A 125,934-nucleotide genomic window follows, 5' to 3' on the forward strand; every position below is an offset into this window, starting at 1 on the left:
CAGCTTCTTTGTCCTTCTCTGGACACACTGCAGCACCTCTGATGCTACCCCAGGAAATCGGGGGGAGCATCACTCTGGAGCTACCAGCGGGGGCCTCCCGCGGGCCCTTTGCCTTTATTCCTGCGGGGTGCGGAGGGCTCGGTGCCCCGGCCGCGCTCGCCTCGCCCCGCCCGCGGGTCCCCCCGTCCCTCCCTCCCTCCCTCCGCGTCCCGGCGCCGCAGCGGAGGCGGCGCCGCGCTGATGTCAGGGCGCGGCGGGAGCGGCCGGCGGGCAGCGGCGGTGCCGGCAGGGAGGGATGGCGGTGCCGCTGCGGCTCCTGCCCGCGCTCTGCGCCGCCGCCGCCGCCGCCCTGCTGGCGCTGCCGCCGCCCGCCGCCCCGCGCCGGCCGCCGCGCTGCGGGCCGCCCTGCAGCTGCTGGAGGGAGTCGGCGCTGTGCGTGGGCGCGGCGGGGGCGCCGCGCAGCCTGCCCGCCGGCCTGGGCTCCCTGTGAGTGCGGGGCCCGAACGGGCGGCACGGGCGGCCAGGGCTGCGGGGCCGTCCCGCCTGATGGGGGCATCTCTTTTTCCAGGAGCCTGGTCAACGGGACCTTCTCCGAAGTCAAGGACAGGATGTTTTCCCACCTGCCCTCCCTGCAGCTGCTGTAAGTATGGCACTGGGAAGGAGCACGGCCAAGTAGCACTTCACCCCTTCCTCCTGAATAGAGTCCCTTTAAGCATAGAGCCTCTCCGTTTCTCCTGATAGAGTTACCTCTCTCTTGTAGAAAGGGAGAAAACGGGAGAAGACAGCTTGCACAGTCCCCCAGTGTAGCTGCTGTTTCATAACATTTTGCTCAGGGATGCATTTTCTGCTCAGAAACCACTTCAGAAAATGTGTATTTAGTTACTAAAGGAGGGTAAAATGTTTTATGATGCCCTAAGTTCCTCTTTTTTTTTTAACTTCAGCTTTAGTAAGTTTAAGGCTGAGTTTTGTCCCCCAGAGTTATGTGGTGGTGGCTCTCACTCCTGCTCACTTTGTGCCCAGGAGTCTTGCACTGGCTTTGTGACACAGTGGGCACAAAGGGGTGAGCAGAGGCTGCCAGGACACACCTCAGAGGGAATCCTCTCTGTGTCAAGTGCTGGTGCTGTCTGCAGCACGACTCAGCGTGCCACTTGGAGGGTGGCCCCTCAGATGCCTTCTGACCCAGTGCTCCTCTGCCCAGGAGACAGTGCTCTGGCTCCCAGCACTTAGCAGCCATCCATCCCTCCCTCCTTCCTGACATCTGCTTGGTCGTGCCCATGTTGCAGTTAGGCGTGTGCCTCCTGCTCCAGGAGCTTGAGCAAACTTGCTTAATTTAGCTGTCCTGGGAGGCAGCAGGGAAGATACAGAGACTGCAGTACAGCCCCCTGGGGAGCCTGGGTACTCCGTTCTCTGGCAGTCTGCAGCAAGGCTGAGCAGCAGCCTGCGTCCTGTCCAGCCCAGTGCAGCCTGTCCGGAATGCTGACACCAGGCAGGCCCTCCACACCTCCACCCCATCAGGACTGACTGACCCCCCAGGCAAAGATACACTGCAAAGGAAACTTCAGCAAAAAGATCCAAAGCCTGCCAGAAACCCAGGCTGAGTGCTCACCACATAACTAGATGTTAAAACTGGTGTTAGCAAGAGATAGTCTCTAAAGGTGTCTGGTAGCTGATGGTGAGGCTCCCCCATCTCCTTTGGCTCAAAGGCCTGTGTTCCTACTGGGAGGAGCAGCACTCCATGCAAAATGCTGGGGGGAAGTGGGCAAAGCAAGGGGTGGAAGCCTTCACCTCCTTCAGTGTGAAACTGTTCCCAAAACCAAGTTTCTGTGAGAGCTGGGGGTCAGCACTGAGCCCCCAGCAGAGGGCACGAGGACCTCCCCACCAAAAAATGGTGGCAAACAGTGACCTGTGCCAGCTGGGAAGGAAAGGGAGAAATCCATGGGTGAGAAGCTGTGGGTGGAAAATTAGAGATGGGAGGAATCTGGCTTTGTTCGGATGGTGGTACTAGGAAGAGGGAGGAAGAGCAGATGAAGATTGTCCCTTTTCCTTAGCTGCAGCAGATTTTCTGGAGATGTTGGGGTGTGTAGGGTGGTGGGGCAGAGGTGGGTTGTTGAGGAAGGCAGAAGTTGCTCATGTCACTTTATGTGGTAATCAGATGTAGGAGAAAGAGGTGGTAACCACCACCTTAGGCACTCAAAAATTTGTTGTTTAGTGTAATTTGTAACTTTTTCCTTAAAACATGAGAAAAAATAACAAATAACAAAGAGCTGCATGCATAATCGAGCACATGGGGACCTCAGGACAATGTTTTCTGTGCAGTAATCATGGTAAAATAGTAATTCAAGGATTTATTTTTGATGGTGGTCTTCATCTTTGTCAGATTTCTTTGGGATAATTTAGGGAGCATTTGTCTAGTATTAGCATAATATCCAGGGATCACAGGGGAAGTTTGCATTTCATGTTCATTAGTCTTCTAAATTAATTTTAGTAAAATGCCTAAAACCATACAAAAGGAAGATTAATCAGTTGCTCTAATAAAGCAATTAGTGCAGACATATTCATTCATAGGGAAAACTCTGAGATTTTCCAAAAATTATTTCTTCTGAGTAGTGTTAATATTTTAGACCAAACTAGAAGTTTTACTGCTTTCTTGAAAGGCAATTGCCCTCTCTGCCTTTGAACATCAACGTTTGGAGTGTCCATCGTTGTGCTTTAATACAATGAGGAATGAAGTTTGCTGGCAAAGCCATCACCTCCTTCTCCCTGACTCTCTTGTGCTGGCTCAGGTGACAGCCTCTCTGGTGCAGCTCTGACATCTTTGTCCCTAAAGTTCACACAGGAGTAGGGCAAGGCAGTGCCTGGAGGAGGCAGCGCTGCAGCTGGACTCTCTGTCTCGATGGTTTGGACATGTCTGTGGTTCCAGCTGGCAGACTGGCTGCTGTCCTCCCAGGCTGCAGGCTGCACCCTGTCTGCAGGTCAGGCTCAGAGCATCCCCCTGGGAGCATGGAGTGAGTGAGGGCTGGCCCAGTGAGGCTGCATAAAGCTGGTGCTTGGGAGCTGAGGATGCTGCTCAGGGGGACTCTTAGAGGTTGTCAGTGGGGCTGGAGGGGTGATGAGCCACACTCAGCAGACCTGCCATCTAATGATGGCTTGTTCTGCTCAGTGGACCATTGAGTTGAGGACCAGGTTACATTTAGCCAAGGTCAATGGCACATTTTTCCTGGGGAGTAGTGGACATTAACTACCATCATGTAATGCCTTTAATTTTTTTTCAATAGACCATTCCACAGTATTTTATGTGTACTGCATTGGGGGGGTGATATGAGCTCAGGTCAGTAAGATTAGTTTGGTCATGGGCAATAAACACAACAGGCATAATCCAATGTGTCAAGTTTTAATGTGCTTTCCTAATGCCTGCTCTCCATTTTCAGCTTGCTGAACTCCAACTCCTTCACTGTTATACGAGATGATGCCTTTGCTGGTCTCTTCCATCTAGAATACCTGTAAGTTTGGTATTTTATGCCCTTTATAAATAAAGATGTTTTGATAAGTTGCCAAGACTCCTGCTGCAGAGTCTTGGTCTTTACTGTTATTCCCAAGAGCAGGGGAGCTGAAGGATTTATGTTCCACTCCTGTGCACATATTCTTTATGGTGGCTGACGATTTTTCAGATCTTACAGTGCATTTTTAAAAGATGCCTTGAATACCAGGTATCTCTGTGCAATTACAGCACACCAAACAGGCATTGCTTAGCAAGAGCTTGCCTGGGCTTTCCAGAACAGTGCCACTCCTGTTAAGGGGATTTGAATCTCAGGCAAGAGGTGGAGCAGCCTGTTCTCACCTCTGGGCAGCCTGAGCAGGAATTGCACAATATTGGTGTATTGCCCTGAACAACCGTGATTCTGCTTCTCTTCTCCCAGCTTTTGTCTCCTACTTTGCCTTTTTTCTGATACCCTATTTAATGCCCATAGAATTTATCTTTATGTAATTAATTATAAATACATAAATATATAAACATACATTTCATATAATATAAATTATTGTAATTATTTATATTATTATTTTAAATTATTTAACTCTCCTTTTTCTTATATCATTCACTTAGTTGATTTTTACATTCCTTTCTTTTTCTGGTTCTTATTTTTTTTTTTTTTATTTTCAGTTCACCCTTTTCTCTTTTTAAAAAAGGTATTAGCCCTGGTACAAGACTGTCCTCCCTTCACACTCCAAAGGACAGCATTTCTCTGTGTTACTCAGTATGAGCTGGTGTGTTTGAAATTATGAGTACGACCTGAAAAAAATGTTCATTCCACCCACCTTTCCAAGCTGAAATGTAGCTGTGGAAAACATTTGTCCTTTTTACAGAAAGACCAATGCTCATAAAACTGACTCTTGCTAAAATCTTGAAGGCAAATAGATATTATGATGGGGTGTATTCAGGGTTAATAGTCTGGTGCATGTGGAGTAGCCAACAATGGAATTTGCAGATAATGGTAAATGGTATATGCTAAAATCCATTATTCAGCTACATCTGGATTTTTCAGAGATAGCAAGTTATCTAGGCATTCCCTTTTCCTTGTGTCTACAGTGAAAAAATTATTTGCAGTAGTTTGTAAAAAGGAGGAAAACCATTTTCTGTTGTACCATTAGCAGCCTGCTTTCCAGTGCTGATGGGTTTGTCCCAGCAGCATAGCACACATCGTGGTGGTTGTACTGGTCACTGCAACCAGATCCCTTCTGAATGAAACACCCTGCCCTCCTCAGAGGGCCAAAGGACAAAACTCTGTCCCTGACCACCAGCTGCAAGCCAGGGAGCAGGATGAAGACTGGTAAAGCCTTAGAGTTTCAAATTCTTTTAGCAGCTGAACAAGTGGTCTCAGTTAATGGTTGTGGTTGCCTTTTCTGCCAATTCCATAGAGCTTTTCCTCTTCCCAGCAAATCACCCCTCAACCTTTTGGGATCTGGCTGTGAGTGGCCTTTCTCTGTGATTTGTTTCTTTGGCCATGCAGCCAGTAAAACCAGTACAGCTTCCATAACTCATGTCTCTTAGTTACCAGGGACCAGACTTTGTAGAGAAGAAGGAAACCTCACTGACAAATAGGAATGGCAAGTGTCTGTGTGTACAAAGCCAAAGTCTCTGGCTGAAGTGCAGCTGGGGAGCACCCACAGCTGGTACCTATATATAGATAATAGATTCCCAGCTGTGTCCTGCTGCTCTTGCAGCTCTCATAATGGCATTCAGTGCACCCTAAAACTGACTCTGTGTACAGTCTGGGTAAGGCAGGTCTGATAAAGATGGGAGGTTTGCTGGTGAACCAACTGGAGTTCCCAGAGCAGCATCTCTTGGAGACCAGGCTTGGTGATTCAAGAATCTGGCAAATTCCTGACTCCCAGCTTGCAGCAGTGTAGCCTCATTTATTTGCATGGATCACTGAGCTGGTGCTGTGCAGAGGTGCCAGCTGCCAGTGAGGGTGTCAGGAGGCAGTGTGGGTCTCTGCTCTTGTGGATTGAATCTGTGGCTCCACACAGCCCTGAAGGGCTGACCTGCCTTTGACATCTCCCATGCAGACACAACACTTTCTCATCTGCACCCTTTGCCTGCAGTCAGGGTCCCAGTCACTTCATGAAGGATATTTCCTGCACCTAAACTGCAGAACCAGGAGCACTTGTCATCTCCTGCATTCCCATTATCACTTTCTTGAGAAGAGACCTTGTATCATAGCATTTTCCCTCTAACTTCTCTGCAGGGCAAACAGAGCTTAGGAATAAGGGAGGCACTTTCATCTCATAAGCCTTTCATAAAGTCAGCATACAGTTCTCTTCATCCAGGTATAGCTGTACCATGCAATATCTTGATGGCCACCTGGCTGCAATCACTTTGCAGGGATCATGGTGTATTTGGGGATGTGTCCTCAAGTGCTCAGGGGTCAAGATGCTCAAATGTCAGCTCTTCTTGAAATGCTGACGTGCAGTCAGGAGGAGCAGGGTGCTGCTGGAATCGATATGTGCCTGGCATTATTCCCCCAGTGCACAGGGCCATGACTTGTGTGCAGCTGGCAGCCTGCAGGGGAGATGGCCCAGCTGGACAGAGCTGAACTGTGGCAGCCAGAACAGAGCCAAGGCAGTGGTCTTGCTTGTTTGTGTGGGTGTCAAAGGTGTGCAGTTCAAGCCAGGACTGTGTGGGCATGGAGGTGGCCCTGTGTGTGCATATACAGCCATGGGAGCAGGACCCATCAGAGCAGCTCTGCAGCCTGGGCAGCCCTGGCACCTCTGTGCTGCCTGCTGCTTTGAAAATGCTGCTGATTTGGGAGAGGGGAAGGTAGGACTTCAGCTTCTAAAGTCTGCCTCAGGAGGCTCTCCTACATAAGACTCTTGCCTCACACAACACATCCTGAGAGGATTACCAAGAGAGGAATTTTTTTTTTTGCCTTGTTCACTTTATTCCATTTCTGCTGGGCATTTGGGTCATGTGCCATCCCTTGTGATGCCAGGTACTTGCATTTTTCCTTGCAGCCTGCCCAAGGAAAGGGGAAAAGGGAACATGAGCAGCTGAGACCACTGAGACTTCCCACCTTTCAGTCTGAAGGAGCTGCCCAGAAATATGCTGCATCTGGCAACCATAGCTTAAAGCACAGTGATGCTAATAATAATGTTACTTAAAGTATTTTAAAATACTTTTTTTTGGGCCTAGATTTATTGAAGGAAACAAAATTGAAACCATTTCAAGAAATGCATTTCGTGGCCTTCGTGACCTGACTCATCTGTAAGTTATTAAACATTTGATAAAGTAATTTCTAATTGAACAAAACTCTCCTGGGAGACCACTGGTTTTCCTGCTACACAGAAAACTTCTCTTCCCTCTGTGTCAGCTTTCTTCTGCTGTCAAAAACATGCTTTCCATAAATTAAGAACCAGCCTTAGAGCAATTCTTGCCTGGGCAGCACTGCCACATATTGGGCTGCCTGTGAGCAGGCACAGCTGGGTCTGGGATGCCCCTGGTACCCCCAGTGCTGGGCTGGTACCACCACACTGCCTTCTCATGATTAACATTCCTGCTTCCTTCCAGTGTGCTCAGTGATTGCTCTGTGGGTTACATTTGCACCTGGGAAAAAAAAATAGCTTGAAATATTTTACTTTCATGTGAACTTCAAGCAATCTCCATTCTTGAATGAGAATAATTAATGCCTGTTCCTGGTAACTTCTAACAGTGCCAGTGGCTGGACAGTACTGGATAATTAACAACCTGTAAGTGAGCTCAAACTTGGTAAGAATTGCAAGGTAAGAGATAGCAATGGTACAAACTCTCATTTTCTTTTCTAGTTCATTGGCAAATAACCATCTCAAAGCTTTGCCAAGGGATGTCTTCAGCGATTTAGATTCTTTAATTGAACTGTAAGTAATGAGAATCTTTCTACTGCTTCTCTCGCTCTTGCTCTCAGTTTTAGGTTCTGGGTGTGTGGTGCTGTATCTGGTATCTACACAGAAAAAGAAGTGTATTTTTTTGTTCTAGCTGTTTTTCATTGTATAATTGTTTGCTTGATAGACTCTCCTAAAGTAACTGCTATTTCTTAAATCACTGTTGCTTCTCGTGATGCTGTACATAGTTTGTGTTATTGTACTTCTTTCTGATGTCTTGTAAATTGTGTTTTAGAGACAGAGAGACAAGGAATTTTAAAATGACAGTTTCTCTGAACATATTTTCCTATTATTGTTATATATTCCCTGAGATTATTTTAGTACAAGGGATTAATTAAAAATAAAAAAGCTTCTTTTCCTTGTTCTGTGCAGTTGTAGCACCTTGCTGACATTCTATCAGCATTTCCCTGTGTAACTAGGATTCCCCTATTTTTGGCCTGGCTCTTTCAAACAGCAAAGTAAAATCTTAAGCCACAGAAATTGCCAAAGGATCAAGGAACAAGTACAGTGCTGAAATTGCACATACATGAACAGGAAGAAGCTAAATTGACTCTACCTCAGCAGTGACTCAAAAAATGCAAGTCTTCCATCTGTATTTTATGTCTGCAAGGCTGCTCTGTCAACCAGCAGCACTGGACAGTTCAGTGAAGGAAGGGGAATTCTGTGTGTCAGTGGTGAATGGTGCAAAGGAGGCCTGCAGCAGACAACCTGAACGTCAGGATGTATTACATTACAGTCCTCATCCTATGAAAGCTTACCAAAAAACTAACTTTACACATGAATCACACAGTGCTCCATTACTATGATTATAGATGACCATAAAATGCAATGGTTTTTCAAAAACCCCAGTGAAAAAGAGCTCATGATAAAGGAGTCCAGATAAAACGTAAAATTCCCTGTTTTCAGTTCAGAACAATTCGAGGATATTCAGATATTTTGAAATTCAGCATGTCAAGGTGATGACAGTTCTGTAGTACTCATATTGCTATCAACCTTTTCAAATATGTTTATTTCTGTGTGTTTTTTTAGAGATTTAAGGGGAAATAAATTTGAGTGTGACTGCAAAGCCAAGTGGTTGTTTTTGTGGTTAAAGATGACAAATTCCACTGTTTCTGATGTCCTGTGTATTGGTCCAGCAGAATATCAGGATAAGAAGTTAAATGATGTGACAAGTTTTGATTATGAATGCACCACTACAGGTATTCAGAATGTATATTTCTAAGCACACTACAAATGGTTAAATATCAGAAGTTTAGATGATACCCTTTCACTTCTATGAGCATGACCTGGGGGGAGGAAAGGGTTACATGCAAAGCACTTCCAAGTACTAGAACAAGTTACAAAATGGGAAAATTACATTTAGATGCCAAAGTACGTACTGAGTTTTTATTTGGATTAAGTGATAATGGGAGAAGAGCTCTGCCTATTCATATTCCAAAAGACTTGATTATGACTCAATTTGTGGCTTAATTTTCATCACAGAATGCTTTCTATTATCTGGAATAAAGCCATATAGTTATGGCAGATGAGCTTCCCAAAATCTCTGTATTTCACAGAAAGCAATGAAAATAAGTTTAAAAATGTGGCTATAGCTGTTATCTTTATTTGACAAATCATTATTTATTAGCATCAAAGATGGTGGCAATAGTGCCAGAAGTTCATCACAGAACTCCATTAAGTTGAAGAGAAAAGTCCAATAATATTCTGACTACTGTCTTGCCTAGGATCTTGATTTTTTATTTTTTAAGGTAATGTAAAGCATGCTGAAGGGAGCAAAGAGAAATTTGCATGTGGTTATGCTTATATTTTATGCCAAAACTGCTGCAGTTACCTATCTTTAAATGTAGTCACATCATATAACTGGAAATATCAGCCGCGGGTATTGTTTTTCATCTTCTTTGAATAGGATGTCAGCGCTCTGCCTTTTTTCTCAACAGTCATATCAAAGGTGTGCAAGTTCTCATCTATCATCAAGTCAGTCATTATTATTAAAAGACAAGAGAAAAGGTGATTACTAGTAATGTAAAATGAAATTTCAGGAAAGGTATGAAAGGTGCTTTGATGGCAATATGTGAAGGAAAAGAGAATGAACTCAGAATTCAAAATTATGTCAGAAGAGCAGTAGAGGTAAAGTGCAATAACCTGCTGCATAAAAGGATGTCAAACACAGGAGAGCAATGAAGTTAAAACAGCACCAAAGTTACATTCCTCCATCTGCTGAATCACTGAGACACAACAATGCAAAGTAAAAGGAGCTTTGTTTCATTTCAGTCTGGTTTAAGCCATTGGGTAGCACTAACAGTGCACAAGAGAGAGCCTTACCCCGTCCTCAAACCTATCCTGACCTACCAGCCCTCTGTCACTTTTTTGTACCTAGACACTGCAAAGTTGCTCCAGGAAAAAAATGATGCTCCATTGTCCCTTTTTCTGCTGTAAGTGAAATTACACCAAGCATAAATCTAACTCCACATGCTGCAGAGTTTTTGGGAACTGAAGGCATTCCATGGGGCAAGGATTGCCCAGCTGAATATTTGCTCAAATGCCCACAGCACGGCATGTAGCTGTCACACTCTGTTCTATATGACCTTGGTGGTGTGTGATGTCAGGCCACTGCTGTTTTCTCCCTCTCTGCTATTGCCTCCCCCAGATCCAAAGGGAGTGTAAATATGCCTATATTCTTTCCTTGAGGATAGATTAGTCACAGGCTTAGAATACACACTGTAGGTGTATTCTCCTTTCCCAGTCAGTGGTGAGCAGGACTCTGCAAAACTCTTTCATTCATGTTAGTCTTTAGTATAGTATTTCCCTCCTTTGCCAGCTGGGATCAGACTTTCCATCTTTTCTGGTCTCCAGTACTCTGTGTCAAGCATGGCTCGGTGCAGGATGTAGTAATAAAGCAGTTTGCTTTAGTACCATTGCAGTTTGCAATGGTAACAGGAGAGATGGAAAGAGGTGCTGCCAAAGTTAAAATAAAAAGGCAAAGAACAAAATGGTCCTGTTGCTTCTTCACAGAGAAAGTGATTGACAGTATTGGTGACCTGAATTTTAACTCTTTTTGTGATAGCATCTGTCTTTTCCATTTCTCAGTGCTTGCATCATGGAAGCAGGTTAAGCCATTTCACTTCACTTCTTGTCTTTCTTCCTCAACAGTGTGTGAGGGGGCTGTCCTATGGCTGTGAGCACCACAGGGGAACATGTAGCTCACTTCCAGGAGACTGGAAAACAGGCCTTGGGCTCCCACAGCCACAGTGGAAACACTGGAAACTGGCCATGTGCATGCCTGGGACCCGCTTTGCCCTAACCTGCAGGCAGGGATCATCTCACTGAGCTTTGGAAGCTTGTTTCCCCCTTTCTTTACCAAGCTGGGATTGTCTTCTGGAGGTGGTCTTCTCTTTCCCTGCTGTCTGGAAGGGAAGTAGTTTGCATATTAATAGGTACTGGTCCATTCTTGCTCCTGTGCTGGAGATCTCCTGTGGTGGGAGAAGGGAAGGGATGGGTAACACTCCCTGCTGGCACACCCAGGTCCTGGGTAGCCTCACCTGGAGCAGAAGTGCAGGGAAGAAGGGATGTGAGGAGAGTGGGACTGAATGGCAGGATATAGTTTTGGAGCAGCTGCCCAAACAGACCATCACTTTCATTTTTCCTTGGTGTCCTGTAATGTTCCCTGCACTCTCCTCCTCTCCTGTGCTGGCATCAGTGCTCCTGTGTGCTGGCATCAGCCCAAGCAAGGGCTGCCAGAAGGAAAATCATCCCAATAAAAGTGTTGGGCCCCTCACCTGTGACACCATGATGCCAGTTCAACCACAGAGGGAGCAGAGGTGCAATAAGTGACCAGAGGACAGGGAGACACCCCCACTCTCAGCCAGCAGAAAACAACATGAAAACCACGTGTGTTGAGACAGGGAGAGCAGAATTGTGCATTGGGTGGGAGGCAGAGAGGGACAGCTCATGCAGCCAGCAGCACAGGGGGAACACAGGGGCTGTGTCCTCTGCCCTCTCCCATCCAGGGGATCTGGCTTAAAAAAGAAAGATATTGGAAAAGGGCTCCTCTCCCAGTCCTGTATTTACTGTATTAGAATTTTTTTCAACCCTGATGTGGCGGCAACTTTCACTGTGTAACCCTCTTCTACATTACAGCCTGGTATTCCCAGCTGGTGCTAAAACCAGCAGTTATTGCTTTTTACTGATTACAAATGATTTCCCTACCCATTTTCACATACAGACTGGTTTGTTTCAATTCACAGATTCCCCCAAAGCGTTTCACAACTGTTCAGATTTCAAGAGCTGTCTTTTCAGGATTAGTTTTCTGGTTTTTTTCATTCTTCAAGATTTAAAAAAAATATTTTTATTTTGTGTGACTGTATCTGCTCCTGCTCCATCCTTTTATAGCTGGTCAGTTACTTTTACTTTTTGCATACTTCAGTGTCAGTTTTCCCCAGCCCTTTTAGTTTCCCAGTGAGAATGAAGATAACTTTCTTGTTTGCCTACCAGCATTTATGAACCAAGCCCAAGCTCTATTTATAATAGTCCCTCGAAGAATGAAGACTGTCATTTCTTTCACAGCTGTGGAATCTGCTCTGTTTGTTTAATGGTAGTCATCTATCTTTATTCTCCACAAGTGTAACTCCTCAAGGGCAAGGCTTTCAAGCATGCAGAAACAGAGGGTTCTTCATTCAGAAGCAATTATTTCATAATGCACCAAAATAAGGGACTCGAGTGAGGACTTAATTACCATTTCACCAAAATCCCTGGATGCTCAGGCCCTTCCAACATTGGAGTGCATGATGAAGGCGTGTAGCAAATGGAGCTAAAAACAGAGCAGTGTGTGGTTCTGCACAGAAATGCCATCATAGGGAAGATGCCTTTCCTTTTCTACATATCTATATCCACACATTACTTCAGTGCAAGCCTCTGATCACATTTTAGACCTGAGTGCTTTGTCAGCTCTGCTACACCATTTTTTTTTCCCTGATAATAGAGATCTTGCACAGATGACTGGTCAAATGTCAAATTCTGACCCAAGTCTCCTCACTTTGCCCCACACTGGTTCTGTGGTGACTCCTGACACACCCCAGGGTGAATTTTCAGGTTGAGTCTACAAAGGCGCTAAATTTTTGAGAACAAAAGTCTTTAATTCTGGAGTTACACTCCTAATCTTTACAGGTTGCTCCAATTTCTCAGTCTTATTGTCTAGTATAAGTTTTCCACTGGATAGTAATTTTCAGGTTGGTTGTATTTTATGCCTAAACTACATTATAATGCCCCATAAAACATTATGTTAACTGAGTTTTTGATTACACCATTTTGTCTATGGTCTAGGCAAAATGGGGTTATCCCCAGGCAAACTTCAGATATCATTTCACTTTCTGCCTGGTTTAGCATAACACAAATTGCTGGTGATTAAATTTGCATGACTTAAGAAGTTATTGGACTTCAGCTGGTAGTTGCTGTCTCTCAGCTTGAATGTGATTCTAGCAAGGCCATTTCACTTGATGGGAGAGCAACTTCCAGCTGTGGGGAAAGAGACTTCTCTATTTCACTGATAGTAGCCTGCCTGGCTGGAAAATCTGAATTATTTCACTATTTACATATTTGATTTCCTTGACAAATACATTTTCAGAGGACAGTTCATGATACCTAAAGCAGGAGACGCTTACCCTGTTGGTGTGTGCCTAGCATGAGTACTGCTACTTCCATGATAGTGTTATACAAAATCCAGAGTATTTCACTCATTTTTCAGTGTACATCATTCTAATCAGTGACCACTTTGTGTTTCCAGCAAGGATGCATCCTAACTGTTGTAAATGTATGTTTCTAGATTTTGTTGTCCACCAGATTTTGCCCTACCAGTCTGTTTCAGTGGATACATTCAACTCAAAGAATGATGTGTTTGTAGCTATTGCACAGCCCAGCATGGAGAACTGCATGGTGCTGGAGTGGGATCACATTGAAATGAATTTCAGGAGTTACGACAATATCACAGGTATATGAACACTGGGATTCCACTCACTGATGAACCAGATAAGATTTGTAGATGGGATCAGGTTATTGGGTTTTGTCCTGAATCTCTATTGAATTTGGCTGATTGAAGTGAGTGATGTTTGGACATGAGTGACTCCATGGAGTAATGCATCTTGTTAATATGTGCATATTTAACCTTACTGTGGTACACAACTAGGCTTTTTTTCTGAAGGCACAAACACTTGCCATGAATCTCACACCATGGTCCAGCTCAGCATTCACTGCCTCAGTCACACAGCAAGTTAAAGCAGAAGCTGAAGGAGCACTTGCTCTTGCCAAAGTGCCTGCAAAACAAAATATAAAAAGAATCTATTTCATGCAGGAGGAAACAGGTCTGAAGGATGCTAGTAGAGTGAGCTAACCAGGAAGACAGCTGAAAATGACAGAAGGATTTAAACTGTGATTGTTACCTAAAGAGATGTGCTGTAAAGCTTCAGCATTTACTCTCGATTTACAAATATGCTCAATTAACATCTTGGCCAGATTACTGATCAAACAAAAAGCCTATGTGGATGCCAGGTGATGTTCTAATGCTGATTTTATAACAACTGTTCTGTCCCTAACCAACACTTGTGGTGCTCAGTCACACCATGACAGCAGAGACTGTCTTCAAAGCTGTTAGCTGCTGCCTGATTTCTCAGATACTCCAAGCCAGAGGTTTTGAATACTCAGGAGCTAAATTATCAAAGGAACACCTTTCCCTCCTGTCCTTGTTGTATGTGATTGATTACTTTTTACCTTATATTTTGGGAGACATAGAGTATGCTGTGTCCTCCTCTGGTGTGGAATTCTACAAAGGCAGCAAGCACTTACCTCCTCAGATCAGCTCTATGTGTCACTAACAAAATCTTACAAGAAGCTACCCCTCTGTCAGGAAATTTTGGAAGTGAAAAATGTTGCTTTTTAAGGTTTCATTGTGTTTTGGTAGATTTGGGTAAAATACCAGGGATGTAAACTGAGAAGTCAACAGTCCAGAGAGAGCTAGCTGAGCCCTAGGAAAACTCTGGAAATGAAATTGAGAGTTTGACTCATTTGCAAAGATAGCAAACCCTAGATATACACTTCCAGGTGTGTTTCACCTTCCTCTGAATGATTTGGTTAGGAGACATTTCTGCAAGGGACTTGTGTCCTAGCTCCACACCCAGAGTTTGCTCCTGGAAGGTCTGAGCTTGAGCTCTGGACTCTGAAATGTACATGAGCCTGATTTTTGCCAGGGGACACAGGCACATAAAGAGCCTCCTGCAGAGCCTGAAGAGTGTTTTGTAGAGCTCTGGAGCCAGCTCCACAGAGAATTTCACTACTTGCCATATGCTTGGCATTTGGATATCTAAATTTAGCTCTTTACAACATGGGCTTATGGAGCTGAGCTAGTTGTCAAGGTTGCCTTTACAGTGAACATGAAGAGAAAAGCATTGCTGTCCTCTGCAGAAGGAGACAGGTGAAAGCTCTTCTAGAGTTTTTGTTTTGAGCGAGTTAGATCAGAAGGAGCCTGGATGATCAGCTCGACCATTCATGCCTGTGCTGCAGATCCCTTGCTGTACTGAGCTGAAGGTACTCCCAGCTCTCCTACACTGCAAGGATGGCAGATCATCCCAGGCCAGCTCTGAAAGCCACAGGCAGGGGACCAGCACAGGAGCCTGGGTAAATCTCCTGTAGTGACCAAAGATGCACTGGGGAGCTTGTGCAGCTATAGTTCTACTTAAACTGTGTGCTTCACAGAGGAATCCCTCCAGGAATTCCTCTCTGCTTCCAACTACAACTATGGTAATTGTCTCGCTGGTACTTTTTGATGTGGTACTTATTTAGTGTAACTTGACATTCTCGAGACAGTCCATAACCTGATCTGATCTATCTGGCAACTGCAATATTGCTAAATATTTCTGGTTTAACAAAATTTCAAGAATACCTAACACAAACAACAGAGTTAGATTTATCTTTTTCATCCTGCTGTCAGGTGATATATCCACAAGATGCATCAGTATTTCTATGTACAGTAGCAAAAAGCTGACTCTAACCCTTCTGGAGCAAGAAAAATAGACTATAGTTCATTCTTCTAGTTAAGATGGAAACACAGACATTACAAGAATAAAGAGAATTTCAGATATCTGATGAACAGCAAGATAAAAACTCTTGTCATTTTTGAATAATTAAATTTAGCTTAAATAATTGTTTTGGATACTAGGGACCATGTGTTTGAACAAACAGAGAAATAAAAAATATTTTGCATAAAAAGGAATCAGCATTTTATGGTGCATCATACTTGCATACACTACAGGGTGGGACAAGTAATCTCTCTAGTTACTGGGAAGCAAAAAGCTTGGAAAGATGCTCTGATGGAATGTAGCAGAAGACAAAATTATGAGATGGTGCAGGTTTAAAAAAAGGGGAGGGGTGCTTTGGTAGTAATGTCTGTGGTGTAAAATGTGGTTTGTGCTGTGCTGATACATGTGTTGTTCTGTTTTCTTTCTTTGGGCAATAGGTCAGTCTATAGTGGGATGTAAAGCCGTTCTTGTTGGTGACCAAGTCTTTGTGGTGGTGGCACAGCTCTTTGGTGGCTCACACATTTACAAGTTTGATGAAAGCTGGACGAAGTTTGTCAAATTCCAGGATATTGAAGTGTCTCGCATTTCCAAGCCAAATGATATAGAGCTTTTTGAGATAGACAGTGAAATGTTTTTTGTCATAGCAGATAGCTCTAAAGCAGGTTTGTCAACAGTGTATAAGTGGAATAACAAAGGATTTTATTCGTATCAGTCTCTTCATGAGTGGTTCAGGGACACTGATGCTGAGTTTCTCGATATAGATGGGAAATCATATCTAATCCTCTCCAGCCGTTCCCAGGTGCCCATTATACTCCAGTGGAACAAAGCCTCCAAAAAGTTTGTCCCACACAGTGAAATCCCCAACATGGAAGATGTCTTGGCTGTGAAGAGTTTCAGGATACAAGATGACCTTTACATCACACTCACGAGATTCATTGGTGACTCCAGAGTTATGAAATGGAATAGCAAACAGTTTGTGGAGATACAGGCTCTTCCATCCCGAGGAGCCATGACCCTGCAGCCTTTCTCCTTCAAGAACAATTATTACCTAGCCTTGGGAAGTGACTATACCTTCTCCCAGATTTACCAGTGGGATGGTGAAAAGAAGATATTTAGATTATTTAAAGAAATCTACGTGCAAGCACCACGGTCTTTCACAGCTGTGTCAACAGATCGAAGAGATTTTTTCTTTGCCTCTAGTTTTAAAGGAAACACTCAAATATTTGAACATATCATCATTGACTTGAGTTTATGAAAAGCTGCTAGAGTGAAATTTATGTAGAATGACATTTATACACAAACAAAACAAAAAGAGACCTTTCCAAAAACCGGGTGCACCTATGGAGTATGATGACATTTTCTGAACTTTTTAAACTTGCATATTAATCAGGGACTGCATTTACTTGGTTACTGCATGACATGTCCATTTTATCCTTTTTCAAAGACACTTTACAATCTGCAGTCATTCAAAGAGTGCAGTGCATTAGAATTAATGTTGACATCTAAGAAAATGATCTAAATTTAATCCAGAAAACTCCCTTGAGTTGAACATCTCATAAAGAAAATGAAGAGTGAGCCATACAAAGCATAAATGATCTTGACTCCTAAAGTAACATTTTAGTACTGTAAGTTTTAATTTTAGAGCCTGTTCTTCATGGTTGCTGATGAATTGTAAAAGTAAAGAGGAACATTCCAGAATACACTGAGTTCTCTCTTCAAAATCTTTCTTTCTGGTTCACAGTAAATCCAAGACATCATTAGAATACATTGCAGACTGAAGGGAGAGTCAAAATCTATTGCCATTTTTCTACCATTATTCACTTTTTTCAGCAATCAATTGTGCCTAACAAGTAGCCCAGCCCACAGTAAATGGGTAGCTAGGAAGAGTGTGTCTCTCCAGGACTGTGAGATCTTAACAAGTTAATACAGACAGAAAATACCAGAGGCCTGCATAATGCCATGAAGAAATCAAGTACAAGTAGCACCCACCCCCTGTTTTATAATAGGTATTCCAGGTATCCATTCCATCTTGCCCTAATTCATACTTTTCCTGATGATTCCCAGTAGATTCTGGGTGTTTATCATGTTATGCTGTTGTGAACTCTCATTCCAGAAGGCAAGGCTCAAGCTTTGCCTGAAACACATACTGATGTTGATGCACTCCATATTGTAGCTCCTCTGTACTCAGTGAGGTGATTTATTGTCAAGTGTTTTCCCCCCACAGCACAGCTCATTAGCAATAAATTCAGGTTTGGGGCATCTAAGTTGTCGTTGGGAAATCCTCCTTCTGGCTAAAGTCTAACTGTGACTTCAGTATCACCAAGTCATCTGAAACCAAGCTGTTGCAGCTGTTTCACACTAGAGCTGCTCCTGCCTCCAAGAAGGACTTCCACTGGGTGAGTCCAGGCTGTTGCCAGGTTGCCAATCCATTGAAGGTTAAAGAGGAGCATGTGGACAGACTGTGCTTCATTGCTGTTTTGGGTGGTTACAGACCAAGCCATTCAATTATCCTAAATAGGGCAATCCTGGCACACAGAGCCTCTCTCAAGATAACAGCAAGGGACTGTTTTCCAGGAAAGGGTCTTTGCCCCCCTTACCCAACAGAATTGGGTATCAGAGCTCTTGCTTGTTAAATTACACAAGAGATTTCTTTAAGTTTCCATACCACTTAGTCTACTAGGTTGTTTATCATGTTTTTCTGTTGTGCTGCTGCCTGGATAATAGAGAGGTTTTGCATAAAGCAGGAGGAGCAAAGCAAACTGTCCTTTATTCCATCATACTTAGGCCTATCTCTCCATCCTTCTGCTGAGTGAGTTTGACATTTTTCCCCTGGCCATGTGAGACATGGCCTATGATCACAAACAGAGATGTTCTCATAGGCTTTCCAATATCCAGGGTGTGAAGTGAGTGTGCTGCAGAAGAGGATTATGTATAAGAACTCCCATGAGGAGCCATAACCTACCGGTGACCTGGCATGTCACAGTCTTCCCCAACTTTTGCCTCTCTGCTATGAAATGAAGTTATTACTGGCCTGTCAGAGACATACCTCATCCTGATTTTCAATTATGTGTTAAGGGTTTTTTTCCTACAGAGTTGCTCAGCCTGGTTTTGTTTTTAGCTACACTGGCCACCTGGCCCATCCCACCCTCTGAGATACTGAGTGCTGCCTGCCAAATCCCAATGTGGTGTCAGTCCCAGTGGTTCAGTAGATGCAAACCAATGCTCTGCAGTAGGGTTTGGCAATACCTCTCCTAGGATTAAGCTAACAAATCTGACAAAACAAAGACACTCATGTCTGTCAGTGAATGCAACTTCTTACTATGTTACCAGTTTACTTTTTGAAGTGGATATGGCTGGCAAGCAACGTTTATTTAGCCTGTGTTGTGGGAAAGCATTTTGTATTGCTTTTCTGTCAAGCATGCAAGTTTCACTAGAGTTAGATATTCTGATGAGGGTGGTATTTCTCAGTGCACCAGCACTTTCTTTTAGGGCTCAGCTGTGAGTTCTAGTCACTCAAGAAGGGGCATCAGGCAGAGTGAAAAGCTAGTTTAGAGAAATTGGATCCTTGAAGGGAAGCAAGAGGATGCTGGAAAAAGGCTTGTGTATTAAACACCAGGAGACTGTACTGTTTCAAGAGCCAAGGGGATTTTGAGACTTGGCTATCAAGTTGGATTAAATTAAAATGGTATCTGCAGAGACAGGCTCAATAAAGAGGATAAAGTGATCCACAGGAGTCTAGCTCATTCACATGGGACCAGAAGAAGAGAGTGAGGGAAATTAATTCTGCGGGCAAGCAGCTGCTTCTGTTGAGTGCTGTGTTGGTGGGTCAGAAAGCCCAGCTCAGCATCCCTCCCAGCCTCAGGAAGAGCCTGGAGCCAGACACTGGCCTGCCTGCTCTGCTGAGCTCCTGCACAGGACACCAAAGCAGCTAAGAGGGAGGACAAAACCCACCAGTTGAATTAAGAAAAGGTTACGGTACTTTTCACAGGAATAAACAAAGGCAAGACCTCAAGAAGAGCCTTGTTCTGCTCTTCCTGCTCCCAAGGAAAAGCTGCAGGATGCAGGCATAAAAACAGAAATTGTTAATCATTGAAAATCCTTTCTGCCTTTCCAAATGCAACCACAGGCTTGTCTCCATTGCCTATATTCTGTAATAGAAACTGTTTTGAATAGTAAATAAAATATGCATTTCCAAAATTCATTGAAATGTTAGACCATCGGGACAGTGAAAAAGGATAACAGAACATGCCACTGATAATTTTTAATGTATTCTAAAATACATAAATCTATGTAAAGTTCATTAGTTTATATAAGCATTGATTTAATATGCACTAGCTAGAGCAGCATTTTAAGGTTGTATATACATTGAGCTTTTTTTAGTAAAGAGGAGCTGATGCAATCTGTGCTACTGATATGTGTATGTACTCTTTCAATATATGAATAAAATGTAGTTAATGTGACTAATAGTGGTGTGTCACACATGTTAAAATATCCAAGTTGTGAGGTTCCACACTGCCAGAGGAATGGACAGGGTGGGCAAACGGGTCCCCGTCTATTTATGATCGGGTTTGGCTTTTGACTAGGTGGAGAAAGCCATGTTCAGGTTAGTTAAATCTTCTGTGCCTGAGATAGTTTGGACTTCGAAGGTTTTGCTGTTCCCTGATTTTCCCCTTCACTCTTTCCTTACACCCCATCTAGTGTTAGCAAGTAAGTAATGCAGCTAGCGCTGCGAGTTTCGTTCATGAGCTGTTCTTTCCTACCACAAAGTAAAGAGATCTTAATTTTCAAGATAATTAGAAAAAAAATTAAGATACTTAAGTGGATTTCTTACATGCTGAGTAAATAGGAACCAAGCCCTAAAATTACTTCCAAGACTTTCAGATATTTGCTCTGGGCAAAACAAAATCTTAAGATTTGTTAAATTTTACTGAATCATTGACATTTACTCTGAAATGGAAAAAAAAGTAAATCTATCAGCAGTGAATACACTTTATTTAAAGCAATCCTTGAGTGTTGTCCATTGATCCTGCTAGTCACTAAGAGGGTAATTCTTTTGTTTCCTCTTTGTTCTTCAGAAACAGCACAACTCTCTGTAACTAATTATAGCCTTGTGCAATCAAAGACATGTCTGACATACCATAATGGGATGCAATTGCTGGGATCATTGCTTTCCTTTTGGGCATTCCACCTTTTTATGAGTCAGCAGCCCTTGTGGTGTGGTTCACTGAAACTCCATCATAGCACAAACATCAACTGCAAATCAGCACTGTTTCCCTGTCTACCTTCCCCTGCCTTCTTTGCCCTTGCTAGGTGAACATTTTTTCCACCCATTACCACATTCTTCAAATCTTCCTTGGAAAGTATCTATTACTCCTTGAAAGTCATAGCAAGATACCAAGAGAAAAGCATTCCTAAAGAGCAATGCAGGATGGTCACTCCTCTGCAAATTTCTAGGGGAAGACAGGGCAGGGTGTTTCTGAAAGGTCAAGCTAAAGGCAGATGTGCAAGAACAGCTGTAAGAGTCCCACTCATCCCTTCAGTCCCACTCTCTCTTGGCCCACAGAGATGAGCTGCTACTACTGCTCCCTCTTGGCAGCACTGCTCACAGCCAGGAATTACTGAGATTTCTTGTTCACTCCCTATTTCAGTAGCAATGGAGCTGAACTGTCAACACTGGTTGGGTTTCTTTTTTTACTTCCTAGCAAGCCAGGCACTTGATAACTCTTGCATTCCCCATAAAGTCAGCCTCCTTTAAGAGAAACTGCAGGCTGGATGATCTAATGGGCTTCAAACCTGACCTTTGGAATCAACAAAACCAGCTGGCCGCATGATGTTAGATCCCCAACAAAAAAAGAGACTGATCCTGTGAAAGAAGTTCAGACAGCAGCCACAAAACCCTAATCTATCCCACAGTACCTATTCCCCCATAAGCCATTGCTATTCTTGCCCCAGAATTGTGTGATGAGGAGTCCAACACACCCATCATTAGCAGGGACATCTTCAACTACATCAAGTTGCTCAGAGCCCTGTCCAGCCTGACCTTGACTGTTTCCAAGGATGGGGCATCCATCACATCTCTGGGCAGCCTGTTCCAGTGTTACACCACCGTTATCTTAAAAAAATTTCTTCCATCTACTCTGAATTTATGCTCTTTTAGTTTAAGACCATTACCCCGTGTCCTGTTGCTACAGGCCCTACCAAAACCTGTCCCCATCTTTCTTATAGGCCTCCTTTAAGTCCTGAAAGGACACAATGAGGTCTCCCCAGAGCCTTCTCTTCTCCAGGCTGAGCAACACCAACTCTCTCATTGTCTTCATAGGAGACATGCTCCAGCCCTCTGACCACTTTGTAGCCCTCCTTTGGATTTGCTCCAATAGGTCCATGTCCCTCCCATACTGGGAAGCACATAGCTGGTAGGGTCTCACTGGAGCAGAGTGGAGATGGAGAATGCCCTCGCTCAGCCTGCTGGCCACATTACTTTGGCAGCCCAGGATGTAGTTTGCTTTCTAGGCTTCAAGCACACATTCTTGGTTCTTGTCCAGCTTTTCAACCTCCAGTGACCCCACGTCCTTCTCTGTAGGGCTGGTCTCAATCCCTTCATCCCCCAGCCTGTATTGATTCTGGGGATTGCCATGACCCAGGTACAGCACCTTGCACTTGGTCTTGAACCTCATGGGGTTTCCTTTAGCCTGCATCTTGAGCTTGTCCAGGTCCTTCTGCATAACATTCTGTCCTTCAGTTGTGTCAACAGCACCACTCAGCTTGGTGTCCTTGGCAAATCTGCAGAGGGTGCACTTGATTGCTTTGCCTATGTCATTAATGAAGATATTAAACTGTACTTGTCCCAGTATAGACTCTGAGGGACACCACTTCTCACTGATCTCCATCCAGACATTGACCCCATTGTCCACAACACTCTGGAAGTGATCATACAACCAATTTCTCATCCACCAAACAGTCTTCTCATCAAATCCATCTCCCTCCAATTCAGAGAGAAGGTTGTAGTGGGGAACCATGTCAAAGCTTTACAGAAATCCAGAGAGATGGCATCTATAGTTCTTCCTTTGTCCATTGACACAGTCACTCCATCGGAGAAGGCCACTAGGTTGGTCTTGGAAAGATTGGATGAGAAATTTCTATAGGCATCTCCTTATTCCACTTTTGCCATGTCAGTGAAGTAGACTAGGTAGAATTTGGTGGAAAGCAAGGAAAGCAGGTGCCAGAAGTTTAATATAAGTAATATTGAAGTAGAGATTAGAAAACTAGAGATGGTGAGGCTGTAGACAAATGTTTAGTTACCTTGAGGGAAACAAATCACATTTTCTAAGCACAGAGATAAATCAATGTGAGATCAGGGAATCTGAGAGAATAAAAAATATCTTTCTAAATAAAGGATAGGAGTGATAGCATATGAAGTGTGAGTTTACTTAATTGCAGTGTAGAGAAAGTTATAAATGCCTTTCCAAGGTCACTCAGAGAATGCAATCCACATCATTTTCCTTTCAAGAGTCACCCTAGTTTATGCTTAATTAAACTATGCAAGCTCTGCACACTCTAGAAAATGCCCTTTTTATTACATTGTAGGCAATTTGCATTTCTGAAGGGCATTTGGGAACCATGACATCACCAGAATGAAGGGCTTCTGGTAGCATTCCTCCCATTTTTATTCATTGGTAATTGTTGACTTCTATTCTAAAGTTCATTTCTATTTCCTGCTTGGACATTAGCACTGGATTGTACAAGAATGCTCATTTTCCAACTTCAGTGGCAGTTTCAGTTCTTCTGACTCAGCAGCCCCTTGGGGCTGACTCATCCTCCAGTTGCAGGTGTGCCCTGACAGTTAATTCTTTATTTTAGTTCCATGAATGAAAGGCCAAGGGGTCAAGAAAGTACTCACCACCCCTAAAGCTGGCAGGGTCAACATGGATGGAGCCTGGGCTGGCCCATGGACAGAGAGAGCTGCATGTGGATTAATCACTCTCTTCTGTTTCTTTCTTTTTGGTCTTGCCAGTATGGAAAAAAGTTTTTCCAGAGTTTTACAGAAAACAATGAGAACAGGATGGTGTAGGTTTACTTGGGATGCTTCTGAGAGCAAGCTAGAAATAGGCAGAGGAAACAGAAGTTAAATCAGCAACCCTGGTTAATAGCATCTGCCTACTATTTGTTTGCAAACTCTGAAGCCCAGGGGTCTCCTTGGATCCCCATATTCTCCTGTTCCTGCTGACAGCATTTTCTGACTCTGCTTTGTGCCATTAGCATCTGGAGAGAAAACTGCAGGCCTTTCATTTCAGAGGAAGGCTTATTACAATTATCTGTGCCTCTGTCACCTCAGGATCTGATTATGGTGCTTGGGTTGCACCTTGCAATCGTTACAATTAAGACTTAATGAAGTGAGTAACTACAGAGTTCTGCAGTTACTCCCCACAAACAGCAGCCACCTCTATCAAAAGGAATATCTACCACCCAATTTTTATGATTTGTAATATTTGGAGCTTGTCCTATAAACCCCCACACAGCTGGAACTGTGAAAGCCTGGCCAGCTCTCCTTCTCCGTCACAAAAACAGACTGGATGAGCTTGGAGGATATTGCTGGCTGAATATGGGTGCAGGTAGAATTAAAAAAACCCCAACAAACAATAACATTCACTGCTTTTTGAGCTGGAAAATGATAAAGAAATCCTGGCTGACAACTATGTGAAGAGGGCTGTGCTCACACCCGTGCTGAATTCCAGTCCACATGATGGAGCAGTTACAGAGGTGCAGGCAGCTGTTGTGTCTGAGCCAGCATTGCAGGGGACACATGGCTCTCACATGGCTTGTTTCAATGTGCATTAAGGATGTACCTGACCTAAGCCAAGAGAATGAAGTGAAATACAGAACAAACTGACACTTTAATACCTTTCTGGCACCCTTGGCTTAAAACAGAATGCACATATGTGCAGGCACACTTGCCAATCCTGTGCTGCCTTGCTAGTAACAAACAGTGATTGGTCCCTTTGCTTTTCTCAGACATGGTTGAAGACAGATTTGGGGGTAAAATGAAAGGTAAATAGACAGTTTATCTTCTTTCAATTTTCTTTCTTTGCCCCTATCTTCATAATTGCTGGGAGATCATTATGTCTGAATCATCAGACTTGAAGAACCATATGCCATTTCCCTTTAAACGACAGCTGAGATATTTATCTTTATTGTTTTTGGGTGTCTGGTAGCAACATCTGCAGGTCAGCTGAGGATAATTTGTCTTTTGATATTTTTGATAGACTATCAATGAGGGCCAGCTGGAGCCAATCATGACCCTTTGGTGTGGTGGGCAGAGGAGAACAAAGAGTTTCTTGTGCCTTGGCACCAGTTACTTGCTGATGTGCTAACAGCTGTAGGGGTAGCGGGGTGAGAATTACCTTTTGAATTTGGGAGTTTATGAAGATGCTGAAGCCTCAAGGCTGCCAAATGGAGCTGTACATGTCTGTCATCTGGCCATAGGCACTGGGCCTTTTCAGGGAGATCCAGTTCAGTGAGCACTGAGAGGGAAGGATCCATTTGCAATATGTGAACTGTAGAGAGAGCTGTGCTAATCAAGAAGAGCTCTCTGCAGTGAGAAATGCTGCACATTTACTGCAGTCATCAGTAGAGGCACACTAGATTCCTTAGGAAAAAATGCAGGAATGTTCACATTTTCAACTGCTATTCAAATCCTTATGGGTGTTGTCTTTAGTGTTTGCTTTACTGAAATGCTTCTCTGTTAGTTTTTAGTTAGTGAGCTGAATATTAATTTTGTCTTCTACCTTTGTTGTCCATGTTGGTCAGACCTGTGATTGGAAGGATCATCAGAGACAAGACATTGTATAGATTAAATCAATTCCATGTCATTTGCAGCACCAAAGTGTTCCTAAGTATAGACCTAGCTTAGTGACCTTAGTGAATGTCAGCAGTCAGTGAAGTCACACTCAGCACTGACACTGGAGCTATTTAGGAAGTAATGAGTTGGCACAGCACACTAACTTCTGGAATAACGAGGAGCTTGCTGAAGTCTGATGCATGCCCCACATAGTGGTATAATTTAGAGAAGAGGGTGAGTCACTTCTGCTCCCAAGTGCAGCCCAAGGCATGAAGTTTGTCTTCACTAAAAACATCTCAGGCTCATCTATGGGTACCCTGCTGTATTTCACCTTCACCTGTCCACACTGACAGCAAGTTCAGGATTTACCCTTTAAGCTGAAGAACACCAGCTCTCTGTAGTTATCCATGAACACTGACACTGACGTAAACACTGTAGAAATTATCTAGAGTCATAACAACTGTAAAAAAAGATCTTTCACAAGCCCTTTTATCCAAGGTAACTCATGAGTTGTTGACAGTTGTTGACATCCCCATGCATGGGCTAAGGAGAATGCTTATCAGGCCCTCTATTATTTGTAACAGCTTGGGTGATAGGAAAGCTCAACCCTCCACACCCCCAAGGGGAGGCAGGGTCTGGATCCCAGTCCTGGTGCTCTCCAGAGCCCACACTTGGAATAGAGAATAGATAATTTGACACAGGCAGCATCTGAGGGTGCCCATGTCTTTAGGGAAAAGACAGAATGTTATAAGCAGTAGATTAAAATTCTTCCAAGCAACAGAAAATTGAAAAGGGAGCTCCTTGGGAGCAGCTCCTCCCACCTGGAGGGGGCACCAGCAGGTGGCAACTGTTCCTCTAGCTTATTATGTACAAAGCAAATTTCTGTCAGAAACACCTGATTTACTTGAACAATTCAGCAAGATTAACTGGGAGGAAGATTGTTCCAGTTGATGCAAACCCTGAGGGATGGGATTTGGGCCTTCTCTTCCTTTACTTGGTAAAACCTGGCTATTGTCACTGAGAAACCAAGGCACAGCACAGTCACAAACCGTTTTGTGTGGGAAAGCAGATGCCCAGATGACCACAGTGCTTTTCCACACTCCCTGCTTTTTGCAGCATGATCTTGAGTAGGTACTGAAATGTGCCACCTCAGTGTGACAGGCAACCCTCCAGTTACAGGCTTGACCTCCATGAGCAATCAATCCTGCATAATTCTGTATTTCTGTTCGTGCTCTCAAATCAAAATACAGCTTCAGTCTGAGGTAGCTTCTGAGCAAGACAGACTACTTCTTTCAGTGAGTTTGTTCTCTGGTGTCAACAAATCAAATCTGAACTTGCTCAGTTTAAATATATTTTCAGAAAAATTCACTGTTGGATACATCCTATTACACAAGTGTCTGAAAATCAAAGGAAAAACTATTAGGAAAGGATTCTATCTTCTGGTTTTTTACTGTTCCTTCTCTCTCAGAAATCTTTCACATGCAGATGTTGATGGTTTGTCAAGCGCACAAAAAACAGCTCAGTTTCTGCAGATGCAAGGAAATAGAATATCTGAAGAAATTGCAAAGAGTAGAAGCAAATGAAAGATCTTTTTCAATAATGTGCAAGGTTACAGAAAACAAAGATATTCACGAGCCCTCTAAAAGTGAATGCAAAGCAGTGAGATTGTATTTACTCTAACAAGAGAGCTTTCTTTTGTCTCTTTGTATTTAACCCCAAATTATTAACATTGTCTCTCATGGTAGCAAATTCAATCATTTGGAAACATATTTGCCTTTTGCAAGTAATATCCATTACAATAAAACATATGACATTTGTTGTCAAGACCAGTATGGGTGTTAGAGATGGAAACTGAAGGTAAAAAAGAGCTGGTTTATTACACCATGAGTTCAGCACACCAAACTACTTAACCTCTTGTCTCTAGTCTTTCACTCTTCAGTTCAACACACATTTGAAATGTGGCCAAGATTACATATTCCTTTTGCATGGACTAGAGACTGCCCAGAAGTGACCTCTGTGCCCAGGTAAAGTCTGGACTCCATGTTGCTAGGGATTTCTGCCTCATCCTGCTTGGCTGCCTACTGAGAAACACCATGCAGGTATTGATTACTAACAGGTTGTTAAATACCTTTCAAGAAACAATATGAAAGAACAACTTCAGCTGGTGCACACTGTGGTGGGTTTTCTTCCAGGCCAATGGTGAGGTAGGTGAGACAAACACCAAGAGCAACATGCCTGATCTGTGTGATCGCAGCACTGCTGGGGACCAAGAGGAATGGGAGACCAGGGAAATTTGCCCACTGGACAGGGGTTCATGGCTGAGGCAAAGTGTTGAACCAACACAGCACTTCTGGACTGTTAGATCCTCAGGTCTCCATGCTGCACATGGTTTTTTGGGGCTGGGCATCTTCATTGCACTGCACACCGATGCAGGTGTGCCACTGTGCTTCAGTGACTGTAAATTTGGTGTCTTTGGCAGAAAATTCAGAAGCAAAGAGGTCCTCCTCTTTGCTTTCTGGCTCTTTGAAATTATATTATTTCAAAGATCTTTCCTTCCCTATTTCTCAATTCCTCTGTTGACACCTGAGATTTATGACAAGCAAGATAGGGTCATGAGCAGCTCAGGTAGTGGAGGGAGCCTTGTTCTGGAGACAGAGGTGGTTTCTGACCAGGCAGATCACACATTGTTCTAAGCCATCTTGATGCAGCCCAGGCCTAGAGATAGGGTGGAGTAACCATGCAGATGTGTACCACTGCTGAGATGGTGCTGGCTGGGGAGTACAGCAGAGCTGGACTTCAGGGAGGTCTCAGCTGTTTAACTTCCAAATAAATTGCATAATTATGGTAGGCCAAGAAGTGACTTGGGGCTCTTCAGGTGGGAAACAGACCTGCAAATACCAAAGGACTGCTGCAAATTGACTATTGCTCCTCCTGTGAGGAGGGAAGAGTGGGTGGGAAGGAAGAGTGGCCAAAGAGCTGTTGTCTACATGGAGGGGAAGGAATCTAAACCACCTATCAAAGCGGGGGAATGGATGTTTTGCTCTTTATTTGTTCATGCTTTCCTGCTGTGTTCTGAGCTTCTGACTGCATTCCCTTCTGCCAGGCAAGATATTCCTCTTTGTAAACAGCTTCAGGGAATACAGTCAGATGTTTTGGACAAATGGGTGCATTCAGTATTCTGGGATTTCAGGATGCAGGTTTAGCCCATTCTATTACTCATTTGGTTGCTCTATGTACCCTGAACCATAACAATCTGACAGCATGGCAATGTAGTCAAATATTCCACAGCAGTGGAATTCACAGCATATGGAAACCTTTGCAGAGTTCAGGCACTGCATATTTCCACCTAAGACTTGCATCTTACCACATGCATGATTGAGGATAATGAAAATTTAAGACAATGTTTTCTAGCAGTTTCTCTTCTAGTACTGCTGTGCAGTTGTGAAAGGGCTTTTCACTCTGAACCCTACATAATATATGCCCCCAGAACTGCAAGAAAAATATGCTGTAGAAAACAAAAAACACCTTGGACATTCCCCCCTGTGATTTTCCTCACTATTGGCCTAGTTTATGCTTCCAAAGACCACCCATTTATTTCCTCCTGACTGTTAAAGCTTCTTTTCTCTGTTCCCTCTTCCTACAGCTCTTTCCTCCTCTTTTTTCAACTGGACAGCTAAGATGAAAGAAAGAAAAAATGAATGGAAAAAGATGAAAGACCTCTACCAAGAACCCCTTGCAAAGGAAATTTGAGATATCTCTGTGGTATGAGGGTAAGAAGATGTTTTGAGAAGTCTTCCTGTCTTTGTCTTTATTGTCTGCCAGACAGAAAATAGTGAACTTCAAAACTAAAGTGTTAGTCTGAAATTGTTTCTGGGACTACATTCCTCAAGCCTTTATGGGCTGGTAGCGTTCAAATAGGGCTGACTTTTCCCAGTCTCTGCCAACCCCATTTGAATGGGAACCTCTCATCCCATTCCCAACAGCAGGCTGAGCCATGTGAGCATTTTTTCAGCAAAGTAACCCCCACAGGCACTTCTTGCCCCCTCTGTGTTTTGATTAATATGCTGGACTGAGCAACATCATCTTCTCAGAGCAACCTGATGTCCCTGGGAGGGTGCAATGGCTGCTTTCCAAGCCCTGCAGCAGGGAGCACTAGGGCATAAGAGCTGACTCACAGAATTGTCCTCATACACAGTGACAAAGGAAGCAGGGACATCAGTCACAAAGAGACCAGGGCTTTGACAGTGGCAGTTGATGATCTACAGCAGCTGCATTTAGTTTGCAGTCAGTTCATGCTGGCTGGGGAGCAGGACTTCAGATGTTTATGTGCCTTTTTGGGATTTTTTCTCTTTTATCATATCCACAGAATTATGCACATTGTTCCAGTTGCTGTGTATATTCCAGCCTGAAAAATTGTTCTCTTTCAAATCCCTGGTGGCCTGCTAAAGCCCCAAAACAAGCTGCAAGGATTAATTCCTCCCCAGATAAGATTTTCCTAAACCCTAACAGATAATTTGTTTGAAGTTTAATTTTAGTCTGTTATTACACACACAGGCCTTATCTTCATTCAGAGTCGTTAGCAAAATTAAACAAGCCTCTGCAAACAGGAAAGGGAAGCATGAAAGAGCCCTAGCACATAAATGACACTCAGAGTTAAAGGCACTAATGGTATGCTTATGCAGTGCTGGCAAGCCTGAGTCCTCAAGGGACTGCTGATTTGTCATGGTCTTCATGACCCATGAAGCAGGGGTACATCCTCCCCTCTGGGACCTCATGATGCTCAAGCTGCCTCTGCCATGGTCCATGACCATGCCAAGGTCCATGACCTGAGCCCTGCCCCTCCTTCTAGCTAACAGGGTGCCTCACTCCATGGTTTCCCAACTCCTGCCCTCCTCCCTGCATTGCAGCAGCTCTGGGTTTGCTCCCATAGATGCTGAAGAAATTACAGCACATGTGCTCAATGGAACAAAGAGAAGAAAAGCAAGGCCACAACACATCTTGTGTAATGCTCACTGAAGTGGTCACTGGATCAGAGGTACCACTGATTGAAGTCTATCCTCGCTGCTTTGCAGGGGGGTCCATATCCCCACCAGTGGGCTGAACTCTTCCCTTCTATTCCTCATGACACAGGAGCCAGGGGAGAAGATTGTCTCCCTATTGCATCACTCTATTAATAGGATTTGGGCCCTCAGTTTCAGGAGGGTGTCTGAACACGTCAGCACTGCAGTGTACTCCCAATCAGGGTGATGTTTAAGTGAATATCTACACAGCTGCCACATTTGTGCTATTTCACCTCAGTTAACAATGTCTGAATTAGAGCTCAGTTGAGAATGTTGCACTTCATATGTAGTCTTGTCATTATGGAAAGCAAGACTCTGAAAGCAAGTGCTCTGAAAGTCTCCCTTCTCCAACTGTAGTTGTATAAAAATTCCAGATCTAGAAAAAAGGGACTACTATTACTAGTGACTTCAACCAACCTGGAAAAGGAGCAATGCTTCTGGTCTCTGCCTTTAAATATTTTTTTTTCTTTAGCACTGCTATGACTCCCTCAGTCTCTCTAGAGAGTGAATGAGTATTTCTGATGCACTGGAGCTGAAAGGGATGCTTGGAGCTCTTCAACTTTGGCATATGATTAGGCCTCAGGACAGGATGCTGAATGCCTGAGTTGCATTTTCTACTCTTCCCCAAGTCCATAGGTCCATGATCAAGTCACTTAGGGCTAGACTGAGAGGAACATCAGCAGGATGCCAATATGTCCCTTGAGCATCCAGCCAAGCAGTCTGTGGGCTGCCCTGACCTCTTCCACTGCTCTTAAGTAGAAGCAGGCACCTCAGAAGAGATAAGAAATTGGGGCACCTTGTGTCATATTTCCTAATCATCCAGTATTATCAGTGTAGTCATCTAATTTATTATTTTCCTATGGGTATGAAAAATAATTATGATTAATGAAATTGTTAATTTTTAAAGAAAATATTATAATTCAGACTCTCTTTGTAACTCAGTAGTACAAAAATTAAGCAAGCCAGTCTAGACTAAGGTTGTACAGTAATCTCCTGTCCACACACTCTACCTATATGTAATAATATAAATGCATTTATAATAGTTAACCAGCTATTTCAGTGGTTACACGTTTGCCACATATGTTTTAAGGAAAAAGTAAAAGAGAGTGAATATCACTAGTTCCTCATATTTCTCATAAATGTGAAAAATCCAGTGTGTTTCTACCACAGAGATGAAGACTTGTTAATCCTCATAAAGGCAGCCTTGTGGCATGGGAAATCCTGTATCTGAGCACCAGTGTGATGCATCAATAACAACCACTGAATTCAGCCATTATTTTTGTTGATGGAGAATTGACAGTGTAATTTAATTTAAGGCAGCCTGCAAAAAGAAGCTCTAATGGCCAGAAAATATCTTCATTCTCCCTGCCTTGTAATATGGGTAGGTCTGTGTAGAGTTAGATGGAACAGAGTACAATTTTTCTTCTGGTTAAGTATTACACAACAAAAGAACAAGTGGCAATGGGCACAAATTGCTGTAATGGACATTCTGGTTAGATAGAATCACAGAACAGGTAAGGCTGGGAGGGACCCCATTGGGTCATCACTTTCTTCTATCATCAGAGAGAAGGAAATAAATTCATTCACCGTGGTGAAACACTGTGTTGCCCAAGGAGGTTGTAGGATCTCTGTCATCCTTAGGGACACTCAGAACTAGACTTCACAAAGTCTTGTTAACCTGACCTAACTTTGACATTCCCCATGCTTTGAGTAAGGTGTTGGACCAAATGAGCTCCTGAGTTTGTTTTTATCGTTCTATGATTTTATGATAGACACAAAAGTGCTTTTGATGCATGAGTTGACAAGGTTTTTTGTATTACCAAGAGGGAGCAACATGTTTTAGTTCATGTACATGAATGCACACACTATACTGGAGGACTAAAGGCAGGACAAAAAATACCATATAGGCTTCAAATACCTGGAAGCAATTTCACAACTTCAGAGAGCAGCCTCCTGCTCTGGGTCATAAGTGTGGCTGCTCCCTAGAGGTTAGACCACGTCTTTTGTAGGGAATCTGATAGACCGCGTTCTACAGGTAAAAGTGAAATTGGAAGCAATTTAATCAGAATTATATTTTCTCCTTGCACTAATTTTTAGTGCTTTTTCCTTTCTTTTTTTTTTCCTGGAAAGTATATACTACTCCAAACAGACTAGGTAGTATTATGTTCCTCTGAGAGCTCACTAAAATTGGGCCAGTTCTTAAGAAATTATTGGCAGCAGGTAACATTTCCAAATTATTTATTTCCATAGCATTTTCCACAAATAATTTTGAGATTTTTTTCTTTTCCTTAACAAAATGAGCTATTTTGATAGCAAAACTATTAAAAATTAGTACATATTCAAGTCTCTGTGAAAGCATTACAGCAAATATACCACTGCATGTGTGTTCCTCCTCAGCTTGCAGAGTCATGCCAGCCTATTTGCTGTAAACAGTAACAGCATGTTGTAACTTCATACTGGGAAAAACAGAAAAAGCACTTTCAACAGCAGTCTGAGTAAGATTGTAAACAACATAACAAGCTGTGGAAAGACTAAAGTGATGCTCTCTTGCTGAAAAAAGACCTCTAAACACAGATAAGCAAGGTAAGGTACCTGGGTACCAATATGGCTAGAGCAGATAGGGGCTGAATCTGCATTTCCCTGCTATGGAACTACACATACCTGTGAGATGCAAAGCATGCTTTTCATGGATATTCTGATTCAAACTAAACATTGTAACCCATTCTTATTAGAAGCAAGTAAGGTAGTTTAGACTAGTCTCGGGTAATTAAGGTCTCTTGTTCAAGTGTTTCACTTGAACGCTTGAAATCCAAGGTTCAAGTGACCAAGGAAAAGTCTTTCTCTGTTTCAACATCTTGCTTTCATATGCCTCGAAACACTTGGAAAATGTGAGCTAGTAGAAACTCAGGATTCAGAGACAAAGAGGCAGAAAACCCCTCAATGTTGTGACTCTCGTGAGCAGATGACAGGGCAGCAGGGAAATATGAGATATTTGGATTGCCAATGGTGTTGATATCAAGACTGATTTCTCTTTACTGCAATCACTTCTTATAGAATTTTTAAAAAATTTCTGTACTAGTTATTTAGAGTCATAGCTAAGCTGTTAGTTTTTGTGGGGAATCTGGTGCTCCTGGTGATAGCACTGGACAGTCAACTGTGTTTTCCTGAAAGCACACTTTGATAAAGCTTTATGCCAACAGAGCTCTGGGATCAATCAAACCTTCACATGCTGTCCAAATAAACCATATTTTCAGACCTTCTGGGCTTGATCCGAAAGATAAACAGTGCTTCAAACACCTCAGATGTTTTGGGAGGTAAATTCAAAACTCTCACTGTAACGTGGGGTCACCTTTAACAACTTTATTTATGGAAGAAAAATTCTCTCTGATCAAGAGAATAGTCCTGAAATCTATAATGGGATCTGATTTGTGTGGTTTGTTTTCTTCTGGGATTTTAAGACTGTTGGTTCGTATTTTTTCATGTGCTATTGATTTGTGTTCCCTGACAGAATAAGCACAAGATTCGTTTACATGAATAACCCCTGAGGCTTGAAATGCCCCAATACTCTAACAGAACACCTCATTTTTATTTATTTATTGTGGCAGTGTATTTTTCCCCACTGGTTACTAACTGCTCTCACCCTAACATTATGTCAGTATAAAACCTGGGAACTGATTTAAATCACTACCTTAAAAAGAAAAGACAAATGGTAGCTGTACTGGCAGGCATGAACCCAACAGGAGATGCAATAGGGGAGTTCACTCCCAAATGGCCTCTTGCTGGTGTGGTACTCATGGTCCAGGCCACACACACCAACACAGCCCTGCTGCACACAAGATGTCTGTGGGAGAACATCTCAGGTGCAGCCTGCATGGGACAGGGCAGCTCTTTACCTTTATGTAGATAAGCCATAGGGTAAATGCTGTCCTGTGGACTGCTCAACTTCATGAAGTTTTTCCATCTTTTTATCATAATTTGCTTTCTCCTGTATCTTTTTCTACCATGCTTAGTTTTTGTAAAATCCAGAAAAAGTATGATAAATGTGGAATGGATGCTTGAGCAGGGAATGTTTAACAGAACTGGTAATATTACTGCTGCTCACTTGGAGCCCAAAAATTATGAATCAGACCCTTGAAAATTCACAAAACCCTACCCTTGATTCTGTGTGTAGTTTGCACAGTGTGCAGCTTGCTCTTCCATGCCACTCCACATGGGCTGGGAGCTGAGTACCTTTGTGCCCAGCATTCCCCTGAGAATCTGCCTCTCCTCAGCTTTCCTGTACTGCTTTCTCCTGGGAGGTGCTCAGTGCCTGCACTCAGATTTGCTTGCTGGCAGCTAATGCCCTAGTGCTTTGACTCTGCCACAGGAGTGTGCTTTCAGGTCAGCTTGGTGTTGTCCAGGTTGTTTCTGCATCCTTTGCAAGTTAAGAGGCTGATTCTTTTACCTGTCAGCCTCTGCTTGGCTGTGTTTTAGTCTCTAAAGGCTTAAAACCACCATTATTCTCCCTGTTCCTCTGCATCATGCCTGTCCTTCATGCCTTGTGCTGCTTGCAGAGCAGGCATTCCCCACTGAGCCATTCTGCAGCTGCACATCAGCACCTCTGCCTGACCTGCTCCATGTGCTTGGACTGGCCACACTTTGCATCACATGCCTGAACACACCTCTTGCTGCTGTGAAAAGAGGGCAGTCCAGCTCCCACAGCCAGAGCATAGCACACCACCAATACGTTCATCCTGGTGTATGAAGAAGAACCACCCCCTGGCTTTCCCCCAAGTAATAGCTTCCTTTTCTTTTTAGCCTTTTAATTTTCCTTTATTTCCTTGCTGGTGTTTTGGTTATTTTTTTTTCTGTTTAGGTGGAGCCAGTATTTGTCTTTAAATACTGGTTCCCATTGTATTCTCAGATGGATGTTCAATGCACTTGGCTTAACTCAAGTCTATACCTTTTACATCCCTGGCTTTCTATGGTGGATATTCATCCTCTTTGGTCAATTCTTGTGCTGGCATTTGTTGACATTTTTTGAAGTCCTGCCTCATACGCCCAACCCACACTCACAGGGAGCAGAGTGAATTCTCTTTGAGAGCCATGGATTGAACTGCTAGACCCAGCTGTTGTGCATCTCTCCTGGGAAGGTGATGGTCCAACAGCACCCTGACAGACCCATGTTTGTCACACACACCCTGGTGAGCGTGGAGCTCAGTCTGCTGCCAGTAGTTACTCCTGTGGTCTGACTTCATCCTTGGCTTGTGTTACTGGAGGCTCATGTAGGATGTGCTGTAGTGCCTCACAAGTGCTCTGCAATGGCCTCTGATCCAGCTGCACATGTAGCTCATGCCCAAAAATAAGTGTCAGACTTAAACAAGAGACAGTGGTGCTCACTGTCCTTGTTTGAGAGTGAGATTGGAAGCATGGGTTGGCCAGTGGTGAATCTGGGGATTCAGGGAAAGCCTGTTCAGTCTGGAGTTTTATAGTTATGAACTAGTTCCTCAGTCAGGCCCTGCTCAAAGGCAGGCAGACACATAAAGTCAGATACAAAAAGGGCCCATCTAGAGTCAAAGAGCAGAAAGAAAAATTAATACAAAGATGGGGAGAAAATACAATGCAACAAAAACCAGGGAGATTTAGAGTAGATTCATTGTAAAGAGGGAGAGGATGGGAAAGGGAAGCTGAAATCTAGAAAATTACTCAGTAGGCTAATAAAAAGCATGTTCTCTGATTTTAATTATTCTTCAGTTAAACTCTTATGCTTTTACTTATAGTTAAGATAAGGAAGGTGGACTTGCCAGCACATAACAAGTTATATTTTTTGTCTTTTCTCTTAGATCTTGCAGATCTAGGGATAATATTTTCTGTATTACTTCTGGACTATCTCTATAGCACTCAATTCTATGTAACCATGCCACAGAATGCAAAAACTTTAAAAACTCCTGTCTCAAAAAGAAGAATTGAAACCTTGACTTTTCTAAGGTCAACAAAAAGCTCTATTTCACTTCAGTGAGAATTCAGGATTTCATCTCAGTCATGAAGGTTGTTCAATATTGAGAGTTCTGTGAACTTCAGGTCATCACCAAAGCCAAACCTGGGGATTCAGGTGGTTTTTTCCCTCGAATCTAATGTAAATTGGCAGGAGTTTCTCCCACTGCTCATAAAGCAGAGAGGCTGTTCCAGGGTTAGTAAAAAATAAGCTGCAATTCTTCTTACTTTGAAGAAGAATTTCTCAGTATAGTGTAGCAGGGTTAGGTTTCAAAAAGGTGATTAGAAAACAAGCATTTGTACACAGGACTTTCAATGAGGACGTTATCTCCTCTAATCCGAGAATTCTCTTTTTTCCTGGCTTGGGGGAGCAGCGCTTCACAGACAAACACAAAGGCAAAACAGCCATGTGCTCTGAATAACTTACATTCAAAATTAGATTGACAACATAATGAGAGCTGAATAATGTTATATTTGGAAGTCATTGATAGAAATCATCCTCAGCTCATATCTGGAGAGGATAGTAGGATGAGTGGTTATCTATGCCTCTGCTACTCTGCTTCTTCTTTCACAGTCATTTTCTTTTCTCATCTTGCCTGGCACTCTTCAAAAATAGCCTCTTTAAGATATGCAATTTATCTTTATTCTTAAAAAAAACCCCAAACTTCCTAACTTTCTGGATGGACCCTTATAATGCCCTGATAATGTTTTAGAGTTGGTGTACTCAAATCCTCACTGATTTCCAGGATGGGTCTTAAATCACACATTATATACTCTTATCCACCAATACTCTGCTGAATTTACAGTTCCAGTTAAAGTTAGATCTGTGAAGGAAGATGACATCTCCTGCTCCCTATCTTTTTAAAATACCAAATCGATTTAAGGGTTTAACTTATTGTTATAGTTTATCCTGAACCTTCTGAATCAGTTCATTGAATTTTAGCTGTAGCTATATAAAATTCTATACACTGAAATTGTTTGGCCATACTGAGAATGTCTATGCCATGATCCATCACTGCCACTAACTGCCAGCAATAAAGAAATCCTCTTTTATTCTCCATTCATTTAAGTGAATCTCTAAAACTACTATTGAACACCAGGAGTACATCTTACTAGGTTTTAATTCTTTTCTTCTTCTTTTAAGGAGCACTTAATATTTACCTGAAAGGCATTTCATAGTTTAGTGTCTTCAGTAGCTGTCAAAAAGAGACACTGGGAAGACCCAATGAAATACAGACTTGTAAGACTGACTGTAGTAGTGAGCAAGATAATGGAAACATTTATAAGGCAGATTACAATTCATTTAGGAATGTGATTTAGTAAAGGGAAAGCTGCCTGGTTCTGCTAAAAGAGGATCATGTATGACAAATGTATTAGGGTCATTTCAAAGGACTGCTGAATTGATAAAGATGAAATCGTTGGCATAATTCATCCAGATTTCAGGAAAGTATTTGTTACAGACTGTACAGGAGATCAATTTACAAGGTCAGAAAGCAGAGCATAGGGGACAACTTTTGAAATGGAATACAAATTGGTTGAGGCTCAAGAAACAGATGGTGTCAGTAAAATGAAACAATTCAGGGTGCGATGAGGTCTGGATTTGCCTGAACACGAATGCCGAGTACCACACAATTCATGTCCCAAATCATTTGTTGTGCTACGAATGTGGGCATGGGCAGCTCTTCACTGCCTTGGAATGAAGAGACTTGCAAACCACTCTGGGGTGATTGATTGAAAACAGCCATGAAAATGCAAATCATGGTGGAGAAACCCATGCAGTAAACACACTTCTCAAGTCCTCTATGGACAGCAGAAAAATGCCTAAAATTCACAGGTGATTAACCACTTCTACCTGCTTTTTAACACCATCTGTGCACCTTGTTAAATACCAAATTGAAACAGATACATTTTCCTGGTGTGTCAGAATCCACCCAACCACTAAAGCTGAAAAAAATTACATTGTGCTGTTAGTGAAACCCATGCACAATGCAGAATTGAAAGTACAGAGCTCACTCTCCATAAGCAAAATATCCAAGCAGGTACCTTAACAACAGTCTTTGATTTCTTCTTACTGAGTGGATTTTTTTCTCCTTGTTTTAGGAATAGACTGAGGAACAGCCTAGAATTGAGTTCAAATATGACTGAGAACAGCAAGCTCAAAGGTGGATCCTAAAATAGCAATATTCCAATAAAGACTCATTCTCTGTGTACACAGACTGGCTCAAACATGAAATGAGGGACCATATAACTCAATACACTCTGTTAGATGCTATGTTATTGCTTCTTTTAAAGGAGAAAGGCTACACATCTTAAAGTTTTGATGGGAATTAGGCACCTCATAGCATTTAAAGTTCCACCATGGAACTTAGCTTCTAGCTTTGAAGTTGCTTGAACAGTTTGATGCTTTTGGACCACACCTCCAACAATCAAAGTGTTAATTAATTTTATTTATTCCACCCTTTAAATGTATTTCTAAAAACAAAGATACTTCTACTTAATGTGAATATTGATTTAAACCTTGAGGTCTGTGCCAAAACTTCACGCAGGAAACTCTTCATGCAGGAAATATTTTTGGCAAAAGCATGTAGAGTTTGACCTATTCAGCTGAGATCTCAGTGTCTTTTGTCTCATTTTTGGATACCACACCAAATTACTAGTACACACCCACAAAACTACTTCTTGTGCTCTGCTGGCAGGTTTCAGGAATCTCACTTTTAAAAGATAGTAGATGTAAACCAGTTGGCTAAAGAAAGTACCAGAGATATGCATGACACGTACAAATTGATTGAAATCCATTTTTTTCATTTACTTCAGTATGTTTGGCTTAAATTGTGATTCAGAAGATGTTTCATAATTTTTATTTGTCTCTACAAGTTGCCTCTGGAGAACAAGGCAAGGGCCAGGAGGAGACATTTCAGACTGTGATTTCTGCCCACTGCTGAATACAAGTCAGAACCACTACCTTATCCAGTTTTATGGAGTTCCTCTTGGTACCAACTGTTTGATGCCTCCATGATTTGTCAGAGTGAATAAGTAAACAGCATCCACATATGACCTCTCACTAGGAGCAGGAGATTATATTCTAAATTGATTCAGTTACCAACAAGCATGAGGAAAAAAACCATTCTCAGTGAAAGTTAAAAGAAACAGTAACAAACCAAGAACAAAAAGGAAAAAAAAGGTGTGGAGGAATAGAACGTAAGAAAATAAAGATAGTGCAGAAGGTAATCTTACACCTGAGGAGTTGCAGCTGTACCAATCACCAAAGATTAGGAACAGGCCTGCCCTTAATAGGCCACAGCTGTGTCCAATAAGAAGAAGAGTGCTACAAAAGAGTGGGTTAGGTGGGTGAAGAGAGAGTTGGAGTTTGTTGGCTGTATTGTGAAGAAGGAGTCAGTGCTGTGAGGAGCTGCCCATGAGAAAGCGTTAAGAAGGTATGGAACTTTGACAATAAGATGTCAGCAAAAAGCTGTGAAATTCCAAGGTAGATCAAGCAGTAATAAACAAATTAAATTTATAGATCTGTTTTCACTGGAATGATAACTTAGTAAGCTCATAATCTAATCAGTTAAATGGATAAGTCAAGTGAAATTCTGGAGTAATGTTACAACTTCTATATATCTACATCTTGTCCAGAGCAGTTAAAGGGGAAGCATATACTTGCAAAATGCTCCTAAGCCACCTGGTAGTACTAGGTAGAAGAGCACTTATCTGACATTGAATAACTAGAATTCATAAAGGAAAAGATGCAGAAAAGAGACTCTTTTCTCCCCATACAGGAGAGCAGCAGGGGCAAAGAAAAGAAGCAGTCTCTCTAGAACAGTATCTACTCCAATGGTTCTTGTGGTAATTAGAAGGTACTCTTTCTTTCTATTTGATTCAAAACTGGAGTATATAAACAGACCCCTTAATTACTTGTTAAATCTGTTGTACTTTTAGAACCAAGTATTTATGTGAAGAGAGAGAAGTTATATCCTTTCTACTACAGTGTTTTCTGGGATGAGAAATAAGGCTTCAGCTTCTTGATTCAACTGCTTTTACTAACTGGATGAGTTTCTAGGGAGGTAAGAGAATGCTCACCAAACTTCACTTAAGGAAGGTTGAGGCTGAAGTCCCAAAAGTCTGTGTAATTTGAACATAAACCAGATGAACTTAGCTCAGTGCTCTTGTCACTTGAAAGCATCAAGTCAGGGTTTGATGGGAAATTTCCTCAGGAACCCAGAAAAATTTCTTACCAAAGCTGAGAAATTTTGGTTTTTTTCAGACAGACATTTTCAAATGAAAAATTATTTTGCTATGATATTCTTAGTAAGTTCTGTTTCAATTCCATTTTTTGCTCTTTGCCAGTGGGCCTTCTTTCTTTATTTTCTCTAAATTGACTAGAAAGAACAGGATCAAGCTGGATGTACTTTATGTATCCCATCTTGTTCTTTGCTTACAGTCTGCTGAGTATTTACCACGTATGTAAAGTGATGGTCTTTGTGCTGAAGAGTGTGGTATGGTCACAGCAATAAACATCACTACAATGGTCTGACAGCTTTCAGGGATTTGTCACACCCCACCAGTTGAAAATTTAACCTACAGGTCTGAAAAATCACTCATATGTCAGATTTGATGGCAGTACTGGGTCACTCTCTAATTTCGTAGTAGCAGAAAGTAGCGTGAATTTACCACCTGGTTTTATAGTAAAGTGAACTATTTTTTATATTTTTGTAGTGCATTGAGAGGAAAATAAAATGCAGCACATGTTTGCTTAGTATCCATCAGTTGTGCCTGTCTGAGTCATTTGACAAAATATCTTCTCTGATCTTATACCCAATTTTTAGTTACATCAATAGCAAGAAAATTTTAAGGAAAATAATAATAATGCAGGCGGGCAGTGAGAGACTTTCAAGTCTCTCTTGAGAGACTGTCTTGACAGGAGGAATTTGATGCCTCTGGGAAAACAGAATTCATTTACACTAACCCTATTCAACTGTAATGACAAGCCTTAAAACAGGCTCTGAGATGTTGTATTTGTTTTCTTTACCACTATCTTTCAGTTCCTACTGACTTTTCCTTTTTCTTATGGTGTGGCAAGAGCTACAAATTCTGCTGGTGAACATAACATGTTATTAAACCCTGTATTGGTTATTTGCTCTTATTAGGACAGACAACAGTGCCAAACTTTTCCAATACAGCCTGGATCAAACCTATTAATTGTATAGATGCTTTTAGAGAACTTAGAGCCTTCTTGTCCAAGTTGGGTTTGATGCAGAGCCTCATCCACAGCCTGGTGCTCCTGGGGGACTCCTCTGAAGACTTGGTGTCAGGCTAAGTATGTCCACAAAAAGAGAGTGTTTGAACTGAACAGTTCCATGTAATGAGTGTTTGCTAGCAATTTTTAGGGGCTGGTTACCTGCTTTAACACCTGTGCCCACCATCCAACCCATTTTTTGAGCATTTCCACCCTAGGTAAGCTAGGAAGAACCTAATCAGATGTTTTCCAATGAAGACTTTGGTATTTGGAGGCCAGAGGTTTTAGACAGAAGTGTGCCTAGGAGTTAGACACTGCAATGTCACCGGGCTTTGGAGAAATCAGGCTTTAAAACAAAATTATTCAAAGCACTTGCATATGAACTTACATATAAAATATTACTACTAGAAAAATCTCTACAACAGAACACTCTTGACTTTAGATTTTCAATCATTCAGGAAATCTAAAAGTAAGGACAGTTCTTTTGTGTTTGTTCATTTCCAAAGTTTTGTTTCCAGATTTGCAGTCTCTCCTCTGCCCCACCCTTACAACTTCCCCTCAATTCTTTCCATGAGCATTCTGCCCACTACTGCACTCCCTGCTCTTACCTACTGCTTTGCCTTGGTTTTCCTCACTTCTTTGGCCAGACCTCAACACCAAGTTTCATCCTAGAGTTGGTTTGTGCAGATCATTGTCTGTTCCTGTCTCTTCCCCAAAATTCTCTTTTCTCCACTCTCTCTAGAAGAGAGAGATAGTCTACTCTGAATTCCTGTATTCAGTTACACCAACAGTCATAAGATAGCTTAAAATAAGCAAAAAATAATAAAGACTGCCTCCAATTTTAATGCATTTAATTCACAAAAGAAAGCAATATATGGAAGGTCTGAAACCATTGAAAAGGAAAAGAGAAACACCATCATTTTAGTGATCTTTGTTTGCCGAAGCTGTGTCCTTCACTGACTTGACTGGTCACAAAAGGATTCAAATTCAACACAAATTAATAACTGCTAAACTGCTTCTGATCTGCAGATCATATTGTCCTGCTGACAGATCATGCATGGTGAAGTAGAAGAGCTGATGTAGGATAGTGAAACCAGCAATGAACCCAAGAAAATTGAGAGAGTGTAGCTGGAATATAAATGGACAAAAAGCAGCCTATAAAAAAAGGAAAGGCAAAAGTAAAGGAAAGAAAACAAATATGGGAACAGACAAAAGCTAAACTATAGTTTATATAACTATAATGGTAACCCAAACAAACACATTATATTTCCTCCAAAATGTGTGCATGAAGTTTTGAGCATGTGGTTATCAGATTAGCAAGAACATAAAAAAAATGCCAATATAAATAAGCAAGAGTACTAAAATGAATGTTTTATCTTTGATAGGTTATATGCTCATTTAGAGGTATTTAAACCCTGATTAAATGCAACCCTGAAACATCCATGGACAGTCAGATTGAATCATCCTTCAGGAGACAAGCACTACATGTTTTCATTGCGTTTCAATTATGTAGCCTGTCCAGATCAAAAGGATTTACACTGTTTTTTTACTCATATTTCCTTACAGTTGGACGTAGATATAATGATGGTGTTAGTGCAGCAGACAAACATTGACAAAAAGAGGCTGCAAAATTTGAAGCAATCCCTTCATTTGCTTACCCATGGATACAAACCCAGGCTATTATCTTTCTTAATTTATAACAAAGATGCTGATTTCTGAAAGCTGTGTTTTAGAAATGTTGATTAAATCTCCTACAAATGAAAACTGTTGTTTAAATCTCCTACATATGTTTACCTGAGTATTTGCATCAATGAGATGTAGTAGCTTAGATCTGATTTTTGAATGTGTAATTTGTCCAGGCCAAAAAAAGTTTTTCAGAAAGTTTGGCGCTTTCTTAATGAAATGTGGAAGAAAATGCTTAGAGAAGTGGAGGGTAATCTGGTGAAAAGACAGATGAAATCAAGATACTAAGGGAAAGATTGATCACAAAGCAGAATTGCAGAGAAGGAAGATGAAACACTAGAAGCAGATAAACTTATCTAGTGAGTGTATAGAGGAAGAAAGCAGAGAAGATAACAGATCTAGAGACAAAGACAACGGGATGGTAGCTGAAGAGGAAGGTTGAGAGATGATTTTTTTGTCTCGGGCGTTAACTGTGTTCTTCTAATACCAGCAAGGCAATGGTGCAAAAGCAGTTACTGCAGCAGGCAGGAAAAAAGCCAAGAGACCCTGTTAGTTTTGCAATTAAAGCAGCAGACTGGTACTCATGAAACCTGCAATTTTGCTTACTGGTTTTGTTTGAAGCTTCAGTTTTCTTGGGCAAGGCAATACCTACTCTCTTCAGTTTCCTATTTATAAACTAGGGTGATAGTATTTCTTTTCTGTCATCTTCTTAACTTGTTTGCCTGAATTACAACAGGACCCATATCTCAATCTGTTCCTGCCTAGAGGCTGCAGAAATAGCCAGCTTCCAACTGGGACCTACACTGGGGTTTTGCAGTAACCACGGCTAAGTAAGGCAGAGAGGAAAGAAACTGACAAAAGTTTTGATATCAGGAGCTGAAAGGGGCTACTAAAAAAATACATATTTGGGTTCTTTTATTTTCTTTCTGATCCTATCAAATGTACTCAAGGCACATTTCAGCTTATTTTTAATTTATTCCCTTGAATCTTGCTTTTACTTCAAAAGAAAGTGGTTATTCTCATACAAGAGCTTGGGCTCTTGTATGAGAATAACCACTCAAAACACCAGCTCTCATCAGCCTTTTGATAAAATCATGAGAGCTGAAAACATTGAGTTCCTTTTGTTTTAATAACCTTTCTTGAATATATACTTCTCATTTGAATACTTATCAATAAAAATTAAAACCTTATGTTTGCGAGGAGTGCGAGCATATTTGGGATTAAAATGAGTGACATACCTCAAAAATGAGGGCTTTTGAAGGGTTATCTTTCTTAAAGCAGAGCTCTTTCTGCAAGAGTATTGAGTCCAGCATGCTACACAACCAAGAAAACAAAGGAGAGAAATTCTGTAAATGAGAAGCAGAACTGGGGAAAAGATTCTGTTTGGTTCATCTGCACTAGCAGTTGTATGACTTTAACTATTAACAGCACTAAGAAAATGTTTGAGTTTCTAATATAATTAACAATTCTTTTAAGCAGTGGTTTAAATTATAGTTCTTGTTAATTTAATTTTCATTATTTGCCTGTGCAAATAAGGTGCTGTTTTCAGAAACAGTTTGCTGAGAAGCCTGCAAGGAGATCCAGGATTGGAATATATCACACATATGACAACGTAAACCGAAGAAAAATATGGACAAATAGCAAAGACAAATGTACCCTCTACAGCATTAAAGTTACCGGATGAGGAACCGCTAATAGAGGAGAAAATGGTTCATAATTTGAAGAAAATGACTAAGTTAACAATTTGCAGGTGAAATGTATGAACTTTAGTTGGATAGTTGCAAAGTTCCATACTAAAGCTAGCTGCTCTCCTGGATTTTTTTTCCTTTTTAAAATGGAGATAACCACAGGCATTTATTAAAATTGATAATCTTCCATTCAAAGTGATTTCCTATTGAGTTTCAATATGGCCTATATTTCTTGCTATATAAGCACCTGGAACAGAAATGTTCTCAGAGGCATCAAAAGGAGGGGAAGGGATGTGAAGTTGTCAAAGGGGTGTCTCCAAACCCTTTTAGAGAACAGAAGGACATTGTGCTTAGACACCAAACCCCAAACAAATCTTAACGATGGGTAAATTTTGGTAAGGAACAAGGCATCCATATTTTATTATGTTGTCTTGTGCTGCTTGTGGTGTTATTTAAAACAGAGTATTTGTGGGTTAAACTGCTCGAATGCTCCATGCAATTAGGCTTGGATTCTGCCTGGAAAATGTAAGTCCTGGGAGTACTCGCCGTGTTAGGAGCACAATGAACATCGCACAGGGTGTGCCTCACGGTAGCCCCGCTCTGTGGGGATGTTGTACCCGTGGGAGCTGCGGAGGGAGGGCACGGCTGGAGCAGAGGCACCGGGAAGGGTGAGCAGCGCTTTGTGTGTTGGGCTCCAGCGCTGATGGAGGAGCGGCTGTGCTAACCGGGAAATAAAGAAGCCGGATCAGCCTGGGTCATGAGGTTATTTACACCTCCGTGAACTGAGCAACAACGGAGATCTGTGCCCAAAGTGGGCAGTGTTCCACTATCATGCTTTGAGAAAGTGGTTGTCTTGTCCTCCTGCTGTGGTTTACAATACACACCCAACACAGGTGCGTACATAATTCTGTTACACACATATATAATACTAAAGCCTCCCTGATGCTGCTTCCCTCATGGACCAGTTCTCACGGAAGTCTGGCGGTCCAGGGCCTGGAGTGGCAGCAGCGCCGAGCTGTCATGCAGGAGGCGCACGTAAGGAGAGGAGGACCCTTCTCTGGGACACGCACCCCAGACGCTCCCGCAGAGCCCTCGGCAGGTGCCGCTCGGGCCCCGCCGCTCTGCCCCGCGGCCCGGCCCCGCCAGCAGCTCGGCCGTGCGGTCCCGGCGGCGCTGGGGGGGCAGGGCGGGCCGGCAGAGGTGGCCGCAGTCCCCGCCTCTCCCGCGGGTTGCTCGGCGAAGGCCGGGCCGGGAGGAGCCGCTCACCGGCGGCGCGGCCCGCCGGAGCCATGGGCTCCCACCGCAGCGAGAGCGACTGGCAGGGGCTGCTGAGCGAGGTGAGGCGGCGGGGGGCCGCGGGCCGGGGCGCCGGGCAGCGAGGCGGAGCGGCGGGCGGGCCCGGCTGCTCCCCGCGCCTCGAGGAAATGCCGGGGACAGGGGCACGGCCGCCGGCAGGGGACCCGGCTGAGCGGGCGGGGGGCGCCGAGCTGTGCCGGGCACGGCTGCGCCCTGTGGCCACGTCTGGCGCCGGCCCTGCCCTGCTCGGGCTGCCGCCGCGGCCCGGCGCTGCTGCGGAGCGCCGCAGGAAGGGCCTGTGAGGCTCTCCGTGTGTTAACCGCGCTGGGGCCGCGGAGAGCGGCTTCAGGGCACCGCTGCTGCTGTGGCTGCTTGGGAACCGCTGAGGATTCCCTGAACTGCGGGCATAGCCGAGGCCTCGGGCCCGGAGGAGCAGCCCAGCCCAGCTGCAGCACCGGCCTGGGTGACCGGGCTGTCCCTGTGCCTTGTGTGCTTACTTCAATCACATATGAAAGGGTTTTGAGACCCATGGTGACATTTATACTATGGGAGAAAAGAATGTAATAGCACCGTGACCATGAGCCTCAACAGGTGGAGGATTTTCCAGTTACATGATAGAAACTTGATTGTCCACTGCATCCCCATTAAAACATCCACAGCTTTTACAGGTACATATTTTCACCTAGGGTAAGTTAGCAAAGTCAAAGCAACTTGAGGTCAGTATAATTTAAAGGAGTATTATTGAAGACAAATCTGTTTATTAGCCAAACTCATGAAGCAGGCTGACATGTTGATTTCTACATTGCATTACTGTAAAACCAGTAATTTTATGCTTACAGCTAGTAGATAAAACTTCTGTGCAAATGGCATTGGCCTGGATAAACCTGACTGAGTCTACTGTCCTACAGTATGATCCACACAGGTGAATTCCCTTGTTTTCAGGAGGGCTTTGCCTCCATTATGTTAACTGAATGTAAGGCCTAAAGCCCTGACCTGTCAAAAAGATAAATATTTGAGTTTAGGGTGTTGAACCTGTCACTGCTCTTAGTGCTTTCAGTGGGAGTTTGTATGGGCCCAGATCTGTGTAAGCACAGTACATCCAGAATTGGAGACTGTGAATGCAGGACTTCCAAGAACACAAAATGATCCAGGAGAAAGTGAAAAGTGCACTTTTTGGTAGTATTCTGGTTGTGCAGTGTTGAATCTGACATCTCATTTATCAAATGGAGTTTTATTTGGGATGGGGGTCATTTCAGATGGGAGGCAGATCACAAGGTGTGTTCAGAGGAAATGTTGCTGTTCCCTGCTTTAAAATGTCATTTAGAATTACTTTGGAACTTTTTTTACTTTTTATATAGTTAAACCTAAAAACTCTATCCTAAAATTGAACACCTACTTCAGTTTAGGGGCTTTTTGATTGTAATAAATTTTAATGACTGTGCTAAGCTACATTCTTGTAGATACTTGAACATACATAAAATTTCTTTTTTTTTTTTTTCAGGAAAAATTAGAGGCATAGTGACTTATATTTCACCTTTCCTTACTTTCTGTTGCCACAGCAGGCTTACAGCCTGTTCTTCTGGGGTGCTGTCAAGATACAGGTTTTCTTCATTTGCCTTCTTCTTCCTTTGGCTGTTGTAATTTACTCCATGTGTTTTACCCATTAACTCCAAATCCTAATGGGTCTGTGAGAAAGTGGCTCAGACTTCTGAAGTAACTTGTAATAAGTTTTTGAATTCACCATATCCCTCAGTGGTACAGATTTTCTCAAGGCCTCCTAGCTTCAGTGTCTGCTGGGTAATTTTTTTCCCCTGGGCATTTCATAAAAATCTTGAAATGCTTTCAAAATACAAGGTAACACAGGCAAGAGAAGACATGGTAGCTCTAAACAAGCACTCTCCCATTGCAGGTGGTAGACAATTAAAACATAAGATGGGGTTAAAAATCTTGGTGTAAAAGACCAGAAGCTGATGGGTTCAGACCTGTGGTCACATATGTTTTCATTTGCATAAGCCAAATCTTCTGCTTTGAAAGGTAGGAATAATTGAAATACTTGTCAAAGCAACTGTAACTTTTAAAACTGTGGTGCTACAGGTGTTAAGAAAAGTGGTAAGGATGCATATTTGGTCCTTATGCACCAACACTTGTACACACAGCATTTATTTTTGTAGGTTGCCTTTTCATTTTTTTATTAGAAAATAAGAAAAATTTCTGTCTGTTACAGTCTTTTTCTATATTTGCTCTTCTTTTTCCTTTTGACTGTGGTTCTATTTCAGTGCCTTTTGCTCTCTTCCTTTTCACATATATTTCTCTGTTTTTATTGTGCTCACCACTAACTTCTTGCTTGTTCTTTTGCCCCAATATTTATGTATTTTTCCACTGACTTTACAGCCACATGTATTTCAGGCCTAGTGTGCACCTGGTACTCTGAACAATCTTTGCACCACATGTACCTTGAGCATTCTTTAAACTAACTGAATAGGGTGACGTGGGTAGGAATACTGGGACAAAGCCAAGTTAGCAAACACTGAAGGAACATAAAAGAGTTATTCTTTCCACTGGTAATCTCACAAACTGGATGCAGAAGAACTCACTTCAGGAGCAAGAATCCACATTTTACCTGTTCTCTAGCTTATTTCATGTATTGGTGATGGATGTATGGAGATATCTATACAAAAATATATACATATATGAAAGATTAATTACTCTGTTGAGTTACCATGTGATTTTTCTGCTTGGACTCTTGGTTTTCATCTAACATTTATGTCACTCAGTGACCCACATTTAGAGTATTTAAAAGTTGGTGTAAAGTTGTAGGGTGAAGACCTGATCAATAACTGCTGGTTTGACACAAGAGACTGAGCTGCAGCAAGAACTTTCTTGCTGGTGGCCCAAGTCCTCCACAAACCAGATCTTCATAAACATCAAAATACTATCCCAAGAGTACATTCCATTCATCATCCCCATCCCTGGAGTTGTTCAAGGCCAGTTTGGATGGGAGTCTGAGCAACCTGGACTAGCTGGAGGTATCCCTGCCCATGGCAGCAGACTTGGAACTAGATCACCAAGGTGCCTCAGATTTGCCAGCCTCTGGAATTAAATCCAGTGTCAAAATGCTTCTCTTCCATTTGTCACCTCCCACATGTTAGAGCGTTTGGTGTGTGCTGTTTACAGCTACTCATATGTGACTGTGCCTCCTACAACTAGTTTGAAGAGATGTAATTTCTGTTTAATTTTTCATTCACAAGAAGCTATTTCTTGGTTATTGACTGTGTATGGTCTTCAGCAGCACAGAGGGAGGTGATGTGCTTGTCTCTTGAGCTTCCTTGCCTAGTAATTTTGGATTTACCAAACTGTTGAGCAGTAGTTCTAGTTGAAATACCTAGAGTTCAACATGAGTTCTGAAGAGATACCTAGCCTGCTTGTAACTGGCAGAGCACACCTTTCCCATTGGTTCCACAATTTTTTATGTGGGCAAGAGAGAAGAGGAAGGAAAACTGGTGAGATTTTCATGTGTGCATTCTCTCTGTAACATTCTGTCATGTTTCCATCTCAAACAAAGCATGAAATGTAATTTGCCAAACCTCTATGAGGGGACCAACAGGCTTTGGAGCCACTAGTTTAACAGCTTTACTTAATGTGCCCAAACACAGGGGCTGTAGGGAAGAACAAAGTGGAGCAGATGATACTCTAAGGTCTCTGCTTGGTTGGGTTGGCATTGTAATGCCTTTGACATTTGGAAAATGAAATGAAAATGCTAAAAGAGCTGGCATTGTGATTTACTGTGCTCCAAAATTCTCTGGAGCTGTGGGAGGTGCTGTGAAGACCTGCATGCTGGACTTTGGGTAACAAAACAGGTGTTTTGTTTTGTTATGTGTCCATGTTTCAGGTTGGACTAAGAGACCCACAGGGATGTTGTGAAACAAACAGAGAAATTAATAATGTTGTCTGATGCACAGCATACAAAACTTCTGAGGGCTGGGCCACCTAGCACAGTAATGTTAACTACTAAATTGTGGTATTCCTAAATGGCTGGTGAAGATAGTGTGGGGTAGCATTGTCATCAAGACAAGACATGGTGTTCTGAGGAGCTGCTTGTATCACTTGTATCATCAGGGAATGAAACCAGCCTGCTTTGTGTTTCAGCAGCCGGGAGGCAGCCAGTCAAACAGGAGCTGGGCAGCAGAGTTGATACGGTGGGATAAAACCAAGGTCACTGCATTATTTCAGGTTTTATCAGAGATAAATCACATCAGGAAGTGAATGGCAAGCAAACAGCCAGTAATTTCTCTAGGTCTGAGTGCTTGACTCTTCCAGATAAGTTAACAGTTTAATCTGAAGTCAAAGGGAGCAACATTATAGAAACACAGTGACCAAACATCCCAAACAGTGAGATTGCAGTGCATTTTGGGACCCTTTGGTTTCTACAACAGAATTGTCTCCAAGACTGCAGTCAGGAGAAACTTGATAAAACTTAAGGCAGTTTGGTAGCAGTTGGATCTCTTGTTAAAGACGGTGAGTAGACTTCATGGTACCTCAGAGAGCATGGTAGATTATAGGTTTCAAGGCCCAGTGTAATGTAGTAGCCCTTCAGTATTTGAGGACACAAGGCCCACAAGTGACAAGAGAAGACAGAATATGATCCAAGGTGATTCCAAAGAACAGACTGGAGATAGTATCTCTGCTTCTACTCTCAGAAAATTAGATGTTTTCCATGACATTAATTGTCATTAAATACCAAAATATAGGCCAGTAATTTGTGCAATTTTTTAAAACAAACCCGATAGGAATTCAGTGTGTTTGTTGGTTTAAAAAAAGAAAGTCTAAAACCTTGACCGTGTTCCAGCTTCATCAGATTATTAGACCATGTCTACAGCGTCATTAATGAGATCTACCCAGATTTGTGACTAAAAATAGCGATGGACAAATAGTAAGTGTTCGATGTAGAGGGTCACCTTGGAGCAGTTACACTCTCCTGTAATGTCAGTCTCTTTTTACTCAATTTCACTAAAGTAGTCATCTGGCTGTAAAGCAGTTCAGGCAGTAATGTAGGATGTCATATATATTCCTTTAATTATTATGTTCTTCCTTGTAGCAATTATAATTTACTTTATTGCAGATAACGGCACATTGGTAGATAAAAGCCACTAGACAGATATAAAAAGTTGTACATTGTAACTTTTAGATTGAATGTATAGCAGCTGGTTCTCATTTAACTTTGTTTTTTGAATTCATGGATTATTTTGTACCAATAATTAAAAAGAAACAAAAGACAGTAAGAATATTTCATAGTAACTATAGTGCATGACAGAATTCACTTGTTTGTCTCACTGATAAGCAACACCTGAGATGTGGGCTTCCCTTCAGTTGCAGGGGAAGAAGTCTGTGCATGAGTGAATGCCAGAAGCATCTACTGAATATTTTTTTTTCAGACTGTTTGAGAAAATTTACCTTATTGCTTTCATTGCTCCAAAACAACTTGTCACACTCCCGTGTTCTTTTTGACAGCATACCAATTTTGTTGCACTTATTTGTCTATATAAGGGAAATCGCTGATGGGACTCAGTTATTTCCCTGACTAGAACCCATTTCTGGTATACAGCTGTTAGGTCATTTTATGGCCATTATTGCTACACTGTTTTTTAACATTCAGAAATAAACATATTGAATACCCTCTCTGAGGTCCGTCTTTGTGAAATTTGGTTTTCCTTCAGTAATGGTAATGGCAGCTGCAAACATAGCCCTGTTGAATAATCAGATTCTACAGAAATGCTCTGGCTTTGTTTCTTGTACCATAAGCCCATGGAAATAAATTATTATGTTATAACTGATTTTATTCTATTTATTTGGGGAAGTCAATATGTGTAAAAGGCAAAAATTACTTCAAAAAGTCTTTTATGTGGTCATTTTTGTAGTAAAATCCAAACAGTACATTGAGGAGAGATGCCAATATCATCAGTATATAGTTCATCTAGTTAAAACAGATTTTAAACAAGGAGGCCATCTTTATTCTTTTTCATTCAGACTTGAACATTACTGTCCCCACAATCTGTTTATGGTCCATTATCCTCAGGCTAATAGGTAGTGGAGAATTCCCCAGCTCCTGCCAGTGCTGCTGTAAAAGGTGAAACCTTCTCATATGCTCTGAGTGTGTCCTTTGTAGAGGGCTGTGACTCATGGCAGAAGCAAGATTTGTTTGCTGCTAGGTCTGTATTTCCTGCTGGGTAAGCACTGGGTTTTACAGTGTAATCCACCTGCTCTGGTTCACTCCTGACTCTCAGACACGGTTTCATCCAGCAGCACTTGAGGCAAGGCTTGCAGGCACCTGTGTGTAAGGCATGTTTGGCTTCTTTCCACTCACATTGTGTGCATGGTGTAGGGTGCTCCACTCCACACAGGTGTTGGATGGATGGGCCAGCTTCATTCTTCATGGGATTCTTCCTGGCAAAGGAACAGGACAGGCTTGGTTTAGGGATTTGGCTGTCAGGTTGGGTTTTTTAAGTGATTGCGATGTTTGCTTTTACTCATCTTTTACTCATTTTTATTTGCAACTACTCTATCAGATTGTTAATATTTAAAGACAATTTAGCAAAGGCTTGCTTTAGAATTACTTAGGGGATGAAACAGGGGAAAAAAAGAAGAGATTGACAAATATTTCACTGTAAGGCAAGGAATTATTTTATCAAGTTTGAAGCAGTTTACTATAATCACTTACTGACAATATTAAAGTTTAGCTTCTCATACCTTTCAGTCCTTTATCAGGGGATTTGACATTTGTGTAAGGTATCAGTAAGGACATAAGTACATAGGTACACTTGCCTTTGTTGATGCCAAGGCATCATAATCCAGCAAATTTATGGCAGGTTTTCAACTTCAGTATTGCCAGAAATAAAATTAATCCAAGGTGGAAGTGTCCTTTTTGAGAGTTCAAATCCTTCTTGGAACTGCTTTTCTCATTTCCTTCCCACTTTTTTGCAACTAAGCATTTACCATTTTTGGAAAAGGTTGTCTGAACTAGTATACCAAACTCACTTTTTCCTTTCTCGTTGACGTGAAATTGAGGTTAACAAAGTTAATTCCAAGCAAGGAATACATACAATACATACAAAGAATGATTTTTGTCCCAAAGAACAGCACTGACTTGAACAGTATGGAAGTGCTGATATTGTTGCTTTATGCAAGAGCCCATACTGATAAAGTATTCTTGATGGAGGATATAATGAAACTGTAAATTGTTTTCATGACTGCTATGGTATTTGGTCTCTTGCAGATCACATTCAGAAAGTAGAGCCAGGTCGTGTGTCAGTATCATCAGAAATGGAAATACATACTTTAGCATGGGCAGTGATAAGTGATGGGTAATAAGAATCTGCTGACCAAACATCATGTTAAGTGAAAAAAGTTACCTGAAGGTTCTGACAGGTAACATTGAGGATAACATCCATGTTACTCTTCTTTTCAATGTGGAAAGGCAATGAGGCAGATCAGACTAAAGCAGAACAGCTAAGATTTGTATGTTCTGCTTTGCTTAGTGCATGACCCCTTCACATGAAGAGTGATGGCTGCAGGGGAAGGCTCATCTCTGCCTTCCCTCCCCTTTTAGGTATTTTTGCATTCCTGCATTATTTCCCATTTTTTTTTTGCCTCAAATGAGCATATGCCTGTAGTATCACAGCATAATTAAGTTTCTTTTATTTGTGGTGTTAGGGCATCACACTGTAATTGTTTCATAGTCAAGGCAAATTTTGGTTATCATTCCTGCTCCCCTTCTGCTATAACATAGCTCCATTTCAGTGTCCAGCTAGGAGGCTGAGTACACTGCTGGTAGTGGGGAGAAGGACAGCAGTGGAAGGTGAAGCAGGAATGAGTGGTTGCTGCCTGGGAGCTGGATATTGTGAACACATGTAGAAAAGGGATTTTTGCAAATGCTTCTTCCTTCTAGCAGCCTTGTCAGGGCTGCTGGGCAAATGGCAAGGTTCCTCATGCTATTGCATATACGAAAAAGAATGAGAAACTCAAATTGGTAAATATTTCTAAGTCACAGTGGTCTAACATGTAGCCTTACAGACGGATTTCAAGCTTTCTATACGAGATATCTTCCCCGTGATTGTCATTAATAAGTCAACACAACTTGTGGCAGACTTTGATGTTGTGCAATCTTCCAACTTTTCACAGAAGAACTTGAGCTTCTTGCATTCAGTACTGGCTTGGTTAGAAATGGCTTGTTACATGTATGGGTTTTTTCTCTTCTGCAGTATCTGGTGTGCAAAAGGAAACTTGAAAGTAAAAAGGAGGCATTGCTCATCCTTTCCAAAGAGCTGGACACCTGTCAGCAAGAAAGAGACCAGTACAAACTTATGGCCAACCAGCTGCGGGAGCGACACCAGTCTCTGAAAAAGAAGTATCGGGAGCTGATTGTAGGTTGTTCTTTATGAGGACTGTATAACTGGGGGATAAAGGTGAACCTCAAAAAAAATTGGAAAGAAGTCCATAATGGCTGCTGTAAAAATGTTTAGGTACTTGTTTGCAGTAGTCCTGCAGTTGCACAGCCCTGATCGTATTATTACTCATTTGTTCTGCAGAGATGAGGCAGTGCTTGTTATATAGGACACAGAAACACAGTGCATGCTCTGAGGAAATTCGTTTCAGTGATAATTCCATTTAAAAATTGACTGTGGTATTATTATTCCACAGCAACTTAATGTGCCAGTATGAAAATTAATGCAACACAAATTTGTAATGAACTGCTGTTCTAGAAATGTAAACAAATCTTCAACTTTAGAAATGTTTTTATGTTGAAGTTAGTATTGCTGGTATTAATCAGCAGTATTTAAAAAAAAATTGATAACATTTTAGTTAAAATACATGTTCTACAATTAGATTTGCAGAATTAATAGAGTTTCTGATTTCAGAAATAACCTGGCAATAAAATATATCTGTTTATTTGTAGGATGGGGATCCATCGCTTCCACCTGAAAAGAGGAAACAGGTAGGAATTTTTTTTCAACTGATGTTATTTAGCTGCTACAAAAATATATTTGCAAAAGAATAAAAATATTAATTCAGAGATCTGGTTAAAAAGCAAGCATTTCTGAATATTGAAAAGCTCAGTCTTTAAATTGTGAAATTCTGCTTTGGTCTACACATTTCACTGTGAAATATCTGAACTATAGAATATATGGCTATTGCTTTTATGTGCACCTGAGACTGAAATTGGTCAGTGTACATAGACTTGAGGTTGTTCTCCTTTTTGTTTATTCCTCCATATTGAGTCCTAAAATGGATTTGTGACAGGACTTCTCATACTTAAAAGTAAGCTGGAAATGCATTGTCTGCTTTCCATAATTGTTAATTTATTGTTGTGAGGGCTGTTTTCCATTAAGTATTCTCCCAGGCCACTTGGCTCTATGAGTTAAAGTGGTAAAACAATGATAATTGCATTTTATGATTCCCCTGAAAACTTTTTGCCTGCTCGCATGCATTTTTTTTCCTGGATATCTACATAGTGTGTCCCTGTTGCAGAATGTTGGTTGTCATATCTTAAAATTATCTTAATTTTTAGAGAAAAATGGCACCCAAAACTCAATGTCTGGAGCAGGAAGATGAGGACAACCTAAAAGAGCGAAATTGTTGCTGTAATTGCTAGTTTTGGAAGTCTTTTAACTATGTTTAAAACATGGTTATTACATCCTGTTAATGGATCAGAAGTTTTACTCATAACCCTTTCCCTCAGAGTTTGCATATAGTTCTTGCTATTTGCTTAAAATTTTACGGCTTAGGGTTTTGGTTGCTTTAAACTAAACTTCCAGAGGCAATATAATTACTCCTTCAGGCACTTAAACAAATAGCTGCCAAGAAGTCAGTGGCTCAGTGTAGAATCATTTAACTTCCTCATTATTTAGCATAATTTATTTGCAATTCTGTTATTTCAACAGAATTCTAATAAAACTTTATGACCAGATACAAGTTTGTGTATTCTGAGTGTTGCTGAGAAATATCCAGTTAAAAGAAAAAAACCAAAGCAGTGTATGGATCATTACAGAAAGATAAGTAGGAAGGGAGATTTGCCATCCCATAGCTCTTCTAATTCATCTTTCATCTTTCAAAACAAATAAAACTGACACTTGTTTCTAAAATACTAGCCAAATTCAGTCTAAATTCAGAAGCTGTGACTGTATTAAGTTTTGGCAATTTGTCTTACCAGGGTAAGTGCCTTGAAAACCTTTAATAATCTACCTAGGAGTAATTTTTTTTTTCATGGGGAAGTTAGGTATTCATGCTAGGTAGCAGTGAAAGAAAGAAAATGGGGTCATTGATAGATTCCCCCCAGAAGAATATATATGTTAGGTTGTGCAGTAGTAGACTGTTAGTGTATTTCTTGAGTTTTTATTTTCCTGAGAAATGTGTCTGTAGCATACAAGGTGGATAACCTAGAGTAGTTAGTGTAACCTTTCTGAAGAAGAGTATAGTTTTTGCTTTGAGAAATGCATCAGAGAATAATAAAAGAAAGTTATGAATATTTTTCCATTATCACCATACATACATACATTTCTTAGCATTTTCTCATCTAAGAAAGAGGGAAGTCCTCTCTTGCTTTTGTGCTTCTTCCATTCCCTTTTTTCCTGGAACCCTAGATGCCTGCTGGAAGAAGTTTGTGACCTCAGTCTCTTTATGAAAGGAGACACTGATCCTCCAATGAATTCTTGACAACACAAAAGTGCATACTGTTTTCATGGTCAGAAATAAGGTGAAAACACTATATGCTTAACAGTTTGCTATCTGTTGCATTGGTTTGCCACAACTGAGAAATTACTGCTTAGTATTGAAATTCCAGTCTAGAACCTTAAATGTAATAGGTGGGTTGGAATTGCTGCTGTCTTCTCCTTCTTGTCTTCATTTTTCCCCTTTATTATCAATTATGTTTGGTGACTGTTTAAAATGTTTTGTTTTCCACCATGCCTTCTCATCCTGTTTTCCAGCACAGAATTTTCATGGTTTTTATGGTAATATCATGTAACCAGGCATTTTCTGTCAGCAAGCAGCTAACTCAAAATCTGGTTTTGTAAAATTGTTATTTAAAGGTATCTTAACATGCAGAGCTCTGTAGTGTTTTCCTGCTCAAAGCTGTGTTTGCATCTCAGATCTATTCCAAACAAAACAATTCTATGATACTATGATGATTCTATCCAAAGATTGCTCTGTGTGTATCACATTATGCCAACCAGCAGAAGCAGAAAATGAGAAACAGTGCTAGGGAAATCTCTATTTCTACTGTAGATGTTTCACCATTAGTGTTGTTCACAGTTTGTGAGCTGTCAATATTTTCCTGGCCCCTCATGCCTATGTGGTTGAAGGTAGTTTTATAATGTCTTACGGTGTCAGGTGTAGAGTAATTTTTGGATAAGTAACAGAGGGGTGAAATGTTTCAGTACAATAGTAATTAGAAGAGTGTGTTTTATGTTAAAATTAGTTTAGACATGTTTGTAATGGTTTAATGCCCGCCAGCAGCCAAGGCCCATGCAGCCCCTCACTCACTGCCTCACCAGGGTGATCAAAAAGAGAATCAGAAGGGTAAAAGCTACAGAACTTGTGGGTCAAGATAAAGACAGTTTTATAGGAAAAGCTAAAAGCTGCTAACACAAGCAAAGCAAAACAAAACAAGGAATTCTTTCATGACTTCCATGGGCAGGCCTGGTATTCACCCATTCCTGGGAGAACAGGGCCCTTTCAAGCATAATGGTGACTTGGGAAGACAAATGCCATCACTCCAAACACCACCCCCCCCCCCCCCCCCATCCCCTTTCCTCTTTCTTCCCCCCACTTTATACACTGAGCATGATGTTACATGGTCTGGTCATGGTCCCTTGGGTCAGTTTGGGTCACCTGTCCTGGCTGTGTCTCCACCCAACCTCCCATGTACCCCCAAATTCCTTGCCAGCACAGCAGTACAAAAAGCAGAAAAGGCCTTGGCTCTGTGTAAATCCTGCTCAGCAAGAACAAAAGCATCTCCATCTTATCAGCCTTATGTTCAGCTCAAATCTAAAGCATAGCCCCATATCAGCCACTGTGAAGAAAATTAACTCTACTCCAGCTGAAGCCAGCACAATGGTAAACACTCCCTGTTTTGAAAGACATGTTAAAATATTTCTCTGTATACATAGTGTCTGCTGGGCATCCTATATAAATAGAAATTCTCTTCATTCTGCAGTTCTGCAGTGGTATGTATTTATATGCATTAACTGTGATACAGGACATTTTCATGGAAGTTTACTAGGTATCTGTTGGCCAGTGTTGCTGCACTCTTTTTACAACTTAAAGAAAAAAACATAGATTGGATTTATAGCTTAATATATACTGCTTCTTATTTTCAACTACATTGCTTAAATTTTCAGAATAGCTTCAGCTTGGGAGAAGCTTTGCCATTAAAATCACAAATCAGTGAATCCTTCAACCTTCTATATGAAATGGAAGTTCTTTTAATACAAATTATATCCTTTGAATAAACAAAGATAAAGTAAAATGCATGGTTAGGAAAAGAACTGTGTGGGGCCACAGTCCTAAATATGCTTTCCTTAATTTGGTCTCAGTGAGATCACTCCGTTGGATATAGTGGGTTTGCACTGGAGCTGTGTGTCAAGAGTAAAGTTGCAATGCGTATGTCACTGGGGAGGTCTTAGATTTGAATTTTAAGTGTATAAGGAATCAAATTCAATGGAACTGAACGCCACAAGAGCACAGAAGAGTTAAGGTGGGAAGACAGCTCTTGGGGGTCTACTAATCCAATCTTCTTGTTCAAACACAACCACCTAGAGCAGGTTGTCCGTTTTCAGTGTGGTTTTGATTCTCTGTGACTCCACAGCCTCTCTGGGCAACCTGTTCCAATGTTTGAGCCCTCTCACAGAAAACAGGGTGAGGGGGCAAGACCCTTCCTCACCTTCTTGCTGTCCTTTCTAAAGAGCCTGTATCCCTTCATCACAGCACTCCAGTTGTGTGAGCTATCCCACCGATTCTCCATGATCCCAGAGTTTGTAAGCCTGTAACTGCACACAGTCTTCAAACTCCTCTTCTTTATTCCCCCAGCTGCATGTGTTAGAGACCTTGGAGGGGCATCAGAGTGTCCTGGTTCTGTGGTACAGGCTTAGAGCTTTTCTACAAGGCTGTTCTATGGTAGTCTTCTTCTGTACATGCCTATGGTCAAAGGAATTACACTTCAGCTCAGTTGCTTTGTAAGTTGCTAAGTCCTTCCTCTTCCCATTATCCTAGTCTCTTGGCTTGCCCACCCTATCCTAAACTTCCTTTTTCCCTCCCACATAATTTCAAGAGTAAAGCTCTCCTTTTGAAGTTCTCCAGCCTACTGGCAAAGGTACTTTTGCCTCCTGTGGATCAGGTGGATCCTGTGTCTCCCAAGCAGCTGCTGTGCCTTAGAGAGAATCCCATGGTCACAGAACCATATTTGAGGCTCCTAATACTGAGTCCCATAATGTAATGATGATGTATTCCTTGTACAGAACACAGCTTGATGGTTTATCTTCCTACCAGCCAAAAAGGCCCATCAGAGAACCTGAAGGTCATGGCCCTTAATGCTATTACAGTTATCCATGGATATCCCAAGGTGATTCATTCAAATCAGCATTCTGACTGCTTCAAGTGCTGTTGGTATCACAGCAGCATGGTACCCACTCACTGAGATGTTGGCCAGACAGCTTGTCTCCTGTTAATGAATGTCTGTGGGCATGACTTTTTTGGGCAGGCATAGCATCAGAAAGACCAGAGATTCCAGACAGGATTATGCTGTGACATACCACAAATGGACCCATTTTAATCCATTTCATTTCCAGCTTCTAGCTCTAAATACATACCACTGCTATCACAATTCACTTCTGAAACAAACTTCAGGGATTACCTTATGACTGTTCATGACATGATCATGAATAATGACTAATGTGGCTATTTGTTGTAAATTAATGAATTCACTAAGTTTTGCTAGCCTTGTGTTAAGGTGCGAAAGCTGCATTCAGAGTCCTATGAGATAAAATCTGTGGATAAAATACACTACAGGGTAAGGAATGATTTTGTATTTATCTCACAGTGGTGCTGTGAAGATTAATGTGATTTCTTCCTCTCTACAAGGTGTTTGAAGATGAAAAACATTATGCGTGTGCCGAATGCGGACCGGTGCACCTTGCTTTGGTTTGTAGGTGCATGTGTTTGGCTCCCATAACATGAGGTAGCAGTTGGAAAATAATGACATTGTTTGTCTTTGCAACAAATAGAAAACAATATTCCCATGGATTTCAAAATGTGCCAGCTCCAAGAGCATAGCCAGTTGAGAGATTTTTGTTTCTGGACTCTGAGATCTTTATTCCATTGGTCAGAGCAGGTGGTAGTATGTAAAACCTAGAACTTGTTAGCTACACTAGGAGTCATGCTTTGTGAAGTGACACTGTTGTTTCTTCAACAAATAGGTTTTGCACTAACACAGAATCATAGAATCATTTAGATTGCAAAAGATCTCTAAGATCATTGAGTCCAACCATTAACCCAATGTGCTGCCAAGGCCACCAGTGAAGTCTAGGAGAGAAGAAATGCTCATTCTAATAGATGTGGTAGTCCCTCAGGCCTGATGTGTACAACAACTTCTTCTCTGGTTGCTGTGTCTTACCTTAATGGAATAGAGAGACACTTCTGCACACCTCTGCACCTGAGTATTCTCAACTAAGATTCTGGCAATTAATTAAAACACCCAAATGTTTAAGGGATTTTGATTATTTTTGTGCATTATCTCAAAGTTTAAGATATCTTCCGAAGTTCAAAATATTTAGGAGAGGATTTTCTTCTCTTGTTCTGCTTGACAAAGCTTTGACTTTTGATGTTGTTTTTCAGCATGAAAATATGACCCATATTAAGTGTATTCTGGTTTGTATACCCAGGATCTGTAATTTTAAAAGTCTTCTCTAGTTTTTCATCTTAAACAGAAAAATACTATAATTTTGGGATTTTATTGCAAGGAAGCTAGTGCTAAGGGCAGTCATCAGTTCCCATATCTTGGAGTGAATAGTGGTAGTTGTTAAGTAAAACAGGTTTTTCTGTATTAATTCAGCTATTGCAATCAGATTAATTCATTTGAGGAGAAACTGCGCTTAAATTTGTGATCAGTCACACCCATCAAGTGTGCTGAATGTTTCATCAAACCTTTTTCTGTCAGACCTATAATTCAGTGTTCTTCTTTGTTTGAGGGTGTGGCTGGAACAAACATAAAAGACTGTAAATTGCAGTATAGGAATGCTTGTATTTAAATACTTCTAAACTGTAAAGGTATGTTGGAAGTTCCCCCTCTTCCCCCTTCCCATATTACTTTTTCAGGGAGTACCCTAAAGGCAAAAAGTCAATTTTTTTTTTTATTCCCTTTTTTAAGTGTTGGATAAGATTTATGTGCAAAAGAATTGAGAGCTGTATTAAAGACTGTTACTATCCATCATTTCTAAAGTGCAGTGAAGAAAACTAACTCTGTGTGTACGTGTAGCTAGATTTGCCAAATGATTAAAGGAGCCAAACTCCAGTGCAGTGCATAATGTCAGGGATGACTATTTGGAGTTACTGTTTTTTCTCATCAGGCCATTGGTCACTAGTGAGCAGAGATCAGTTGCTGCCTGACAGGTGTTTACTGGCTTATGTTAATAAGTGTTTGTAGATATTTTTGTCGGTATTTTTTGACGCTCATCTGTAGCTAAAGTTCTTTTCCACCTTGTGTCCCCAAAAAATCTTCTTGCAAATTTTAACAAAGCCTAAGTGGAAAATGAGGAGGTCTGTAATCCCATCCCACTGAAGCTTTGACTTTCTGGTCGTTCTGATCTATCATGCTTTTTTTTTTCCTTTATGTAATAAAGGTACACACTTCCCACTTGGCACTCAGAGCCGTCTTATTCTCCTTTTTTTCTTAGCTTCTGATGGGATTGTTGACTGTGGTTGCATATGCATTTGGTGAGAGGGGTAAGGAATATGGGGACAGTGTAGCATGTCTAGCACTGCAGTGGGTGTTCAGACAGTGCTCACATCATGCTCCACTGAGAAGGTGGTTGGGCACTTGAACAGGCTTCCCTGGGAAGTGGCCACAGCACCAGCCTGTCAGAGTTCAGGCAGCATCTGGCTAACACTCAAAGGACGTGCCTTCCTTCTGGGGCAGTCCTGTGAGGTACAGGCAGTTGGACTTGGTGATCTTTATGAATATGAATCCCTTCCAGCTAGTCTTTGAGTCTATGATACATCCAAGCTTCCCATAACAGATGCATATGAAACAAATAGCTTGTTGTGCTGCAGAGGCTCCAGAGAACCTGCCAGAAATGGAATGTGGCTGGAGCCCTGGAAGCTTGTCTGATACTGGCCAGCTACAGAGAGGGGGCTAAAGCAATACTTGTTATTTTGTTATTAGAAACAGCTGCATTGCGAGAGGGTAGGACAAACAGTTTCCACTCCTGCAGAGGGAAGACAAGATGAGGCAGCAGAAAGGTACCTCTGCATCTTTCCCTTCTTTATTCATGCCTCAGAAACCTCTCTTCATCAGTACTTTAGAGTTAGTTTTGTGTAGTGTGAGTGAAAGAAGTAGTCTTTCACAGTTTCAGGAGTCTTTTAAAGATTTCACCTAAAATCAAAAGAAACTCTTGAAGAAATTGACTTTAGAGAAGCTGAATTTGGCTAATTTACAGGGAGTTGTTCTCTGTTACATGAGTAAATGATATGAACTTTATTGTCTGTTGAAGTAACTAATCTGGGATTTCTGAGCGAATTCTGTGTCTGTTCTATGAATATTGAAAAGAAGTTGCCAAATGGAAAAATGAATTGCCATTGCCTTTGCATAAATTTCTCTACTTTCCTCAAAAAATATGTGCTTGCAGGTACACTAAGGCAGTCCTCCATTGTTAGTTTTATCATCTTTCAAGCATATGGTATGTTTTTCTATTTATGCCAAAGAAATGGTACCAAGTCCAGGTATCCGTCAATATATCCTCTTGGCTGTCCTTAAGCCTAATAGAGCACTTTGAAAAATCAAATATTTCTCCATCTATCCATATTTAACCAAGAGCTTTAATAAGGTCTTGCCAAAACCTTTCAAAGTCGTAACAGTCTAAATTATACATTGTATGGAACCTCTAAGCCAGGGAAATGAGTAATTGCTGGAGACTACTTCTGTGACATAGCTTGGTTGTTTCAGTTTAATAGAAGTACAATACAAGGCTTGCAGGAAGGAGCAAATCTATAGTTAGCTCATTGTAATGCTCTTGGCATGGTCAAAAAAAGCTGGTTTATTTTGGTGTCTAAAAGTCTTTGTTTCAAGTTTCTTCCAAAACCTCTGTCGTGAGTATAAAGGTTTTTGTCACGTTAAGTCATTTATATGACTGACAAATAAAATTCAGCATAGAATTGCAACCCCAGAGAAATGGTTTTAAAGGAAATAAATCTGAGCAGGAAGATTTAGTATAGGCATGGTAATGCCTTTCCTGCCGTTACTGTGAGCCAGGTTTTAACTACAGACTGCTGAAATCCTGGTGTTGCGGCTGTAAACACTGATTAGTGAGATTGAGTTCTTTCCAGGTGTTGAAATTACATGTGCTATTGCGGTGTTAAGAGTTGTGCCAATTCATCATAAAAAGGAGCTTTATAAATAGAGGTGTTTCAGAGAGGTTTGTGCAAATCATATTCCTTTTAACTAACGCAGGCTTTATTGAAAGTCAACTTTGTTTAAAAAAATAAAAAATTGCATCTAAGCAGTAGCCATAGATACTTCAGTTTAAATACAATTTCCTGCAAACATGGGTTCTTTGTTTTCTTTCTTTTAAACGGCCATTAAGAAGTACTTTTCAAAACCATTGATTGAATGTGTTCTGAAGCTCCTTGATTCATTCATCCTGTGAATGACTATTACACTATTTGTTTAAGAGGTAGGAAAAAGATCAGTCCACCAAAGCATTCGTGAGGAATCTTTTGTATTGCTTGAATGGTTGTTGTCTTGAAAATAAAATTTGGAGCAGCTTAATTTTAGTCCTGTATTGGCTATAAATTGGCTATTTATAGGGGTTCTTTTGCTATTACACTCTTTCCCCTAATTATTTATTGCAGTCCCGAGGTTTGTTAGTAGTTTAAAAATGCTTTCATCTCTTCCAAAATGGTGTGAAATTTTACTTTCTTCTGAACTTTTGGTCTCAAAGCATCAGAAGTACAGAAGCTGTAGCAGTGACTTAGGCTTCTTGTTCATCAGGTAGGATGTTGTCAGTTTCTTGAGTTATTTTTTCTGTTTAAAAGTTTGAAGCTATTACTAATTTAGACCAATTGGAATTTGGAGTTCTCTTCTTCAATAGTAATGTACAAAAGTTCTACTTGATGGTAGCTTAATAGTCTAATCCTGCAAATGGTCGTATGCATGCACAGCTATGTTCATGTTACTATTCACATTCCTACATTCCTCTTAATATTTCTCTTAAATGTAAAGCAGGACATGTAGAAATAGCAGTTGTTAGTGAACAAGGAGCAAGATTGCAGTAATGGCTATCAGATACCTTGTTGATTTGACAGTGTATGAGTTGTAAAGATAAAATTCATGAAAACATCCTATGAGACTCAAGTGGTAGTAGAATCACTGGGTAAAAGAGTCAGATTGAAAAAGAGAGATGTCAGAATAGATAAATGGGGGAGTTCAAAGAAAAGCACAGCAGGTAGGGAATCTAAAACTAAACCTAAAATACCAAAAGAGAACTAGGAGCAGTCGCTGGATGAATTAGTCAGTTAATGCATTGTCCTCAAATGCAGGGAGTATGTGTAAGGGTGGCTCAGAGATACTGACTGATACATGAGGCTTTACTAAGTCATACTTAGAAGATCCAAAAATTCTGTTTAAATTTCTTTTCATATTCTTGAGGTATATGGCAATGGATGACACACCTAGCTGTCCATAGTCAATGTCTTGAAATGTTGCACCTTAGCCACTATGATTCTAATTCTCTTAGAAAAGCTGTCATTGGTAGGCTTTTCCTGTGTCGAGTCAATGTTTGTGTATTTATGAGACGTTTTTAGGGTAAAAATGGAATAAATTTACCTGTACTATTTGCTCATTTTAAGGTAGCATATATAGGAAAAGAGCAGATTGCATTTATTTTTTGATTAGTGATCAAACTAATGTAATTAAATTGTAAGATCATAAACCAGACAGCTTGCCCTGCTAACTTAGTAGGTTAATGTGAATGACTGCTTTTAACTTGGATTATTGGGTGGGGAGCAGTGGTTGGGTTTTAAACTCTAGCTTTCACTTCTCTTTTTCCAGAATCTAGGTGATACCTAACAACAAAAATCAGGTCATATTTGAAGTTTTGCAGTAGTAGGTATCCATGGTATAGCTCCATACAGGGTCAGGGACTTTGGCTGACAGCCTCTTTACTGGCTGGAAATCTGCTCTAGATGCTATTAAGGACTTTCATTGTATCATAATTCTTTCTCAGCTGTGCCTTTTGTCTAATTATATGCAAGTTTAAAACTATTATTTTGGCAGCTTTGTATAAATATTGTCAAAGTATTCTGAATTTAATTCTTCCCACCAGCCACGATACTGGAAGCAGCATAAAGGTTTTCACTTTGTCTCATTTGGGGTTTGTGTGCTGTTCTGGGAGTCTGTATGCACTCATGTTGTATGTGTTTTCTGCTATATAGAAAGATAAAGGAACCCAGGTGACTTTTCTTGTTATCTCTCTAATGAAGCATGAAGTCTGGGTACCACCAACAATAAAAGTAAAGATTGTTGGCGGATAAGGAGTAATTCAAGGGTTTATTTTCAAGCACTACTTACACTTCTCTCCACAGACACTGACTTTTGACTGATGTTTATTCCTTTTCTAGGCAAATCTTGCTCAACTACTGAGTGAGGCTCAAGATCGAAATAAACATCTTGGAGAAGAGATTGGAGAGCTTCAGCAGAGACTGGGAGAAGTACAAGGGGACAATAAGGTACTAAAAACTGCCAGTAAATGGCATGGAATGTGTTAACTGGGCTAGAGTTTTGCATTTACTTCTTAGGAAAACAAATAAAATAATGGGTTACAGAACTTCTAGAATACTTTTATAATACAAGAGTGCTTAGATCAGTGTAACTACAGAAGCTGTAAAGGATACCAGTAAGTGCATCTTATTATGTATTTTTGTATGCTGCTTTTGCTCTGTTGTCCTTAACACGATGTATTTTGTATTCAGCTTTGCTTTAATGCTTTCTATGTCTCTTTCTTTTTTGAAAAAAAACAAACACAAAACCTGTGTTTTATTATTGGTCTTTCCTCTTACAAATAAGTACAGATAAGCATGTGTTCTACATGTGATAATTTCCAGGTTTTTGTACTGAACTGCAAAATTTTAGTAGATGCTGGAGGAGCATAATTTTTCCCTTAAAAAAATCTGGAGTAGTTGATCAGAAACATGTATAGTGAGCTTTCTATTAAGCCCTCATCCCATTACCCTTACATAACCAATTTATTTTGTTGCTAAATTTAGCAAGTTATATGGAACATTGCTCAAAATCTGCCATTTGGTATTAATCAAACTCCTGTTGTCTCCATTAATTGAAATATTTAAAGTCAAGCCAAATGCATGTAACATTCACAGCTGGAGCTTTATGCAAAAGTACATTCAGAGATCAAACTAGTGAGAGGTTGAATTGGAGAGTCGAGGTGGTTAACAAAGTAAAAAATTGAAACAAATAATCATAACTTCTCTCCCTCAACTACAGTTTTAAAATTATGGCATTTTAAAATTTGAATAAAAATGACATGGCTTTTAATTATTCAGGTGGGATTTGTCTTTTTCCATTCAAGTTTATTTTATTTATTTTCTTTTAAACTTAAGTATATTTTCATAATGCAAGTTTTTTTACTGTTTGTCACAAAGACCTCCCTTCAAGGTGTTCATAGAGCTGGGAAAGGTTCAAGTGAAACCTGAATTTGTAGTATGCATAGCATTCAGCATAACTTGCTCAACTCTTCAAAGACCAGATTTCTGACTGTTTATTTTCATTTGCATGTTACTGTTTGAACTGTATTACAGTGTAGAAGTTAGTGCCTTTCAGTTCTCCAGTACCAATATTATGCCACACAGCCTTTCCCAAGCCACTCCTGAACAGATAGCAAGGGCTTGTAAGTACAAACAGAAAACAAAGGTAGGAAAACTGCAACACATTTAAATATCAAGGTTATGTACCTCTTGCAGTTCCTTATGACAATATATGATCTTGGTAACACAGAGCCTCCTTCTTTGTGTCTGAACTGGCACTGTTTAGATTCACCTTTGTGGGTTAACATGGTATTAGCTAGTTATCTTCGTGACATCTGTATTCTCAGCTTGAATTTAAATTCATGATTCTCAAAATGAATGGAAAAGTACAAAAAGGGTTATTCTGCCCAGTGTGCCTTTCTCTGAAAGGTACAAAATAGTGCATCACTAAATACAGAGTGGGAGGAAAGAGCTGCATCAGACACAGATTAATTTAGACTAGGATTTTCATTTTTGGAACACATTCTTCGCTCTCCGAGTAAATGAGAAATAGAGCTTATTTTAGTGTCAGGTTGCTGGTTTTCAAAGTGCCTAAAAAAGCATTGCCATCTCTCTGAGGGATTTAACACTCTCCTCCTGTGTCAGATTTCTCTCCCTACAAGCTTCAGTGATAAAATTCTAGGCTTGTTCACAAAGCCATTCTCTTCTGCTCATCAGTTCTTCTGTACTGGCAGCTGGGCTACCTCAGGCACTGGAGTCCAGATAATGCATGGTATATACAAAAACAAAAAAAACCATAATAATTTGCTTGTTCTTACATTTTTCCCCCCTGCATTCTTCTCACTGCTTTTTCCAAAGTGAGGGAGGGCATCCTGCCCAGCTGGTCTACGTCAGCCTTACTTCTGGCAAGAGATGAACAAACAGCTGCTTTTGCAGCAAGTGAAGCTGCTTATGGATGAACAATTCTGCCTGTGTCTGAGCAGGGGTGACTCATGCAGGCTTTGTCACTGAGTGGCAAGAGCTTTGCAGGACCAAAAAAGAAAAAAAAAACCTCTTTAAATATCACACATTAGTTCTATTGATAAAGAAATGTTTTGATGGCTTGGCTTTTTTTTCACACTTTAATGTTTGCTACAAGTAGGATACAGTCACTTGGATTAGCAAGAAAACCTTGAACCGGAGATATTTTACTTGTTGAAATCATGTTAAACACGTAATCAGGCAATAACAAATTACTTGCATTTGGTTTAACTGGAATAATTTTTTCCTCTCATTTCAAGTAGAATTTTGTTGGCACAAATAATAAAACTTATCCAGACAGTCTCTGGAAGGATTTGTTGCTGCAGTTTGAAAAATACAGCAATAGTTAGACTGCAGCATTCCAGTGACAGATATCTAAGGCTATTTATTTTTATGATTGATCACAATCTTGCAAGTTCTGACACATGAAAACTCTTCTATCTTTATGATAGTTATTTGTAAATATTTTTCCTTCCTAATGTTTTGGCAGCAATGCTTGGAAACAATTACTAAAACATAGAAGGAGATAGTTTAAAAATCTTATTCTCTCATGTGAAAGGTAAAAATGGAAAGCTAAGAGAAACTGGAGACTTCTGCAAGACAAGATGACTCAGTTGCCTTTACCTGAATGCCTACCCACACAAAGAATTGCTTTTGTGAGCTGCCAGGAGCAGTGCTGAGCGAGAGGAAGGTGCATGGGAACAATGGCTGCGGTGTCAGTTCCTTCTTGCCAGGCAGACAATCCTTCATGCAGCAACTGGGAGAAGTGTTAAATGGGGTGTGTGTGTTTGGGCACAACTGGGACTTCAGGTAGCACGTTTGCAAGTTCTGGTCCACATTTTAAGATTTTACAAGATAAGGTGGTGAAGACAATTGCTGTGACTGTGGCTAAACACGATGGTTTCTGCCTTCCATGAAGAATTGGTTGTGCTTGTTTCCCTTTTCTTTCTGCATGTTTTATTGATAATCAGGAGTGTCCAACTTTGGTGCAGGCATTGTCTATGGACTCCTACCCTGCACAGCACCTATCCCAGTGATGCTATTTTTAGGCATTGTGGGGCTGATACAGTGTTGCTACTTTGTAAATAATTATCGTAGCTGAAAGTGATGTAAAAAGAAGCTATGATATTAAAATAAAAAGACAGTGCTTGCAGCAGTGGATTGTTTTGGTTAACAATTTATAGGTTCTTGACAAACAGGAGTTTTCTCTGGGAAGGTGCCATTAATTTAAATCTGTTCAGCTGTGAATGCTTTTTGCTGAATCCTGAGGGTTAGTGTTAACCTAAATGAAGTTGAGTGGTCTTTTCCTCAGTGATTTCTGAATGACAGAAACAAAAATACTAGCAGCTAGAGGGCAGGTGTATAAAGTTTATAACAAAGCATTAATATATAAAATAAACCCTTAAACCTCTGGCATAACAGTGTCTCTTTGGGTCACAGCATTTTCAGGGAAGAATTTTATAGCAGGTGGTGCTGCCTCATGAGACATTCGCAATGCAGAATTAAACGACTTGGCCTGTTCTGCCCTGTCAACTCTCTGATTGGCCAACTGTCTGGAAGAAGCACTCTGTTGTTCTATGGATTTATATTTTACTGTATTTTGTGTATGTTAATAATGCTGCTTTTGGAATATTGGATCAGTTTGGAATTTTGAAGCATTCTTTTTATAAGACTTCATGGTTTTGGGTTTTTTTGCCTCAAAATTGCTAGTAAATAAAGAGTTCTCCTTTTATTGACAGAGTGTTTGACCTTGCAGGTTCTAATTGCTTGCAGTTTTATTTTATGCCTTACCCCCTCCTGGGCTGGAGGAGAGTTGGTCATAGTGCATGAGTGACAGCTTTGGTCCAGTTCCCAGCCTGGTGCCAAGTGTTAGGCAGAAGTTTTGCTCTGCTGCAGGCTTTGGACACATTAATAAAGTGTGATTCCTCTTTTCATTTCCAGTTTTTTTTGAACAAGATTGAAACCTCAAAATGTTATTACATTTGTTTTTTGTGGTCCTTATCACCAGAGAGAAATTCTAGAAATTAAATTAATTTATCTGAATTGAATTACATAACATGACCACACCTTTTGTGCATCAGCACTTTAGCTTTTAAAAAAATCCAATAGCTATGAAGCCATTCTAGGGTTTGCTAGTTGCCTTTTTGACTTGTTTTGATAAAGAAATTAATAGGAGTTATATCTCTTAGTATCCACTCAGCTTTACTATCTATGCAGTAGTTTGCACTTCACCTGTGGGGATAGTGAAATATAGGTTTGCCAAAACCAGTTACTTTGCAGCCACAGCTTCCCCTGAACAAGTGAACTTCTTATCAGCACACATTGTACTAGCTTCAGTGACTTGCAGTGAACTGGAGCTGAAATAAGCAGGGAGGATGATTTTGGTAGTCTGTCTTGCATCAGCAGGATTTTAATTGGCACATTGTAGCTATGGTGACTGGCATCCCATAAATACCAAAGATAGATTTTAATGTACAATCTTCTACTTCAGAAGATTGATATTTTTTTTCCTAACTCTGCAATATAATGGTGTGCATTAATTCCTTGGTGCAGTCAAAGATACAGGGAAAGTCAGACTGGTTATTGTGGTGGGCTTCCCTGGTCTCTGTGGAGCTCCTAAAGATGAGGCCTAGTTGTACTGAGTATAAACAACTGTAAATGCTGAATGCCTTATAGATTGGTATTTAATACCCCATGGTCCTTGAAAGGTTGTTGCTTTTTGCTTTGGATATTGAATGTAAATGTGTATTAATTCAAGTCAGATTCTTTTCAGCAGTCACAAGCTCAGAAGTTCATTAGCTGCTTGAGCATTTTGGCCAAGTCTCTTTGTTGTTGGCCCATTCTTTTGCTTTTGACATGAATTAGCTTTTGTGAGTAGACTAAAAAATAATGCATAAGCAAATGTATTAGCAGCTGTTAATACAAATTCTGCAGTGATGTAGCACAGGAGGGGTTTTAAGTAGTGTCTGTAAAATGAAGCTGGACAAGCCACTTTGTTCCTTTTTATTAACTAGAAAGACTTCTCTGCTGCAGAGAATTTTAATATGTACATATTTACTATGAGGCTTTCTCAAAATTCTCTAGTTTTAGTCTGAGTGGAATCAGTTCCTGTCACTCCTAAAAAGCATTGACCCCATGTCTGTGTTTTCTTGGTGTTTCATAATTTGTATACTCTGATGACTGTTGTTGCAGGGTCCGATTGAATTCCTGTGGATGCTTTGATTGTTCAACTGGATTTTTTCATTAAAAACTGGATTTGACCCTCAGCTCAGAAGCCTCCCTCTGATTTAAATAATAGCAGCTGTTTGGCCTGGAAGAGCTGAAATCTAAAGCTGACAGCTTTACTCTTTCTAATAGAGATATATTCTGCTGCTACAGCCTATGTTTTCTTGCTTACCAGATTCTGTTTTTGTCCTGGCAGCTCCTTCGAATGACCATAGCAAAGCAAAGACTGGGAGATGATGAAGTTGGGGCTCGCCACTTTGCAGCACATGAACGGGAGGACCTCGTTCAGCAGCTGGAGAAGGCTCGAGAACAGGTAATAATTAAATGGGCATACAGTGTCATGTTCTACTTAGCTATTGGAGGAGTACCTAAATCAGTTCTGTTCTGTATGAAGGGCTGGTAGCTGATTGATGTTGGAAGTAGTGGTTAGAGTGAATTCCTAATCTCTGGAATTTTTTCTCCAGACTATTGATTCTCCTTTTTTTTTTAATGTCCAGCAACAATTTGTGACAATTGGATATTGTCAATGAATGTCAATAAAAGGTACCCTTTAATGAAGGCTCTTACAAGTATTCAGCACAGTGTACAGTGGCTGATGTACCTCCTAAAGATACCCTCTGAATCAAATGTTCTGTAAAAGTGTTGTTAGTGAACTCTTCCTCCTGCCTCCAGGCTATTTCTTCTCCTCTTCTGAAGAAATCTCACATCAGACCTATTTCCCTTCCTCAAGTCTGTATGAATGCTCTTTACCATGCAGCATCAGACTTTTTCCCTAACACTGATACATAAATTTCTGGATAGTTTTGCAGCTCTGCATTATCAGTTTTTTCCCACATTTATTCCTACCAGTGTCAGCTCCAACTTGAATTAGCCATTCTGTGATCCAGGAATTTCTAGTTTTTCAGTCTTCCCTCTATTGCAGCATGACTGTACCTTACTGGAAAGGCTGTTGATTTTCTCCCAGTGTGATCCTCCCTGCTAACTCTGTTATCAAGCTTGTGTTCTTTCTGTTCATCACCCAGCCTCTGGTGGTCTGTTGTCCTTCCTGGCTTATACATCTTTTCTAGGGTGTGGGTGGGAATCTTGTGTCCCTGCAGACTTTTCTCACACTCAGTTTTGTCTCCTTGGAAGTTTGAAGCTCTTTGTCCTTGAGTATCTTTCACACTGGACTACTTCACTCTTTTGCTTAATAGCACAGCTCATCCTGTTGCTTCCATGATTGCTTATTTTTGTAATTTTTCAGTTCTTACTTTATGGAACCTCATTGCTCAAGTCCCATGATTAGTGCAAATTCCCATTTTCAGGCTTTTTGACAAGGCTTGTTGACTTAATTCCTGGAGTCCTAGAAATTATATGATAAAACCACCTTAATATGTTTGTAGAGCAGAATTACAGTTGAGATTGAGATTTATTTTGGTGTTACATTTTAATTGTTTTCTAGAAATTTTTTCAAACTAATCTAACTGGTAAGAGTTACTTAACTCAAAGTTAATAAAATTGAGTAAAAATGCCTGGGGTTATGAGCTTTGAAAAGACTTTCGATTGTCCAAAATCAATACTGTTCAAACATGTGCTTGTTGCTGTTTTCAAGCTGGGTCCTATGTTAGCTGTTGTTTAAACTCATACTGATACAGCTCTCCTTTCTTCTCAGATTGAGACCCTGAGATATGATCTTCAGGCTGCACTGGATGAGCTACAGGATGTGAAAGAGGAACGCTCTGTTTACCAAGACAAGTCTGACAGACTGAACCAAGAGTTGAATCATGTCTTAGGAGGGCATGAAAACCGGATCATTGACATAGATGCTCTCTGCATGGAGAACAGGTGAGTGCATTACTGTTTCCCTAGAAAAACAGTGTGCTGTTGTAATAGGAGTATCAGGAAGTCAGTCACAACAAAACTTTAAAGAAAATATATCCAAGTATCAAAGTTAAGAGATTTTGGAAATTTGTTTTGCCCGTTTTGTTTATACTGTAGCTAAGCATTAAATAATATTGAGAAATCTAGGCTACAGGAAATTACCAATGTTGTATTTGGCTACAGAGATGCTAGTGATGTTCCCAAATAAAGCTAAACAAAGAAAAAGAAGAGAAGACCTTTTTATTCCCATCACTGTATGGCACCAAAACCAAGAATATTAAAATTTGTGTATTCAGAACTCCCAGTGAGCTGTAGTGGACTAATCTTGAATTGGAAACAGGGACTTTGAGTACCCTCAATTACAGCTGCAGATATAATTTTGTCCACAGGGAGAGGTTGTCAGCATGAATGATTTGCCAACAAAAGTTGCTGGTGAAATCACCCATGTAGATATTCTTGCTGGTTTCTTGGAAAAAGAATGTTTTATGGTCTCTGTTAGGGATGACAGGGAGGAGTCACTGACAGAGCAATAGCAGGTATCCCCCCTAATGTCAACAATTACCTTAAAGTGAAATAGAACATGTAAGACAGCTTCCATTTACAAAACCTATGCTTCAGGCAAGAAAGTGTACTACCAAAGGCATTATTTCTTCCCTGCAACTTCAGGGGTTTTTTTTCTGTTTTGTGTGGCCTACAGAGTTCTGTATCAATTTAAGCCCCCAGCTCCCCTGACAGTGATGTGAGTTTTTTCCTGTGAAATAATTAAATTGTCATAAACCCTAATACAGCTGCAGTTGTACTACATGAAAGAAGATACCTTATAAAACCTTTATTCATAAAAAAGATATTTTCCTACTTGGAAATAATTGTCTCATCCAAGTGCATAAACTCTAATAGGAAGAACTGTTCCATTTAACTATGTACCATTTTTCAGCTATACTGTTAAATTTTCTACTTTGTGATTGCTAATGAGAAGTGCCAAGTAAGTGATGGATATTGCAATGCAAAAGTTCTGCATAGCTGAGTCTTGTGTTGACATATATACAAATCTTCATGTGTCCATCTCACAGACCTTCAAGTACAGAGGGCACACATAAATGCTTCCTGACTATTTCTCTAGACATAAATATATTCTTTTAGCTTTCTTCCCCAGAAACCTGACGACCAATACAAAATAGTTGTGCAGCATGCTTGACAAATCTAACAGGAGGGCAGCCTCCTGCTCTGATGCAATTTGTTTCCCTACTTTAAGTTTTATGGGGTCAAGAACAGTAAGATTTTGTTATTTCATCCCTCAGAGAACTGCAGAGGGAAAAGAACTCTCACTAGTTCAAAGAGAGGACGTGACAAATAGTAAAGAAGACTGCTTGAGGCTGTATTTGAAGGTTCCATGAAGTAAAGGATTACATTTCTTTTTCAGGTATCTTCAAGAGAGATTAAAACAACTTCAAGAGGAAGTCAACCTTCTGAAGTCTAGTATTACTAAATATAAGGTAAGATCTTCTCAGTGTATCATCTAAACTGTGCTTCTTTGTTCATGGAAGTTACTCTTCATTTTCATGTTAAATGTGTTTGAAGAACAAATTTGTTCTTGAAAGAAAAGTCCACCATTGACATTCTGACAATATTACATGCTCATTCTTCCTTGTAGGCTTCTTAGCTGAGGGTAGTTCAAAGGGATACCTGTTGAGAGTATTTTGAAAAATTAATGAAATACCTGTTTTAACTTCTGTGGGGGAACCATCAGTCTTCTGGGGGGCAGATGATCAGCCTTCCAGCCAGCCGCTAGGTGAAAAGTAGCAGATCATGCGGTGGTGAATAACTGCAGCTGTGTTGCTGTCACAAAAAGATCATGTCTGCCTGTTCTGTGGTAGTTGTGCTATTTCTTCATGTAACTTAATGGTAACTAAGCTTTCATTGTTTTTTCTTCTCCTGAGTTAAAGTATATGCTGTTTTACATAAAACCTTCAGGACTGATTTTTGCCCTTCCCAGAAGCTGTGCACTCTTCTTTCATTCTGCAAGTCATTTTGTGGAGTGGGAGGGGAGGGCTGCTTGTTAGGCCATGAGAAGGGTAATCTTAGGATTGTCAACAGGACTTCTTCATTTAGGTCACTATAAAGTAGTCACAGGCCTGACTGTTTTTTGTGCATGAGCAAAGCTCCTCAAAGTACCAACTTCATTTCAGTGTCTGTTCCTGCTTGCAGCTTGGGTCTCTTGGAATGTGAGTTTATTGGTGAGAACTGAGCATCTTGGTGGTCCAGTAGGTTTCCCAGAACTGTAATTGAAAGATCTGGACTTCTGTAGCAGGACCATTCTGCTTCTAATTCCTCAAAGTCAGTATTTGGTACTAAAAGGCCTTATAGAAACTCTGATAGAGGAATTGGCACTTTCCCTTTGAAACCTATCCAAAGAAATGCTGGGAAAAGTTTGCTTTTGTTTCCAGTTGATGTTGTCTACAGCATACTGCAGTATCTTCACTGGCAGTCAGCAGATTATTAAAAAATAGGCAAGTCTTAACTATACATTGGGGGGAGTGGGTGGGAGAGACTGCAGTAAAGTGATTATGATGAGACAGATGAGTCTTTGTAACATTCCAATTCCATTCTTTAGGCTAGAGAATAATAATCTTAGAGAGTTACACCCCCATAGTTTATTATAGGTGTAAGGTCTAGGCCTTGCAGAGCTGCTCTGAGACCAAAACCCAAAGTTCCAGATCCTTTCCTCCTAATGACAGGATTTGTTGGCTACTGTTTTTCTAAATAAGATATTTGTTGTTTCCCTAGAATGCACTAGAGAGACGAAAAAATTCAAAGGCTCATGGTAGATCCAGTAGCAGTGCTCTGACTGGAGTCCTTTCTGCAAAGCAAGGTATTGCATAAATGCAGCATGGTGTTGCATATCTCACTGAATTCCTTTCATCTAACCTCTTAATTTTCTAACCCCTTCCTTACCAACCAAACCAAAAGCTCTCTTCCTATTCCCTGTTTATTACTATGTGCTAATTCTGTCCTCTTTTCAGTTGACTTTACAATATAAAATTTGCCTCTGGATTACTGCTTCTTCTTTTGTTAATTCTTTTGCCATTCATTCTCTCCCCCATTAGTTTTATCAAATATTTCTTTACTCTCTAGACCCTGACAAATCACTTCTTTATTCATCTCTTTGCTCTGCTAACAATGGCAGTCACAATTCGCATTCCAATGAAAAGTAGACTGGGTGGTGGAGGAGGGGCACTAAGTCAGGTTTTCTGCTGCTGTTCTTGGAAGCTTTTACATTCAGATGTTTTACAAGAAATCTTTGTGTCCCGTGTTTCTTCATGGGTAGCAAAATAATCTCTTTTCTGTGTTTCAAAGAAAATATCAAGATTAGGAAAGAAAGGGAATGAGAAAATTCTTTGAAGCAAACAGTGTATCTTGCCACCCTATTTTTTAAATGTAGGTATATAGGTATATTCAACACACACATGAGATCATTAGTAAGTGTCATGGTAAGTTGAAACTCATTTTTCTGGTTTTGACTTCTCTTTTCTCCTCTTCTCCATGTACTTGCATACATATATATATAATTGTTCTAAAAATTAGTATAAAATATTCTTTGGAGGTTTCAGTTTTAATGACCAGTTTTTACCAATTAGTAGGCCTGTAGAATAATTATTCTGTATCTTTCTGAACACAAAGAATTTTCCAAAAGCAGAATCAAGTTAATGTAAGATGTGTCTGCCTATACTTGTTCTGGCTATTGCTGTGAATAACAATCAACTTGGAAAACCACCATACTTATGCCAGCTAGAAATTACAGTTCTGATCTTTTGGCTTTGTTTTTTAATTGAAAGAAAAATATATGTATTCACTTAAGTAATCGGAATAGTTCCTTAATGCTAAGTAAATGTTTGTGTTGCATTTCTGTGCATGAGAAGCCAAAACTCATTTGTGTTTTTAACATTATAGTCCAAGAGTTGTTGTCGGAGGATCATGGATGTAGCCTACCAGCCACACCACAATCCATTTCAGATCTCAAATCACTGGCCACTGCATTACTGGAAACCATCCATGAAAAAAACATGGTCATACAACACCAAAGACAAACTAACAAGTAGGTGGCATGACTTCTAAGTAAAATATCAAGCTATGGGAAAGTTAGTTTGGGGAAATATTAAGGGAAATGGGAAGGAAGATTCCTTTTCACAGAAAATTCATCGTCATGGTTGAGTGGTGGATTCTTTAGTTTTTAAGACCAGATTTGTGATTTGAGAAAAATTACATTTTCATCTTAAATTCTAGGGTTGACAGAGACCTGTCTGCCTCTGCTAGGCAATTACTGGTTTGCTGCTTTGAGTTATTACAAACTGTAATAACTCAAAGCAGACTTCTGGCAGGAAGTCTGTAGGAACAGCTAAAGAAGAGCTTCTGAGAGGAAGCTTGAGCTGGAGAGAAGATATGTGGTAATTAGTTGTCAATGTAGGAATTTTCTAATAAGCTCTGATGGGTTTATAAGTGTTGTTCCTACAAAAGAGTCTGAAAGGGTTAATGTAACATTTGACAAATGCTCAGTGGCCTAGGTCATACAGATGATACCTGTTGCTCCTATAGTTACTTTGCTAAAAGTTGAAGGAGATAAACACAGTTTGATTGCTACTATATGGGGTTTTTTTTAAATCTGAACTGAACTTTAAAGGAGAATTTGTTTACTCTTAGCTGTTCTGCTCATCAGTAGAATTCTTTGTGGCTTGTACAGTTCCTATCATGGCAGACTATAAAAAATTTTGACACATTTTGTGACATTCTGATATTATTGTCCTTATGCAGCGTATAAAAATCAGAGCTAGGAAGTGTTCCTTGATTCTGTGCTCAATTTCACCCCCTCTTTTTTTGTTGGTGAGTTTTTTGTTTTGTTATTTTTTTTAACCCTGAGTCACTGCTGGTAATCAGAGGTTTTATCAGGCTTCTCAACAGCACATCAGGACCAGATGCCAGCAACAGCCAGACATCTTTCCTGAAAAGAAGTAGTATTAAAGTAAACTGTATTACACTAGAATGGATGATTCACTTTGAAAATTGATAACTTACATACTAGGCAGACTCCATTGCATAATTCTGAGTGATGTGGCAACAGAAGTGGAGGAGCAGTTAATAGCCACTTTTAATATTTTTGACACATCAAATGGATAAGCAGCTAAAAGGAGACTAAAGTGGTGAAAATGTAGCCCAGATCTAACTGATGGCAGCTCAGTCAATTCCTGTCCTGTGATACAAGAGGAGTTGCTGCACAGAGCAGTGCTAAGGAAGGGCTAACAGCTGCTTGCTCCCTTCTTACTGCTAATGTAACATCAGAAGGAAGACATCCAGAGAGCAACTTTTGTTGTTCCAGGTGTAACCAACCCTTGCCTTTTACATCCTGATACTGTATCTTTACCCAGTGGTTTATTTTGCATAATTTTTCTTTTTTTGCAAAGTTGTTAGTTTTGTATTCCTCTTTGGTGATATGCAGTGTCTTGCATCTCTCAGATATTATTGCAATGATTGTTTTCTGATACTACTCTTTCTGCTTTCACCTCCTGAGTATGGGTTGTCCTGAGATAACCCACACAAGGAGATATGATCCCTATGTCTGTGTGCCCCACTGGTCACGTAAAGCCATCAGGGTATAGATTGGATAAATGCCAACTACTATTCTATGTCCAACAGAAGATCAGGGCTTAGAGGGAAGTGACAGTCCATATCAGTCCAGGGTCAGGAGTGTTCTCAGAACTGTAGTGTTATATTCAGTTCAGGATGTTTCAGGAAAAAAAAATAGATAAATCCTGATCAAGTTGAGTGAAGACCCTCAAAAACATTCCTTTGTGGTATTCTCAATCTTTTTGTCACTTTTGACTTTAGGCGGATTAAAGAAGCTATTAAGGAGCTAGGAGGAGTAGGAACCGCTGCAAGTGGAAACACCTAAGACATAAAAATTTAATGTGAAAAAGGGAAATGCAGGTAGGACATCAAGGAAGAACATCCTTTGTTTGAGATGCAAATAAATAAGGGCACTTATTTGCCATATAAAAAGTTAAAAGTCTGCTGACTTGTGAAAATGGGAAAGAAACTGCCCACCTGTTGGAGAAGGTTAGATGTGAGTGTATGATCAGTGCACAAGTTAAACAGACAGGGTCATAAACTGGTACTAGTAGAAGATGCATTCTTTTGTTGAAGACATTTCTCCATTCAAAATAGGAAGTTGAGAAGGATGTGAGGCTAGAGAGAATTGTAGTGATAAAAAGTTTTACATAAATCAAAAGGCAGCAGTCTTTCCCTGTGCAAAGAGCATATTTGGAGGACACATTTACCCTTTCAGATTGTTGTTTGAAGAAAGTGAGATTTATTGGGTAAAGAACCTGAGATTTTGGGGTGGTTGTTTCTTTTCATGGAGAAAATTGTGCATTTGATATTTGATGGGTGAATGACCTAGTAGTGATTCTCTCACTATCAGTAAATGAGATTTTTCAGACCATATGACCTTACTTTCCCCCATATAGTTACCCTACTCTAAGGTCTAGACCTCTTTGGTAGCTTGCAGATTGAGAGTTGGCTATATAAGTTTACAATAGCAGAATGGTGGATTTGCTTTCTGAATAACTGAAGCCATAACAAGACAGTGGATTTTTTAGGGTAGATTGGAATTTGGATGTTCTGTTGAAGTTTACTTTCTGTTCTTCCACTGTTGTTAAAAAAATCCATTGCCACTTATTCTTGGAGAAGACACACTACTGTTATTGCCACTCTTCTAAAGATGTGGCATGATAGAAGGAACTGTGGGAGTATGTGCCTAGGGACAAGCAGGCTAAATCTAGCCTTTATTTTTTATCCCCAGTTTTCAGAAAAAAAGAAGCTGTTGTGGAAAAAAACCAGATTGTTTTTCCAAGGTGGTTGGTAGCTACTAATGCTAAGTTCAAGTAACATCCTGTGTTTTTCTTCACAAGCCCATTAGCTTAATTTGAAAAGGCAGTTGTAAATTAATTCTCTATGCAGTAGTGTGTTGCAAGATTAAACAGTTCCATAAATGCAAAACCAAATTGTCCTAACTCTGCTTAGCAAATGGATAAACATCCTTTTTTATTCTACCAGCAATAAACCATTTATTAGCTGTTCTTTTTAGTGCAATTTGTTCCTGAAATTGCCAGCACTTGTGCAAGCTGGATCAGCGTAAAAGCTGCTGTGGTGGTTAGATATATTGCACTAATTTTAAGATTTCTAACTTGGGCAAGTTCAGTCATGTCCAAAATTACAAAAAGGATTGTGTCAGTCTGTAACTTGAGCACATGTTTCCATGTGAGGTGCAGAGCCAGATATGGGACTGTGACAGTCCTATTTACAGGCATTTAGCGATGGTGTCTGTTTGAGGCTGTATGTCTTCTGCAGCAAGAGCTAAATTAAAGTCAGGTGAAGGGAGCTCAGGTGGGACCATTGCTACTGTTGCACAAACAACAGATTTCTGTAAAACCTTATCCTGGAGGGAGTTTATGCTAACTCCCTTGTTGCATTTGGCACAGGACCAGGGAAAAATGGAAATAGCTATCACCTGTGTCTGTGACATAATCCTTCTCTTTTCGTTGAAGGATCTGGTTCACTGTGTCTAGAGATTAAAAAAAGAGATCAGGGAATTGAGTGCTACCAGCCCATGCAGTCCCTTTAAAAATACCCACCCAGGTAGGCCTACCCAGGCCACCACAGCTCTGTCTTCCCACAGCATGTATGGAGGTGGCAAATTATCTGGAGGTCTCAGGGGAAAGGAAGAAATGTGATAAACCACATTGTGTTCAGAATAGCTTACACATTTATCTTTCAAAAATTTATTGCTATAAGAATTTGCAGCTTTTTTTATGGGTTTTTTTTTCTCCCATACCTGTATTAGGATAATGGGGTTTTTTAAGCAAGCTAGAATGATACTCATCACTGAATGTATTTTGCTCTCTCCCTCAATGAAAGGAGTGGGGTTAAATATTGTCCTCTACTGTTGCCAAGCATTGTTCTGAGAGACAAAATGATCCTTCTATATGAGAACCTGCAACAAAAGTTAAAAAAAAAAAACTCAGTGCCTCTTCAGAGGATTTGGTAGGTATTATCAGGATATATTCTCTCCAAAACCATTAGAACTAGTGTGGTACAGCTGATAAATAATTAATTATAAATAAATTATAACTAATTATGATTATTTATATAATTATAAAAGTAGCTATAATTATTTATAATTACATTTATAGTTATAAAATTAATGTTATAATAAATAATATATTCTTTTTAATGTATAATATATAATATATATTATATAATATATAATATTATACAATATAAAATTATAACTATATAATATAGGAAATATTTTTAAATATTATCTAATGTATTTTATATTACATAATATATAATGTATTAATTATAGTATATAATATTTTATAATTAGAAAATAATTATAAATAATTATAAATAAATTATAAAATTTAAGAGAATCAAGTGAAAAGTGACTTTGCTGCTGTTACCTGAATAACAAGAGCAGTAGCAATAACTTCTTAGAGAGGGCTGAGATACAGGGGGTATGGCTAGCTGGCAGGGAGGGCAGCATCCTTCCCATTTTCTGCCCTGGAACTAGTGGTGAACTACTTCTGAAAATAATAAGGATTAGATGTGTTAAACTTCTGAGTCCTTTGTGGTGACAATCATTAGCCAAATCAACATTGTTTTGTCAGCTCCCTGCCAGAAATAACATGATGTGGAAGAAGTCTTACTTCAAGTCTCTCTGTTCCCCTGTCAGCCTGGGGAATTCCATGTTCTTTAGCTGACCCTTGGTGAGGCCTTAGGCAGGAAGGTGGGAAGGGGCTCCCAGTGTGCAAGGCAGAATTTCCTGAAAGCTGCTCCCTGCCTTTTGCTGTCAGCTGGTGTGTTGTGCTGCAGAGCCCAACTGCTGGATGTCAGGGTTATGAAAATAGTGTTATTAAGGCTGAGTTTCTCATACCAGATGGAAGCATTCTGAAAGTGAAATCTAGACCTGAATAATTTTGCTTTTAATTGGAGAAGACAGTAGTAAATCCATCATAACCTTTTTAACCTACTGAAATACTGAGTTTCAATGGGGAAGTAAACATAACTGCTTTGTATTTTTTCCTCTGCTTTTGAATGTGATGGGCTGTTCTTTTTAGTTTACACACACCCCTGTACCTCTCAGTGCTTTCTTTGATGTTTATTATAAGCTTTCTTTTTCTGTTTTACATTCTGTCTCTCATCTTGATACTTTTGTAATCTTTAAAATGCTTATAGGTTTTTATTGTGTCATTGCAAAGCCCTCACAGTAGAGATTTCAAAAATGCTTAGGCTTTGTTAATCAATTTTTTTATCCCTTTGATATTTGCTGGGTGTGCCATTCTTCACGTCCTTCCCAGACCCTGCCATCTTGTCAGTAATGACATTCCCAGTGCACTCAAATGTCTGCACATAAAGCCCTTGCTGAGGAGCTCTCAGTGCAGTGTCACACAGCTCTGGGATGCACAGTGAGATACTATTGCCTTGCTGGGGTGGGATATGCTGCTTCTCAGCATTCAGTTCAAATTTTACTGATTTATCCTGTTGCTGTAATTTGATGAGTAAAACTTGCTGTCCATAATCTCTGCTGTCATGTTTAGAATTGCTGCCTTGTCTACGTTTCTCAGTCTAGTGAGTATTGTTTGGGATTTGTTTAAAGATTTTGACTCTAGCAGACTTGCTGTGCTGTGAAAGACTTGCAAAAATTCATTGGAGAAGCAAGCCTTCTTTTCAAGATAGAAATCTCTCATTTGATCTGGGGAGAGAATTAAGACTAAAAGTTAAATCCTGCAGGAGAGCTAACTGCAAATAGTATTTGTGTATGAAGTCAGATACAAAAGAAGACATGACCCGAGAAATACAGTGAATACTGAGTGGGTGATAAAGGCACTAAAGAGCTTGAAGCTTTTTAGTAAAGTAGAAAGCAGTTCAATGCTAAAAAATAAAAATAAATAATGTGTAATAGAAAAAATTTTCCTTACCATTTTAAGCAATCTTAGTGATAGAAAATATCCCCTGAATAAAGGACTATCAAAAATATATGTCTTGGAACTTCAGAGTCAGTCTGGATGCTCTGTCTTGAGTTTTCCATATTTTGTCTGTGTAGCTTTTACCTTCTGGTTTTAGCTATAAAGAAAATAAAGTGATATTTGCAGGCAAGAAGATAGAAATATTGTGAGTTGCTTTTCTTTTTCTTTATTGCAAAGATTGAATGTCCAGTACATCCTAGACCTTTTGCTTTTTTAAAAGCATGGTATAGATTAGACAAATATATTTGATATTCTTTTAACTCTGGGAGAGGTTGTCCATTGCTGTTAGTGAAAAGAGATGACTGTATGCAGGTTTACTGCATACTATATACAGGTTTACTAGTTAAGTAGCAGTTTAAAAATTCAACTGTAGTCATATAAGTAATTGGGCTTTGGTTACCTTGGTATAACAACTATTCTTTTTCCAAAGAATTCTAGGTAATCGAGTGGCAGAACTAGAAAAGAAATTAAGAACTTTGGAAATTGCTGGCTTGTGGAGTCTTCCAGGTTAGTAAAATTTCAAGCAAATAGCTTGCATTATTTAGTTTTCAAGGGTATGTTTGCATTTAAGAGAAGTTTGGCTGTGATTTTTTTTATGACAGTTACCTGGTAAATGTTCTATTCAGCACATTTGCAAAATTAGAAATGTCTAATAAATGTTAAGTGGAAAGCAAAAATCACTAGACTTTGCAAACTCTTAAGTCAAATATGTATTGAAAATAACATGAAAAGTGCTAAAAAATCAGTTTAAATATTGAAGTAATCAAATTATTTCCATAGACAGCAGTCAAAAAAAAAAGTGAACTATTTTATTTAAACATTGCATAAAATGATGCACAGGTCATTGGTCATTATGTTTTTCAGCCAATTTTATTCATTAATTTTGTACTTCTTTTAACCATGGATTTTGTTATTTACTGTTGTTAAATGCTTTTCTGTAGAATAATAAAGTCCTAGAAATTGGAAATGTAAATGGTTCTAAATTTTCTAGTCCATCTCTCCAGAACAGGCTTATTCCCTATAGTCCCTTAAGTATTGTATTTGGTTTTAAATTACTCAAGTAATGGGAGATTAATCTGCTTCCTAATAGACATCGTTGTTAGGAAAATGTGCAATATTTAATTTACATTTACTTTCTTGCTTCTTTTCTTCCCATTGCACCTAATTGTGTCTTCTGTAACCACTGTAAATTATGCTATTTTGTAGGTGGTGTTTGCATCATTAGGCTTTGTTGTTTACAGATTCCTATCAGTGCTAGTAAAAGTGGGAAAGAGTGGTTTAGGCTTCTGTTTATTTGGCTCTGGTTTTTCCACCTAACCTGTACATCTAGAAGGAAACATTTGACAGAGCTGAAGAGCCCTTGTAACAAACCTATGCTATTCAGCTGTTTGGGCTGATGTGGTGTGTTTCTGCTTCAGCTTGCCTGTTTGGGCTTTCTCAGTCCTGCTTGACTGTTTCCAGAACTGGAGGTCCAAATGTGTTTTCATGGATTTCTCCACAGTTAGTCACTAACATGTGTGGTGTGCTTAGTGCAGTTGTGCCTCCCCACATTCTCCAAGAGATGAAGGTGAAATGTTTGTAGTACATTACTACAAACATGTCTTTCAAACTCACTGCTTCAAGGTACTGTAGGGCTTTGTTTGTTGAGTTTTGTTTTTCAAGACTAGTGTGCCATAAAATTTTACACTAATAAATGCAGCATTTCTCATGTTTGCAAAATGTATTTTAAAAAAATGGAAGTGGGAACTTCTTGCACCGTATTGATCTATGTAGGTAAAGCATCAAATTAATGTTTATACAATAACAACTGTCTCTTTCCTTCCTTTCTTTTGCTGCCTGAAGGCCTGAGCTACAATGTCTCAGTGGGATTTGGGAGTAGGTTCTGCTTAACGTATTTTTTTAGTAACTGATCCTAGCAGTACGTTAAATATTGTCATTGCATGTAAATAAATGGAAATGTTATCTGAACATTTTTATATCCAGCAGATTTAGATGTTCAGTCAATTGAGTTAGATGACCACAGGAGAAATAGAGGCTGCTCTACATGAAAGTTCATTTGCGTAATGGAAAATTATTAGAGGGGATGATCTTAAATATTTTTAAAGGAATTTTACACTGGATTGTGAGTTCTGTTGAGCCCTGACGTTTTCTTGATTTTTTGCTTGCCTTTTAAATCAGGAGTGCACTTTTGTTTCCAAGTGCACTCTAATCCTGGGGTGGTCAAAAAGAGCGTTGCAACACCTGGTGGGTCACCGGTTTTCTTTTCAGAGTGTGTAAAGCTTCCGCTCCTTAAAACAGCAGTGTGTAACAATTAGTGTGGGAATACCACAATGGATTCTGCAGCTGAATATTGGCTTGGGTGAGGAGCAGAACATGGAGAGTATCTCATCTAGTCAGTCTTAAATCCAGAGTGAAAAAATATTATTTGGTTGTGAGTGGAATTTTTTGTCACTGGAAAAAAAAAAGCAAATAAAAACTGATGTTCATTCTAGCGCTGAAATAAATGCACATTACAAATTGCAGGATTTTAATCTGAAGTTAATGTTCCTACTTAGTCATTATTGTTTATATAACATTTATAACACACACTGTCACCATGATAATAATATCTTCCAAATGCTGTCTATATACTTGATCCTATTGAAGAAAGATATTGAATGCCTCTGTTTTTTTGTTAGGTGACATATATATTTGTCATCTGCTTTTTTGAGAAAGCCATGAATGAACTATGGGGAAGCTAATCAATAGGAAGTGCATATTTAGTTTTGAGAAGGTAAAATTTCATTCCCTCTGGAAGTTCTGCCTACCAGACCTTATATTGCCCTGCTTAAAAAATGGGCTTTAGTTAAGTGAATCTCTTGTGAGGTTTGTTTTCATTGCTGAAAAGAAAGCAAGTTTGCCTTTGATTTTCTTTTTATAATCCTGTTTCCCTTAAGAAGGAAGCAGAGAATGTGATGTTCACAGAAGCATTTAATTGTTTGCTTTGTCTTGGCTACATTGTGGTCAAAATGTGCACACAAATAAGTTAAATGTATTCAATGACAGTACATAATAAACTCCATTTAATTATTTTCGCAGTCTGATGTCACTAGACATTCAGATGGGTAATTCTGTATTTTTTTTTAAATCTATCATTTCCTGAAAATTCCAGATTTCCACTGAAAAAAAAATCTAAGAAAGAGCCAACCATGACTCAGCCTTCTTCTGTGTGGGATGATAAGAGAGTTTCAATGCTGCCTCTTGCCCTGCAGTAATCAGCACAGAGCAGAGGCAGGGTAGAATTAAAGGGCTCTGCAGCTGCTCTGGCTGTAGCCAGTTACCGTGGCATAGGGTGCAGCAGAGGTTGTAAGAAAATACCCAACCCTGGAGAAGAAAATGAAAAATTTACTATTACTGAAACTTATATGTATTTTGAGATCTATATACTTTTCACTATAGTCCTTGAAAAATTCATTAGAGGAACATGAAGCTATAGAAGTTATGAAATTGAGCTTACACAGCAGCTAGTTGAAATTCTTTGTGTGTAATCCAGCTTCAGATCATGATTCACAGAATGTAGTGTAGCAGTACCCCTATGTGGCTCCTTCATGAATGGATGTGAATCGCTGTTAATAAATAAATATTCATCAGACTCTTTGGGTCACATCTATTGTTAAGATGTATGGATACTGAGCTTAGCTTTATTTTCTGTAACCAGGCTGGTTTTCAAAGAAAAATGGTAAAGTAAATGTGTTTACTCTGTAAATGCTGGCTGGAAAGTCAAGAAGTACTTTTTGTGAAGCTTGTCTTGCAATCTTCAGGGACTTCAGCTCAGGCTTTACTTTTTTATTAAATAAATTTAAAAGTTTCTGCTTTCTACTTTCGTATTAAAACTGCCACCCATTTTTTTATTCATCATCTTTTTACTTCTTCCATTGGATTCTTTTGTATTTTTTTGGATATGTGGCTGCTTCTGACTGTGTGAATATCTGTTGAGTATTTTCATACCACAAGTTCCCTGTATAATTTGTTTCTTCCAACACAAAATTCCTTCACTTTTACGGCAAGCACATTCATCTAGGAGCTTTTGCATTTTGAAATATTGGTTGGATTTGTTTTGCATTTTTTATGTTTTTAATTAATTATGCCTTACAGTGGGAGGGTTGTCCTCTTTGATGTTAGTTAATGCTGTTTTTTATTACTGAGTCTGGTGAAGGCAGAATTCTGATGCATACTTGACAGGGGGATCAAATTTCCACAAGATCCATGCTTCAAAAGCATTAATTGCATTCATATTGCTGCAGTGTATTGCCTGACATGGCAAGGATATAAAAAGATCATTACTACCTTCAGGATCAAGGTATTTGCAGCCAGTGCTCTTAAAAGGAATGAGGGATTGGAGTGGTCCAGTTAGACTCCATGGGAACAGCTTGACTTTCATTATTCCTTAGTATGCACCAGAACTTTCCCAGAGCTGGATTTATTCCAGGTATCTCCTGACCTGGTGTTCTCTTGAAAGTCTTTGTCTTGGATGGGTGATTAGATTTAGGATGTTGCCTTAAGGTGAAACGTACTAACAGATTTAGAGGGGCAAAGTGGCTGTTACATAAATGTCGTTCTCATGGAGATAAATAGAGCAGTGTCTTGCTGCCTCCCCAGCCATTACTTATCAGTTGGCACTTGTTCTGGAGGCCACACAAACACCACGCTTAGCTGATCTTGCACATTTCCTGCCGTTTCCCCTCCAGGTTTAAGGTAGTGTCAGTCACTAAAAACATGAGCATCCTGAATAGTGGAGGACTTCCTAAAGGATCTGCAGGTGTTGCTTTCTGCATTGCTAAAATATGTAAACACTAAGCATCTACAGCAGAGTCCTCAGATGAAGGGTTTCTTGCATTATTTTGTCTGCAAAAGAGCTGGAAAATTGTCTTTTTCCATTTGGTTTAAAACTAAAATGCTCAGAAATGTTTTGGGAATTTTCAGAGTAAAATCCCTCCTGTTTCCCAGCAATGTGTACTTGTTTGCTCCCTCAGTTCTTAATTATGCAAAGTTTCTAGGGTTTTTTTAAGGAAGCATTGCAGGATAATATGTAAATCTGAAGCATAAAGCTACATAATGATGAACCTGGTTGTATCACATGAAACAGAATAATAGAGAGTAAAGAGTCAGTGCTGAACATTTGCTGGTAATAGCATGCAAGTGATCCATTACTTTGGTATGATCTGATTAGTACTATTTTTAACTGAATTCTAATTGCTGATTCAATTTGCTACAGCACCTGGTCTTTCAAAATCTGGCCTTTACTCAGTACTGCAGATAAAAACATGCAGCTTTTCTGCCTTTGCCTTGCATATTGTGGCTCCAGTACAGAGTATTTTCTTTTTCCATGCTGTGAAAGGATCATTTGAGATGCTTTTCCTGTTCTGTACTTTTCAATATCATTGTTAAAAATTTGTGGGGAACATCACTGATGCACAGTGGTTGTAATGGGTGAGCCAGCAGCTCTAACAGTGTGGTTGTTGCAGGTGGGAAGGACACGATAACATTCAGTGACCCAGCCCTGCCTGTGATACAGCGCTCCAGGTCACCCTTGTCAGTGTTTGCTGATAAGCCTCAGAGAACTGAAGTACAAGGTGAGCACCTGGGACGTAAGAACATGATGAGAGCTGAGCACTCATTTCTTTCCAAATAAAATGTAATAAATTTTCATGCTGGGATAGCAGAAGGCAAAGTTTCAGTGATCACAGAGATTGAATACATCATCCACAAGTAAAACAGATAGATGGTCCCAGTACAAATAGCAAAGAAATGACTGAAAAGTTACTACTGAGTGGATTGCTAAGGCTAGGGATCAGGTCTTACACCGCAGAGAATTTTCCTGCCAGATAACATGACACTGTGTGAAGTTATTCATGCCATCTGTGTTGCAGTTAACTGATTCCTGCACTTTTCCCCTCAGTTAAAATGCACAGTAGGAAGCAGTCTGTGGAACTGGTTTAGCACTTTCCTGCATTATAGGTGATGTCTAGATGAATGGCTTCCTGATTGCACATGGTAAATTGAAATACCCAACTCATTTTCCCAGAGAAATTGACTGCTTTTTTCATAGTCTTAGATGTTTTGTTAAAAATCCTTCTCCAGCAGCAAGCTTTAACATCCCTCCAAAGTCAAGCTTAGCTGTATTTTACAGTTGCTGATAACCTTGATTTGTTTTTCCTTAGTTTTTCATAATGGATGGGAGATGGATTATTTTATTTGCTTATTGGCATTTGGATCAAGTCTTTAATGGGCATAACTTTATGATAGGCCCAGATCTTTCTCAGCTAACCATGAAGCATCATAAACTATTTATTTGTTCGTCCTGAAACTAAATAGATTCTGGCTTAATTTTGACTTTATAGTCCATGTCATTATCTGATAAAATGTGACAGCAAGGCTGATCTTTTTTTATAATCTTGATCAGCTGATATTTTTGCTAAAAATAAGAAGTGAAACTGTAATGAATGGTTCTCTGGTGAGTAATAATAACTCATAAATATTCATTCTTTTACCTACTTAAATGTTGATTTTTAATTAAATCTGCAGTTATTGAAAGTATTTACTTGGTGGCATTATGCTCTTTTCTTTCCATATTTGTCCTAGGTGAGGCTGGTATTACAGTTGTGATTACAGGCTGGTCAGATGGGGAGTCTGATCTGTCTGTCACATCTCATCAGACCCTCTTGCTGTTGCTTTGTGGCACTGCCAAACCTTAACTCTGGGCTGAAGCTTTCCATGTTGTGTTTTCTATGTCAGCTTTTTTTTTTTTTTTTTTTTTTAAGATAGCAAATAATTTTTTTTTTTGTGTTAAATACTGATGACCATGTGGGGTTTTTGCTGGGCTCTGTTTGTCTTTTGTATGTTTGAATTTGGGTTGGTTTTTTCCCAATATGCAGGTGTTTCCTGTATCTACAATTATAGGAATTGGAAATCTAGGGAAAAGGTTTCCAGCCTGAGGAAGCAGTCTGGAGTTTCTACCTCTTTCTACATGATTCACTTACAAATCTCATCTGCTAAAAACAAACAAGTTATTCTGTTGAGCTTACTTTGTGCCACCAGTGCTGGTAAAACTCTGTATGCACCATTCCTTTGAGATAAAGTAAACTTAGAGGGGAAAAAAACCTGGAGCAGAGTGGGAAGAAAGGCCAAGATCAGGACTTGAGTAGATGGGGTTTGACAAAGTCCATGGAAATCTGAGTGAGGAGGGACTTGCATGTGGCTGAGCAGAGGTCAGAACACAAGAGTGAGAAATCAGAATATTGGCAGTGAAAGCAGGATGTGATTAAAAAATATTCAAAGGTGGATGAGAAATGGGCACAGTGAGTACAGGGACTGGATAAACAAGGGGATATGGAGCAGGAACAGAAAGATAAGCAGGGAAGAGAAGAGCAGAAGTAAACAGCCTTGGATAGGAAAGGACAGACCAGGATTAGACCTGTGGCAGTCATAGGGAGAATCAGCTCCCAGTAGATCATCTCCTTCTTTTCTCCTCTCTATCCCATGACCATCCCATAGAAATTCTGTCATTAAACTGGAGCAGGTTAAGAAATTACTGTTCTGCCTACACTAACAGCTTGGGTTTCCCCTTACCTGTGTCCCCATATATCTGATAACCTGCAGTGAGAACTGAGACAAAAGTTACCTCTGTAATAATTAAATTGGGTCAACTTTTTGGTGGCATAAATAAACACAAATCTACAACCAGCTGTGCAGGGGACACCATAGTTTCTAGCAATAGGTGACACAACACCTGCTGCTCCAGATGTTCCAGATGCTTTTTCTGAAGGATGTTTGGGGCTGCCATTTTCCCTTGAAAGACTGAAAAGGAAGCAGTGTGTTTTCAGCTGTAGGGCATATCCCTGTGCTTGGAGTCACACAACTCCTCTGCAGTCAATATCTGTATGGGAATGGTACCCAGGTATGTTTTGTACCACTCTGCACAGAGAATGGCTGCTCTTGAGGTTTAGGAACTTGGTGCATATTGCAATTTTTCATCTCTATCATGTACCTCCAAAATCTGGGGTACCTTGACAACTGGGAAGAAAACAGGAGTGTGTTCATCCACCATCACTGATCAAACAAGTATGCTCTTGGTTAAAGTATTACTGAAATAAAAACAAAACCACTCTTATTTTCCTGTTAATTGAATGATCAGTTGAGTGAAAACAGTTGATAACCACAATAACAATGAAATTCTTACTTATTGTTATGTATTAGATCTCATGTCACATTGGTCAGTTGTGGCCTTTTAAAGAGTAGCATTTGGTGCCTGTTTGACTCAAGAAATCGTCTTAGCTTTTGAACAAACACTTACTCTTCATCAGAACTTTTTATAATGCATCAAGTGTTGCTCTGGCTAGATCTGTAGATAATCAGAGGGCTTTTGCAGGCTTTTTTTATCCAGTCTATCTGCTTACCCTGGTCTCATCAAAGCCTCCTTTAATCTGCACTTGTTATCATTGTTTCAGTTAAGCTGGATGGTGGATGTCTGTAGGATCTACTGTGCAGTTCCTGTGAGAACATGCATAATGACAGAGTACAATCATATGAATTAAAGCCTGTCTTGTGCCACGAAATCTCCCTTTATCCACTGCACAGGATGGATAGTGTCATGGGATGGATTGTACCTGAGCATCTCAGCTGCTAATGAACAGCTGCTCAGGGATTTTCCCCTCCATTGTTGAATGCCTTGTCCCTGCTGTACTGCCTGGGTGCTGTTTCAGGCATTCCCTGAAGAAAGCAGTGCTGTTCTTCTATGAACTTTTCTCTGGTGATTTAGTGCTTTGAGACAATTTATCTTCAGAAGAGTGCAGCAAGGTGATAGGTTGGTGGTTTTCTACTGTAAGAGGGAGGAAACTGAGGCATGCAAAGAGGAAGGTAGAGTCCCTGCTAATTTGGAGTGCTAGTTGGAGGTACGTACATTTTGGCTCATTTGGAGCACTTTGATGTACAGCACAAGCAGAGCAATACTGCACATCAAGCTCCTAGTTTTCCAGCTGACTTCTCAGATAATGAGGCTTAGATCCAGTGAGTGATCACCTTTTGAAAGTTAATTTATCCCTGCTTTTTCCACAGACTTAAATTCCAGCTCTTCAGAGTTGCATTCCTAGCTTTGTTGATGGCAGAAAGAGTGTCTGTTCCCCTGGTGCCAGCCCTGGTCTCATTCACTCAGTAGCTCCCAAATTCTAAGTGAGGCAGGTATGATAGAGAGAGTAGGCTGGTCCTCTGCAGCCAAGCAGTCCCATTCTTGTGTGAAGCAGGATTCCTGTGAGAGAAATGGAGTAAATTCTTAAATACTAAAATGAAATGTGTCTGTACAACAAGAGTAATTTTAAGCTCTCGGGGCAGACTTATTTTTGGCATTTCCTAATTTTTCTTACTTTACTTTGGAAGCTTTTTTTAAATGAGGCTTCCTGTCCTTTAATGGACACATTAAAGGACATTTTTCACGAGGGTGTTTGTTTGCACCTTGATTTTTTCTCTATTTTGATTCTTTTCTCAGTGTTTGCATTTTAGTATAATGTTATACTTAAAATTCTTGTGCTGCTGCTTTGTTTTACGATGTTACCCTAATCAAAATAATCTTTTATGTTTGGAGAAGTGTTGGAGGAACAATAACAAAACTCATTATTGGATGAAAACCTGTGAAAAGCTCCAGATAAATGGAGCTTGTATTAAGCCCTGAAACTGGTAGTGATGGGGGGATTGATGGTAAGCTATGCCAAAAATTTCCATAGCTAAGTGCCTTGCTTGGAGTTGATATTCCCCTAGAAAAGTTTTCCTGACCTTGCTGTTCTACAGTATGAGTATGGTACTGTCTGACTTTTAGAATTGTTGGTATTAGGAAAAGAGGAGTTCCAAAACAGGGCCAGGTCCAGCAAGAAACTTAGGGTTGATTGTTTATTGTCTAAGAAATAGGCCTGGGAGGGATGGGGAAGCACTCTTAAAAATTCCTTACTGAGATAAACATCTCTGTGATCCAGCACTGGTAGTAATATTCTTCAGATCAGATATATAACAAATATGCCTCCAAATTATTTGAGTGTCCTGCTGTTCCATTTCTCTTTCAGCAGAACAGAAGGGAGAACGTGATGAAACTTATGCTGTTGCAACTGAATCTGTGGCTCCAGAGGGAACAAACTTAAATAACAGAATCCAAAATAAACATTTTTACCCTTCATTACCCCAGCTACCTTCTGAGGAAGAAGACATAAACAAGCTTGGAAGTCAGATAATTAAACTGACAGTTGCAGAACTGGAAGGGAAAAGAGGATGCGCTCCTGTGGGGGAGCAGAATGTGGGAGTTGAAGCAGAGCTTAATGATTCATCAGAGGCAGAGTTCCCACTTTCCAGCCCTGATCCATCTGACCCCACAGATCCCTCAAACTCTGAGAGTGAACGAACTGGTGAAACTGAGGCCCTGAAAGACAATGACAAAACCTTAGAGAGAGATTGTGAAATTCCAAATGAAAGAGAGGATCAAAACAGCAGCATCATGGATGTGGTGCATACTGAGGATGCTGGAAGGCATGGAGGGCTCAGTGTTCAAACTGCAGAAACAAATAACAGCTTTGAGGAGCTCTCTGAATCTGAAAACAAGAAACCATCTGATGCTGCTGAAAACCGTGAATATTTGGATAACAGTTTGGCTTGAGGTATGAAATCCAGGCCCTCGAGCATCTCACTGTAATCCTTGTGCAGTGTCTGTGCTGCTGCAGATATGATCAGTAAAATATTGTGCTGTAGGGTTGATTATTTTATACTGAACTGTTAATAATTCTTTTTAAAAGATGTTTTTCTGTTAGTTCTAGCTGTAGTGTAGCAAAACCATAAATTACCTACGGGAAAGAATTAGTGATGAGGTTTAGTCGTGTTGGCTTTCTGTAATGATTTGAAGTTTCTATATAGATTGATGTCATTTACATTAGTGTAGGAAAGAGGCCAGTGATAATGATTTATCTTGTTATCACTAGGCTCCTGAAACATGTATGGTCCTAGTGCTGGACTGTATTTTAATGTTGAGAAATGTCTCTCAAGGATGAAAAATTTGGAGTGATAAATTGAGAAGCATCTTAAGGCTGCGAGCTTTTGCTTCTTTCTCAGACTGTGTTCTGCTTCTCTTTACATACAGTAACTGTCAGTACAGCCATAGCATAAGATCACTGTTCCCTTACAGGAAGTTTCTGAAAACCATCCCTGCATTTATATAGTTCTCTCATTACAAACCGTTATACCTTTGTATTTTGTCAACTGTACAAAATTTTTCCTTTCCTCTCCCAGCTCATCTCATGAAAATGAAGCAAGTTATTTCACCAGATACTGAGAGCCCAATTTAATGAAGCTCTGAAGGAAACATCATCAGAGAAGCCAGAAGTCTTACTGTAAGAAACAGCAATGCTGTTCTAAAGCAGAGAAAACAGCAAGAGGAGAACCAGTGATGTCCTGTCCAGCTTACTTGGCTGTCAGTTTCTGGAATTGCATTCCTCTACTCACAGGAGCTGGAATGGGCCCTTGGGCTTGGTTAATTAATGGGTGATAGGTTTCAGCCTAGTCCATCTGTGCTCTCCTTTCTAAAGGAATTTTATGTCTTTTTTATTTTCTTATTACTTGGAATTAAGGGTAACTCTTCCTTTCCTCCTCATTTCACCAGTCTGTGTTACGATAGAAGGATTATTTGTATTGTTGCCACTTTTTTAAACTTCTTCTCTTGAAGAGGTTTAGTCATAGATAAACATTCCTATAATAACTGGGGGAAAAGGGAGCTGCTGTGTCATTCCCTAGCTTGGTCCTGATGCTGGAGCTGTGCCACTCTGCTTCTAGGAAGGCAGCAACAAGGGAATGCTTAACATTGAAGTTAGCAGCTGTTGGGGAAGGGGAGGCAGGTCTTTCCTCTCCTGTTTGTAACATAAGGAATAGTCTCTGCAGCTGTGGAACTTCTGAGGGCCAGCAGCCGTCAAGGCAATTTTTCTGCTGGCTTGGGACCTAATTGTCTGTAAATGTTCATTTCTCACTCCTAGAGCTTGAAACCAATCAGAGAGAATTAAAGCAAATTTAATAAAATACTACTAATAAAAAGGGAAATCCCTCCCAGACTGGGTACTTCTTTGACAAATAACTGCCAGCTGCAAGTTTTTACAGCCCACTTGTCAGCTACTGCATAAAGAGAGTTTATATTAGCAGTACTGACAAACTCTTCTGTATGTGTAAGATGAGGTAGCAGGTGCTGCCATAATCAAGGTGTCAGAGCCCATGAACAGTTTGTATTCAGCAGGAGAAAGGCTGTATGTAAATTATTACATATAAATATAAGGAGTCATAGTCAGAAGGTGAAAAATGTGGCTTGTCTCCATTCTCATGTGTTTTCCCTAGCAGGTGCATTTGTGTAACCCTTTCAGTGTCTGTCTGCAGGATACAAAGCCATACTTAGAGTGCTCTTCAAATGTGTGTACTTTGTCTTTAAGGGTAATTGGACATTGCAGCATTCCACTGATGTTAAGCAGCAGTCCTTAGGAACAAAAGTTTTATAAATAGTTAAGCGCATTACGGACATGAAGCAGTAAAAAGTTTTTATTTTGTTATCTTGTGCCCCATTAAAATTCCTCATTACCTGAAAAAACCCCAAGAGTTTAAATATTTGAAAGAGTGTTAAGATGTTCCCAGTAATTGTAACTGACTGCATTACTGACTCATTTTCATGACAGTCAGAAGAAAAATAGCTGTAGAAACTAAAATCTCCAGGAGAATGTGCAGGATTTTTTCCTGTAATGCCTGAATGTCACATGAAGTAGCATTTTGTTTGAGATGTATTTTTTCCATCCTTCACAGACTGATCCTGCACATAGCTAAATATCAGTGCAGTCAGAACTGAGGCAAGCAAATAAGAAGGTCAAGATTTCATGTGTTGAGCTCAGAAACACTGAGGGTATTTTACTATTTCCCTGCCCTGTGTCTTTCCTGACCCAGAGATGTGAGAATGAGTATTTTGCTCACAGTCCCTTAACAGCCAGTTAATGCTATTAGTTAATGAAGAGCTTGGTGTAAGGTTGGTGCAGTGCTGGATCTACAGCTTGTTCATGCCTCATGTGCTGATTCTTTTCAGTATGTCTTTTCTGTGAGACCATACTGGTGTACACCCCAACAGTTAGGGAATCTTGGTAAATGTCCTCACACCATTCCCCCTCTTAGATGTAATTTTTAAATCTTTGCAATCACTAAATTCCAGTAAGATACATAGATCTCTGAAAACCTCATTTCCAGTGGGATGCCACTGCTGCAATACTGGCCCTCTCCTTTCTCTTCTAGCAAATGTGTATTCCAGCTACATTTTTAGCTTTCTCCCAGGAACACAAGACTTCAAAGCATGGAGACTTGTAAAAGTAAGACATTGTTGCTGCACTAGGTGATAAGTAATTAAATATTCCTGTCAGTATCTTCCTCAGATATTGCTTTAATTGATATCGTTGTGCTAATATAACGATGTTTTTTTTTTTTTTTCCCCTGTAAATTTGTGGTTTTTTGTGGACTCAACTCTACCTTAGATTTGGAGGGGTTGGTTTTGTTTTTTGTTTTTTAAGACCTGTGTTCCCTTTTTCTCCTACTTTAGAAGTGCAGAAATCACAACCAGACATGTAAGCCTTTTTGGTGTTGGGCTTTGGGGAAGCAAACTGGGAAGGGAATTTTGTAGCACAAGTATGGGGAAGCTGCATTTCACAAACTCATTTTAAGGAGGTTGTTGTACCTAAAGGTCAAGTCATGCATTATGTGTGAGAAGGATTTCATTTGAAAGTATGATAATGTGGTTATTGGAAAAATAATGTTAACTGAATTTGTAAAATAAGTGTGTGAAAATGACAGATTAAGAAGCATCTTTTAGAATGCTGCTTCTTTTCTAAGTGAGACTATTTTTAAGCATATGGGAATTTGTATAATAAAGACAGTGGAATTTCTTTAATCCCTATGAGCTCAGGAATGTATTTCAAAATCTTAACTGAGATTAAGTTGAAAATCTGCTGCATTTCTAAAAGATAGCATTTTGTTTAAGCTATCTAAAAGATAGCTTCTGTTTTGTAGTTTGCTTTCTAAATTATGCAGTTTAATTTATTTGCAAACTAGTCTTTTGTTGCTGCTTGGATTAACAGCACAATGTGGTTAATATATTAATAAATTTTGTCATCTTTAATAAAACTATTTACTGATACACTTGTTCTACCTGCTTTTCTCTTCTGTTTCCCTTTCTCTTAGTATTAGATGAATGATAGCCATGGGGTGGTGTTTTAATATTCTGAGTTGTATTAAATTTCAGAAGTAAAGCCTTTTTAAGTGAAAGTTTTAAATCTGAAAATTATCTTACTTAAATCTTTTCACTGTCACTTCTCCCAGCCCAAACTGACTTTGTTCCTACAGTTTTGTATGAAGTAAAATACTCAGTATTTTTTTGCTTTGAAAATAATATTTCTCCCTGATCTGCTAACTTTATCATCATTACCTAAGCAGCTTTATAACTTTTGTATATAACTTTGGTACTAACAGGAACAGACTGGAGACTTACAGAAGCAGAATAACATGATGGATTTCAAGTTCAACACAGAAATTTCTGTACTTTCCCTTATTTCTAGGGGAAGTCCACTACCAAGGTCTTGCAACACAACACCCAACACTGTTAACAGCATGGAGACCTTTCTGCTTTCAAGTTGGCACCTAACTACAGAAGAGTGTCTAATGAGAGGCAAATTTGTACTTTTTTCCTTTAGTATCTAACAATCCCTTAAAAGGCCCTTGCAGGGCACAGGTTCTTTAGCCCATGCACCCTATCCATCTGCACTCTTGCTTACATACATTCAACTTCCAAACTGCATCAAAGGGAATCTTTTCTCCTTCAAGAAAACATTCACAGTGTTGAGCTGATGCTGGTTTTATTGATGGCTTACAGAAAGGAAGCTCTACAAAAGTGATATACATTTCATAGAGGAGCAAGCAAATAGGAATCCTTTAGCCATATATCTTGGTGGGCAACAGCACAGCCCGAGTTACTTTGTGCTGCCCAGGCTGTAGCTGGCACTTTGGACTTCACCTAAGCCTGGTTGTACATTCTTCTGTTGAGCCCTCTCTTCTTCTTGTCCATAACCTCAGGCAGCTTCTCTTCCCACAAGTTCTTGTTGCTTATCCCAATCACACAGCAAGCCAGACGTTTCCCAGCATTTCCATTTTCCAAACTGGCCTTATTATTGCCCTTGCCCATGTCATCTTCCTGCTCGTGGATCACCACAGATCTGCCCATGATGGAATACGGACCAAAGACTGTGGCAAAGAGGTTTGTTTTGTATTTTCTGATTTTGCCTTCTTTAGGAAGAAAGTTGCCAAAATCTCCTGGGTGCCGAGGGTGATTCACTCTGAAAGGGTTATAGTGTCCCCCTGTAGAATCACAGCCATTGCTGAGGTCTCCAAGCTCATGGATGTGTATAGCTCTGCTGGATTGGTTGTTATCCAATGGAAACCCATCCAAGTAAAATAAGGCTTCCAGTCTTCCATATGAGTAACTCTGCCTGAATAAGACTTGTCCAGTCACTTGTGGCTTGTCAGCATCTATTCTGGAGCTGGGCTTCATTTCACAAGTGGCGTAAATCATCCCGTCAGTGTCATTACCACGTGTTACTGGGTAGAGCAAATTCTGCCAGAGGTCGTTCACTTGTTTCTGTATTTCATGCAGTGACTCCTGGCGTGGGTCAGTTTCCTTGTCTGTCATGACACCAGAGGCAGACAGGGTGAGCCCAGTGACCAGAGAAAGAATCAGAAACATCTTGGCAATTTCGAGCCTGGAAAAGATACAGGAAGATACAAAGAATTCAGACACAGCCGGTGGGGAGCTGAGTGAAACAGCTGGAACAGGGTCCCAGGGGACTGCTGCTTGCTAAACCTGTCCAATGTGATCAACTGAAACTCAATCACAACGCATACGTGTATTTAAACACATACAACTGGCACCCACGCCTAAAAGAAATTCTAGTGATTACATATTTGAAATTAGATCTTGTTCTCAAAAACTACATCTGTTTCCCTGCAGGAAGCAAGCAAGCCAAAATGTTTTAAAATCTATTTCTGAGTTTGTATTTTTGTATTGTAGAAAAGTAGGTTTTTCTACTTCAACAAATTCCAGCAAGGCAGTTTGCCAGGAGTTTTTCTTGGTCCATCTACTTAACCATTAGTTAGGCATTACAAACAAAAAGCAAAAATCCAACAAGTTGATTACCTTGCAGAACCCCTCAGTAGTAGCTCGTCACCTCTGCTCCCCTAAACCAAGATGTGACCGGACACAAGGCCAGAGCTGCGTGGAGGTGATGCTGACAGAAACTGCGTGTTTGTGTGGAAATTAGGTAACGCTGGCTCAGGGGAGGCGGGAGAGATGTGGGAGGGGAGGGAGGCGGGGACGGGGGAAAGAAGGAAGGGAGGGGAGAAAGTTCTAGGCATTTTTGCTTTGGGCAGGGTGAATGTTTTATCCTTTCCTGGTGAGTTTGTTAGTCTGACTCGGTCCTCACAGGCATTAAAAAAAAAAAGAAAAAGCCACGAAACTTTGAAATTAATCTGCCTTTTGGTGACTTCATGCACTTATCTAAAACAAGTGAATTTGAGCAGGCAGGGAGGGGAGAGGGAGAAGCTTTATTAAGGCACAATTGGGCGGTTTGCTCACTTGTGTGCTGGTTGTCTGGAGGTAGTTTGCATTTTTATTTCTTCATTAATCAAAAGGAAAACTGGTGCTTGAGCAACATAAACTTCTATATGGATGTATACAAAAGTTTTTGTGGATTTAGAAACAGTTTAAAGTGTAATTGTTGGGGTACATGTCAATGATGCCTCTGAAGTTTTGGGGTTAGTTAGAGCATCTGCTCTCCTATGTCTGCTCCACTGAAGCCCTTCTGCTTTTTTTCCGCTTTTTTTTTTAAGGAGCAGTGATTTCTTTCCCAAGAGAGAAAGAAGTAAGCGGTACTGAGGCAGTGCAACATCAGACTGAGGTGCAGAGAAATTGCTCAGAAGCACGGAGAGTTCACGTATGTTTCATCATCCCATGAACTAAGAAATGCTCTCCTCTCAGGGGCATTGCCCTGCCCACAGCACTTCCTACTGATGTAGCTGAAACGTGGATTTGGCTGTCACAAGATCAATTTAACAGGGTGAGATTTCTGTGGAGAGAAAAGAGTAGCTCTTACTAGTCTGGAACAATTCTCAATGCAAGAAAATTGCAGAGAAAATCCCTTTTCCCAGTTCACGTCTTCTGCCAGCTGGGTAAGGAATGGGACTGTCAGCTTCTGCAATGGTAAAATTGTGTGTGTTAATCTTACCAGTATCATACACTACATCAGATCCAAGATACTCAGTCATGTGAGAGAAACAATTTTTTTTCTTTATGTATGAGGGAGAGTAGAGCTAAAGGAATGCCAACTGCTCGGATCATTAGCCAGGGAAATACAGAATTAACTAACTTCATTTTTGAATATTGGGATATTGAATGTGTTGGGCTTTAGCTCTGGGCTTCAGTGAAACAGGACAACTGGTATTTCTTCAGGGTATTTACAAGTTTTTCAGATCTCTGTGCTCCCAGGCACTGTGCAGTGTTCAGAGGGAGCCAAACCCTCAGAGAAGCCAAGTGCCAGGATTGTCCATCACCCCAAGTCTAACACCACCTCCTTTGCAGCTCTTCCCTCCTTCCTTCACGGGCAGTCTCTGAGCTGGGAAAGGCCATACTTGCAGTGTAGAAACAAAGAAATTGCTTAGGTTTAAAGCATTTGAAAGTTTTATAATCAAGTTTTATAAATGGACACAAAAATGTTCAGCTAAGACGAGCCAAATGCAAAGGTTTAAGTTTGTAAAATACAGGAAGCAAACATCCAGTCTAGGTACTATTAGAAAAATTACTTCTTAGCAGCATAAACCATTTTTAAGGGGTCACAACAAATGGAAGGAGGAAAGGAGCATCATTCATTGTTTACTCTTCGAGTCACAAAGTAGTGAATTGCAATTGAGGTTAATACTTTCACAAGGGAATTCCTGAGGCAGCAGTCAGTACTCAAAAAAGAGAATTGTAAAGCTTTTATTGAATTTTAAGGCATTTTGAGATACATACTAGGGACAGAATTTTAGCTGGCTTAAATCCAGCAATGTTTCTGACTGCAGTGGCATTTGTGCTGTCTATGCCAGCTGGGATTCTGTCCCTGGAAAAACCTACTTGCTGCTCTCTTTTGATGTACTGCACATGAGAAATGCAGAAGGTGTAAAGGAGATGATCAAAGGGACAGAAAGGACTGCAGCAAAGCGAAATGATGTATTTGTAGTGCTCTGCACTTCAGAGAATGAAAAGGAAATAGTAGCTGTGGGCCGCTGTCAGAAAGATGTGTTCTGAAAAGGAGAAGGGATGATAACTGCAAGGAATGCAATAGCCAGGGTGATTTGGCATTCATTTTGAGCCTGAAAGATGGTCACTAAGTACTAACCAGGTGTATCATTAAAGTCTGTTGTTACCCACTGCCTGTGTTTTAATTTTCTGGTTACAAAGAGGTGTGAATAATGGGCTTGACAGCCTTTAAAGCAGACAGCAGTTACTGGGAAGAAAGCCCACAGTGACCTGACCATGCACTTGTGTTACAATCACTGCTCAAAAAAAAATAGACCTCTGCTTTTGTTCCAGTTCTAGGAGATCTTTTGTATCCTGAGTTTCAAGCAATGTCCTAAAGATGCCTGGGCTATACAAGACAGACAAGTTGAAACAACTTCTGCAAGGCTCTCTGGACTGCATAGGAAGAATTTTGTTCTACAGTGAGCTTTGTATCAGACTGCTCACAAGCTCTCAGTCCATGCTGTGACCTTCAGGGTTGGTTGGTTGGTTGGTTGGCTTGTTTTGCAATGACACCATTCCTATTGCATTACTCTGTTGTTTGATTTGTCCAGCACAGAGTTAAACATGATGAGGAAAACACTGCATAGGGGAGAATCCTTTTATAGCAAGCTGTAGCCTCCTTTCTTGTGTCTCCAGCAGTCGGATCTGCTCTCACTGGTTTTTTTTGATAGAATGGTTTTCCATAAAAACAACACCCAGACAAGGAAACTTTTATGCCTTTGGGAGTAAGTGATGGAGCTGACTGCTTTTCTCCACATATGGCAGCAGCTGGAGCAGCTGAAAGAAAGGGGTCATTTGTAGTCTGAGGGAAACAGTCGAGATCCTTGGGCACCTGATGTGCCCCTTTGGTTTTGGGCACTTTCTGCCATTTCTGAGTCACAGGAGCCAGCTGTGCTGGTGGCTCATCAGGCAGCAGCAGGAGCAGGCAGCATTTGTGTGGAGTTGGAGACTGCAAGGCAGCCAAACTTCCACGTCCTGAGTTTGGTGAGGTGTGGTGTGTGCCGTGTGCCCCTGCCCCGTGTGACATCCAGAGGGTCCTGGTACCTGCACCAGGGTCTGCAGCCAAAGCCTGCGGGGCTGCTCTCATCTGTGGTAGTGCTGGCAGGGCAGGGTAGGACACAGAGAGCAGCAGTGCTGGCAGGGCAGGGTAAGGACACAGAGAGCAGCAGTGCAGCCAGGGTGGCTGTGAAGGCGCTGTGGCCTTGGCCATTCACGGCCTGTGACCTCTCTCTCTCTCTGGCAGGGCTCTGGTGCTGCCCAGGGTGGCTCTGCCAAGGGCTGAGCTGTTTTCCCCTTTGCACCTGCGTGGGGAAGGAAGGCAGGGCTGGCACTGGGCTGTGGGCAGCACCACATCCCGCAGGAATTATAATGGAGCAACTGGTTTGCAGTTCCTGTGAAGAAAAATAAGAAAATAAAATCAAATGAAACATTTTTCTGTAGCAAATGGAAGATCCGTTGCTGGTCATGAGTTATTCTTCCTGTTTAATCCTGTTCCTTGACTTGGTATTTCTATTTAAAGAAATAAAAATATTTACTGCCTGAGATAAGCATCCATTTATAATATTCTTACAAAAGAGCTATAAGCATTTCCAACTATTCAGGGCATTACCCATAACAAAACTCAAATAAATAAACAAAAGGGAAACAGCACTGTTCTCTCTGGGGAATAATTTCTCTTGCAAATAGAAGCTCATGCAACTGTCAAACTACTCTGCGTCAGCCAATTTGAAAAATTTTTGAAATTCTTCCTCTTTAATAGCTTGTGAAGAAATCATTTCATGAGATGATGTGTAAGTAAGCTTTCAGAACAAGCTGCATTCAGAAACTCATTCTAAGTCTGTCAGCCTAATTTAACAGAATTTCATCTTCACATGCAAATATAAAATATAAATATGTAATGTAAAAAGTAGGGATGGAGCCCAGCTATCAGATAATTCAGGTTATTATTTGTGTTTGCATTTATTCCCTGTTCTTTTATAAAATGTTTATCCTTTCCTCTTTGTAGCATTAATCTGATGAGGGATTTGCTCTTTGAGATGAGACAAGAAATAAACACAAGACTTTTTTCAAGCTCAGTGCCCAATGGCCACAAATGGAAATATCTTGGGGTTTTTCAATTTCAAAGTGCACATTGCATACACGGTGCATATTTGCACAACTTCAGCTCTCCATGTAGCTTCAAGTTGCAGCTCAGGAGCCATAGGAATGCTGGACCGTTAGGTCACATTTATGAGCAGCGGTTACCTACAAATAACTAAATACAAAGAAATTTCTCTTTTTGTGACACTTAATAGCAGCTGTCTCAGTAACCTAATGATCATCACAGATTAACTGAGAATGATTTTCAGATATTTCTACCCTTAGTGTACTAAAAAGACACAGCCATTGATAACAGGCCATACCCTGCCTTCTCTTTGTGTGTGTCAGCAGCCTTGGTTTGTATCTGGGCTATGGTCTGAAAGGGATTTAGAGACACCAGACCAACCTTACCAATCAAGACTTAGTAAATCCAGACTTAGGCTTCTGTATCCTGTTTTTAAAAGACATCATTGCTGAAGAATCTGCCATCAACTGCAGCTTGACTGTCCTTTCTCTTACAAGTTTTCCAGCTCTGTAGCCTCGTTCTCACTGCAGATTGGAACCCCTGTTTTGATTGTACTACAGACACAGGGACAGATTCTCTTCTTTGCAACAGCCTCAGTCAGACCTGAGAGTTTAACTCTGTACCAATGGCTCTTCCATCTTGCAGCTAAACATTTCCCATTCTTTTAACCTTTCCTCCTAAATTGTATAGGCTCCTGTGTTAAGTAGATCACCTTTTCCTATGGACTGTGCACCTCTTCCTGGCAGAGAAGTCACAAACACCCCAGTGTGCCAGACAAACAGCCAGAACTACCACCATGCTTGTCATGCAGACTATATTATTCCCTACATCATAATGTGATCTTTGACTGACCCTTTCCTGCAGATCTGCTGCTTATGCAATTATTTCCATTTTATATTTCAGTAGCTGCTATTTCTGCCATGTATGGGATTTTACGATTGTCTTAATAGAGTCACCTCCTATATGTTTACTTTCCCCACCTCTTATTTCTCCAGCTTGTCAGGAACATTTTGAATTCTAATCCTTCCTCACAGTGTATTTACAGCTCCTCCAGATTAGTGTCAGCTGTGAGTTTAATCAGTTTACTTTTTGTCCCATCATTCACATCACTAACAGGAGGGCTGATAAAGCTGAATAGACAAACTCCTGCACCCAAGGCAGGTTGCTCTCCCTATTGGGAACTGACTGGTTTCTAAACTGGTACCAATTTCCCACCATCCCTATACCTGCTTTATAAGAGTGTGATCAAGACTGGTATTTTCCCCAGCTCGTGTGTAAGAATGTCATGTGAGATAGTAGTTAAGATATTTAGCAAAGTTCATTCAGATAATCACCTACTTCTCTATATGCAAGACAGATTATTCTGCTGTAGAAAGGAAATAAAAAGTTCCTGATGTCTTTTATCCCTTTCCCTTTCTGACATTCTATCCATTCCCTTTCAGGTGAATGCAAGAAGTTTGCCTCTTTTAGAGGTTTTTCCGTGTCTGTGACTCCTGGATTAAGCCACACTTATCATTACAGAATTTTCAGTCCTCATAGGAACCAAAATAATTTACTGACCCTATCTCAAAGAATCTTCATTAATGTTATTACCCTGGGAGAAGCAAAATGTCTTTGAAGAGCTGCCTGGCACTAAGTGGTGTCTGAAACCTTAAGCATACAAAAACCTTAAGCATACAAAAACTAACAAAAATGCCACTATTTAAGTGCACATCCCCACATTGTTTTCTCCCTTCTGACTAAATAGCCAATAGAAGCAAGGATTAGGTTAATTCATTCCAATAGTTAGACCAAATAAATTTCCAGAACTTCCCATTTCTGACCCTCTTATTTCTTGCAAGCAGCACTGGTTTGTGCAAGTCTCCCAGTTCACCCATGTTCCCCACCACTACATTACAATTGCCAGTACTGAAGGCACACCTTACCAAAACCAGGAAAATTAAACCCCTTCTTAAGTTTGCATTTAAATGTAGAATCATTGGTGCTTGTCAAGTCACTAAATAAAGTGAAATACCTTAATGCTTTGTTTACAAATTCTTGGTGCTCCCCTATCAGAGACCCCATTAGTGCTTAAATCCTCAGTGGCACCTGCAGGCTCCGGGGGCTCTGCTCTGCACTGGGGCTCAGCAGGAGCTGAGGGCAGTTGTGTTCCAGGAGGACAAAAGCCCCCCAGCTTTCACAGCAGGAGCAGCTCCTGCTCTGGTGAGAGCCCAGCAAAGGGCACCGTGTGTGCAGGCAGGGGCTGTTCACTGCAGCCCTGGACTCCTGCTGGAGTCAGCACTCAGAATCCAGGAGGATCCTCATCCCTGAACACAGCAAGGGGCAGCAGAGCCCTTGAACTCCTGGAAGCTTTCTCAGAGCAGCTATTTCACCTCAGATGGTGTGGGATGCTACTATAGAATAAAATAATTTCAAAAGGGTATGGCTTATCTGTGTTGGGTACCCACCTCCATTGAAAATTGTGTGCAGTTCAGGACCTGAGCCTCTGAGTACTTTTCATAGCAGTTTGTTGTAAATCTTTTGAATTTGTATCTTTCAGAACTGCAGAAATTATAAAATTTGAAAAATGTAACCTTTTACAGGGTAAAAATAGTTTTTATGGTAAAGTGGCTCCCCACCTTTTTAGTCATATTTATCCCAGTGGTTGACTTTTGTATGAGTAACTGAAACCCTGAGAGACTGATGAAGTTTAACAATGTGTGTTCATTATATCCAATTTTGTTCTCTCGGTGAAAACACAGACTCCTAAATCCTATTTAGACTCTGAAATTTCAGAGGTTCCAGCCCTCATCTGACCTTAACACCTCTTAGTTTTGTGCAGCTTTTGTAAGCCTGTGCACATGTTTAAATTCTCCCATGGCAAATGGTTTTGGAGATCAGATGTTCAGGATTAAGAGCACAACCAGTTTTTGCCTTGTTTAAAATAATTTTGACATTTTAGTGGAAGTCATTAAGATTGTTTTCTTGTACTCTCAAATGGGCCACAGTGTGAGTGAGCCATTTTTAGGAAAATTACATAAAAAGATTTGAATTGCTAAATTACTCACCTTGAGAATGTTAGCACAAATATTTTGAAAACTCTGAAGGTTTTATCTGGAGTAAATATTTGTATCTGAATTCCTCCCCTGGGAAGATTAATTCACAAATAAATAAATTATTAAAGTCAGGGGCCCTTCTGAGTAAATCATGTAGGAATAGTCACTTCTAGCTGAAGATGCTCTTAGTATTGTTTATATTTACATCTTTCTTTCTTTCTTTCTTTCTTTCTTTCTTTCTTTCTTTCTTTCTTTCTTTCTTTCTCTCTTTCTCTCTTTCTCTCTTTCTCTCTTTCTCTCTTTCTTTCTTTCTTTCTTTCTTTCTTTCTTTCTTTCTTTCTTTCTTTCTTTTCTCTTAACTGTGGAGTGGAATAAAAACCTCCCCAAATGGTGCCAGGTGTAAGGATCTCCACACAGGTGCAGCATGGTTCTGTGGGTTCTGATTTCCAGCCAGGAGAATCTCACTAGTTCCAGCCCAGCAGCACAAAAGGTTTGAGCATCTCTGAAACTGGGTGTTTGGCTCTAGAAAAACAGAGGCTAGACAGGAGGCAGACACATGAAGGCATTCTGTTTTTATCAGCTCCAATGTCTGCATCAACAGGCAAGGCTGAGAATGCCACCTGCTTACAGAAAGGCTTTCAACTCATAGGGCATGGAGTTCCTAATAGTATTCCATTAGATATAATGAGGTATGCTGGTGCAGATTTCCCCCCTGAAGTTTGCACGCATTTGTACAAAATAAGGCTCCTGCTGGGGTGTTTTATGAATGTGGAGTCTTTCAGTTCCAGTTAAATAGGATAACCAGCTGTTTTCCAGGGCACATGAAGAAATCCTTGGATTGGTTGTTGTTGCTACTCTCAGCATTAGCATGCCTGCAAAAAATGAACAAAAACACAGAAATATTTTACTGTAACCTTCTTGAAAGGAAGGCAAGCCTTTGAATGCATCAGAAATTGTTCTCATAGATGCAGGGGGGAAAAAAAGGATAAAAATCCATTTTCTTTGTCTCTTCATTTTGTTACAAACCTTCTTTGCATCTTCAGCCTCCAGGTCTCCCTCCCATGAGTTGTCATCTGTGTTGTCACTCGCAAGACTTTATTCCTCAAACCTGCAGATGTTATTAAATTTGAGGATTATAAGGTTATGTAGGACGTGGTAGAAGCCAGATATGGATTGGGTGTTTTTATTAGAGGATTACCAAATTTTGTTAACAGGAGTACGCCTGAGTAATTCTACTGGAATCTCTGCTGTGCTTGTTATGAAACATCTGATCCTGAAGCAGATACAGAGTGCACTGTGGCAAGGCCCAGGTTTCTTACCATGCCAAGGATAGGTCATATTCGTGATGTGTAAAGCTGGATCAGTGCAAAGGATATATAATGATTTCACTGGAAAAAGTGTAATGGTCATAGCAGAGGTATCTCACCATAAAATCCCCAATATCCCAATGACTTGTTCACTTCAGAATCCTTTTCCACTGCTGGTACATGTTGTAGGCAACAAAATAAAATCAGTATACAAAGTGTGTACTTCAATGTTAGTTTCACATACAGTGAAAATATTTAATGCTTTTGGTAGGTTTTTATAACCTGAACATTCCTAGTATATGACACCAAGATCACAAGCAAACTTGTTGCTCCTAAGGCATGAGATTATGATGACATTAATTCTATAAATGTCACTATACTGGTGTATTTGTGAGTGTATTTGTATTTGGCTAACTCAAGCTAGTGAGCTTAGAGCAAGAAATCAGATGAGAATGTTGATGAAGAATAAATAAATAATCTGACCCTGGAGACCTGACCATTTTCTCACAGTGATGAACTTGCCCAACTAAGGTCACCCAAAGGCTACTGAGGAAACTTCTCTTCTTCCAAGAGGAAGGTGAGTCAGGAAATTTCCAGAAGCTATGAACAGTTTGCATAACAACTTGTGCCCTGCTGTGGGGTGTACTCGTAGGAAGCTCCCTCCCATGTGGCCATTTGCTCCCTTCCAACAGGAGGGGAGAGATAATTGGAAGGGCAAAAGCAGGGAAACCCATGGGATGAGACAAAGCCAGTTTAAGTGGAGGTAGGAAACAGGGGCAAAGACAACCTGTGATGGAGAAGCAGTCACTGCTCACCAGCAGCCACTGCTCGCCCAGCAATGCCTGGAACAGCATCTTTGGAAGTGCTTTGGTCCCTCCCTTTACTGCTGAGCATGATGCCACAGGGTGTGGAATATCCCTTGAGGTGAGCTGTGGCAGCTGTGTCCCCCCAGCTCCTTGGGCACCCCCAGCCTCCTTTTGCTGGTAGGGTGGGATGAGGCAGAGAAGATCTTAACCCTGTTGTAAGCACTGCTGAGCAGTGGCTAAAACATCTCTGTGTTATCAGCAGTGTTTTGGCCATAAATCCAAGCAAAAGCACCATACAAGCTACTTTAAGGAAAATTGGCTCCATCCAGCCCTGGCAAGGCTGCATGCTGGCAAAGCCCTGTCCATGGAAGGAAAAGAGAAAACAGTATTTGAGTCACAGCTAATGTGGTTTGCAATTCCAAGAGAAAAGTGAAGAGAATTGAGGAAGGAATTTGTGTTGTACTTTCAGGTACACCTTTCCTTCTGCTACAGGGCTGAATTGCTGGGATAATAAAGTCCACTTGATTTATATGAACAGACTCCTAATCACTTAATAAACCACTTGAAAAGTTATTTGGTAGAGTGGAAAATTATTAACTGGCTGAAGATCCAGCAAGCAGCAGCTGTTTCATAGTAAAAACTTGACTGTGAGGACTGGCCCAAGAATGCCCATGGTCAGTGCCAGAAAAATTACTTTTTTCTAATTTTAAAGTTATTCCCCACTTGGATCTACAAGGAAAGGAAAATTCAAGTCCATGTATATAATTTGAAATTGTAATTAGTAGCATAAATGAACATTTGCTGTTTATACTGTATTTATGTATTTCCTAGCTGTGAATTAGTCTAAACCCTGTTCCACTCTGAATCCCATCATCCATTTGAGCTTCTCATAGACTCATAGAATAACCTGTGTTGGAAGGGAGTCACAAGGATTGCCAAAGTCCAGCTCCTAGCCCTGCTGCACAGGACACTCCAAGAATCCCACCATGTGCCTGAGATCATTGCCCAAATGCCCCTGGAACCCTGTCAGCCTTGGTGCTGTGGCCACTGCCCTGGGGAGCCTGTGCCAGTGCCCAGCCATGCTCAGGGTGAAGAACCTTTCCCTGATATCAACCTAAACCTCCTGTGAGACAGCTGTGAAGTCTCCCCTGAGTGTGGCTATTCAGTTTATTAAAATCCACTTGTCTGTTTCTGCAGGAAGGATGAGTATCTTTTGCCTTGGCTATGGATATTTCCTCATGTTTTTGATTGGATCCAAGATGTCACAGTAGGATTTTTAAGGTTTTTTTTTTTATTTATTTAATGGGTAATTGTTAACATCAAGATTGCTCTCACAATATCCAGCTGGGTGAGGATTTTAAAATCAGCTTTGGGAGAGTTCAACCAGAATTCTACTATGAAATTTAGATTTTAAGAAACTTCACATTAAAAGGTGAATCTCTCTACAAGGTAGAATAGAGCATGCATACTGTATGCAATCACAGAGTTACACAGTTCCTCATTACAGCCCCACAGTCTCATTTTTCAGCCAGCAGAACAGAATCTCTGTGTTCTGAACACTTCTGGTGTGGTGTGACTACATAGTTTGGTAATTGCTATATGTAGCTTCATCAAAGAATATTGTCACATCACAAAAGGAAGTATGGTCCTAAAATGAAAAGACAGTTTCAGATTCTGGAAGCATTTTAGTCTCTTTCTCTTGACATGGAATAAGGAGTCTAGCCTCCTCCTACCTCCAATTTGCCCTTCTCCAAAATGTTGATAATGATGACTCACTTCCTCATGGGGGTACTTTGAAGCTTAGATGAAGTCTGAGTTGTTTCTGACACTGAGAAAATTGATGTCAGAAACTACAATATTGGAATACTAATCTTTCAAGGCTAAAATAAATAATTGTCCCCAAATGAAAAGCTATTTTCTCTGCAATTTTTTTTGCCCTCTCTATAATATTCTTTGAGTTAATAGAGTCCACACTTAATACAGACAACAGAGGAGACAGTGGACACTGCTTGCTTAAGTAAACAGCAGGCAGAGCCCAAATTATTAGTAAATACCAAGTCTTCATTTAGGTTGAATAACGCTGCAATCCAACAAATAAATGAGCCATCAAGTTTGAATTTATGTAGCATAAGAAACACATTAAAGCCATCTGACCATGACAAAGGCCTTTCCTGCTGTGAATAATGAGGCCAACACATTAGAATATCCTTTAGATGAAACATTAAACCCAAGGTCCTTTCTGTTTGTCTTTGGTGGCTCTTCAGGTGGAAGTTAAAGACTCCATGGCATTTCACTAAAACCATAGAAAACCTCTGGCCCCCAGAGGTATTGCTTTCCTAGTAAAGAAATAAATTAAATTTAAAAATTAGAATAGCCAAGGCTGTGTATGAGTTGAATATCATCAAGGAAAATACCAGCTTCCCTCTCTATGAGGACAGTAAAGGAATTTCTTTTCTTTCATGGAGAGGAAGGTGATTGTGTCTGGTATAAATACATGTCTTCAAAAGTCCTTTGGGATTTTGGGAGTGTAAAACACAGAAAAATGGTTTGTACTCATCATTAACAAAAAGTGTGGTAAAGGAGAACAAATCCAAGTCATAGATGATATCTTTGCATGTGTCTATGCTTACATAACTAGACATGCACTTTTACATGTGTAATTTCCGAGAAGTGGCGAGGAGACAAACAGAAAATATGCCAGGAATAATTCTTTACTCCAGCCTGTACACATGTGATTCATTTTATGAACTCCATCACGATTTTCAGCTTCTTTTGTGTAATTGCAATGATTTTGTATCACTTGAGATGGTTTAGCTGTGTCTTTAGTCTGGGTTTCAGTGAATGTTTATCTACTTACTGAAAACCAGGCCCTTGTTCCCTGAGCCTGCATCTTAGTTGTGTAGTTTCACACCAGTTTCTAAGCATTAGACATTAGAGGCATAAGAGGCCATGTAAAAGGTAAATTTCAGACTCCTCCCATAGATGCAGATGTACTATTTTATTGTTATCAAGCTGACTGGAGTCACCCATTTGAATTTAAAAGAATTATAGAGAGAACAATCCTCTTGAAAGAAACACAAGAATTAGGTTAAAGCTTAACCCCCTTAGCAGCAGAGATAATGAAGCCTTTCATGAAGAACTGACTGATGAATCTGGGCATCATTCAATATTCTGAATAATGAGCCACATCTTCTGTCTTGCTGAGAAACATATGGGATGTGAGGAAACCAGCTATAAACCCAGCCATGTCTGTCCCATCCAGCATCCTTCCTGCTGGAGGCAGGGAAGTGCTGCCTTATGAGCAAAGGTGGTTTAAGGGAAACCTTGGTATTCAGAAAAACCTTGGTATTCAGTGAAAGCAAGCTCAGTCTTGGTGAGTCTTACGTGGCTTGAAGCCCCTGTTCTATCAACAGGAATGCCACAGAGAGCTGTGGTGCTTGTCCAACAGGGATTAATGCTGGCTGGTTTAGGGAATCCATTGTGTTTTTACTGTGTGACTACTTGAAACTTCTGACACAATGGAAATGTCCCACAGGTTGTGCTTTACAGCAGAAGAGAGAGTGATAATAGGAGAGCAATGTAAATATCTAACACTGACACTTCTTCACATTGATTTCACTGACTTTCATTTCATTCATCCCCACATTAGGGATGGGAAGTCTAATAATGAGGATTGAAAGCACATGCTGCCTTTTCTGACTAGTCTGACATGAGGGGATACATGCACCCTGTGAATATAGCAAATGGATTTTTAAGCCATGCCATTTCTTTCATGACAATAATTAAAGACGTCATTTTAATCTAAAGGGCCAGATCCAGCCTGTGCTTTGTGATGGCCACTTTGCACGAGGTAGCTACAAATCTTGTAAGTAGCTTGTGTGGTGTTCAAAGCAACACATGGAGTTTCCTTTTTCTGAGGATTTCTTCTAGACCTAGATGAACACTGAAAAAAATTTTCAAATTTAGCTCACTAACTTCTAATAAAAATTATTTTAGCGAGCTGAACATTTTGTATAGCCTTCCATTTTATCTGCTTTGGTATGATTATGAACCCTTCCAGGCATTACCTATAGAGCTTTACTCAATGCCTGAAAATATTTAATATTTTCAACACGTGGTATCCAACCTAAAAGGTTTATTTTAAAAGTTGCTGATTCCTAACCTTCATTTTCGTTGTCTCTTTAACCGTTGTCCAAAAAACAGGAGGCAGGGTGCTTCCAACATAGAGTCTGTGATATATGAATGGATTGTTTGGACTCCATTCAGAGGAAAGTGATGATAGACATCTGCCCAAGAAGCAATTAACTGCAATGTATTTAGAGAGACAAAATAATTCAGTGGGGATTTACCACCTCCAGAAAGGGTTTGTCTTAGAAACAGTGTTGTTATTTGTTGTGGATTTTTTCAGATGTTTTACTCCCAATTTTCAAGAACTAAGAAAAAGAAAAGTCGCAAATTATTTTACCATATAACACAGACAACAATATGTAGAAATAATTAATAGGGACATTTGAAGGGAAAACAGGGTCGCGCCATTAGCCCCTAATAAAATGCATCAGAGTTGATGAATTATTTTAATGGGACAGAATGACAAAAAAGGGACTGTTTCACCTAAGCAGGGACAGCTGGTCCCTCTGACAAGGATACATTGCTGTCTTGTGGAGTTTGCCAGCCAGCAAGGCTGAAATAATAGCACTGAGAGAGGTGTGAATGCTCCTCGTTCACCTAAGTGGAGAGGTAATACCGAGTCTAATTAGGAGCACTCGGTATTAACTGCTTCGTGTCTGAAGGCAGACAGCAGATCAGCTGCTCTCCATCATGGCCAGGGAAGGTCTGCTTGGATTTTACAGATGGCTGCTCATCCCAATGCCACCACGCCAGATGTGCCAAACGACATCCAGCTGACAACTGGCCCTAACAGAGGGGTTTGATCCCTATTTCTGTTCCTAGGTGAGAGGAATGGCGGATTTGTCTTTACAAACAAGCTGCGGGTCTGCTGGTAGATAAAACTAGCTCTGGAAGATAAAAGAAACAATGGGAAGGATTCCACTGATTGATGAAGGGAAAAAGATATTTGCTTTTACAAATAAACTTTAGGATTGCTGATAAATGAAATTAGACATTGAGAGATGAAAGAAACAATGGGGAAGGAAAACCCCTAAATTGCGTAAGAATTAAAAATTAAAAGGGAGGGTTATACATTAAAGGGAAATCTTTGGGAAATCTTCGGTATCAGGCATATCAGGGAGTCTGTACCTCCCAAGTACCTCAGCCAATGGGGAAAGAGAGAAGGGAAATGTGGCCGGGAAATTAAGATTAAAAGGAGGCTGTGTCCTCCAAAAATTCGAGAGATCCCAGGGGAATGCCCCATGGCCTCTCCCTTTATTCGAATAAAGCCAGAAAGGACTCCTCTGTCTCCTTTTTGGACATAAACCTCTGGTGTTGCTGGATGAATTTTCCTAAGATAGGCAGTGGGAGCTTGGGACAAGGTTTCCACCTGGGGACCAAAGTGGGTGCAGAATTCACTTTCATACAGTGTGTTTGTGTGAGGGGGAGAGAGGTGGATTAACTAAACCGACAGACATTGCTCCAATTATTTGAAAGGTGGTTGTAAAATGGCTATTTTATCTTGCATCTCATCTGCATCTGAGAACAGTTATCTAGATGGGGATGGGATGGCCCAGAGGACTGAGACTGTCTCAGTTAGGCTTCATTTGTAAGTTACACAACCAAGGCTGGTGAGGAATGCAAGGCACTGACCCCTTGCTGGCTTTTGGGAACTGGAAACCAGAGTTCAGTTCCAAAAGAATTAAGGACCTGATCCTACTTTCACTTAAACAGTGGTCCAAGCATGAGTCTTTGTCCGGTCGGCTGTCTGTCTCTGCCCCGACACGGGTAGGGTGGTTCTTGGGTGGCACGCGTTTCAAAGGACGAGTCTGGACTCTTCAGCTTTTCGATCTTCAGATTGTTTATTGTTTCTTATCTACAAAATTTTCTGTCTGCCCAACAGAGGTCTGACCTGAAAGACAGCCAAAGGCACTCTGACCACCCACGGGGCGGTCATGTCTTTTTATACTAAAATCTACGTACATGATATTTACCTTTATTTTCCAATACTTTTCACCCATGTTGGCAAGTGCACCTTCACCATAAACCAATCCCCAAGTGCCAACATCACCACAGAAGATGGAAGACAAGAAGAAGAAAGAAGAAGGACGAGACACGCCCTGATCCCTCCATCTTGTCTCCATAACCCCCCTGTACCAAAAACCTTAAAGTTTATATTTCACCCTCTAAATGTGTCTCTTTTACACCTTTTACTCTAAAGTGATTCTCATGTCCTCAAACTGCTGTCACTTCTGTGGATGGATCAAAATCAAGCCACCAAACACTCCTGGCAACATTCCAGGATTTCCAAGACCCCCAAGGGTTTTCTCGGTAACTCTGGACATCCGGAGTGATGTGCTGAGTTCCCACAAGTCTTTAGCACCGCGTTGCAAATCCCTGGTGCTGCTTTTAGCAAGTGTCCTGGCACCTAGGAGATGAAGGCAGGCAGGGTTGGAGAGCCAGTGTGTGGTGCTGCCTGCAGAGCCAGGCTGACCCACACTGTCACAGCACCACCAGCTCCTCCTGATGCTCATTTTCAAAAGGAAAAAGTGGGGAGCATCTGTTATGTGCAACAGTAAGGAAAAAACAACCCAACACTCAAACCAAAACACAAACAAAAACAGCATGTGGGAGGGAGGGAAAGGAAAAGAAGGATGGAAAACAAGCTAAGGAAAAACCAAAAGAACAAACATAAATAGAAAACCCATGCAAAATCAAAGCCTTTGGTCCCCTGATCAAAATAACTTTGACCAATGTATCTATTCTCAGAAGAGCCCTATTTCAAAAAGCAGCCAGCTTTCTAACAAATAAAGAATTGCTCTGTGGTTTCCTTCCAAAGCTGAAATCCAGCTTTCTAGAGTAAGATGAAAAGCTAATTTTCTAGAAGTTTAACGTGTTTGTGTAAGCATGTCAGGTGAAATAAATGACATTGATATTCAGTGTGTGTATAGGTGGCACCAGCTCTCAGAACTCGCTCTCTTTTTCATCTTACTGGAACATTAACTTATGCTCCTGAGGGCTATGTAGAATGCAGAGTGAGAGTGTGAACTTAAAAGATAATTTATCATAGCTTTCTCCTTGTATCATTCTCTTTTCCTAAACTTTTCCATATCAGAATACAGAGCAGAAGGAATTTACTTTTGCCTCAGCTGCTTTTAACTGCACCCATGCAGGCTCTTACTCAAATCAAACCTTTGCATCCTGCAGATTGACTTCTCAGCATATTCCCTTTGTAAGCAGAGGAGTGGAAGTTGTAACATTGTAACTGGGTCACAGGAACCTTAAAATTTGATCTTTTGAATAACTATAGTAACTGCAAAACATATCAAGGTCTATAGTAAGAGCAGAGAAGGGGTTTCATAGGAAAGTATCTCATCCAGTCCAGCAAGAGCTGGTGACAAAGAGGATCAAGGAACACCATTTTTTCCTCCTTGTTCTAAACAAGAGCTCTGGAAAGACTTGGACTCTCTTTCTTTTATGCATTTATATACTACTGAGAGTGACAGAGATGTTCTGCTAAATGTGCTACAAAACAAATGTAATGTTAGTGAAAATGTAGATAAAAAAATGGCAAAAACTGGAAACTGGCACCCAGTTTCCCTCTTCTATATCAATATTCATAAATTAATCTGCATGAATTACTTAAACTTATAATTTGACTTTCTAGTAGAGCTCAGTTTTTCAGTTCACATTTTGCAGAATGGAAAACTGAGATGTACACAGGTTATGTGACTTTTTTCTTCCTGATCTACTGTTGAGTTAAAAAAATAATAAATTGCTGATTACTGCACCACAATACTGAGCTGCTTTTCCTTTTTTTTTCTTGGTGCTTTTTTGTTTGTTTTTTTGTTTGGTTGTTTGGGGTTTTGGGTGATTGTTCGGTTGGTTTGAGTAGGGTTTTTTTTTTGTTGTTTGTTTGGTTTTGGTTGGTTGGTTTTGGGCTTGGTTGGTTTGAGTTGTTTGTTTGTTTTTATTATGGGAATAGCAATGTTTTAATGTCTAATGTTGCTGATAGGCATCAGCCTTGGAGATGTCTGGAGATGGCAGATTACATAGCTTTATTTAAAAAATGAAGTATTCTTAAGTGTAATGTATCTTCCTGTATTTTAGTTTTCTGTTCTTTATTTGTACATGATGTTAAAGGTGGAAGTAGGATTAGCTGAAGAGCAGGTAGCAATCAATGAGCAGGAGGATGCCTGGCCCTGCAAGAGCTGTGATTCTGGGTGCTGCAATGCCCCTGAAGTACTGAGATCCAAAGTTATTGTATATTTGTCTTTAGGTCTCTCTTTATAAGAGAATGAGGCAGAACTTGGCATAGGAGCACACCTTACAAATTTGCTTCTAAGGCCTTTACTTCTGTCCACCAGAGAGCCAAACCATGGAAATTGTCTTTGACAGTCTTATTGGACAATCTTTAACCCATATAAGCATGCAATATTTGGGCAAAACCAAGCACAACAAAGGGAAATCTTTGAAACATAAACTGATTATGCAAGGGACTCAATGATTATATGGAGACTGAGGGCACCCACAGTGCTAAGCACTGCTCTTCCACCCATGGCTCTACCTCTAAGGAAAAAGCCATTTCACAAAAGCCCCCCCCTCAAGGGGACTGAGACAGTAGGAGGACAAATCAGTGTGGCCTGGGGAGTGTGTGCTGCACAGAGTGACTGTGCTGGCTCTGTGAGATTGTATCACATCATGTAGTGAACAAAGGTGTGTGAGAAAATAACGTGCAGGATGCAAGCTCTATGGTTGTCTCAGGAAACAGGCTGCAGAAGGCTTTGAGAATATTCTCAGGAATGTTTGATGACATATTTGTTCTGTTCTTGCAATTTCTCCTTATTCATATGCTACTGGCCATCATCATCAGACCTGCAGTCCAAACAGGTAGTCTCTGCCAAGCTGTTGTACTAAGAACACCTTGGTTCAGTACAAACAACTAGGGAAGGAACTGTTTGTCTTTGTATCTCCCTCTTCCAAAGGGAAAGGACTGTGAGACACTGATATTCTCAGCCTGTGAGTCAGTTTGCCTAGTCTTTGCATTGTTTTCAGCCTGCCCTTCTAAAGATGACATGCTTTCAGTGACCTTCAGATTCTGGGAAGTTTATGATAATAGGAACACACAAATATCAGTCTGTGAAGGTTTACGAGGCAGGAGGAGGGTGAAAGGGAGGATTCTAGACAATCCATCAGATTGTGCAGTTTTTTGTGGGGACAGAGTTAAATTGTCTTTATTGTAGGTGATGTGGGACTAGGTTTTGGATTTGTGGTGAGAACAGGTGGATGACATGGAGATGTTTTAGTTACTGCTGAGCAGTGTTTCCACAGTGCCAAAGAACCTTCCTGTTTCTCACCTTATCCCATCAGTGAGCAGACTGGTGGAGATCACAAGGTATTGGAAGGAGACATGGCTGTGACAGCTGACAACTGCCCAGAAGGATATTCCATACCAGACAGCATCAGGCTCAGCATATAAAAATGGGAGAGGAGGAAGTTTGGTGGGTAGGCTGCTGCTTGGGGTTTGGCTGGATACCAGTGGGTTGGTGGTGAGTGTTTTCATTGGCATCATGAGTCTTTCTAGGGTTTTATCTTCCTTGGTCTTTGATATCTTTTTCCCATATTTTCCTTACTTTTCACAAATTTTTATTTTTATATAATTTTGATTATTAAACTGTTCCTATCTCAACCCACAAGTTTCTTTTTCACTTTTACCCCTTCTCATTCTCATCCTATAGGGGGATACAATATAAGTAAATAAAGATAGTATAAAAAGTAATCTTACCCCTTAAGGAGTTGCAGCTGAGCCAATTATTAGAGATTGGGAACAGGTGTGACTTTAACAGGCCACAGCTGTAGCCAATCAGAAGAGTGTTATAAAAGAGTGGATTGGTTGGTTAAGGGGAAACTGGAGTCAGTTGGATGCTGTGAGAAGAGGAAAGAGTCAGTGCCTAGAGGAGCTGCCTATGAGAAACATCAAGGAGGTATGAAACTCTGGCAGTATGGAACCCTTGCAATGTAATACCAACATCGTCCCAGTGGTGGATGGAGTGGGTGAGTGGCTGTGTGGTGTTTAGTTAAACCATGACACGTGGATAATGGCTCTCACATAATTTCATTTGTCATAGCAAAGGGTGCTTGCTTATAGCCAGGGATCTGAATTGAATAGACCCTTTATAATGTGATCACCTTAGTGTGCTTTAACTATCCTATGTAAAAGTTGATTTCCAAGGCAAAACTGGTGCCTGCAAGTAAGGAGAGCCTAAGAAAGAAAGAGGCCTCACACCATGGTCTCACCCAAGTTTTTAGCTGGTTTTTCAGCCCTATTGTCTGGCTTACCAGGCATCATTATGCCACCCAAACTCAGCAAGAACCAGGTGTGTAATTTGTCTATCTGTGTCCAGAAGGCAACCACCACTCAGCTCTGTGGTTGCTCTGAGCTGGCAGATGAGGCCATTGCCAGTCTAACAAGAATCCATTAGAGTTGTTGGCTTGCCAGCTCTATCAGTATTATCTATTTACTTATCTATCATTATGATGGAAATTACACAGGAATTATAAGAGGAATCTTCATGCAAGCACTTTTTTTTTCCATCTTTGTTCCCCACTATACTTCTTATAGCATTGACACCTTGTTAACTAGAATGAGGCTGGGGCTTTTATAGATTGATCTCTGAGGAACAGTATGCTCAATGCCATAAAAATATGCCAGAATAATAACCAGCAACCTTAGAAAGTAAAGTCCAAGGCTTGGAATCTGAATGTGTTCATCAGTACAGTTTCTTGTCATAGAGGTAACAAGTGATTTATAAACCTACATATATAAAGCTTGATTTGAGAACTGTCTTGGGACATGTTAAGTTCACTTCAGCTAAATATAGTGCCCTATCTATTATCAAGGTGCACCTGATGTATGCATACAGCTTTACAGCATCCTTCTATAGATGCTCTTCTGTTCCAGGTGTTTGACCTGCAGGGTGACAACATTCCCCAGCATTTGAAATCTGACTTAGATTTTTCTAAGTGCAGGTGACAATTTAAGACTCCATGGGGGTTGCTTAGATGAAGATGGAGTATTGGGTACTATGGCCAGCTGGCTCCAGAGGCAGTTCCTATGCAAAGGAAGAGATAAGTGCAATCTTTTCTCCTTTCAAAGCAATGCAGGTTTTCTCTGAGGCTTCCAACCTCTATGGTTATCACACTAAAACTGAAAACATTTCACCCTTCCCTGTACATAGTATGAGATCTTGTGGGTTTCAGCTAAGTTGCTCCCTGACTGGAAGGTCCATAAAGAAGAGCAAAGGAGACAGCATGAATCCAATGGCGAGCTGACCAAAGAGGCACTCACTCATTGCCTCTTATGTCCAAGGATTCCTATCTCCCAGTCCTTCCCCATTTTCCTGTGGTAATTGGAAGACCATTGTCACTGCCTGCAATGCCTTCTGCTGCATGGATATGACAGAACAGGCAGTGCATTTCCTCCTTAGCTCCCATAGCATGGACTAAAGCAGCAGCTTATGGACTGATGCATTGATTTCAGCCTCCACTGCACACATCCGAGGGAGGGATGCCAGATATTTTCCATAGACCACAAAGTGAAGCTGATACTTGGTCACTCTCTTGAGTTCACTGACACCTCGAGAGAGGACAGAAGCACAGCTGCCACTAGAAGAGATCCTTGTCTCTAGTAGAGGACAGCAAGATAATTGCTCCAAAGTATCCTCCAGAGTGACGCTGTGTTTGAGTCTTGGTAATGTTCTTGGATTTTCAGTGTTACAGAAACTTGCCTCCATGTGTCTCTTTTCCTTCTGCAGGACTTCCACCCGCAGGTCAGCCCGGATACTGCAGCTGAGGTGTGACCTGCACTTCGTGGCAAAACTAGCCAGAGCAGCAGGTAAATCCTATATTTCCAGCAGAAGGCAAGAAGAACTCTGGCTTTGCTTTGGCAAGGTCCCCCAGAGTCAGGGACAGCCCATATCTGAGACACAGCCATTTCAGCATAGGAGAAAAGTGCAGCTCCTGGTTCTGGACCCCTCACACCTGGATTCATCTTCTCATGGGCATAACATGAAGTATTCATAGTTATTGTAGCCAGGTGGTTTTCAGAAGACAGCAAAAAGCTGGAGGAGCTCACCATTAACAGATGGGAAAACCATTTCTGTATGTGTCAATGTGCTTTGGCCTTTTCTTATTAAGTCTTTTGATAATCTCCTTCAGAAATCAAACAGGCTGGGTAAGGACAGAGACTGTGTAGACAAAGAACATCATTTGCAGCAAGATTCCACTGTGCTCCTTCCTAGGCTTCAGAGAGGCTTATTCATTAATTGGAAGGGGGTAGGAGAGGCTCTCTTTGCTGAACTACACTGTATGAAACAAAACACAGTTAGTAAAGTGGGATGGCTAGCTTCACTGTAAAGGTCCAAGTTTCTCTTCTCCCTTGTTTGATAAATGACTGTCATCAGAATTACTGCGCTTCCCTAAAGTAATTAGTCATTATTGGATGATCGAAGTATTTATCAAAACTTCAGGTGCAGTGCTATTGATCTTCATTTGGGTTGGAAGGGTTTCCTTGCTGGGTTTTGGAGAAGGAATCCATCAGTGGCACAGCCATCAAACAGAAGGCAGCAGGTACATCCTTGTCAGAGAGATACATGACTATGCAGAAATTCCAAAAGGTGCCAAGAAGTGCAGCTCAGTAGCAGAGGTAGCTACTGTCACCTGGCAAAGCTTTTGGGTTTTAGGAGATAGAAAGAAGATTAACCCACCCACCTACATCAAGACTGTCATAGCCTTCCTTAGAGGAATTTTAATTTAAGGATTTACACAGCTGTGGAATCCTGAAATCCTCTGAGTAATGTGCAGTGGTCTGAGACATTCCTGGTAACAAATGGCACTTCAGTGTTTGCCACATTAAGAACCTACAGAGGAGTTGTTCCAACACAATAACTCTGATACACGTTTTACAGCAAACTTAGCTTTAAGATAAGCAACCTGGATCAAAAGTAATCTAAAATGTCATTGTATCTGTCAGCATTGTGTTCATGAGCAATAGGTGCACTTGACAAGACTTCTCCATGGCAGCTCTTGATCTTAGAAAATGCCTTTAGCACCAGTGAAAGGTTATTTAGCTTTAAAGTATTTACTTTCAAGGTTTTCTGGTGACCTGAATGGTTTGTGACTAGACATAGTGCAGAAACCCCCTTTATATGTTAACTGCTCTTTCCATATGTGTAAGAAGTAAATGCTTCCTCAGGAAAGGCAGCTTTGCTTGTCAAGACACCGGTTTCCTCTTGGTGTCCAGTAATTCAAGTAAAAATAAATTAAATCCCCATCTGAACTGGAAATACAGATCTATAAATGTGAATTGCATTTGCAATTTGCCTTCCTTCCTGGGGCAAGTATTGCAATCAAAGCACCACTCATTTTGGCCATTCAATGAGCAGCCAATTTTTTTCCCAATTAATCTGGTTCTCTTCCTTCCATTTCTTTTTTCCTACCCATTATTTATTTAAGCTAAAAGGGGCCAGTTTTGGACCATTTTTATAAAAATGGGTACAAATTCAGACTAATCTACTGAATACAGTTGAGTTACTCTGGACTAACAGTAGTATAAATAACAAGTAGAACTTGTCATGGTGTTTCCAAATTAATAAACCTAAATGTTTTCCTACTAATGAAATGGCTTGAATATGATCAAGCAGATTTTGCTTTTAATCTGTGAAAGAAAAATGTGTTTGGTTGACCTGTAAAGCAAGCTATGCCAAATTTGATCATGAAACAGTGTTTATGACTAATTTTTAATGCACTGAAAACAACTGAAGTGGGAAATGCTGATACACTGGTGTAACTATGACTGTGGAAATTGAACTAATGTGATAACAAAAACAAATGGGTGTAATGAAAGAATAAACCCATGGAGGTTGGTAATGCTTTAAAATGTTGTGATTTTGAGACTAATGTTTATGGAGCAAATGAAGAAAAAAGTCAGCAGCTACAGCATGTGGCAGGAGCCTTTGCTGACATTTGCAGAGCATCGTGTTGTGCCAGCACTGTTATAAGGAGTGTCTAAGAGCAAGAGCATCACAGAGTAATGAACTCTGAAGCATAGTGAAAAACAATTTCATATGTGGGCATAAAGCATATTTCTATTGGAATTTGCACCACAGCTGATTTAAATAATAGGCTCAGAGTTTTTTCTTGGTGACACACTGTATCTTCCCATGTGCTATATTTAAAAAATAACAAAATTCTGTTGGGGACATATATTTCTGACAGACAGCACAAGTGATGGAGTGCTGACTCTGCATATCTCTGAAAATTGAAGTAATTGTACTGCAAAGTAATACTGGATAAATGCAGAGAAATTACTTCCACTGAGGATGGTATTTTATTCTGTTTTGAAAGTATCTTTTGAATGCTGTTAATAGATCTTCTTAAAAATCAAATATTGAAGGAGGCTTATCTTTAAAATAGTACTAGAATTATGATTAGAAAACATATGAATCATTGCTACTCTGTAGCACAATTAATTTTCATTGCTATGTTTGTGACCTACTTACAGACAACACAAACACTAATCTCACTGGATAATTAAGAGTGTAAATATCATTTGTCCAGTCCCTAATGCCTGGTCTTAGAAATCCAATGAGGTCTCTACATTAAACTTGCAGATAAGAAATCCTCAGTTACATATAGACTTTAATTATCACATACTGCTAATGATTCTTAATGCTTGATTTCATATTTTACACTTAGAATAATACAAACTGTATTTAACATGCAATTAAATATTTTCACCCATAAATTTATCTTTCTAGATGTAGCATTCTGATGAAACAGGATGTAGATACATTTTACACAACAGGAAAATACATTTTTCTTCTATTTAGTCTTGGATAAAATTTTTGTAATATTTTTGTTTGCGTAAATGAGGTTTTCTTTAAAATTTACTGCTGGCCTTCTAAATATTGATGTATATTTCAGGATTAGACCAAAGAAATTACTTTCATTATCAGGAAAATATTTGCTAAAACCCATCCTAATTGAGTGATAAAATAAATGTAGTAATTAAAAATCACACATACTGGTTGCATGTATAATAAGTTATATTGGGAGCCATAACAAATGGGAAGTGGTGATACAAATAGACTGAATGTTACAAGCACACAAATTAACAAGAGAAGCAAGACACAAGGAAAAAATCCATTACAGTGAATGATAATTTTATAAGGTATAAGAGGACTAGAAGTTCCAGCAATGCTATAAGCTTGTAACTACCTAAAGATAGTAATATTGTGAATAATTATGGGGAAAGACAAAAAATTATTTAATTTTGAGGGCCTTCTGTTGGAAAGAAATTGGATTACATACTTGTTTAACATGAATTGCTTTCAAAATTACCAGTAAACTGTGAGTACTGTAGTCATGCATACTTGATATGTCTATATTACATGGATAGGTAAATATGCCTTCTGTCCTTAAAAATACCTCTAAAAGTATTCCAAAAACAGTCGAGTCCTGCTGAACATTGGTTATTAAATTACTTAAATAAAAGATAACATATTTAACAAAGATTAAGTTATAGATAGATAGTTCCAAAGATCAAAGATCCATAGTAGTGCTAAAATTGTAGGAACCCCAGTAAATTCCAGGAAACAAAGTTAGGGGTGAATCATGCACCAGTACAATATTGTATTTTCAGGCAGCCCTGATGAGGGGGAGAGGGAATGATTGATGCATCTGACTCCATTGATATCAGAAGGCAAATTAATTACTTTATTATACTATATTATCCTATACTATATTACATTACATCTAAACTGAATCTGCCAAGCACTCAACTCTGCACACATCCTGCTCTGAATCTTGTGACTGTCAGCCAACAGTCAGTCCCAACACACCCTGATAGGCCAAGGAAACAAAACACTATCACTTTGGGTAGACAATCCCCATATTGCATTCTACCCTGGCACAAACACAGGCACAGCAAATGAGATAAGAATATTCTTGGGAAGAGTTGTGCCTTGGTTTTCTCTGTGAAGAGAAATGTGGAGCTACAGCACAAGACCTCAACAGGGGGTGTAAAGACAGTTGTTTTTGTGGTACCTTACTGTGCTGTTACCAGAAGTGTTTCCTTAATGCTTCCTTAACCTACCTGTAATTAGAGTCCAGGTACCAAGCAATCCCCATGTGAGTAACATGTTCTTTACCAGTTTTTCTTTCTTACCAGAACATATGAGTTTCAAGACCAACTTTATAATTTGGTGCAATTGAAAAACATGCAAATTTTCAATAGAAAAACCACTGAGGGCTGCTACTTGCACCTCCTTCTCCACTGAATACCATGTTCTCCCTCAGTTTATCCCAGTTTTCTGCTCCTCCCTGCTCTCTTTACCCCTGGACTAACTATACATGTTTGAAAGCAATGCCAGGCAGGTCTGGTGACATATACTGAGACAGGTGTGACGTTTTGTACATGGATTTTTCCACCTATAAGGTCACCAGCTAAAACCAGATCAACTGAACAATAATTAAAAATTAATCTCCAAGTGCTTCTGTGTGAAGGGACCAATGCAGGTATTGTTACACTAAACGTTCTGGAAGCACTTTAAGAATTGGAAAAGGAATTGCTTCAGCTAAGGGGATGTTTTTACACTAGGAATTATTGTACAAGAACTGTTCTCTATTTAAGCCTGTGCCTTACTTTGTCCTGGAGTAATG

General features: G+C 40.4%; 3 protein-coding genes across 7 annotated transcripts; 2 read left to right on the plus strand and 1 right to left on the minus strand.

The window, feature by feature from the left end:
- Positions 1–258: 258 nt before the first annotated feature.
- Positions 259–19,936, plus strand: LGI2 (leucine rich repeat LGI family member 2). The gene is made up of 8 exons (XM_071432611.1): positions 259–486; positions 569–640; positions 3,429–3,500; positions 6,689–6,760; positions 7,318–7,389; positions 8,443–8,612; positions 13,232–13,396; positions 15,914–19,936. Exons 1-8 carry the CDS (start codon positions 296–298, stop codon positions 16,729–16,731), a joined length of 1,632 nt encoding a protein of 543 aa, XP_071288712.1. The 5' UTR covers positions 259–295; the 3' UTR covers positions 16,732–19,936.
- A 25,790-nt stretch (positions 19,937–45,726) lies between these two features.
- Positions 45,727–97,669, plus strand: CCDC149 (coiled-coil domain containing 149). 5 transcript variants are annotated; one of them, XM_071432610.1, is made up of 14 exons: positions 45,727–45,844; positions 54,503–54,664; positions 55,198–55,236; positions 66,129–66,236; positions 71,710–71,826; positions 73,165–73,337; positions 74,794–74,866; positions 76,158–76,242; positions 77,322–77,466; positions 83,883–83,959; positions 85,295–85,327; positions 88,957–89,064; positions 93,541–94,125; positions 94,751–97,669. In XM_071432610.1, the coding sequence occupies exons 2-13, from the start codon at positions 54,605–54,607 to the stop codon at positions 94,122–94,124; spliced, it is 1,602 nt and encodes a 533-aa protein (XP_071288711.1). In that variant the 5' UTR covers positions 45,727–45,844; positions 54,503–54,604; the 3' UTR covers position 94,125; positions 94,751–97,669. The 5 variants fall into 5 exon arrangements, with proteins under 5 accessions (XP_071288711.1, XP_071288707.1, XP_071288708.1 ...); XM_071432606.1 differs by lacking the exon at positions 45,727–45,844 and adding an exon at positions 46,006–46,288; XM_071432607.1 differs by lacking the exon at positions 45,727–45,844 and adding an exon at positions 46,006–46,288 and having other exon boundaries at positions 93,544–94,125.
- Positions 97,670–98,365: 696 nt separating this feature from the next.
- SOD3 (superoxide dismutase 3) lies at positions 98,366–99,876 on the minus strand. The gene is made up of 2 exons (XM_071432612.1): positions 99,717–99,876; positions 98,366–99,282 (listed from the first exon to the last, which is right to left on the minus strand). Exon 2 carries the CDS (start codon positions 99,264–99,266, stop codon positions 98,541–98,543), a length of 726 nt encoding a protein of 241 aa, XP_071288713.1. The 5' UTR covers positions 99,267–99,282; positions 99,717–99,876; the 3' UTR covers positions 98,366–98,540.
- Positions 99,877–125,934: the final 26,058 nt, after the last annotated feature.

Source organism: Agelaius tricolor, unplaced genomic scaffold (assembly GCF_023055355.1).
Source record: "Agelaius tricolor isolate 1412-34295 unplaced genomic scaffold, bAgeTri1.0.p SCAF_8, whole genome shotgun sequence".
Lineage (NCBI taxonomy): Eukaryota > Metazoa > Chordata > Aves > Passeriformes > Icteridae > Agelaius > Agelaius tricolor.

Coding starts and splice junctions, on each gene's coding strand:
- LGI2 (XM_071432611.1), top strand. CDS start 296: ATGGCGGTGCCGCTGCGGCTCCTGCCCGCGCTCTGCGCCGCCGCCGCC. Junction 8,613..13,231: donor TTATGAATGCACCACTACAG/GTATTCAGAATG, acceptor GTATGTTTCTAG/ATTTTGTTGTCCACCAGATT. Junction 13,397..15,913: donor GAGTTACGACAATATCACAG/GTATATGAACAC, acceptor TTTGGGCAATAG/GTCAGTCTATAGTGGGATGT.
- SOD3 (XM_071432612.1), bottom strand. CDS start 99,266: ATGTTTCTGATTCTTTCTCTGGTCACTGGGCTCACCCTGTCTGCCTCT.
- CCDC149 (XM_071432606.1), top strand. CDS start 46,241: ATGGGCTCCCACCGCAGCGAGAGCGACTGGCAGGGGCTGCTGAGCGAG. Junction 76,243..77,321: donor AGTCCTTTCTGCAAAGCAAG/GTATTGCATAAA, acceptor TTAACATTATAG/TCCAAGAGTTGTTGTCGGAG. Junction 83,960..85,294: donor TGGCTTGTGGAGTCTTCCAG/GTTAGTAAAATT, acceptor TGCTGCCTGAAG/GCCTGAGCTACAATGTCTCA.